This window comes from Callospermophilus lateralis, chromosome 8 (genome assembly GCF_048772815.1).
Source record: "Callospermophilus lateralis isolate mCalLat2 chromosome 8, mCalLat2.hap1, whole genome shotgun sequence".
NCBI lineage: Eukaryota > Metazoa > Chordata > Mammalia > Rodentia > Sciuridae > Callospermophilus > Callospermophilus lateralis.
The window spans coordinates 63,388,712-63,532,890 of NC_135312.1; the positions used below are offsets into that span (position 1 = coordinate 63,388,712).

The 144,179-nt window shown below is 39.5% G+C and overlaps 3 protein-coding genes and 1 non-coding gene across 9 annotated transcripts; 2 read left to right on the forward strand and 2 right to left on the reverse strand.

Annotated features, from left to right (window-relative positions):
* Window positions 1-8,200: 8,200 nt before the first annotated feature.
* Window positions 8,201-13,456, reverse strand: Hnrnpdl (heterogeneous nuclear ribonucleoprotein D like). Of its 5 annotated transcripts, none has more exons than XR_013092184.1 (8): window positions 12,684-13,446; window positions 11,779-11,947; window positions 11,518-11,679; window positions 10,984-11,115; window positions 10,730-10,844; window positions 10,035-10,205; window positions 9,143-9,707; window positions 8,201-8,463 (listed from the first exon to the last, which is right to left on the reverse strand). XR_013092184.1 is itself a non-coding variant. In XM_076864935.1 (8 exons), the coding sequence occupies exons 1-7, from the start codon at window positions 13,124-13,126 to the stop codon at window positions 9,637-9,639; spliced, it is 1,263 nt and encodes a 420-aa protein (XP_076721050.1). In that variant the 5' UTR covers window positions 13,127-13,446; the 3' UTR covers window positions 8,201-8,463; window positions 9,615-9,636. The 5 variants fall into 5 exon arrangements, 4 of the variants coding, with proteins under 4 accessions (XP_076721050.1, XP_076721049.1, XP_076721048.1 ...); XM_076864935.1 differs by having other exon boundaries at window positions 9,615-9,707; XM_076864934.1 differs by having other exon boundaries at window positions 8,201-9,247; window positions 9,615-9,707.
* A 554-nt stretch (window positions 13,457-14,010) lies between these two features.
* On the forward strand, window positions 14,011-42,501 carry Enoph1 (enolase-phosphatase 1). Of its 2 annotated transcripts, none has more exons than XM_076864937.1 (6): window positions 14,011-14,325; window positions 29,399-29,500; window positions 31,035-31,237; window positions 32,919-33,063; window positions 35,876-35,999; window positions 41,426-42,501. In XM_076864937.1, the coding sequence occupies exons 1-6, from the start codon at window positions 14,242-14,244 to the stop codon at window positions 41,563-41,565; spliced, it is 798 nt and encodes a 265-aa protein (XP_076721052.1). In that variant the 5' UTR covers window positions 14,011-14,241; the 3' UTR covers window positions 41,566-42,501. The 2 variants fall into 2 exon arrangements, with proteins under 2 accessions (XP_076721052.1, XP_076721053.1); XM_076864938.1 differs by having other exon boundaries at window positions 32,931-33,063.
* On the forward strand, window positions 38,677-38,807 carry LOC143406581 (small nucleolar RNA SNORA70). Its single transcript, XR_013092227.1, has one exon. It is a non-coding gene; the product is annotated as a small nucleolar RNA SNORA70 (small nucleolar RNA).
* Window positions 42,502-54,883: 12,382 nt separating the features above from the next.
* Tmem150c (transmembrane protein 150C) lies at window positions 54,884-117,763 on the reverse strand. Its single transcript, XM_076864939.1, has 8 exons — window positions 117,677-117,763; window positions 70,886-70,975; window positions 69,616-69,669; window positions 69,459-69,491; window positions 69,295-69,362; window positions 63,182-63,309; window positions 60,178-60,355; window positions 54,884-57,042 (listed from the first exon to the last, which is right to left on the reverse strand). The coding sequence occupies exons 2-8, from the start codon at window positions 70,963-70,965 to the stop codon at window positions 56,834-56,836; spliced, it is 750 nt and encodes a 249-aa protein (XP_076721054.1). The 5' UTR covers window positions 70,966-70,975; window positions 117,677-117,763; the 3' UTR covers window positions 54,884-56,833.
* Between the last annotated feature and the right edge of the window lie 26,416 nt (window positions 117,764-144,179).

The window sequence follows — 144,179 nt, forward strand, 5'->3', positions numbered from 1 at the left end:
CAGTGGTAAAGTGCCCCTGGGTTCAATTTTCAGCACGAACAAAAACAAATTGTACCACAAAACTGGGTCCATAAAGGCACCAGTTTCTGCTGCTGCTTCTCTTGTTACACCCACACGCAGCTGCTTTCAACATTGATAGCATCAGTGCTGTATACTGGGTGTAGCTGATAGAACCTCTGCTTCTGTACAAAGTGGTTGCCATCTTGCCTGCCACCTGTCACAGCATTTATTAATTTATTAATCCTTGCTTCTTTGCTTCACTAATTACTGGCTCAAAGTACAATGCAGAATTCTGATTTTAGTGCAGAGCTGATTTCACATATCTCTGCTCTATTGGAAGGGGTTTCCCAAACATGGGAGGTAATCCCCATTTTTCATGAAACTGTACAATGTTATAATAAAAGAAAAATGATTTTCACTTTAGATTCTTGATAGCCATGATAAATGTTCCTTACCATAGTAAGTCAAAGCCCCATACACTCTCCACGAATTTTCATGCTATTTGCTTGTAGAAGAAATGGGACATTTTTGCCATGCATTTTTCCATATTATAGATTTGGATGGTTGCACCCTTGTTTAACATGGGTCTCTCTTTCTTATATTTCCTCATTACTGGTAGATGGGTCTTAAGATTTTTGTTGTGAAATATTTTTATCACCATAAATGTGTCTTCAAGTAATTTCTCTTTATTTTTCCTGATTCATTTGTTGGATATATTGAGTCTATAGATTATCCTTTGTGTCACTTCTGCAAAAATTTTAGCCATTGTCTCTGAGTATGGTCTTTTATTCCTTTTCTTCTTCTAAAATTACAGTTTCACATTATACTTATTGTGTTAGAGTTCTCTAGAGGAACAGAACCAATAGAACATATATAATTTTAAAGGGGAATTTATTAGGTTAGCTTACATGATCAGAGGCTAGATAGTCCCACAATGGCTAGCTGCACTGTGGAGACCCAGAGAAAAGCAGTAGCTGTTCAGTCCAAGAAGCTGGAGCCTCAGAACAAGAGGAACAATCATGCAACTCCAGTCTAAGACTGAAGTCCTGGAAGCCCGAGAGTCATGGATATGAGTCCACATTGGAAGAATGAAAGAAGCTGGAATCTAATATCTTTGGGCAATGGTAGCAGTAATCGGGGCACCCACTCAAGAATAACAGAGGCTGCACATGCTGGCAGACCTCCTCCTCCCACTTTGGTTCCATCCAAGCCCCCAGCTTATTGGATGGTACAACCCACTTAAGTGGGCCTTGCCCTTCAATTTGCTATTCCACATGCCAATTGTCTCTGGCAACACCTCAGACAGACCCAGAAGTGTACTTTACTAATTTCCTAGGCATCTTTTAGTCCAATCAAGTTGACAGTCGAGGAACTTAGGAACTATAACTTTTCAAGTTTAGTTCTTCATGTTTTTGCTTTCTGTTATGTTTGGATGGTTTATTCTCATTTCTCTTTCACTTAAATAACTCAGTTGCCTCTAATCTATTGTTAAACCCATTGATGTTTTGCTTTTTTGTGTTTTGTTTTTGAGATAGAATCTCACTCTTTTGCTCACACTAGCCTTGACCTCATGTGCTGAAGTGATCCTCCTGCCTCAGTCTCAGCATGTAGCTGGGACTATAGGCATGTGCCACTGTGCCCATTTATCTTTTGTTGCAGTTTTATTTGTATAAGTTCTTTTTTATATTTTTCTCCCATCTACTGTGTTTCTTTTATATTTTGAAGATACTTTCAAACTTGTATTTTAATCTGAAAAGAGCTTCAAATCTATTTTATTTCAACACAAGTATGTGTGTCTGATACTTCCTAGATTTGTTTATTGTGCTGTTTTGTGGTGAGTTTTTAGATTAAATTTATTTCTTTTTGTGGTGTTGGGAATTGACCCCAACACATGCTAGGTAAGCACTCTACCACTCAGCTACACCTCCAGCCTATGATGGCTTTTTATTTATCATGTGTTGCCCATTCTATTAGAGAAATTATTTGTAGAAACAATCAGAAATCTAAGGATGTAAAAAGCAAGTGGATTGGTTCAGAGATAGAGTACATGCTCAGCATGCTCAAGGCTTTGAGTTCAATACCCAGCAAAGAGGACAGGGAAGGAAGGAAGGAAGGAAGTTTGTTACTGGTATTAGCCCATTTTCCATTGTTACAGCAAAATGCCTGAAGCTGGTTAATGTAAAGAAAAGAGGTTTATTTAGCTCTGTATGGAGATACAAGAGCTGGCTTCTGCTGAGCTCTGTGAAAGCCTCATGGTAGATAAAATGGCAGGAGTACATGTGGTCACATGGTACCAGAGATTAGGGAGGGGCCAGTCTTAATCTTTTATAACTCATCCTTGAGGGAATTAATTGGGGTCCCTTAAGAATTAACATTAATCCCTTGTGAGGACAGCATCTCCAAGGATCTACTTATCTTGCACTGAACACCACCTCTTAGTTTCTTCCACTTCCCAACATTGCCACACTGAGGACCAACTTCTTAACATACAAACTATTGGGGGACACACATAAAATCAAAATTATAGCAGTACTTGTTATGAACTGAATGTATCCACCCAAAATTGATATACTGAAATCCTAAACCCAATGTATTGAGTCCTTTGGTAGGTAGTTAGGTTTTGATGAGGTCATGAAGGTAGATTGCTCATGATGGGAATAGTTCCCTTATAAGAGACCAGAGGGTGCTTGATCTTATGTTTTCCCCTGCCTACCCCACTCCTCTGCCTTATATATACAGAAAAAGGCAGCTGTCTAAAAGCCAAGGCAGCCCTCACCTGATCATGCCAGTACCCTGATCTCATTCTATACCCCAGAATTGTAATAAACAAATTTATTTAACCTACATAGCTTATGGTATTTTATTATATCAGCCTCAGTTAAGATAGTACCTTCTTTAAGAAATGATTTTCATTTACTTCTGGCAGGCAACTAAGGCCTTGACTATTCTCACCTTAGTTCTGTGATTGAAATTCTCTCAATTATTTAGGTAAGGAAACTGGGTAATCCCTTTAGCATGTGGCTCTGTAGACCCCTTTAATGGGATAATAATGGCATCAGAGACCCCATCTGGAGTTGAATCTACATTTTTTTTACTTCTGTGTCATTTGTCCTTATAGGGTCATCAAAAGTTCTAGACTTATCTGGGTTTTGAGCTTCTAGGTTTTTGTCAGGCGAATTTCTCATCTTTTGAATTCTCTAGTGCTTTCCAGTTAAAAAAAAAAAAAAATACTTCGCCCTTCTTCTTAATTGTCTTCAGAAGTATTGTTTTGAATTACCTAGCCCACAGTTGTAAGCAAAAGCAAGAATGTACACAATAAAAGTAAGTGCCACCAGGCACATGCCTATAATCCTAGTGGCTCCAGCCTCAGCAAAGGCCAGAGGAGGTGATAAAGTAAATGCCTTTTGTTTTACATAGGTATTCATGTACACATGAGTATACACTCACTTACACTAATGGACTGTGATAATGCATATGAATATGTAATGATCAATACAAAAATATGGTAAAATTTTTTTCTTATTGAGAATTGAACCCAAAATAAAAGGTGAGACAGGATCTCACTAAGTTGCTGAAGCTGGCCTTGAATTTCAGCCTTAACCTCCTGAGTAGCTGGGATTAAAGGCATGCACCACTGTACCCTATTAATATAATCTTTGGAATGGTTTCTGTTTTCTAAAATAATTCTGAGAACTTTTGACATTTTCATATAATGCTTTTTTTTTTTCCTTTCTCCTGGCAACAAAAGAAGTTAATAATTAACCACAGTCTTTGTTTTTAAATTATATTAAAAGTTTGCATACTTTTCCAAAACTGTTAGTCAATAAAACGGTAATGTCTGTATTTTTCCTGTTTAAGAATCTCCACTTGTTTATTAAAAGAACAGGTAATTCCCCCAACCTCTCCCCACCCCCGGTTCTGGGGATTGAATGTTCACGTGCTTAACCACTGAGCCACAACTCCAGCCCATTTTCATATTTTATTTAGAGACAGGGTCTTGCTAAGTTGCTTAGGGCCTTGCTAAAATGCTGAAGCTGGCTTTTGAAATTGCAATCTTCCTGTTTTAGCCTCCTGAGCCACCAGGCTCATTTTTGTTTCTTTGAAATAGGGTCTGTGTTGCCCAGAACACAAGATCCTCCCACTGTTCCCCCATGAGTGGCTGGAATTATAGGTGCACACCACTGCCTCTGCCTCAGTCTTAATTTTGACAAACTCTAAGACCTATGTGTACATGCATTATAAGGAATAAGTATTGAAAAAATAGATGTACATTAAATGATAAAAGTTTTTGACTTGAGGTTTTAATATAAGTCATTGAAATATATGATTAAGAAATATTTATTCAAAAAATTCTTTTTCCATATTCCCAAAATTGTGGTAAGCATAGTTCTAAAAATTCTTAATAGTAATAAAATTTTTGGACTCATTTTCAGTATTTTAGAAGTGTGGTAGAAATCACATAAGAAAAATCTGCACAGGCTAACAAGTATTATTTATTTGATTTTGGCTAGTATGCTTCTGATTATCAAACTAAGTTCTGATTGAGAGGTATATACCTGATTAATGTCATCACATAGGCAAAGCAATATATACAACAAACCATTCAAAATATCATCTATAGGGAGAAAGTATTTAAACTACCACTTACCCACCCCCTTACTATTCACATTCTTGCCCTGAGTGTCTGAGGTTCAAGAGCAATCTAAATATTAATCAGTGAATCTCACAGGACTGATCTTTCATGAGAACAAGTAGTTGCTCCAATATTATCCAGGCTCATCTCAATAGAGGAATGGACCCATTGATATACAATGCTGTTTTCCTACAAAAGATCTCAGAAACCAAGCATATTAAACATTACTGACCAATTATAATGCTTAAAAAGGGCATTCCCAGAAGTGGTAAACTCTTCAGCTGAAAATCTTGGACTTAGATATACCTCATTGTTTAATAGGAGTTTAATAAATTCAAAAATATAATCTGAGTTGATGTTAGCTAACTCTCCCAACTTGAAAATCAGGGCTTCATGGTTTTGAGGATCTTCGGTGGTGGGGTTGACCATCCTATTGTCTACAGTCAATCATTCATGTGTGTTTATCAGCCAACTAAATAATCAAGTACAGAGCATCTACTTTGTGCAACCTCATCAAATTCAGTAAATTTTAGTTACCAACAATTCTATACCCTTTTTTAAAAAGGATATAAAAGCCAACAGTTCTATACCCTTTTAAACCAGCTGGCTTTTAGAGATGTCTACAGTTTCCCTGAAACTGAATTTAAAATATTTTTTTCATTTATACAATTTATTTTTGGTCAGATTCTCAAAAGTAGATTGACAAGAGAAAACTTGGTCTATAGTAATGTTTCTAACATTTTTAACTTGCTTTGCTCTTTGAGAAAAATCTTGGAATATTTCATTTGAAATTTCTAGGTTTGAACAAGAGACTATTGTATAAACTTTTTAAAAATACACCCTCAATCTCATCACCAAGATCAATATGCCATCCTCACAGATAGATACTGGTAGGCGGGTAAAACAAAATGAAATTGCCACTTAACAGCACAAAAGTCCTCACAGTGACTTTTACATTGTCCTGTAATGATCAGAACACTACTATATCCTTTTCTATGGTGTACATAAAGTAGCAGTTAAGAAGTCAGTATTTTTTGCTACTGAACCAAGTTTTTTAAAAATATTTTGAGTTATAGATGGACACAATGCCTTTATTATTTTTTTAATGTGGTGCTAATGTTTGAACCCAGTGCCCCACACATAGTAAGCAACTCCAACTCAAGCCCCCGAGCCAATTCTTGTGGAAATTCCACTCAAGCTGGCCATTTTAAAGCAAACAGCCCCGTGTTTTTATGGCAATACATATTCAAAGAATTGGGGGTCTTTTCCCAATAATTTTTTTTTAATATTTTTATTTATTTACTTTTATGTGGTGCTGAGGATCAAACTCATGGCCTTGCACATGCAAGGCAAGCACTCTACCGCTGAGCCATAACCCCAACCCCGTTTGTGTTTGTTTTGTTGCTTTTGCACAAAATGTTGAGGCCATAGTAGAATAGATGACAGGCCTATGAAGCTGAAGTTTGGGAGATTTTCAGAGAATTACATTTTTTTAATTTTGCTCAAGACTAAAATCAATTTGGATGGTGTATAATGCATTCACATAACTTTTAACTAAAAATTGCTTATATGTGTTACTTTACTTAGTAAAACGGCATCATTTGGCTAACAGCCAATTAAATCTTAATAAGTAGTTAATAACTAAAGAAATGCCCTTAAATTTTATGAAGATGAGAAAAAGACCTCTGACACTATCATGAAATGATGCACTGAATAGTGATGGGTGGGCAGAGGCTCTGCTTATCCACATTAGTATTCCCAAACTCTAATATCTTAAATTATTAAAATGGCTTTTAAGACAGGAATATTAAGTTGCTGACAAGATATTCTGCTTAACAACTAACACAGAACTTGGAACAATTCAGAAAGCTTATTTAACTGTGTGGGTTATCACAGGTTACTTCAATTTCATTTTTACCCCCACCCCCCTAAATATTCAAACTTGGTTTAGTTCAAAATAGATTTTTGTCATTTTGCACTACTGGAGATTTAATCCAGGGGTATTACCATAGAACTAAGTTCCAACCCCCTCTTAAGACCTAAAAATCAAATTGCTGAGGTTGGGTCTCAAAATCCTATGGTAGCCTCTCACACAGCTGGATAGCAGATATGCCCCATCATATCCAGCTAGAATAGAACTGTCTGGTGAACTAATAGACCTTAAGGACCGAATTAAAATCTCAACTCCAAAGCCCAAGTAAAAAAGTACATTCTCATTTCCCCTTCAGATTCTTGATAAACCACGTAAATTACTTAGTGTAGATTCTCAAAATCATACATATCAAGACTTAATTGAAGAGTTTGTGTTTTGTTTAAAAAGCTTTTATTCAGTTTGATCAGGGAATAGGACAATCTCAATGCCAACTTGTCACCTAATCATAAATCTGAATTTACAGGATCCACTACTCTATATTCTATACCTTACAACAAAACTTGAAATTTATCTCCCTTTCCTAAGATTGCATATTGAAAGAATAAATATTCCCTTTCAATAGCCAACCTTGATACTTGGCCATACCAAAACAAGGCCAAGACATCATGACTAGATAGCTCAGCAAGTACAAATATTGTTGGAACAAAATTGCACGCATCCAATGTTTAAAAAGGGGAGGGTATTGGCCTAAAAAACACTAGTTTAGTGTCAGACCAATTAATCTGCATGTGAACACATATGCCAACCCTAACATGGAAGGAACCACGGGAACCAAAAGGGTTCCCTAAGTCCAACTCTGTTGAATGTAAAATTCAAAGCTTGTTTGCCCAGGAATCTTTCAAAATCTAAGTATAAAAACTTCCAATGCACCAGGACTAATGACCATCACACTTAAGACCAACATTAACCTAAGCATTTCCAAATGCTTTAACTACTCTACTCATGCACTAATTGCCCTAAATGTGAGATTTACTAGCATTACTAACAAAGACCACATACCTAATATAGCTTCCTAAGATTGCCAACAAAAATACTTCAGTGTGGTGGGGGCTGTGACCTATCAGAACACAATTTTTTATTCTGCCATTACCTTCAATTGTAATCTTCTAGCCAAATTTCAACAGGTAACTTCACACCCATCTGGTAAAATCTTATACTTTTTAATGCTTAGATCCTACTAGTTTTGTTATTTCCTTGTAAGTGATTAATTTGAGAATTACAAATAGCTTGCCAGAGAACAAAGGAGCTGTTAAATTTTTTGTTTACAGTACTGGGTATAGATCCCAGAAAGCAAGCACTCTACACCACTTGAGTTAAATCCCAACCCAAAAGGGTGCTTTCTGTGAAATCTAGTGAAAACATGGGTCTACTAGGACTAGGTTTGAGACTGGAGATAGACCTAGCTATCCAGGGCAGAAAACACATTATGCAAAGAACATATGATGGAAACCTCAGTTGATGGGGAAATCAGTAATCCTCAGAATATATCTACAAAAATGGGTGACATTGTGGTTATTTATAAAGGACCATAGTTTCTCCCTGTGGACAGTATACCCTACAAAATAAATGGTGCCATAATTATTGCTTATTTAAAATTACACATTTACAGAGCTATGTAGTACCTGACGCAGAAAAACAATCACATAAGGAAGCATTTATTTGAGGTTTAACATGAAATCATACAAATAAAATTTGTATAAACACAAATCCACATTGAGTCATAACACAGATAGCAAAGGACAAAGTAAAAACAAAGAAAACTAATTGGCGGCTATATACAGTTGGACACAGTAGTTGTGTCTTGTACACTAGAAAGTCTTTTACAAAATAATCATCTTAGATCAACAGAAGATCAATCTTCAATGTCGTCCTGCAAGATGGGTTTCTTTAGCATCTCCTAAAAGCAAAAACAAAAGAGCAATTAGATTTGTGCCACTGTCACAAGCTTTCAAAGGTCCACTTTCATGAATTGTTTTAAGTCCTCACTTTATTCTTTTCTTCAAAATTATTAAAGATCACATGCATATTTATTGGCAAAATGCAGCTTGAGTAATTGATAAACTCACCCTGGAGTTCCCAAATGATATTAAATTCAAATCTGTTCAGAGAAGAATCTGGGAACACAATCTTCCCATATTCAAAGGTTGAACTTAAGGCCTACTAGAATCATCTCTAGTAAGCCAAATAAAATGCTCCCACAAATGTGAAATTTCCAATAGGCTCATTATATCACAAGAAAACAGATTGCTTTGTGCATATGATCTTTAACTTATATCCCAGATTTAAAAGTTGTTTTGGTTTGTAGATTTCACTATTAGCTATAAAAAGAAAAAGCAAGCATTAAATCTTAAAGAATGAACACTTAAAATGAGGCTCCACAATTGAAATACAACACTAAACAGAAGACCAAAATGATTAAGCTGTAAAAAGGCATTTATGTACTTTAACTCCTGTAAAAAACCATTTAAGTTAAGTTTAGACACTTAATCTCCAAAAAGATTAAAAAAAAGAAGCCAAAGTCTGAAGTTTTCCACTTTAATCTTTACGCTGGTACATGAAGTTGGAAGAGACCATACCACAGGACAGCGTTTTCTGGTGTATGCCTTGCGCTCTGCCCGCAACGTGCGACCCCCAGAGATAGACGTGGTCAGGGTGACACACGGCCTGCAATGAAGTTCCCGCTGGCGGGTACAAACAAGGTATAATGTCAGAGTTAGAAGATAACATTCTTGTTTTCCTTAAGTTGTACCCATTTCAGTACTTTACCTGTTAATAGTTCTAAAAAAGTTTAATTATTCCTCTAGACCTCCTGGTACACAAACAGAAAAACTCTTAAGTTTTTCTGTAATACTAAAAAAAGTGAGATAAGACTTTAAAGTTAAAGATCTATAGACACTTTAGGCAAAACAGGCTCATAAAGCAATTAAAAATTAACAATTTAGCAAAAACAGGCTACATAATATGTTGTTTTTACTTAGTTTTTATTTGTCTATTGATCTTTAAATTAAATTAGACATTTCCACTGGTTTCTTATACTCGTATACACACCTGTTTTCTCCAATGTCCTCCTCTAGTATGGCTGGTAATTATTTTGGTGATTGCCACCCCCTCGAGAAGCCTTGCCATAAGTGCTCTGTTGACCTATTTGGAAAAGATACAAATTTGGCTAAGTTTTTTATACAATGGTTTCTTCACAAACATTAAAAAGCTATCAAATGTGTAAAACTTTGCATGCTAAATATGAAAATATTCTTACTGGCCAGTAGTCATAAATCATATATCCTAGTACTTTTCCAATCACCATGATCTATTACTATAATCTCCTCATGATCATAATATACCTCAGAAACAACTCCAAATATAAAAAATAGATGGAAAACCCATACACAAACAATTTCAGAATGGGAATGTACTTCAATACTGAATTTCAATACCATTGGTTTATGAAATTAAGTTAAATATTCTTACCACTGTAGTCTGCATATCCCTGTCCATATCCATAGTTCCCATAGTTATACCCAGTATAATCATATCCGCCATAGCCACTATAGTTCTGATCACCACCATAGGCACTATTGTAATTTCCATATCCTTGATCATAATAGTTATTAAATCCTTGGTTCCAGTTTTGGCCCTGACCTGAAACAATGCACAATGATTGTTAGGAAACCACTTCTGACCCCCAATTCTAACACAAAATGATGCGTTCTTGTCCCCTGCTCTGCAAATTTTAGAAGGCAGAATGGACCAAATATTGTTATCTACTGGATAGAATATGTTTTTACTGTTATTAGGGGGCAGAAAGTCCAATTGTGCCAGTATCAAGTTTCTAAACATAATGAATAATCAGTTATCTTTTCCATTGAAGATTAAGATATTAGGTTGACCTTAAGAACTTCTGAGAAAACCTATTACACCATGTTTTGTCAAGTAATACTATTTCTCTACAAGTGATGACACTATTTGTCAAAAGTGGCCATTCTTAAAACAGGTGAAACCAGCTAAGCTCATTTAAATAAAAAAGCAACCCCCTTTCCCTCAATTTGTCATTTTTTTCTATGTTGGAATAGCTTTAAAATTAATTCAACTTTGCTCTTTCTGGGCTTAGTCTTACTTAGCAGCATATAACTTAAACCCTGGAATCATTACCCAAGAATTCTCACCTCGGCCACGACCCCTGGTACCACCTCGCCCACCAGCTGTAGCACCTCTTCCTCCTTTTTGTTGTTGCTGTTGCTGCCTATATACCTCTTTGGGCTGTGCAACTTTGATTTCACACTATAAACAAATTTCAAAAAAAAAAAACATACAGAATTTTACTGAAGTTTTAACATTAAAGCATTTTACTCTTCTCAAATTCGTTACTTTTTTTAAAAAAATCCTCAAATTTACATTCAATATATTTACATAACTTTACCTTCCCAGAACCAATTTGATGATATCTGCTTTCTAACAATTTCTTTACTGGCTCTTCATCTGTATATGTGATAAAACAAAATCCTCTTCTTTCGTTTGTTTTTGTATCCATGGGAAGTTCAATATTTTCAATCTGCAATGAAGATGCATGTTCAAGATCATCCAATAATAGTAAAAAGCTACCAAACAGTCTCAGAACACCAGGTAATTTCAAGTCATCATTATTTTATCATTATTAGCCTTTAAAAAGATTTGCTATATATGGAACATTAACAGTAAATTACCTTTTAACAGCCTTTTGTACCCAGTCCATACACTGATCACATCAAATATCTGGGTTTTGTGCAAAAGAAATTAGATATTGGTTTTTGTTACAGCACAGAAAGCAACAATTAATTTACAGTCACTGGAAGGCAGTTTAACAGTGACATAATTCTGTCTTCATGAAAAATATTAAGTGGTCCTACACAAACTTAACCAAGGATAAACATCTATGAACACACCCAATACAAGATACTTGTAAACATCAGCGCACCTCTCCAAAGGCTCCAAAATATTCTTTAATTTGTTCTTCAGAAGTATCTGGGCTCAATCCACCCACAAAAACCTTTTTAGGGGGTTCTTTCCCTTTCAAAGCTTTGGCCCTTTTGGGGTCTATCAATTTGCCATCCAGTTTGTGTTCTTTCAGTTCCAAAACCTAGAAGACAAATTTGTTGACAGCAATTAAACCCCATAAAAACTTGGGGGGGGGGGGGGAGAGACACCAAAAGAGGCACAATGCAAAACACATTCCTACCTTATCAACACTAGCAGCATCTTTAAAAAGCACAAATCCAAATCCTCTTGATCTTCCAGTGACTGGATCTGTTTTAATCGTACAGTCTACAACTTCCCCAAATCGAGACAAATATTCAGTCAGATCTTTCTTGCTCGTATCCCAGCTCAAGCCTCCAATAAACATTTTACTAGAAATAAAAGTTATTTTAAGTTTAGCAGTAACTTAAATGACTGCTTCACTCTGGAATTAATCAAACTGTGAAATAAGCATAAGAAAATTTACACTAACTTCAAGCAACTTATCTACTTTTACAGACACGAACAACTGACCACAAAAATCTCGAAATTGCATCTAGGGCACCCAAATAGATTGCTTTCCACATGGTGTAATGCAAAGTTTAAAATGTGGCCAAGGTTCTGCCAGATTTCTCAAGGTCCGAAAATCCAACTTCCTGAACAGATCACTCACAACTTTCATGAACTCTAGTTCTCAGCTGTCACGCAAACATCCTACCTAAGAACTCAAATGCCACTCATCTATTAGCGCCAAAATCAAGAGTTTCTAAACTCGCTCCGGAAAAGCTGCGCGGGGTAGTAAAAGACAATGAAGAGGCGGCGGCAGCTGCAGCATGTGGTGCATCTAGGCCGGCCCCTCCCCCCCCCCCCCGGCCCCACGCGGCGCCTGCGCACTCGAAACTCCGAAGCAGCCGCCCTCCTCCTCCAACCCCTCTGCCCTTCCCCCACCCTCCGTGGGCCTCTCGAGTCACCCCCGCCGTCTTACTTTCCTCTACCCTCCAAGCTACTGGGGCCCAGTGGGCACGCGGAGAATCGACTCGGGGCAAGAATGGGGGCAGCACGCGGCTCCCGAGGGACGAAGGGCGCGTGCGGCGCGCTGGGGGAGGGGAGGAGAGAAGCGTGCGGTACCCGTCATCCTGCTGATTCTTGCTCGCGTTGATCTTGGATCCCTCTGCGAATTCTTCTATGTTGCTGTACTCGTTCATGTCCTCCATAGTGGCGGAGCTGTCGGCAGTGGGGTGCTGGCGCGCAGTCCTGGTCGCGGCAGCAGCGGCGGCGGAGCGTTGTATGGAGCTGGATTTAAAATGGCGGCGGAAGAGATCCGGGCGCCGCCTGCGCCCTCCCTTTATAGCCGCCCCGCCCGCCAATCGGGAGGGCTGCTGGGCGGTGACGTGGCGCTGGGTCCGGCGCGCCCCCTGCCGGGCGGAGCCGGCAGCGAGTGAAGGGAGGAGCGGGGCGAGCTGCCGCGGCGCCCTCGGCCGCCAATGGGAAATGCTACGGGAGGCTAAAGTAGCGGGAGCGGAGGGGAACAATGGCGGCGGCACATGGGAAAGCCGGGGCGGGACCTCCATCGCGGCCCTCCCGGTGAGGAAAGAGGGAGGGGACGCGGGCTTGGGATAAGAGAAGAATCAGATGAGAAAAATAAAGGGGCGAAAAGTCCTGGGGTCAGAAATCCCGAGCAGCGCCGTCGCGGGGCCACAGTCCTTCTTGCCTTGAGAGCCTTTTGTCTCTGGCGTCTGGTCCGGCCCACTCCTACCAAAGAGCCATCAACCTGCCTTTTTGCGCCCTCGGTCCCCCTGTGCGGAGCTGCTGCGGCGGCTGCTCCTATCGACTAGCGCCGGGGCCTGACTGCTCCGGAAAAAGGCGGACTGCGCCCGGCGCTGGCGGCTGAGGCGGCGAGCGCGCTCGCCAGCCGCGCGCACGCGTGTTTCGTTCTCGCGCTGGCTGGAACAAGCCGAACAGGAAGGGCACGCGCGGCGGCCCCTCCGGGCGGCGGCGCAACACCAGCGCCTCTTCCGCTAGCACCTCAGGTGCCCAGGCCACGCGACGCGGCGGATCTCCCCAGCTGGTCGGCCGCAGCCGGGGTCCAGCACTGCCTCAGTGGCTAGCTGAGGAGCCGAGGAGGGGTGGGGTCTGGTCAAATCACTGTAGATATGCAAGAGCAGAGGCAGTGGGCGGGGTGGGGGCTGGGTGCAGTAGAGGGCAAGGGGCACTCACATCCCCGGCGCGCCACTCCTGGGGCTCCTGTCTGCACGTGCCCCGGGCCTCTCCCACTCGTTCAACCAGTCTGCGGAGGGCGCGCGCGCGGCTCCCGCGTTCGCTTCTTTGTTCCCGCCCACGCGAGGCCCATTTTGACGGATCCCGTTCGAGGCAGGCTGGTGGCCAATCGGAGCTGCCGCCATTTCCTCCCCGCCTCTAGGAACCCACGGGAACCGCCCCTTTTCCTGCCCACGTGGTCTGGGCCTGCTTCGCCGCCTCGTTTAGTTCTGACCCCTGGACGGCGGTCCTCTCCACTTGCTAGTCCGCGGAGGTATCCTGTCCTGCGCGCTTCAGGCCCCACGAGGTCGCCACCTCCGAGATTGCGGCGGGGCTCTCGGAAGCCCAAGACTGTCTTGAGGCGCAGCCGGCGCCGCCCTCCACCCTCCCTACCAGCATTCCGATTTCCGTGGTAACATCTGGGAGGGAAATGGTCGTGTTTTCAGTGCCCGCTGAAGTCACTGTGATCTTGTTAGATATCGAAGGTACCACAACCCCGATTGCTTTCGTGAAGGTGAGGGGCGGGGAAGTTATTTGTGCTAAAATACAATTGGAAATTTAAGTATTGCAGACTCTGCATTAAACCTGAAGCTTAGGAGAGGTGCAGCTTTACATCCTCTGGAATGGAGAAGAAGGAGGTTGCTTTGGATAACGGGCGTGCTTTCCTCATGGCACCATCTTCTCCGTCCTCGGTTCTTGCTCTTGGTTAGATGCAGCTGGCTGGGAAGAGATGGTGGTGGTTGCAAAAAAAAAAAAAAAAGCTCAGAGGGGCAAGTCCCGTTATGCGTGTGCTTCGTCACCCCGCAGGTGAGCATCCTGATAGTTCTCTGTGGGGCCTAGCGAGGCTGCAATCGTGATTTAGTGGTCCTTGAGGTCTGATTCCTCAAAACGGAAACACCTAAATGTCAAGAAGACATTCCAGGTAGCCTTGATATCTTGGGCGGTAATGGTCGTTCTTCGTTTCTTTCCTTGGCTGCTGTTAGTGACCCAACTGCTCACTGGTATTTTATTCAACTAGGTTTTGTGGTTAACAGCACTGATCTATTGAACTACAGGACGCTTCTAGGTTCCGTGCATTTTCCTCAGAAAAACATGGAAGCTTGAAGCTTTTAGTCAAAGCATTCTCCTGTTAATCAACATTATGCATGTAATTACAAGCTTACTCTTTTCATTATAGCAGGCTCCTTTCCTAAATGTATTCTAGTCGTCTGCCAGAATACATACCAAATGTTAGTATAATTTTTGAAAAAATGTCTCAGGCCTTGATTTCTCTTTAATAATTCATTTCAAATACAAGTATTAGAGATGCTTGGGAAAATGTAGGAAAAGCTTTTTGATTCGAGAAACAGCAACTTGTGTTTTAAATTCTATTACAGTTTATTTTTAAAAGAACCCGTGAAAAGTGATTTTCTAGATGTAGGTTATATAAAAAGTTTGGAAGAATTATAGTATTTTGACATCTTAAACAAAGATTCTGAAGAAATCTAGTTGGACATTTTTTCCAAGTATTTAATCACACCAGGGACGTCAGGATTGCCCAAATGCCAATAATTGTGTTGGCTTTCTTTTTTTCTTGTGACAGAATGCCTGCTTTCTTGGTTTTCAGAGAAAAAAAAAAAAAAAGATTCCTAATTTTTGTGCTTATAGTATATAGCTACTTTACTTAGCTCCATTGTGGCTCTCTTACTATCTGCTGTCATCAGGAGATCAGGGTAGTAACAGAGAATTTTTGCATTAAATATGTACCATTCTTGGAGTCTTTATTTGTGGAATAAAATGCCTCATACAATTCAGTTTTGTAACAAAGTTACAGATACCCCTTCCCTACCTTTTTTTCCCCACTGCATAACTTTATGATAGCCACTTCTTGAAAACCTTATGACAAACTTATTCTAAATCTGAGAATTAAAATACCCTAGCAACCTAAATAAGTTGATTTGAGTTTGACACTAGAACTCTGGTGGAGTTGCTCACGCCTGTAATCTCAGCAGCTCAGGAGGCTAAGGCAGGGGGATCCTGAGTTCAAAGCCAGCCTGAGCAGCTCAGCAAAGACCCTATACAACTTAGCAAGACTCTGTCTGTAAATAAAAAATAGAAAAAAAAGGACTGGTGATGTGGCACAGAGGTTAAGCACCCCTGGATTAAATCCCAGGAGACTATTTTGAAACTCAAGGCAGGCTACAAAAGAATGATACAGGAATGTTTAAAGGATAGATCATTAGTAGTATTGTTAATGTTTTTGTTACACATGATTTTATCAAAGCCACTATTTCCAAAAGTTTGTTCAGAAGAATGTTAGGTCCTTGGATGTTTATGGTAATTATGCAAATAAATCCATTTAATGTACTTTTGGGAATGCTAGTCTGAATGTGTTCAGCTAGATTTCTTAACTGCATGATTTGTCAGAGACTTTGCGTCGTAATACATACGTTTAGTGTGTCTTGAGGATAATGACTTTTTATAAATTTACTTGAAAAGAAACTTTAGCATAGTTTTTGCACACTTTTTTAAAGGACATGCTGAGTTGTATCCTTAAACTTGTAAGCATGGAACTGGGAGTTGAATGATATTTTATGTGTTGAGCATGTTATTAGTCAGACTAGGTATATGAACTTGCAGCCCTGCTTCTTGTGGAATGATGGAAGGAAACTGAGTACTGTACATATGTGGAATACATAATAACTCATTTTTAAAGATTATGATGAGTGTGTACTATTTACTAAGGCTTTAAAAAGTTGAACAGTTTGCCTGGGATTTGAACCAAAATTGTCTATTCGAGAACTCTTATTCTTTCCATTATTGAATGCAGTCTCTGTAATGAGACCACAGTGTTTGGTCTTTTTTGCTTGGCTGCTTTATATATTAAATAGCGTAGTTGATATGAGAACACTTCAGTCAATATGAAGTACCATAAAAGTATATAGCAACAAATTTCAACTTATGTCACCTCTTGGAAATAGGTTTAGTTACAGATCCTTGGACAAAATAAAGCCTTACCTTATTTGGGTGTTTGGTTCAACAGTGTTTACTGTAAAAATCAAGCATTGTCAGAAATTGCCTTTGAAGTACCCTTAGAAAGTGAATACTCTGGAGCTTGCCCATCTCTCTTTTTTCTTTTTTTAATTAGAGCTTAATGGTTTACATAGTTGTTGGGTTCATCCCAGCAAACTCAGACATACATGGAAATAGATTTCAGTTTCTCTACGTAAATCAAATGCAGCTCGTTTTTCCTTTATGGATGAAACATTCCTGATTCTTCCCTTGAGCATCAGATGAAGTTGTTATTTTGGGATTTTGTGGTGATAAATGAATAATATGTCATGTCAATTATTAGCCACACACTGAACCACTCAGACTGTAAAAGACACTAGTGAACTGAGACTGCCCCCTGGGAATTGACTTGGGTAGAATGGTAGACAGATTGCCAACACTGTTGTTATATTTTCCCTTTTTCTTTTTTTGCTGAGTACTTGAAAGTGTTTGTGTGTACACACACATACACAAATACAATGCCATGTAAGTACATAATGTGGTGCCAACAGTTCAGGATATCTTATGAGATGCCATAGAACCTTCCCGTTTGGAAAGTAATGTTCTCTGTTTAGTCTGTTGCTCTGTTAGGGCATGCCTTTAGCCCTAAGGTTCCAGGGAACATCAAACAGTGGTTGAACTTACCAGCTATTACATCTTTCTCCCTCACCTCTTTTTTTTCTTTTGCCATAGTGGTGATTGAACCCAAGGCCTCATTCATGCTATGCAAGCACTCTACTACTGAGCCACATTCCTAGCCTTTTTAAAATTTTATTTTCAGATAAAATCTCGGTGAGTTGCCCAGGTTAACTTCAAACTTGCAATCCTCCTGCCTTAGCCTCCCAAGTATATATTTTATTTTCTAAGTCATAAAATTTTCAGATTTCTCTCTACTAATGCTATAACTGGCTAATTTCTCATAGAAGTTGATGACTGCAGGTCCTTTGTGAGAATCATTACGATTGATTGAGAGCAGGTCCAAAGTAGAACCCAACTTTCTTTAGAGTTCCCACTGCATCTGCATCCTCAAAGTCACCAGCTCTGCACCTAATGGCAGGCTATGTGTCTCTAGAGTTGCTTTTTTTCTGCTACTGACTCTGATCTTTGTACAGTGTTGATTTCCCAACATTTTTTTGGTCATCAAATACAATTGCAGCAGGCACTGCCAATATAAATTTATGTATGTATATCACTGTACTATTACTAAGTTTTAAAATAAAATGAGATGACACTCTAGTCAGAATGGTAGCTATTAAGAATACAAACAATAAGAAGTCTTGGCCTGGATGTGAGGAAAAAGCCACACACTACGTTGCTGATGAGACTGCAAAGTGGTGCACCCAATATAGTGACCTTATAAAAGATGAGATTACGATAATAAAAATGACTGTTGTTATAGTCTCCTATCCATTGTATCATCTTGCATGCCCCTGTGTATACACATACTATGGTGCAACCACTTGATCTTTGTCACTGGTGATGTAATATGCATTTTCTTTGTGCATTGTGTTATTCTAATGTTTTTAGTCTATGAATGAACTCCATCAACAGTCCTTGCAGTTATCCCATTGAGAAACCTGGCACTATTTCTGAATTTGGGGAAAATGATCTCTCGTTCTCTATTTTTTTTTTTTTAATATTTTTTTAGTTGTAGATGGACACAAAATCTTTTTATTTTTTTTTAAAGTTGTAGTTGGACACAATGCCTTTATTTTATTTTTATGTGGTGCTGAGGATCAAACCCAGCAGCTCGCACATACTAGGAGAGCACTCTACCCCTGAGCCACAACCCCAGACCCTTTATTTATTTATTTTTATGTGGTGCTGAGGGTCAAACCCAGTGCCTCATACCTGTGAGGCAGGCGCTCTACCCCTGAGCTACAGCCCCAGCCCCAAAAATGCTCTATATTTAGAGTTAGTACATGTAACAATAGTTGTGATAGTCTATAAAGTTGCTATGAACACTGTTAATGAATACTGAATCTTTATTCCTAAGTTTCTGCAAGCCTCTGGTCATATTTTCAACTGATCAATGATAACCTTATTTTACGTGTGTTTCTGTTTGTCTTATTTAGTATGTATTATTGATTTGTTAACAGTGAGTTACAGCCAATAGCACTGTAACTAATGCTTAAGCACAAAGCTTATCTAACATGTACTTTTTCCACAAGGTACCTCATAGCCTTCTTGAGTTGAGGAACTCTAGATAGTACTTTAGCACTTTGCTTCAGGGTCATTTTTAACAGCAAAATCACCAAGGAAAAAGTGGGAAAACATGGCACAACAGACCTAGAAAGGACACTTGTTTACACCATGGGAGCTTAGGCATGGCTAGTTCAACCTTAGCTGGGAATGTAAGCATCTTTATATTAAAATTTTTCATCATAAGAATTTGTCCAAAAATAACTTTGAAAGTGCCATGAGTATTGATTTGGAAGTTGCCCATTTCAGGAAAAGATGTGCTAATATGGAATTCACAGATAAGGAGAATTGCCTCTATAGGATATTATTTCTAAGTACAGGCTTAGAAGTATGTTGATTCTTGGCTACATAGAAATTAGACTTTATGGTGACTCTACTTTTTTTTTTTTTTTTTTTTAATGGTACTGGGGATTAAACCCAGGGGTACTTTACACTGAACTAAGTTCTCAGCCCTTTTTATTTATTTTGAGACAGTGTCTCACTGAGTTCCTTAGGGCCTCATTAAGTTTCTGAGGCTGGTCTTGAAGTTGGCAATCCTTTTGCCTCAGCCTACAGAGTCACTGGGATTACAGGTGTACGCCACCATACCTGGCTATTTTTCTTTTCTAATGTATCATTTGTGATGTTGAAGATCAATTATAATTCTTTGAAGATTTGATAGGGTTGTTTTGGTTTTGGCTAACCTTATTAGCACCACAATCTTACATTTGTAAGACAGTGTTACATTTGTAAGACAGTGGTTAGGAGCTGGAGTTTTAGCTTAGAGAACAAGGTGTTTGGCAAAGTTTGAACAAGACTAAGGGGAAATACTGTTGCTATTATTACTATTGTTTTATTGGAAATGTAACAGAAATTCCTGACAAACCAAAAATCTCATTTTTTTAATTTTTTGAGATAGGTTCCACCTATGTTTCCCAGGCTGGCCTGGGCTCTAGTGATCCTTCTGCCTCAGCCTCCCAATTAGCTGTGACTACCACCCTGTGCCACCATGCAGAATCTCTTGGAGAGATCAAAGCTACATTAAAAAAGGAATGTGGTATCAAAATCAATGGAACTGGTTCTAGTAACTTCTTGAAGTCATCTGCCCACATATGTGAGTGGGTTTGCCTTGATATTGGCATTTGATAAACTTGGGTTTGAGTCGTGGATTTACATTTGTGCCAGCAGTGAAACTGCTTTGAATGTTTCATCTGTTATAAGACATCACCTTGCAGGGATGTTAGGTGAATTCAAGGAGACAATGTGAATTCCTTTTCTTTCCTTCCATTATTAGAGTCTAAGTCCCTGGGCCAGTCAGGTTCTCCCTCTGAAACTCACTGGAGACACTGACATTCTTTTTTGAGCTGCTTTTTAAAAACCTTATTCCAATTACTTGCCTCCTTGATAACCTTCCCCTTGTTCACTTGTGATTCATTACACTTAATTAGATGACAGTTATTTTTAATTACAATTTAATCTCCATAGTGGGATTTATAAGACACTTTTTTGGTCTTATCAACAACACATTTATTCATTTTGAATGTGGATGTTGAAATCAAATGTTTATTTCTAAAGACATCAGTTTTCAAAGGGACATACATTGTATGGGTCCTTCCCATTTACCTTAGGAAGATCGGATCAGTAAAGTTATGATTTCTGAGCACCTGTGATCTCAGGGAGCTGCCAGAACACTGAAACCTCTTAATAGTTTTGAATCTAGTCTTTGAAAGGATATTTAAGGAATAGTTCTAATACTGCAACTGCTAGAAATAGCTGGCAAATGGTATGGACCATTCCAATAAATAATAAATGCTGGTTGTTAAAAGGGTTCAAGCAAGTCTTGGGAAACCATTTTAAGAGAGTTTTAATAATGAAAACAATTTAAAAAGTCACAGTAAAACTAGTTAGCCTTTGTACCAGACTACATTAGTCCAAGTAAAGTAAAGCCATAATGAGATGACAGGTCTACTTCATTCTTCACTGATTAGACCACCTCTACCGGCTTTCTTTTTCCTTTCCCCTAACCCCCCTCCCCACCCCAGTACTTGGGAATTGAACCCCAGGGGTGTTTTACCACTAATACATCCCCAAACCTTTTTATTTTGAGACAGGATCTTGTTGAGCATCTGAGGCTGTCTCCGTTGATGAGGCTGGCCTTGAACTTTGATCCTCCTACCTCAGCCTCCCAATTCTTGGGATTACAGGTATACTGCACCACATTTCGCCAGGCTTTTGTTTTTCAGTGGCAAGTGACCATATTTTAGAGACAGTGGTCAAATGAGGGTAAATCTGATAGAAAGGAACTAAAGACATCTACAGAGCGTGTAAATTATCTAATCCTTATAATAATAATTTATGATAATGATTTATTAAAACATGATAATGTTTTGCCTATTAAACTTTTAAGAAAATAGAAAAAACTTAACTATTGTTTTAATAACTATTAATAAACTAATCGCTTTAAGAAAGTTATTAATAAACTGTTAAAACTTATTGAGAAAAATTAAGTATATTACTTTAACAAGATTATTTAAAATACTAGGTTTTATTACTAACAATCATCCCCTTTTCCTTTCTGTTGATAACAGACTGGAAATGAGACTGATAGGCTTTTCTACCCTTTTTTTTTTTTTTTTTTTAAGCTTCTCAGCTTCTTGATTTACAATGAACCCTACCCTAAGGAAGAAAGTACAGTGTTGTTTATTTATTCCTGACAAGGATACTTTTGTCCTGACTTAGGAGTAACAGCACAAAGAAGGGTCAAAGAGATCCAGATATTAGAATCATTTCCAAACACATAGTTTTTGCTATTTCTTAACTAGCAGGGTGACATTTATTTTTATGCCATTTAAGTGCATTTAGATTCTACCACACTCCTGACTTAACAGTAGCATATCCCTTGTGAATTTAATTATGTGAATCGTAGTCACAGATGTGGCTTAGTGCAGTCATAGCGTGATAGAGATGGAGGTTATATCACCCAGAAAGACTATTCAGCTGCCTAGCTCACCCTCCCACAGCCACGGTTTCAGGGAATAAAAAGTCTGGGAAATGTTTTTTAACTAGTTCATGAAAGATCAGTATAGGTAAATTTAAAACCTGATTTATTAAGTCTCCCTAGTATTATTGCTATAGGTATCTGACACTAAACTCCTATGTGAAAAATAGGATGTTTTCCTTAATCACAGAGAAAGATGTTAAATGGGAATCTCATCCAAGAAAGTGACTTAAAGTGACTTCAACCTAGTAGGGAAGCATGGCTTGACCCAAATATAATTTTTCTTCAGATTTATCATATCACAACTGATTCACTACCTGTGTTGATGGGACTCTTTTCTCTTGAGGGTACAGTCTAGCTATTCTGATTTGAAATTTGGGTTTTACTAAATTCTAATAGCCAGAGATAACTTGACTATAATCATCAATTGCATTCAAGTTTCCCCTCATTTTTTAAAATTTTTATTTATTTATCTTTTATTTGGGGCTACTAGGGATTGAGCCCAGAGGTGTTTTACCACTGAGGTAAATCCCTAACTCTTTTATTTATTTATTGTTTTAAATTTCAAGATGGGGTCTTGCTAAGTTGCTGAGGCTGGCCACTTCCAACTTGGAATGAATCCTACATTAGCCTCCTGAGCCACTTGGATTACAGGCATATGCCACCATCCCAGCCAAGAATGTGATTTTTCTTAATCTTTTCTTTAATTTTTATTGGTACATTATAATTATACATAATAGTAGGATTCATTGTGACATGTTTGTACATGCACATAATGTAATTTGATCAGTTTTATTCCCTAGTACCTCCCCCTTTCACTTCCTTCCTCCTGTCCTCTGTTTGATCTCCCTTCTAAATTTGTGAAATTCCCACCTCCCACCTTTTTTTTTTTTTCTTTCTTTCTAGTTTCTACATATGAGAGAAAACAGAATGGTTGACTTTCTGAATCTGGCATTATTTCACTTAACATAATGCTTTGTAGTTCCATTTTCCTGCAAATGACATAACTTTGTTCTTTATGGCAGAATAAAACTTCATTGTATAAATACATATCACATTTTTTATCCAGAGTATGCAATTTATTTTTAAGAACAAGCCAATTATTTTTCCTTTCCTTTTTTCCTCTGAGAATAATGAAATAATCTTCACTATTGCTTTTAAAATTTTAAGTTCTCAAAAACTAAAAACATTTGCACTGCATGTATCCCTTGGAATACTTTTTTAAGTAGTTTTATTTCATTTTATTTTTTAATTGCTTTTGTTTTTCTAAATACATGACAGCAGAATGCATCACAATTCTTATTACACATATAGAACACAATTTTTTCTTATCTGTGTATAAAGTATGTTCACACCATTCATGTCTTCATACGTGTACTTTGGATAATGATGTCCATCACATTCCTCCATCATTGTTAACCCCCTGCCCTCTCCCTCCCCCCCCACCCCTCTGCCCTCTCTAGAGTTCGTCAATTCTTCCCATGCTCTCTCTCCCTACCCAACTGTGAGTCAGTCACCATATATCAGAGAAAATATTCACCATTTGTGTTTTGGGGATTGGCTAACTTAGCATTATCTTCTCCATCTGCATCCATTTACCTGCAAATGCCATGATTTTATTCTCTTTTATTGCTGACTAATATTCCATTTGCATATGTGCCATATTTTTTTATCCATTCATCTACTGAAGGACATTTAGGTTAGTTCCACAGTTTAGCTACTATGAATTGTGCTGCTGTAAACATTGATGTGGCTGTGTCCCTGTAGTATACTGTTTTTAAATCCTTTGGGTATGGACTGAGGAGAGGGATAGCTGGGTCAAATGGTGGTTCCATTCCAAGTGAGGCCCGAACTTCCTTAATAAGACTCCTATAGCACAAGAATTAAAACCAAGAATCAATAAATGGAATGGACTCAAACTAAAAAGTTTCTTCTCAGCAAAAGAAACAATCTACGAGGTGAATAGAGAGCCTATATCTTCAGAGCAAATTTTACCCTTCACACATCAGATAGAACACTAATCTCTAGATATATAAAGAACTCAAAAAACTAAACACCAAAAAAAAAACAAATAACCCAATTAATAAATGGGCCAAGGACATAAACAGACACTTCTCAGACGAGGATATTCAGTCAATCAACAAATATATGAAAAAATGTTCATCATCTCTAGCAATTAGAGAAATGCAAATCAAAACTACTCTAAGATTCCATGTCACTCCAGTCAGAATGGCAGCCATTATGAAGACAAACAACAATAAGTGTTAGCGAGACTATGGGGAAAAAGGCACACTCATACAATGCTGGTGGGACTGCAGATTGGTGCATCCAATATGGAAAGCAGTATGGAGATTCCTTGGAAAACTTGGAATAGTTTTTTATTTTAAATAGCTATACTTTAAGTACTATTCCTTTTTTTTTTTTTTTTTTTTTTTTGGTACCAGGGATTAAACTCAGAGGCACTTGACCACTGAGCCACATTCCCAGCCCTCTTTTGTGTTTTATTTAGATACAGAGCTTCACTGAGTTGCTTAGTGCCTTGCTGTTGCTGAGGCTGGCTTTGAACTCACAATTTTGAACTCACAATTCTCCTGTCTCAGCCTCCCAAGCTGCTGGTATTACAGGCATGCACCACTACCCCTGGCTTTTAAGTACTATTCTTTGGAGGAAACTTTATTACCTATTTTTTTCCAAAGGAAATTTGAATAAATATTATCTCAACAATTTTATTTTTATTGATTCCATGACTTTCTCATTGAAACAACCACTTGACCACAAAGTTCATCTACATTTTGACTTTAAACTTTTATGAGGTAACTTCTTTAATTAGATTTTCAGAAAGTAATATATATTGCTGTTTAATCACAGATATTTCTGGAATTATTTTTGCAGTTAAGGGCTTCGCATATGTTGGGCAAGTACTCTGCCTCTGAATCTACATCTCCAGCCCTTTTTATTTGATTTTCAGACAGGGTCTTGCTAAGTTACCCAGGCTTGCCTGGATCTTACAATCCCTCCATCTCAGCCTCCCAACTAGCTAGGATTACAGGTGTGCTCGACCACACCCACTGTTTCTGGAATTATTATTTGGTGGGGGTGGTACTGGGGATTGAACTCAGGGTCACTTGACAACTGAGTCACATTCCCAGCCCTTTTTGGTATTTTATTTAGAGACGGGGTCTTACTGGGTTGCTTAGCACCTTGCTTTTGCTGAGGCTAAACTTGAACTTCCAATCCTCTTGCCTCTCGGCCTCCCAAACTGCTCAGATTACAGGGGTGTGCCACAACACCTGGCTTCTAGATTTTTTTGGGGGGGGGGCGGGTCTGGACGCAATATCTTTGGTTTATTTATTTTTATGTGGTGCTGAGAATGGAACCCAGTGCCTCACACATGCTAGGCAAATGCTCTACGGATGAGCCACAACCCCAGCACCCCCACCCCCGAATAATTTTTTAAGCCTAAAATTTTTTTATGTGGGTAAGGTTGGGGAGAAAGCAACAAATTTTTGTTTTGGGTTTTTTGTTTGTTTGTTCTTAATGACCAAACTTTCTTTACACAATTTTATTGCATATGGAATGGGCAATAATTATTATTATTTTGACATTATTTAGTCTTAAGCTTGCATCATCTTATCAGAGGTGAATCAGTAAGGTTTTAAATTTTCCTATTTCACATATTTTAGAACTAGAAGGTTTAAATGAATTTTGCAAAGTCCACAGATAAACAAAAATAAAACACTTTTAAATTGGTTTTCTTCTCATCTAGGGGCTTAAAGTGTCTGGGATTTAGGAAAATTATTATTATTATTATCCTTTTTTGACAGTGCAATTGCTTTCTTAAAAGATCCTTCAAACTACATGGGCAGAAAAACACACCAAGAATTATAAACCTTGGTGTGCTGAGTTTAAAAATGAAGAGTGAGACTTTTTTAAAATCCTGCTTAAAGCAATATTTTCTAATGTGATTACTTTTTCTTTTTTTTAGTTTTTAATTTTTGTTCTTATACATGACAGTAGAGGATGATTTGACTTATTTCTACAAATGTGGAGTACATCTTATTCAAATTAGGATCCCAGTCTTGTGGTTGTACATGATGTAGAGATTCGCTGTATTGGCATCAGATTCGCCATTTTAGGTCGGGAACCATTTTATCTAGAGGCTCCAAAGTTTTGATTCTGAGGCAGTGCTGCTTAAATTCTGGTAAAAAAGTACCTGCTAAAGGATCAACCCCACCCCAGCTATGACACAACTCCTAAGCAGCTTATGAAATTTCTCTTGTGGACTATAAAGCTGCTCTGTGAGTGCCAACTGACTGCTACTCTCCTCAGAGGGTCAGACTTGTTGGTTTGCCTGGGGCTACTGACAATAAATCTCTTTTGTGAGATTGCAATGTGTAGTGTGGTCTTTGGACTTTGTGTGAACTCTGCAAGTAACATTTCACACTGTAGTGTCTTCATATATATACATACAAAATTTATCTCAGATTCATTCCACTGTCTTTCCTATTCCTGTCCCGACTATCTTCCCTTCATTCCCCTCTAACCTACTGAACTTCTATTCTCCACCCCCATTGTGTGTTAGCATCCACATATCAAAACATTTGACTTTTGGTTTTGGGGGATTAGCTTATTTCATTTAGCATGATAGTTTCCATTTTATGGCATGTCGTAAAGGCACTCTTTTTTATGGCTGAGTAATATTCTATTGTGTATATATACTACATTTTCTTTATCCATTCATCTACTGTAGGTCACTTAGGTTGATTCCATAGCCTAGCTATTGTGGATTGAGCTGCTGTAAACATTGATGTGGGTATGTCACTGCAATATGCTAATTTTAAGTCCTTTCAGTATAAACAAGGAGTGGAATAGGTGGGTCAAATGATGGTTCCATTCCAAGTTTTCTGAGGAATCTCCATACTGCTTTCCAGAAAGGTTGCACCAATTTGCAATCCCACAGCAATGCATGAGTGTACCACCTCTTGCCCACATCTTCTCCAACATTTATTGTTACTGTTTTCTTGATTGTTCCCATTCTGACAGCTAGATGAAATCTCAGTGTAGTTTTAATTTGTATTTCTCTAATTGTTAGGAATGTTGAACATTATTTCATATATTTGTTGACTTATCGTATTTCTTCTTCTGTGAAGTGTCTGTTCAGTTCCTTTTGCCCATTTATTAATTGGGTTATTTGGGTTTTTTGTTGTTAAAACTTTTGTTTTCTTTATATATCCTGGAGATTAATGCTGTGTCTGAGGTGCAGGTGGCAAAGATTTTCTCCTATTCTGTAGGCTCTCTCTTCATGCTCTTGATTGTTTCCTTTGCTGTGAAGAAGCTTTTAAGTTTGATACCATCCCATTTGTTGATTCTTGATTTTACTTCTTATACTTTACGAGTCTGCTTAAGGAAGTCAGTTCGTAAGCCTACATGATAGAATGTTGGGCCTATATTTATGTGGATTTATCTCTGTGTCTTTTATTCTGTTCCATTGATCTTCATGTCTGTTTTGGTGCCAGTACCATGCTGTTTTTTATTATTATGGGTCTGTAGTATAATTTGAAGCAACATATTGTGATTTCCAACTTGCTCTTCTCCCTAGGATTTCTTTGGTTATTCTGGGTTTCTTATTTTTCCAAATGAATTTCATCACTGTTGTTTCTAGTTCTCTGAAGAATGTCATTGGTATTTTGATAGGGATTGCGTTGAATCTGTATAGTGCTTTAGGGCTTTTTTTTTTTTTTTTGGTTGTTGTTGTTTGGTTTGGGTTTTTTTTTTGGGGGGGGGGTGGCGGTGGAGGTACCAGGGATTGAACTCAACTACTGAGCTACATCCCCAGCCCTATTTTGTATTTTATTTAGAGACAAGGTCCCACTGAATTGATGAGGGCCTCGTGCTGCTGAAGCTGGCTCCGGAGCCACTGGGTTTACAGGCCTGCTCTACCATACCTGGCTCATGTGTGGTTTTTACTCATGATTATATTTCTGATTCTTACCACCTGGCCTGTTTATATGAGTCATTCAGCAAATATTTGAATAAATGAGTGAATGAATTTTAAAATAAGCAGGTTTCTTGAATTCAGTTATAGTTTCTCCTAAAGTGTAGGGTCTTCTCTGCAGTGTGTACTTGTGTTCTACACTCACAGCTTGTCTTTTTAGACAGGTTATTCCTAAAACTGTTTGAGCTATTATACCTTGATTTTATATAACATTCTGCTGTACCGTTTGCCTCACCCATTGTCCCACAGTGTGTTGCACTACCTGACTGGCTTCTTAACCTTACTGTCAGTGAGGAACTGTTTTCCTTATCATCTAAATCCACTTCTCCATGATCTGCTCAAGAATTAGCATATCTTGGCACAAAGTAGATACTGAAAAATATTGTCAAATGTGCCACAGTTTGATTTGAAAAGATATATATATACTACATTTGCAGTAATAAAAACATAAACATTTTGACTAGAGACAAGGGTGTAGCTCATTGGTTGAGTTGTGCTTGGCATGAATAGGGATCTGGGTACAATTAATCTGCAGTACCAGATAATAAAATTTTGACCAAAGAAAAGTCATTTGCAGGGCAGATGTTGCGGATAGATTGTTTATTAGTGAATTGTTTTGCATAATATTTCTTACACATTACTCTGTAAGTAGTCTGATTACCAAGAAAGAATTGTAGTGATCAGATTTTTTTTTTAAAGAGAGAGAGAGAGAATTTTTTAATATTTATTTTTTAGGCGGACACAACATCTTTATTTGTATGTGGTGCTGAGGATCGAACCCAGCGCTGCGCGCATGCCAGGCGAGCACACTACTGCTTGAGCCACATCCCCAGCCCGATCACATTTTTTTTAAAATGCTTGTTATAGGGCGTCATTTTTTTTCAGCAGCCATTTGCCATTTTTCAGCACTGTGCATTGGGGGTATTATTGGGAATAAGACACACTCAGTCCATGCTCTCAAAGATCTGTGCTCTAGGAACATAGTTCAGAAGTTGGTAGCCTTTTTTTTTTTTTTTTTTTTTTTTTTTTTTTTTTTTTGGTAATGGACCAGGTAGTAAATATTTTGGATTTTGCAGGCCATATTGTCTTGGTCCATATCCCCATTTCTGCCATTATGGCCTCCTAAATAGCCAGAAACACTGTGTAAATAAATGAATGTAGCAGTGGACCAAATTTGGCTCCAAAGTTGTAATTTACCAGCTCATGGTATAGTTCACATTTCTTGGTCTCTGTCCCTGACCCACTCATAACAGCAAATTTTTGCTAAGTTCCATTGATTTATCTGTTAAAATTAGCTAAGGTGAGATTATATAGAAGAACTGGATCTCATCACACAATTGGCAAAAGCTAACACTTTTTTCTTTGTTTTACTCATTTATCCAGGACATTTTATTTCCTTACATCAAAGAAAATGTTAAAGAGTATCTGCAGACACATTGGGAAGAAGAGGAGTGCCAGCAGGATGTCAATCTTTTGAGAAAACAGGTTGGAATATTTTCTCTCACACATTCTCCTGTGTCTTACAGTTGAGGATGCCTAGAGACTTAAAACGTTCTCTGAGCATACTGTAAAATCAGTGCCCTCAATTCACAAGGGAAGAAAGTTGTAGTGACTTGCCAATTTAGGAATTCACAGTACATAATTAAGCTGCCAGATCATGACAGATTGTTGTCTATAAAATTGTCTCTTTCAGAAACTGTTTAAATTACATGAACATATTATTTATTTATTAATAAAATGAAGCCCTTTCTGGGTAGAATGCAAAAGGTTTTATGCAATCTCATTGCATATTTCATTAATGTCTCCAAGTGACAGCATCTTGTCATTTTCCACTCTACTGCCTTAGGGCATGAGTCCTTACCACCCATTTTACAGTGCTCCTGCATCCTCACACCCTGACACATGCCACACTTCTTACCCATCTCACCCTAGGCCTGCCCTTCAGACTCACCTTGGTGGCATGTACTTCATCCTGCCTCTTCTCTCACTCAGTCCTCATTCTGTCTTCTTCTTTCACCATGTGTGCTATGCATCTTCTGTTCTCTTGATTTTCTTACCGGAATTGCTTAGTGGCAAAGATCAACCATGATGAGCAGCAGTAACTGGCAATTAGTTTTCCTACACTGGATATTACAGAATGCTCTCTATAATTCTGCTATTTAATATTACAGTTTAGGATTGGAACTATAGTCATGTTCTTTGAATCATGGGATATTTGGGTTTGTTGAATTTTCTGGATAACTCAGGGTTGATCTGAAGTATCCTCCCCCTCAGTGATTACCTTCTTTATTTTCTCAACCTTGTTCTTGAAAATCCCACCCCAGACTCATATACTCTCTTTGCTTTTTTTAAAAAAACAGTGCTGGGGATTGAACCCAGGAGCACCAGGAGCATTTTATCTCTGGGCTATATTATTTTGAGACAGGCTCTAACTAACTTGCCCAACCTGGTGTTGAACTTGTAATTATTCTGCTGGGATTACAAGTGTGCACCATCGTGCCTGGCTTCCCTTATTAGGATTGCATTGTCACAAGGTTATTCTAAGTAGCTTTAGGGTTTTTGCAAGGTGTGGGAGATTATAGTAGGCTGAATGTGAACCAATTGCATTACTTCACTAGTTTCTTTTCATTAAGTCTAGCCATAAACTAACTTATGAGATTTTCTGTTTCTACTTTAATTAGTTATAGTACAGAGAAAATGATCAGATGCAATTGAAAATCCTGGTTTGCTGATCCTAATGAGTGAACAAAAAAAGACAGTTGTTCTTTTAATTATGTGCTCATTCTCCTCACATATAGTGTGCCTTTTGATTTAAATTTCAGCTTTAGCAATCTAGGACAGGTAATATAAACTTATTAATTATAATCCCATTTCTTTTAGAGGTCATTCTCTTAGGAATGATTTGCTACGGCTTATAATGACTGGAGAAAATTTATCTGCCTGGTTTGGGGGGCTCATTTTTAATGACCTTTTTTAAAAAAATGCAAGAAACAAACTTCATGTTGTTTCCAATTTAAAGGCTGAAGAAGATGCCCACCTGGATGGGGCTATTCCAATCCCTGCAGCATCTGGAAATGGGGTAGATGAACTACAACAGATAATCCAGGCCGTTGTAGATAATGTGTGCTGGCAGATGTCTCTGGACCGAAAGACCACAGCACTCAAACAACTGCAGGGCCACATGTGGAGGGCAGCATTCACAGCTGGACACATGAAAGCAGAGTATGTGCTCAAGTGACTAAAATATTTCACTAAATATATTTCTCATCAGTCTTTTCTCTCCATTATAAGCCACATTATTAGTAAAATGGACACATTAGCATTGTTTTAATCTAACAAATGAGTTGTTTTGCTTTTTCAAAAAGGATTTTACTCAGCTGTATCCCAAGATGTTCATGTCTGGCTTTGTGGATGGTTGAAGTTAATTTTAGACCCAGTTTAAAACAACTTCCTAGAAAATGATGACTTCCTTGAACTAAGTCATTTTGGATTCTTAGCATATGAGTGATAGCACTGTTGGTCTATTTCCCAGAACCAACAGATCACCTGCATTTTTGCCTTGTTAGAAAAGGAGAATACTGTGAATTATGAACCCGTTATTTTGGGATTACACAAAATGTCAGCACTGCCACTTTTGCTATGCTCTTGTGAGTGTTTTCCACGGATCCTGTGAGTCTTGGTTAAGGGGTTCCTGATAGTTCTTTTGCCTAAGGAGGCTCTAGAGTATCATATTGCTGAGAAAGTCTTAATAAGAAAACCTTTGGATCCAAGACTTGTTTACAGCTACCTATATTTCTTTTGTATTTCTGTCAAATGAGATGTCATTCCTTTATATTATAAACATCATGTACCTTTTTAAAGGATATACTGGAATTTCAGGATATGCAAGTGATCTGGGAATATTCAGCTGGCTTAATCTATAAAACATTCAAAAGTGTGAAGCCAAGAGATTGTTCTCCCAGTAGTTGGCCTTTCTTTTGGTTCTTTAAAAAGAAGAATTGGTTCCACATCTCAGGTTCTTGTACTTTTCTTTTCACTTAGTTCCCAGGATATTATTTTGACCACTAAATATGGCAAATACTGTAGAATCAATAGGAGATTTGGAGTGTCAGGAATCAGAAAATCAAATACTGTCAAGTCTCTTAATTGATTTGTTCAGAATAAAGTTTTTTGTTTGTTTTTTCTGTGTAAAACTTTAGACTTTCTGAGTTCTTAAAAAAAAAATTAATTCCATTATCTAGCTTATAGATCTGTAGCATTGAGCCCCCAGACTTTTTTTTTTCCCCCTCATTGATTTGGATGTACATATTTCTAGTTCCATGTCTTCTTAAAGCACAGTGGACATAAATTAGCCTTTTCTTTTCATTAATTACATCAAAAATTATATTACAATGTAGTATTAATTACAATGTTTTGTTTTTAAGTTCTTTAACAACTTTTTTAAAAACAATTTATTTGTTCTTTTGAGATATACATGACAGTAGAATGTATTTTGGCATATTATACATACATGGAGTATAACTTATTCTAATTAGGATCCTATTCTTGTGGTTGTACATGATGTGGAGTAACCTGGTCATGTATTCAAATACAAGGCTAGGAAAGTTATGTCCAATTAATTCTATTATCCTTCCTATTCTCCTCCCCACTTCCTTAACAATTTAAAAACCCACTTTCTTATTTCCTTCTTTTACCTGTAATCCCTTTACATTGTCAAATTGTTCCATATAATCTGCTATGTGATCTTGGAACTCCAGTAACGTTTATTAGAACCACAGGAGTTCACACTCTGTAGAGTTGGTTCATAATGTTAACATTTGAGCACAAATAGAGAAGATTGTGTCATCTCTTTTCTGTGGTTTTCATCTGACTAATGATGTGTTCCTGCATTTTAACTTTGTAGTTTTCCCTCCAGGTTCTTTGAAGATGTAGTTCCAGCAGTCAGGAAGTGGAGAGAAGATGGAATGAAGGTGTATATCTATTCTTCTGGAAGTGTAGAGGCTCAGAAACTATTATTTGGGCATTCTACAGAGGGGAATATTCTTGAGGTAGGTTACTTAGTTTGCTTTGTTTTGACACTGTCAAAGCACAAAATGATAAAAGGAATGTACTACAATATAAACTAAATCATTCAGATAATTACCTTTGTACATGCTGACAGGTTGTAAAGAGAAGTAGAAAAACTTGAATACATTATAGTAAAGGGAGAAATTTTTTGTTTGGTGCTAGTTTTTTGATCAAAGTCTCAAACATTTTTGTGGGTTTACCTGCAGAGTTTATGTTAAAAAGGCATATCCCTGGTCCCTGCTTCCTAGCTTTTTTTTTGTAGTGGGGATTGAACCCAGGGACACTTAACCACTGAGCCACATCCCTTTTTATTTTTTATGTTGAGATAAGATCTCACTAAGTTGCTTAGGTCATCTCTAAGTTGCTGAGGCTAGCTTTGAATGTGTGGTCCTCTGCCTCAGCCTCCAAAGCTGCTGGGATTATAGGCATGTGCAACTGCTCCTGGCTCCTTCCTAGCAAATCTTAATTGGCAGGTCTGGAAGGAGGAACCTGGAATTTGCTTTTATAAACATCCACCCTAAGGATACTGATGAGGATAGTCCTAGAACCAGCTATTATATGTATGTAAAAATAGGTATACATGAGTTAGCATATACAGGAATACATCCTAACTCATGAGCTAACATGTAAATCAGCTATCCTGCCAGTATTAGGAAATCAACAACTCAAAAGTAACTAATGGAATGCTTCTTTTGATTGTTTTTAAAAAAGGTAAAAAGAAAACAGTCACTTTTGTTATTGAATATATAATTTCCTCTATATGAAGTAGTTAAGTAAAATTTACTGTCTTGAAGAAAAATAAAGATGCAAGCTGGCCGTGGTGGCCTGTAATCCTAGAGGTTCATGAGGCTGAGATAAGAGGATCACGAGTTCAAAGCCAGTCTCAGCAACAGCGAGGCGCTAAACAACTCAGTGAGACCCTGTCTCTAAATAAAATACAAAATAGGGCCGGGGATGTGTCTCAGTGGCCAAATGCCCCTGAGTTCAATACCTGGTACCTACCCACCCTCAAATAAATAAATAAATATGCAAAATAGGATCATGCACAATGCTAAGAAATACATAAAGACTTCATTTTTTGTTGTTGTTCTTTTTTTTTTCCCATTGTGCTGAAATTGAGCCAAGGACCTTGTGCACACTAGGCAAGCAAATGCTTTACCACTGAGCTGCATCCCCAGCCCTAAAGTAAATATTTATTGAACCCCTACTGTGTACAGAGAATACCTTGGCTTTGGAGGTTGTCATATTCTCACTTTAGTACTTCCCTACTTTTTTTTTTTTTATTAATTTCTTTATTTTAGTTAGATATATATATATATATATATGATAGCAGAATTCATTTTGTTGTATTGTACACAATTGCAGCACAACTTTTCATTTCTCTGATTGTACACAATATAGCGTCACAACTTATGTGCAGTCATACATGTACCTAGTATAATAGTGTCCATCACATTCCACCATCTTTCCTGCCCCCATGACTTCTTCCCTCCCCTTCTCTCCCTTCCTTTGCACCAGAAAACTTCTAGAATTAATAAATGAATTCAGTAAAGTATCAGGATATAAAATCAATACCCATAAATCAAATGCATTTCTATATATCAGTGATTAATCCTCTGAAAGATAAATTAGAAAACTACTCCATTCACAATAGCTTCAAAAAATAAAAAATAAATACTTGATAATCAACAAAAGAGATGAAAGACCTCTGCAATGAAAAGTATAGAACACTATCGGGGCTGGAGATATAGCTCAGTTAGTAGAGTGCTTGCCTTGCATGCATAAAGCCCTGGGTTCAATCCTGAGGACCGGGGAAAAAACAAAAAACTACAGAACACTAAAGAAAGAAATTGAACATCTTCTAACAAATAATGAAATCCTTTAATAATTTAAGACGTTTTTCTGAATATAGATATAAACTTTTCTGCTCTAACTAATGAAATAGGCAATAATAAGGTGAAAGTAGATAGGTCATCATAATTATCTACTGAGTTCAATAATAAAAAATCTTCTTTGGTTACTAAATAAATAGGAAGTATGCAAAAATCAATCTTGACATTTTTAAAAAGTTAAATCCTTAATATTGCCTTAATTTGGTTTTGTGTCCTCTTTAGACTTAGTTTGTGAAGAGTTTTGAAGACATTCAGAAGATCACATCATAATAGCTGATTATATATATGGACTTACTTTAACTACTGTTGATAAAATTAGCAAGTGATAATTAGAGAAATGTTTTCATTTTAGGATCAAAGGGTAATATTTAGAACCTTTCACCAGAGGAAAATCCAGCCCAATATAATATGTAGTTTACATATAGTGTTTTTAAAATAGACTGTAGGACATGTATATTTTAGATAAGTTTGGAAGTGCTAATGAAAATCAAGTGGATTCTTTATTTTGTTTTGTTTTAGTGCTGGGGATTGAACCCAGGGGCACTGAACTACTACATCCCCAGTTCTTTTTTTAAAATTTTATTTTTAGACAGGGTCTTGTTAAATTGCTGGGGCTGGCCTCAAATTTTTGAACATCCTACCTCAGCTTCTTCAATAGCTTGGATTACAGCTGTGTACCACCACATTCAGCTCATCCAAATATTTTTTACTGTAAAATCTTTATATTTACCTTTTGGAGCCTCTATAAAATCCTCTATTAAGTAGATATTCAGTAAATATTTACTGAATGAGTGAAGCCACTATGATTGTCATAGATTCAGGGGAAAAGGATACTAAATAAAAGGGATTTAGTATGTTGCAAGTGTACTTATAGAGTTAGTGTTTCTCTCTCTTTGTTCAGCTTTTTGATGGTCACTTTGATACCAAAATTGGACACAAAGTAGAGAGTGAGAGTTACAAAAAGATTGCAAACAGCATTGGATGCTCAACCAACAACATCTTGTTTCTAACAGATATTACTTTAGGTGAGTAATTGGGCTTTCTTCCTTCGTTCCCTTTTTTTTTTTTTTTTTTGAAGTTGAGTCTTACTATATTGCTCAGGCAGGCCTGGAGCTCCTTTGGCTCAAGTGATCCTCCAAGTAGCTGGAACTACAAGTACATCCCACTGTGCTCGGCTGAGACATATTACACTATATACTTCAGGAGAGGAGTTGGACCTGATAGTATCAACATATTTCTTTAAAATTTTAAGTGAGAATTCTTGAAATACAATAGTTTTATAAAAAGAAACAGCCACATGACCCACCTTCCTCTCCATTTACCAGTCCTTCAAGGTTGTGAATGGGGAATAACACTGAAAAAAAACTTTATTCTCTTCATTTTTCTCCATCATGGTACCCTATACATCACTCTGTATGTACACATATACACCAATGACGTGGGAGTATAGCAGAGGGAGACTTAATGTTATTGTGGGATGATCATGCAGGTCAGACCATAGGTGATGGTTAGTTAAGGACAATAGAGTCACAGTGAATCTGTACCAGATGCATTTAATAGCAATGAGATCACCTGTACACTTGTGGAAGGGGTATAAGAGAGAGGACTATAAATAGTTGAAGCAGTTTTATCTGTCATTTTGATCAGTGAGCTGTCCCATGATGAGTAGGAGCTTCATCTCTGTCTTCCTTCAATTGGTCTCTCTTCTCAAGATACCTATCGGGTAAATCTTGGGCTTCATTGTATTGATTTACCTTTTAAAGACTTTTTTTTTTTTTTAACTTAGCATTGCCCTTCGTATTATATACAGTACATTAGCATTATACATTATTACTTTAAGGGTTTAATGTGCAAAACAGCATGTACTGTCCTTTGTTGTTAGTATAAATTATTTTAATAATAGTTTGGATCAAATTGGAAACTCAGGTTTTAGCATCTGTGTAAGAATGTGATCTAGAGAATTATAACAAACATAAGTGAAGAGGTAGGTAAAGAGTGCTTGGAGAATGTAATTTCTGATTCTTTTCTGCAAGCCCCTTGCTAAGAAAGCATTCCCATGTGGCTACTTTTATTTATTTATTTTGGGGGGCTGGGGACAGGGTCTTGCTAAGTTTCTGAAGTTGGCTTGAACTTAGGATCTTCCTGCCTCGGCCTCCTGAGTAACTGGAATTTCAAGCCTGAGCCACCAGGCCTGGCTGACTCCAGCTTTTGATTTTGTGGTCATTCTTAGAGTTCATGCATCTCCTTGTGGGCTTACTTTTGCTATTTATAATTTACTTACATTTGTGGGCAGTCCTACATATTTGAGTTTTTCTATTCTACTTTGGATTATAAATATCTCTGGGACTGAGATCACACCCACAAAAGAGCACTTTATGCAGTTCTAACAAACTGGATCTGTGGCATTAGTCTAGAGAAGGATGTTAGGGAGAGGAGGAAGTTGTTCTCTTGTCTAGGTGTCTCTACATGACTCCTGGGCCCCTTGGAGTCAGATTCAGTGGCCTGTATATAAGATTACTCTCTCTAGACCTTCCTGTTTGTTGTCACACAACTAAGTTACTTCTACTGGTCTGGACTTTCATAGAAGGGGCCCAAAGGAACATCCAGGTTGCTAGCAAAGGTTCCTGCAGATAATGTATATGATCTATATTCTTTGTCTTCTGCTGACACTTAATCTTTTGGTCTGATGTAATAGGTGAGAGTTGTAAGTATATAAGCAGGTGCTAATTTGCTAAACTGATCCTTTTTTTTTTTTTTTAATCTTAACCAGCATAGATCATTTGATGTGTTCAGAAGTTACACTGCCTTTTTCCAAAGACAATAATTCTTAATATCTTTGTTCCTGCCTTGGAGTCCCAAATTGCTGGGATTACAGATGTGTGCCACTGTGCCCAGTGCTTTGTGGTACCATCTCTCTACCCAGTGAACCACTTGTTGATGAAATATATGATTCCACTTTTGATCCCCATGCCTTTTCTCTATCCAGTTTTTTGGTTATATTGATAATACTATAGTTTTTTTATATTCTTTTCCTTAACCACTTTTTTTTTTTTTTTGGTAATTGTACATCTATAATTTTAGGTCTTTTCTCTTTTCTCTTAAGCATTTCCTTTGGGTTGCAGTTCCATAAATTATCTTCACTTTAAAGATTAGAAGTAATCCCCAAATGGGCCTCAAAATGAAATAACTTTCTCTTAGTCCTTAAAAGAAGGTTTTATTTCTGTCCCTCATCTTCTGCCAGCCGCACACCTCATTAGGCAGGGTAAGAATTTGGATTTTCTGTAGCTGGGATGAGGCCAGGTAACTGGCCGCCTGCCTTTCTCTTTTCTGTCACTTCTGGTCCTGTGTTTTGGTACCACATGCTCAGGCTTCCACTGCCAAGGTAGAACAGAAAACCAAGTTGATATCCCAGATGGTACCGAAGTATGAAAAAAAAGAATTTAAAGACCTCTTCTCACTGGAGAAAAGAAAAGCGATCCAAGAGTTTTAAGTCAACAAGTATTACTTAAGTGTCTCAATATTATACCAATAGAGCCAATAGATGCTTAAGGACAAAACTTGCCCTCTGTGATCTAGTTTATGAAGCCTGAATATGAAACAGCCACTAGTTAGTGTCAATTCCCAGATGGACTATAATGTCCCAACTTAGTCAAGATCCTGGATGCCAGTCGAGATGAAAGCTTTGTTTAAGGAACTCATGCTCTGCAGCCAATTAAACTGTGTTCCTTTATTCATGGCAGCCCAGAGTGTGATGGCTACAAACAGCAACCTCCTCCGTAGTATATGCAGCCTGTTGCTTAAATGGGTTTCCCTAAGGGACCTTGGAAATGGTGCTTTTCAGTAGAAGTTCATATCTCCAATCTAGGCTCCAGAAAGGTCTGTGGGGTGTCTTTGGGAAACCTCAAGACACAGTGGCAAGTGTTCACATTGGCAAAGTCATCATGTCTATCCACACGAAGCCACAGAACAAGGAAAATGTTGTAATTGAGGCCCTCTGTAGGGCTAATTTCAATTTTAAGTTCCCTAGCCACCAGAGGATCTGCATCTCAAAGAAGTAGGGTTTTATCAAGCTTAACACTGATGAATTTGAAAACATGGTGACTGATAAGCAGTTGTTCTGATGACTGTAGGGTTATTTATATATATATATATATATATATATATACACACACACACACACACACACACACACACACACACACACACACATACATATATATATATCTCCAGTTATGGTCTGCTGGACGTGGTAAACCCTGCACTCATCAGTCTGGGAGGTAGGGGCAAGTATAAGGCAGCTGCTTTTTCTGCTGACAGGAGTGGCATCTGCGGTTTGCCTAATGATGGCATTCTTACATGAAGAAGAGAGTCTTTAGTAGTTGGTTTGCTCAGGGTCCCTAGGAAGGTGACAGGCCCTTTTATAACAAGAGCAGAAAGTAGACTTGTAGAAGTGGACAGGGTTAAGAAATGACTTTCCCCTTTGAGTCAGGAACAGCTTATCTCTCAACACTGCTGTCCTTTAATTAGTCCATTAACAAGCTGCTACTCTTTTCCAAAAGTTGCAAAACTGCCAAAGCTTCCTGTTGTGCCAAATTTAAATTACATAGACTTTTCCAGATTTTTTTTTTAACCTGTTAACTTGACTGACCTAAGAAGCCACATCTCTCTTACCACAGACCTTGTCCTATTTGCCACTCTGATTTGCTCCATTCTCCCAGATATATGTATGTGTTTTATTTTTGCCTAGAATTCCTCCTGTCTCTGCCAGTTTTCTTTCCCTAAAAAGTGCAGATAGTAAATACTTTAGGCTTTACAATCTGTCGCCCACGTAACATGTATTCAGTTTCCCCAAATCCAAGCTGATGAGGGGATTGGAAAAAAGATAAACAGACACAAATGTAGAGAAAGCAGTAATCCTGATGGGAGAAGACTGGCCAGGAGCAGGCTCCCCATGTTTATTATATAGGTTTAAACATCAAAAGGATTTACTATGAGAAAACTTTTTCAAGATAAACAAAACTAAGTTATGGGTAAAACAGCTCATTAAAAATGGTTGTCAGCTTACACTCACAATTCTCTACCTCCAGGCATTTAAACTCAAGGCCATAACCAATAAATTCTGTGAGCTGCACAGAATCTCTTTTGAAAAAAGGGCATTACCATCAGCTAAGCAATCTCGATCAGCACCTTTCCACCAAGAGTTCTCCAAAGGGCATCATCTCCTCTGCCTTTCAAAGAAGCCTATCATTCATTCGCCATTCCGACAACAATCCATATCACAGCTATTTTCAGCTCTCTCCTTATAATACAAAAGTAATCAGATGATACACAGATAAATGGGTGTGGCTATGTTCCAATACAATTTTATTTACAAAAAGCAGGTGGCAGCCTATCAATTGCCAGCAGTGGTTCTAGAGCACGGATTATGGAATCAGACTGACAATTTCAAATTTTAGCCCTATACCACCTGTTAACTCTCAGTTTCATGTCTTTAGGATGGAGGTAATGATACTATCTTGGGGTTGCTATGAAGATTTCGATGAGAAGGGGAGCTCCAAGAAAGTAGGAGCTTTATTTTATTCACATATTTCTGATCCTAAAAGAATAACTAGCACATAGTACATGATAAATTCATGGAAGGTATTAGTGGTTATTTTTCAAATAGAAGTAAAATAGAGAAAGTAATGTAACCCAGATGTTTTAGAGATATCTCCTACAATACCTAGTTCAATTTGACTAGTCCTATTTTTACTGTATCCCTCTGCTGCCACTGCCCCCCCAACCCACACACACACAAACTCTCTCTCTCTCTCTCACACACACACACACACCACGTATCTTAAGATGTTCATAGTCCAATGAAGAGCAGAATAGCAAGTAGTTATAAATTTATATTGTGATAGAGGTAAACACAGAGTGTTAAAGGAGTATATGGAATGTTCTGAAAGTCAGAATGTTTTGAGCTGCATTTTAATGAGCATAAATTTACTAGGCCAAAAATATAAGCAGTTTAATCAGGGAGCATGACATGTTGGGGCTTAGAGGTGAGGGCAGGCACTTCAACCTGATTAGATTATAGGATTCCTTTTGTACCGTATGTATTTAATTGATAGATACTGCCAATTATCTGCCCTTTGGGAAACAGGTCAGTTGCAGGAAGGAATGGAGGAAGGTTATGGCATGGAACATGGCTCTGACCTGCATTCATAAGTAGCAAACTTAATAAAGCTCAGAAATGTAGGATACACTACCATTCTATTCTGTCAAGTCCAGTTAGGTCCCCCTCTCCAATTAAAATACATAACATAGTCAGCCCCAGTGTGCCCATCTTCTAGCTTCAACAAAAATCAAGGCCAAATGTTCTTCTGTTCTTACATTCCCCCTGATGACTTTGATGCAAATTGTGGATGTTACAGTTTGATATTTCTGACACATACTTTGATTTTCACAGAGGCAAGTGCTGCTGAGGAAGCAGGTGTGCATGTAGCTGTGGTGGTGAGACCTGGCAATGCAGGATTGACAGATGATGAGAAAACTTCCTACAGCCTCATCACATCCTTCAGCGAACTATACCTGCCTTCCTCAGCATAGAGGAAGACTTCCATAGAAGACCAAACTGTTCCTCAGAGTTGTGCCCCTAGTGTCTAGTTTTATTCTAATGGCAAAGTAACGTATTTCTATACGTACATATGTATGCAAGTATATGTATGTGTATGCTCATTAATTTTCATGGGCACATAAGTGAGGGAAAAAAAGTCTTAAGTTCAGTGAAGAAACTTATTTAAAGATGCTCTATATGTAGAAATAGTTTGAGACCCTAACAGTAACCCACATTGAGGGCAAAGTGTAGTTGATAGAAGAATACAGATCAAATGTGTTATGATTATCAAATCCTATACCAAAATGAGAACTTAGTTTTGAAAATTATTCAGAGGCCTATTTTAAATACTGGAAATACTTCAGAGACATTCTTAACAATTCATTGCCCTTGTTTAATGGCGAGTTAGAAGAGTTACAATAGCTGTATTTCATATTTGCCTCCCTTGGTACAAAAGATAAAGATATTTGTTTCTGCTCCAAAGGAGCAAAATAAGGAAAGAAAATTTACCTGAGTCTTGATCAGTCAAGTATTTGTTACTGAAGAAGAAACTTACTAATCATGTGGCACCCATAGCCAGCACTCACCTTATCAATGAAAAACATGCAGATAATACAGCTAAAAAGGAAATGTGGTTCTTAATGTCCAACAAAATGATTCTAATTCTGCTGGTTTTACCAGTTGCCTTTCTAATTTTATCTTCACACAGTTTAAAAATATATATTAATTGCTACTTACTATTTTTTAAAATAAAGTTTTGCTGAAATTAGTTCATAACACCCAGAAGAGCCCTAATATGTAATAGTTTCCCCTTGAATGTGAGAAATGTAAATTTTATAACAGCATTATTTATCCTGGTTCAATTCTAGTAGGATTCCATGTTAGTTTTATGTTGTGATTAATAAAAACATTCTCTTCTTTCAGTTTTATAGAGGTCCCTGAACTATACCACATATTACCATAATCAAAACAAAACTCAGATTGAAGAAAATTTTTTTAAATAAGAATTTTATTTTAGTTTTGTCTTAATGTGTATGAAGTATGTTTTAATGAAATGCCAGTGGAAAAAAAAAACATTAGCCAGCATTTGAATTATGTATATATGAGAGGTTACTATTTCATCTGGGTTCTAAAAGCATTCAGTATATTAGTGGAGTTTCTTATATTTATGAGAGTCTTATGTTTGAAGTATATTAGATAATGCTTGTGGGAGACAATTATTTTTCCTAATGAATTCTGGAGAAATAATTTTAGGATGCTTCAAATAAAGAGAAGGAAGTACTCTTGCAAATATGAGAGGACAGGGGATACAAATGAATTTACGTTGATAATTTTGATCTTCTAGTAGCTAATTTAAAGAATCTGAAGACAAAATGTAGTAGAAAAATAGAAATATAAATAATTTTAAAATGGGAGTTGTCGCGTTCCTCGCAACTAAAACACTCAGGGTCATTCCAGGGGAACTGGGCTGCGCGAAATAACCACACAAGAGACAGAAATACCTTTTTCTTTGGGGTTCCTGTGTCATCCCTTCTGACCTTAAGAAAAAGAGCATGCGTGCATGCTGACCCTTTTTATTGAGGAGAAGCCATTCAAATGAGGCAAGGAGTCAGGTTTTCAAGGGGCTGAGTCTAGCTTCATGATGTCTGCTGGTTGACATCTAGGAAGGCCACATCCAAGGGCAGAGTAAGAGAAGGGGATACACAAAGTGTGTTTCCATGGAACATTCTATCCCAAACAGGGTAAAAGAGCAATATCTCAAAGGAACAGGTGAGCGAAGCTCAACCCATGGGGCTGCAGGAAGGCATGCCTATGCATGAAGACACATTTGGCTGCATTTTTACTACTCTCAGGATCCAGATCGGGGCTACCCCTTCAGCTGCTTAAAAGTTGCCAGATCACGGAATTGACAGTGCTTCAACCTATCAGGAGAAGAAAATGCTGGTCACATGAAGTAATGGCCTCCCACAGGGAGTAATTTGTAAATGATGGCTAAATCAAGAATGATAATAAAAGGATGAATTTTATATATTTTCAGGACAAGTTCATGGATAGATGTCAGAACAGGGTATCCCTTAGTAATCATAAAGAAGGCACAATGCAAACTTCCCTTTCAAAGTGTTAGAAGCCCATAGTGGTTCCAGAGTCCCAAAATGGCTCAAAGGAGCTCATGAACAACAAGAGAAACAAAGGGTGAGGCCTAGCGAGTTTAGGACCCATAGAATCCAAGAATTTATTTTATCTTTTTCACCCAGTGGTGGTAAAAAGCAGCCAGTGGGGGCCCAAAGTGGGAGGGGAATGGGTGCTGGGTAGGAAAAGGGGGATTAAAAAAAAAGAAATTCCTGCAACAAAGGTACTATTACAGGAACTGCCTGGGATTGTCCCTCCTTTCCCTTAGAAGGGTCAGCTAGCTGTGGTTGGCTGATGAGGTTTGCCTTTATCTTAGGCCAAAGATTTGTAAGTTCAAGGCAGGCCTTGGCAGTTTAGCAAGGCCTTAAGCAACTTAGAACCTATCTTGAATAAAAAGGGTTGGAGATGTAGCTCAGTGGTAAATGCCTCTGGATTAAATCCCTAGTACCCTCCCCCTCCCCCAAAAAAAGTAAGGAAGAAATGAGAAGATTATGCACCGAATCTAAATTAGGAATTTAAGGTGCTCAGTATCTAGCCAGCAAAGAATTGGGGTAGAGAGGCATTTACTGTCTGTGATAAAGAAACTTCCTGAAAAACTATAATTTACACTGAGTAGTAAGGACAGAAAATAAATAGATTCAGGAATTAGAAGAAAGATGGAATATCAGATTCAGTTTGTCAAAGTGGGATGTGAAAGGAGGGAGAATAAAGGTGAGTTGAATATTTCTTAGGTCCTAAGGAACCTTCGGGACAGTTAGGTATGTTGGAGATGAATGTTTGTAAGAACTTGAGGAATCAGTAAATTGGTTAAGAAGAATGAAAGATAACTACAAAAGTGGGTAATGAACTAGGAGGAAAATTCATATAAAATTACTTTCTTATGAAAGGAAGGAAAAAATTCTGGAGATTCAAAAAAATGAGAACAAAGGCATTTAATTTTCTCAGCATCTTCATTTGCAAAAAATATAGGAGATAAAGAATTTTGAAAGTCATGGCACTTTCTATTCCTGGGTCTTAATCCGAACCTTCTAGTAGATTTTGTCAGTTGGTATTTTAGGAAGAGAAACCTCAGACAAAGAGGATTCTCTAATCTTTTTTTTAATAATTATTAATGCATATTAATTATACAAATTGATGGGATTCACTGTGACATTGAGTATTCTCTAATTATATCAGCATTTCTTGTGTACAAAGTTTTCCTATTTGGCCTTCTGGAAGTCTTATCTTAGTTGCTGATTATAACCCAAGTCAAGTCCAGAACTGCATAAGCAGAGATTGATCTCTATTCCTGAGACAGATTCATGACAGACTTTTCTCAGCAGATGGTGCTGTTTCTCCAGAAAACTAGGCCAGCAGATGGAGCATTAGGAGGCGGGGAATGAGTATGGTTCATTTATTGATTGATTGATGATTGATGGACACAATAATTTTGTTTATTTTTTATGTGGTGCCTCACACATGCTCTACTACTGAGCCACAACCCCAGTCCTAAGTCATTTATTCTTAAAAGCCAACAGCATGATATTGCAAGACTCAGACTAGTTGTGGAAAAAAATGGCAATGTTCTCAAATGAAATCCACCCACTAATATTCTTCCTCTCCTTATCCCCTAAAATGCATTTTTAAAAACAGTGATTTGGGGTAAACAGTTTTTCCAGCAGTAGTGTTTTAAAAAAGGCTTGTTTTCAGAATTTTTTTCATTCCTATCAGAGTATAAAAGTTGAATATAGAAAGTGCCAAAACAATTTGCTATCCTACCACCCATGCCTTAATGGCAAAATGATATTATTCTCAACCTAATATTTGGGAATACTTTGCAGATTTTGCTAATATACTTGGAATATCTAATAGAAGTAAAATTCACTCTCCTTACAAATTAACCCCAAATCTACTGTGAAGGGTCATACTCCCCACTGCAGTAGTACATACATTCTTAGAGGAGAGGGACGGTAGTCAATAATGACAACAAAAAAACTAGATGCAAGCAAGTGCTAGACTTTTTACCAAGGAATGCTGAAACACACCACCTTTCATCTGAATGTGAAAGACTAGATATCAAAGAAGCTAGGAGAAATCATTTCATGCAGCTGGAACATAGTACAGCAAAGATCTAGGGCAAAACTTGGCCTATTCCAGGAATTGGGAAGCCAATACCTGGATGCTTTCTAAAAGTACACAAAAACCAGATGATTAGGGCTGATACCCCAATAAAGTGTTTGAATTGTGTTGTTGTTGTTATTTTTTTAATTTTACTTTGTTTTTATTTCAATGTAACATGCAGTTAAAAAGAAAAAATAATAACAGGATTTATTAGTATTTATAATGCTTTACAAAGAAAAAGAACTTTAAAAACAATCTAGTTCAGACTTAAGAAAAAGCTCTAAATACTTACAATAAATCTATTTCCAAATGTTCAGTTTGGACCAAAATTTAAGATAGCATTTGGTAGATATTTATGTCTGTTGTCTATTTATAGTATTATTTTATATAACCTCTGATTCTTGGGCTGTCCAGCCCCCATTTTCCTAATACAGCATTGTATTCTAAGTGTGGTGGGAAGTCACCACAGGATTTGAGCAGGGGATCATAGGATCGATTTACCTTTTTAAGTAATTCTTTATGAGGTGGAGAATGGATCACAGATAAGCAAGGTCATTTATTCTTAAAAGCCAACAGGAAGACCAGTTAAGTATGCCAGAGTTGAGTAAACAAGGGGTAAGATTTTTAGAAAATGGGAGGGGGAATAGTTAGGAGAAATACTGATGGACTGTGGAATCAAGGACATTGCCACTGCTGCTCACAGTCACAAAGGTGGCCACACATCGGAATGCTGGGCCTCGAAACTCACAACTCTGCAACCTTGCATGCCAGTTGCCGCTGTCTTGCTTCTCTTTATAATCTTTGTGCTTATGTTGCATTTCAGTGACAGTATCTAACTTCAGTCCAGGACTCAATGTGTAACAGTATCTGGGAAATGTTTTTAATTTTCCAACTCCTCCAATTAGCAGGTGCAATGACAATTGACAGAGCCAGTTGCTGGATCTAAGATAGGAAGCCTTTACAGCAGTAAAGATAAAGGAGGGTGGCAACTTGCCTTAGGGTGATAATGGTGAAAACAGAAGTGGGCACTTTCAGAATATGTTTCAGAAATATCAAGGACTGCAGTTCTTGATTAATTGAATTTGAAAAGATAGGTCCTAGGTTTTTAGCTTGGATAGATGTCGCCACTCAAAACCAGCAGTGTCACTGACACAATGTGAAAAGCCAATGCTGATATTGATTAAAAAAAAAAAAAAAAAAAAAAATTGGATGTAAGTCTAGAGTTCAGGGCCCTGGATTGGATGGAGATCTAATTCAAGAGTTTATTGGCAAAGAAATGCTATGAAAAGCCTTGGGATCCTAAACTGAGCTTTTAAGTTCCAACAAGGAACTTCCTGTGTTGTAAAATTGTGTGTGTGTGTGTGTGTGTGTGTGTGTGTGTTTGAGCAAGGAAGGAGGACAGCAAAGGAAAAGGATTGGTATGGAGGAATGAAAACCAGGAGAATGGCACAAGTCAAAACAGGAGGGAGAACTTGCATCAAGCACTGGTAAGAATTCAAGTACAGTTTCAGGAGAGTATTGGTAATGGCTGAAAGATTAGTTCAAGTTGAAGAGAGAATATGTCATCTACCTAAATATTTATCAATTTTGTTGGTCTTTTCAAAGAATCAACTGTGGTTTTGTGGTTCTCTGTTTTGTTTATATGTACTCTCCATTATTTTCTTCCTTCTGCTTGCTTTGAGTTTAGTTTGCTCATTTTTCTAGATCTTTAAGATGTTTAGGTAGTAGTTTTGCAATCTTTCTTCTCTCTCTTTCTTAGAGGGGGAAGGGTACTAGGGATTGTACTCAGGGGATGCTGAGGCTGGCTTTAAACTTTCAATCCTCTTGCCTCAGCCTCCTGAGTCACTGAGCAGGAATATATCACCACATCCCATCATTCTTTCTTCTTTTTTAACATAAGCATTTATAACTCTCAATTTTCCTCTAACCATTGATTTCACCAAATCCCATAGATTTTAGTATATTGTGTTTCTATATCTATATATTTGTGTCAAAGTATTTTCTGATTTCCTTTGTGACTTCTTGACATACTGACTATTCTAAGAGTACATTGTTTAATTGCTGCTATATATCTGAATTTTCTAAGGTTTTGTCTACTGTTGATTTCTAATTTCATTGTATCATACTTGAAGAACATCCTTTGTACAGTTTTCATTTTTTTAAATGTATGACCTAACCTAAGACCTATTCTGGAGATGTTTTTTATGCACTGGAGAATGTAATTTGCTGATGTTGGATGGAGTATTCTATACGTGTCTGTTAAGATCTAGTTGGTTGATAATGTTACTTGAATCTTCTGTTTCCTTGTTGATGTTCTTTCTGGTTACTGTTATTCAATGTGAGGTATTGAGTTCTCCATTTATTATTGTTAAAATATTTTTCCCTTCAATTCCAGTTTTCCTTCATGTAATTTGATGCTCTGTTGTAAAATGTGTGTGTATATATATGTATGTGTGTGTGTGTGTGTGTGTGTGTGTGTGTGTGTGTTTAAAATTCTTATGACTTCTTGATGGGTTGGCCCTTTGATATTATAGTGTCCATTGTCTCATATAATACTTTTTGTCTAAAAGTTTATTTTATCTAATATTAGTAGAGTGACTTCAGCTTTCTGTTTACATGGAATATCTTTTACCATCTTTTTACTTCCAACTTATTTATGTTTTTGAATCTAAAATGTGTTTCTTGAAGAGAGTGTATAATGGGTTATGTTTTAAAATTCATTTTGCCATTCTCTGTCTTTAAATTGTATTAGTTTCCTGGAGCTGCCAAGAACCACAAACTGCTTGCTTAAAGCAACAGAAACTTATCCTCTCACAGTTCTGGATGCTAGATATGTGAAATCAAGTTGTCAGGAGTTGGTTCCTTAGGAGGCACTGAGGGAGAAATCTGTTCCTTGGCTCCTAGCTTCTGGTGATAGTGAATAGTCCATGGTATTTCCTGATATAGTAATGCATTAATCCAATTTCTACTTTATTTCACGTGGCATTCTTCCTGCATCTGTATCTTATAACTGCTGTGCTGGATTAGGGTCCTATCCTAATCCCATGTAATATCATTTAAATTATATATACAATGATTTTCCAAATAAGATTGTATTCTGAGTTTCTGGGGATTAGGATTTCAACATATTTTGAATGGGTGGGGAAGAGGGACACCAAATTTAACCCATAACAGCAAGAATTTGTTAGGCTTTTCAGAGCCCTGATTCACCAAAACATCTCATTCTTCAGCCTTTCTTACCAAAGTTTTTGGTTCATTTATTGTTTGCCTCAGTGTTACTCATTATTCCAGGTAGCTGTAATTAATATATTTGGGAACTGGCAGAGTTCCAAGTTAGGTAAGTTAAAGAAACATCATTTGAGCAGGTCCTCCAAGGAGCTACAAGACAGGTTACTATGGACTGAATTGTCCCCCAAAGTCATATATTGAAGTCCTACCCACAAATGTGATTACATTTGGGGACAAGGAGTTAAGTATTAGTTAAGATGAAATGAAGTCATAGGAATGGGGCCCTAATCTCATAAGATTGGTAACCTTATTAGAAGAAGAAGAGACACCAGAGTTTATTCTCTCCCATGAAAACATAGAAGGTAGCACCTACAAGCCAGAGAGTTCTTGCTAGAAATGTAATCACTTTGACCTTGGTGGACTTACCAGACTCCAGAACTGAGAAATATCTACCCAATCTATATTATTTTGTTACAACAGCCCACACAACCACAATTCTTCACAAATAAGATGCATTACTTTGCTTGCTATGGCACTCAGCACCAGAAATAGGCTGTTATCTTCAAGGCCATCACAGAAGTGGTAACTAGATAAATTAAAACACCACAAAGCCCTGTTTTTTTACTGAGATTTTTTTTAAATAAGTGTTCCCTGCTTTGCTGCGTATTTTTGCTTAGTTTCCAGAATCCCATAAAAGTTGTTTCTGATTTTTTTGTTTTGTTTTGGTGCTGTTGTACTTCCATTTTAACCGATATCACCCCATGTTGCTGTTTTTGTTGTTGTTTTTGGTAGCGCTGGGACCCAAACCTAGGGCTTCGTGCTTTTGTTATACAAGCGCTCTACCACTAAGCTAAACCTGCAGTCTCCACATGCTACTTTTTACAATATGATATTGACCCTCCTCTTAAGTCTGGATGGAAATGTATGATGCTTTAACCAAAAGAAAACAACAAACATGATGCTTTGTGACTTCCCAGGCTTGGTTATGATGCAAGAACTCTTTTTTCAAGAGCTGGGGGTTGAACACCTACTCTGGGAGAGCCAGTTACCATGTTGTGAGAGAGCCCAGACTTGCCCGTGCAGAGGAGAACAAAGGCCCCCCTCCACAAGTTAACAGCCAGTTTCGATCTCCAGATATGAAAAAAAAAATAGCCTTCAGATGCTTCCAACCTCCACTCAGCATCTTCCAGCTGTGACCCCAGATGCCATGAAACAGACATGAGCTATCCAGGCATTGCCTGTAGTTCCTGACCCACAGAATGTATGACTATCATAAATGGTGATTTTATCTCTACATTTTGTGGCAATGTAGTCAGCAGCCACAGTAACTAAAATGGGACCTGGTAGTGGACAGGATTTTTATCCCTTTCAGCACAGAGAGGTTTTAAAGTCTTGTGCAAGAGTATGCAGTTAAGGGGCTGAGGATATTTCAAATCCTATCTAGAGCTTGGGCATTTGACATGTACTAGTTGCTGCAGACATCATAGGAAATAACCCTGTTTATAATGTGGACTTTCCTCCTCAAGACATAGAGAACTGTTTGCTAGAACAAGCAGAATAACTGTATTCTCTGAAATCTGACTTCATTAGCATTGTTTCCTAAATGCCAGAATGCGGGTGGGGAACAACTATCAGTCATCCATTTGTTTTAGTATCTGTTGAGCATTTAGCCATTTGCCATACACTGTTATAGGTGCCAGGTAAACATACACAAAAATCTTTACCTTCGTGGATCATGCATTTTAGGGGTGGAGAGAGTCTGATAACAACTTAAAATGTGTCAATGTCATTCCTATCACAGGACCATGTTTTAAAGATGTTTTAGAGCATAATAGAGCTGCAAAGAGGAATAAATAGTGCTGGGTGGTCTTGGAGAGGTTGCATTTGAAAGTTCAGGGGCTTCCGTAAGAATGTAGGCCCAGCAGTAAATGGATGGAGCTGGAGAATATCATGCTAAGTGAAATAAGCCAGTTCCAAAAAACCAAAGGCCAAATGTTTTCTCCGATGTGTGGGTGCTAATTCACAATAAGGCAGGGGGCAGGGGCTAGAGAAAAATAGTTACTTTGGATTAAGTAGAGGGGAGTGGAGGTAGGGGTAGGAATGATAGTAGAATGAATCGGACATTATTACCTAATGTACATATATGACTACATGACTGGTTTGATTCTATATTATGTGCAACCAGAAGAATGAGAAATTATACTCCATTTATGTATGATGTGTCAAAGTGCATTCTACTGTCATGAATAATTAATTAGAACAAATTTTAAAAAAGTAGAATGTAGGTCCCTGAGTATGAGAAGAAGGTGAGAGATTTAAGTATATGGAGGAAGATTGTCCAGAGCAGAGGCCACAGCAAATACAAAGGACCCAAGGCCAGAGCACACATGGCTGTTGAAGAAAAACAAAGAGGCAGGGGAACTGGAACAGAGGGAAAGGTGAAAAGCAGATCTTGCTGAATACTTCAGGGCATTTTAATGATTCATGTTTTTAGTGAGTATAAGAGAAGCCATTGAGAATTTTTAGCAGAGGAGTAATGAACTAATGAAACTGAAATTTGAGATGAAACTCAATTCACTATTTCTGCTGGCAGTGGGGTCTGCACAAGCTGTAGGCCTCTGCAGCCAAAAGTGTTACAGCTCTTAATGGTGGGCTATGCCCTCCAGTGTTGGAGCAGATTCCAGCAGCTCATTGTCAGTTTCTTCTGGGTTCTTGTCTCATGGATTCTAAGAATGAAATCCAGAAAACAGAAAGAGCGAGTGTAAGAGTAGGATTTCTTCAAGTGTGCACAGAAACAAAACTCAGGCAGAAGGAACGAGAGAACCTATCAGGGGTTGCCATCTGAGTGTTTAGGGGTTTATATAGCACTTGGGTCAATGCTATTGGTCCAAAATTATGCTGGATAGGGTTTGTAAAAGTACTAATGTTGTTGGTTAGCCCTGAATCCCATTCAGGTTTGCCTTCCATTTTCTCCTAGCTCCTCAGGAAGCCAGTGGTTAAAGGCAGTGGATCACACATGCTCCATGGGTGGAGGGAGGGGTCTGGAGACCAGCGCTGCGTGGAGCACACTTCTTCAGCTGGCATCCACGTTGTGTGCAGGCCAGACTGCTGTGAGGGGACAGGTTGGCTTGCCCCAGCCCACCTCGAGGTGCTCCTCAGGCCCTAGCTGGTTTGATGGGCTCTTTACAGCAGCCTGTGCTTCAGCCTGCCTGGGCCACCACTCTGTTGTTTCAGCACCTCTCCTGCTGCTTCTTAGCAGGGACCAGTGGGATGGCCAGGAATCTGTCACTAATTTAGCTTTCTTTTATTTATTTATTTTTTAATGTAAAAGAGATTGGAACCAGGGGCACTTAGGCACTGAGCCACATCCCTAGCCCTTTTTATTTTTTGAGGCAGGGTCTTGCTAAGTTGCTTAAGGCCTCACTAAATTGTTGAGGCTGCCCTCAAACTTGAGATACTTCTGTCTCGCTCGGCCTCCCAAGTCACTGGAATTATAGGCATGCACCACCTGGCTAATTTAGCTTTTAACAAGATCATTTTGACTTCTGTATTAAGGACGGTTGGGGGGAGCAAATGATGGAAGCAGAGAGACAGACTTTGGAGGTTATTCTAAAAATTCAGAATGGACAGCAGTGGCTTTGACCAGATGGTGGTAATAGACAACTATAGTCATGTACTTTAAACATAGAGCAGACCGGAGTTGCTGGCAGATGTGAAGTGTGAGAGAGAAGAGAGAAGGGAATGAGAGAAAGGAAAAGAGCAATCTGAGCAACTGAAACATGAGTGTGTTTAACGTAGATTACTGGGAAGTCTGCATTTAAAGGAATAAGGTTAGATATGCTAAACGTGAGATACCTTTTAAGTGGAGATTTCATAAAGGTGATAAAGATACAGATCTGGCATTTAGGATAGAGGCCTGGGCTGGAGAAGTTGAGAAAGGTCAGCACATGGATATATTAAAAATTAGAACACTGAATGGGGTGACCAGAGTGTGTGTGTAGACAGGAAGAGTTTCAAGGACTGAACTGTGGGTTACTCCATTATTAGGATGTCAGGGAGAAGATGACCCAGCAAAGGAAATTGAGGAATGGTAGTGAAACAAGGCACGATGTTCTGAAAGCCAAGTAGAGAAAATATTTCTGGCAGGGTGGTATGCAAAGGGATGATCAAACTGCGAAGTTTTGCTTATTTATCTAGACAAATATTGAGAATTAAATGATACCAACCCCACACATAACCCCTACCTCCATTTCTCTGTTACGATGGGTTCTGTAATGATTTTTTGGAGCTTCCACTTAAGAGGAACGATGATTAAAGAAGCTGTGAATACTGTGGTGATCACTAGGCTATTTACAGCTGTTCCTCCCATTCTAGGCTCATGGTAGCAGTGCCACTCTTAAATATGTCCACATGTCCTAACCAAGGAAATGTAAGCAAAGTAGAGTTTGTCACCTTCTACAGAAGCTTGAAGAGCCAGTGAACAGTCCCGCACATGTTCTAGGCTATGAGCAACTGTGGAAGCATGAGAGGAAGCCTGGTGGGCCAGAGACAGGCAGACTTCCTGGCTGACCCTGATAGACATCTAGTATGAGAAATAAACGTGAGTTTTGTTAAGATAGCAAAACTCAACCAATCCTGACACAAAGCCTGAAGACAAATAATAGTGTCCCAGGCTCCAATTATAACCAGCAGGATTACAAATTTAAGGATGTAAAAGTTTTCTTTATAAGGGATAAAGAAACCCTAGCAGCAAATAACACAGATAATAGTTTTCCTCTCTGTCAGTTCTCCATTAAATAACTATTAACTTTTCTTCTTCAGAAACTTCCAAAAATAGGGTTGTGGCTCAATGGTAGAGCACTTGCCTAGCATGTGTGAGGCACTGGGTTCAAGTCTCAGCATCATATATAAGTAAATAAAATAAAGTTCACTGAAAACTAAAAAAGATATTTTTTTTAAAAAAAGTGATTTTTAAAAAAGAAACTTCCAAAACATAGTTTAGTGTATTTCCAACTTTGTTCTCTGTGCCATGCAGGAATGCTCGTTTCAAATGCAGATTCCCTGGTCTGGGCCCCTTTGAATGCTGATGTTCTTACTCCAAGAAGGCTTCATAATCTTGTTCTTTATTTAAATAATGTATGGTTTGGTACAAAAATATTTGTGTCTTTGTCCCAAGTTCCTGGCACAGAACTCTTGGAACTCTTGGAATGTACTGAGTGATGGAAGAGGTGTCTTCTTTGGTCTTGAACCCTTTGGATCACAACAATTAATACTGATCAATTAATACTAATAAGGTGACTTAGGTGAGTGAACCTGGTTAGCCTCAGAATGTGGCTGGTCACCTGAAAAACTAGGTGCTTCAACCTCCAACCTACCAACTTCTAGAAAAGGGGTGGGGGCACTGGAGGTATAGATATAAAATAAACTCTGAATGAGCTCCAGAGAGTTCCTGGATTATAAACACCAAGGCACTAGGAGGATGGGATGCTCTAAGGACATAGAAGCCCCATGCACCTTCCCCTGCTCTGCCCTGTCCTGAATTGTAACATTTATAACAAGCCAGTGAAATGTAAAGCGTTTTCCTGAGTTCTGCAAGCCATTAATAGCAAATTCTTGTACTCAATCTGGACATAAGTGGGAACAGTCTTATGCAACTGAACCTTTACACCTGTGGAGTCTGACCCTAACTCTGGGTAGTTAGAGCTGTAGACACCCAGTTGGTGTCCAGAGTCAGAGAACTGGTTGTTGAAAACAACGTACCAATGTAACACTGAAGTTCAACATCATGTCTCACTGCTTACACATTTCAATATTAGAGAAGAAATGTTAGTGCAAGAGACAAGGAAATCACAATTCTGCATAAAAGAATTTTATTTAATGGCCAGATCCCAATGAATAATGTTAGCCATTGCTTGATTCTGCTCAAATGTGCTATTAGGTATACTCTTAAGAAAGTGTACAAGTGCATCACCAAATGCTGTCTAATTTGGATTGTGTAGAGTAAAATAAAAGTTCATAAATCTTTGTTCTTTGATAAAATTTTTAAAATATAAAAATGAAAAAAAACAGAAAAGCAGTATTCAAAACTAATAAACGTCACCTTGGACTATTTACAGTAAGATGCCTTTTTATAACAGAATACTCTGCTTCATTCTTTTCCTCACATTTTACTTAGAGGTATTCCCATGTCTTTATCTGACCCTTATTCATGATTTCTTCCTCTCGTGTCTCACTTGAAACAGCCATCTTCTCTTTTCACTCATCTTTGAGTCTCTAATACTTCTTTTTTCTCACTAATAAATGATTAACAGTTCTATTCAACAGACATTTATTTATTGAGCACCTAATATGTGCCAGGCACTGTGCTAGGAGGTGGGGATACAGATGAAAAGACACCAACCCCCTTCCTCAGGAAGCTCAAGAGTTTGGGTTGAATTTTTAAAATATCTTTCACATATTCCACAAAATCCTAGGCCCCTAGAAAGTACATTTGGAGATTTCTGGAAACAGTGCACTCATTGGGAATCTGTCCACTCAGCTTACTGCCTGCATGTGGAATTTGGAATTCTGCTCTTTGTGAAGCAGAGCCTAAAACACCCACCTATAGTTGGAGTTCCCAACTCTTATCAGCTGGAAACCACATGTCGGGCAGTAATATTTTACTTTGCTTCTACAAATTCCAGATTTGAAAAGCCCTTGATCCAAAAACCACCAGATTTGAGCAATAGCTACATATTAAGAAAGACCTCCCTGATTTGGACTAACCAGATGCTCTCAAACTCCTGTCTTTTCCTGAGTGTCCAGCAGGAGCTCTTGCAGTTACCTCCACAGGCTCAGACTTCTGTGCATTTCTGTATGAAATTTTCCTTTGTTTCAAACATAAATCTGTAGGTGACTTTTTTTTTTCCTTTTTTTCACATTTGAACCCAAAGCAAGCTCAGTTCTTGCCTTTGGTCTACATCTTCTTTGTCCATGAAGTGAGACCCATGAGAGTTACTTTAAAAACGTAAACATGAAAGAGAAAACAAAAACTGTACATGACATACCACGGAAGCAAAAACTAAACCACAGCCTCGCTGCCCTCATCCAGGGCCATGCCTGGCAGACCGTGTCCCTAGAAGTATTCACAAGTGGTGATCTTTCTCAGGCACAGTCAATCAAGTCCAGATCATCCAGGTGGGCTCCCCTCTTCCAGTCTAGCATGTTCCTTTCCTGAGACCCACACAGCCGACCAACGAACAATGATGGAGGGTGCATTGGTGGAAAGTGATAGCTGTGCCTTTTCCAGACCACACAGGGCCAGATCTCCCCACAGTGTCCATCCAATTTGGTGACGCTCATCCATTCAAGAACTAGAGCCAGATTCACAGCTTCCTCGTGAGCTAGTTCCAAGCCCTTTGGACCTGAAGGCAACTTAGGGAGTTGGCATTATTCTCTTGTTCCATTTGCCTCCCCCCCCACCCCCGCTGTGGTGGGGAGATGGTGTTGGAAAGAGGATAAGACGAGCAAGGCATACTGAGAGGAGAAGGGGACCAAGGAGTGATCATGCACAAGCTTCTGGCTCTGTCGTGCATATATTTTCAGTGTAACAGCGTGAATTTTGACACATAAGGTAGGGCTTGTGCTTTTTCATTAAAGAAATAACTCGCCCTGAAAAGCTCATTTGGCAAATGTGGCCACGAACGTGTGTATGTGTATGTGGGGGCAGTGTGTCAAGAGGTGATGCCTCACGTCCTGTGAGTGTGTCCTATGGGCCCTTCCCCATTGCCACACCCACCTCACCAGCACAGAGAACCTGATGGGTTACACCTGGTCTGTTTGATATTCAGACGCTTCTGACAGACTTTCTGAGAAGCTCAGGAAATTCTCCTGGTACTCAGAACACACAATCTCGTAGCGGTAGTGCCGGAACTCCACCGCAAAGGTGCCAAAGTAAGACAGGAAGCACATGACCAGGCCCCACTGGACCCTGGCTGCATACATGTGGATGTCTTGGGCCATGAGGATGAAGTCTGGGGAGAAGCAGTCAAGGAAGGCACCCTCATCAGCCACACTCGTCAGCAATCCCCTCACCAGCAGAACCGGGAGCTTGACAGAGCTGCTAAAGGCCAATATTTGCTTGAGTGATAACATAACTGTTGAACTCTTTGTGCCAGATGTGCTTCTAAAGGTGCTTTCATGAATAATCTCTCTCAATTCTCACAGCAACCCTCTTATCGTTTATAACAGTAAAGAAACTGAGACCATGTGAATAAGTAACTTGGCTCAAGTCACTCAGGCGGACAGCAGTTGGTAGGGCTGGATTCACACAAGCACTCTGACTCCCAGGCCAGGTGTTCAACAACTGCACTCTACACCTGCCTGATGGAGTGTGAGATTAACAAAAGAATTACAACTCCAAGGTTGATTTAGTGAATCAAAAACATAAAGCTATCTTTTTAAAAATCACTATGAACAACCAGAGGTTTATAGTTCTATCTACAGAAATAATTTTGAACATACCAGTTTGCTAACGACCTCCATGTAAGCTGTGTTGGGCTGTGCTATGCTCTAATACTGTTGAGTGACCCCCTTTGCTCTTCTAATTTTCACCATTCTCTTCTAGACAATACTGTATAATCCCTGACGTCATAATATCACATTAAAACTTATGCCCAGGTGAAAACATGCAATTTAAAAAACAAATAGATGAAAACCCTATTCCTGACTGTATCTGGTATGTGTATGTGTGTGAGTGTGTGTACATATAAACAACTGTATATACGGAGAATAGGACCTCCAAAAAGGGTGAAAAGTTCATAGCATGTTTTAATGAAGGGCCAAGAGGCTGAGGACTGACTACATTTATTTAGAAAAATCAGAGATGTCTCTTAGAATGAGTTTTCTCTTTAGAACTTAGGCCTAGAGTTTGGGGAGATTTTCAGAAAGTAAGAATATTGAAACTATTTCAGCTAAGCTTTGTTCTCTTGATGAGGTCTGGATCCCTTCACCCAAGAACCAAGAAGTAGTTCTAAGTGTTCCAAAATGACATGGATCAGAATCAACTATAAGCTCAAAACAGAATCATTTAGAGTCTGCATACTCATACTAAAGCAGTAGTAACTTTACTTAAGTTAATGGAGAATGATTAAATCAAACCTCAAGTGGCCAGTTTTGACTTTTTTGATTTTGTGTTTTTTATCAGGTTGCTGGCAAGCAGCAAGTTTTTTGGTTGGTTGGTTGGTTGGTTGTGTATGTACTGGGCATTGAACCCAGGGGCACTTTATCAGTGAGCTACATCCACAGTCTGTTTTATTTTATTAAGTTACTGAGGCTGGCCTTGAACTTGCGATCCTCCTTCTTCAGCCTCACAGAGTCACTGGGATTATAGGCCTATGCCACTGTGCCTGGCAAGAAGCGAGATTTCTGGCTTGGATTTTGAGTTCTTAAGTGTCCTCTGTCTAATTTGACTGTAGAGCTTCCGAAAAACAGTGAAATGATCAAATGGCCGTTAGTGAAGGAAAAGGAAATAAAAAGCTCTAAATGTTCCACTAATTAGAGAATGTCTTTGAAAGCTAAATGTTTTCATTCTCTAGGAGAAAAATGGTGCAGTAACTGAGGGCAAGAACTGAGCCCAAGTTTATATCTTTTTTGGAGGGGCAGGGGTGGAGGCATGTTCCTGGGGGTTGAATCCAGGGCACTTAACCACTGAGCCACATCCCCATCCCTTTTTGTATTTTATTTAGAGACAGAGTCTCACTGAGTTACTTAGGGCCTTGCTAAATTGCTGAGGCTGGTTGAACTCAATTCTGCCTCAGCCTCCTAAGCGGCTGGGATTACACAACCTCTCTGGTGCAAGTTTAAATCTTGATATACTATATACTATTTGTGGGATCTTGGGAAAATTAGTCTGTGATCCTATTATTACCTTTTAAATAAGGATTAACAGGTACCTTGATACATTAAAATTTCTGAGAATAATGCTGTGCACATGGTTAAGTGCCCAGTAAGCACTCGTGATTAAAGATGTATAATTGTGTGTAATTAACCATCTAGGAACTTTGACTCCCTTCTCTGGTTTCCTGAGGAGAAGGAGGAACTATTAAAAGGCACACTTGTGGATTTAGCTCCACCCAGTGATGACTGATCTGATTGGTGGGATTGGAACTGGTTGGCTTGTATTGGGCCAGTGCTCCATCCTAACTAGGCTATCTCTGGGATTTGTCTGGGGTTCAGTGGAGTGAGCCATTTTCTGCCTTTCCCTGGTTTCTATGCTTGTTACTGGATGGATAAGTTGAATTGCAGGGTGTAAGAGATGAGGCTTGAAGCATTCTTTCCAAACTTCCTAAAATAAGGCTCATTTCTTCTTCTCCATCTGTCTCCTTATGTCTGTTCTCAACTGGTTCAAACTCTGAGGGAAGGAAAGGAAATGAAGAGCATCCTAAATCCTCAAACATCTGTTTAGGAAAACTACACATGCAATGACAATCTAGTTCTTGAATTTGTTTCCCAGAAAGGCTTATTTTCCTGAAAGATATAAACATCCTAGTTCCTTGAAATTCATTTTAGAATTAATAAATTAGATAACAAGGCTTAATTAAATCATAATAAAATTTTTTAAGATGGAGAAAAATTACCGTTCTCTTTGGGTTATGTATTGTTTGTTTTTCACAAAAGGAAACTTCTGTCATTAGTGAGGGAAGAATGCATGACACCACTCCTACAAATTGAAACAATCTTGAGATGACAGAACTTGCTCTTAGTTCTCCATCTCTCTTGAGCATGAAAAACTAGCCTGAGAGTTTTGGTTTTCACACTTGTTTACTTTTCTGTTTTGTTTGAAGATTCTGAGATGGTACACATCTCTAATCAGAGCAGCTGGTGAGGCTAAGGCAGGCAGATGGCAAGTTCAAAGCCAGCCTCAGCAATTAAGTGAGGTCCAAAGCAATTTAGTGAGATCATCTCCAAATAAAATATAAAAAGGGTTGGGGAATGTGGCTTTGTGGTTAAGCACACCTGGGTTCCATCACTGGTACCAAAAAAAAAAAAAAAAGATTCTGAGATGATGTGAGAGTTATCCCAACACCCTGGGAATGGCAACTGTCTCACAAACAACTTACCTGTGTTTTAATCTCACTAATAAAGAACCTTTCACATTCAAAGGATACAAAGGACTACACAGAGAGTGATAGATGCTGACAGAATAACTCGTGGAATTCCAACTTTCCGTCCTTCATTCTTGATGTTGACTTTGAGTGTCAATGCAGCCTGGATCCAGCAGGTCAATGTGCCAAATCCAAAAGTCAAGGAGGTTCCCACATTATGGATTTCTTCATCATTTGTGAGCTAGGGATGAACAAAAAATGGCATGTGGGAGCCCATTTAGAAAAGAAGACATGCAAGCTGATGAAATATGTGAGGGGAGAAAGATATCTCAGTACTAGGATGAGAGATTTTAGGAAGATGAGAGTCCTCCATCTCCATTGGGTCTTTGTGACTAGTCTCAAATGGTTCAAACTCTGCAGAGAGGAAGGGAAATAAACAGTACCCAAAACCTTAAAAACATTTATTCAGGAAAACCACTTAGGAAGTGGTCATCTATTCTTTGAATTGATTTTTCAGAAAAGCCTTTTGGGAAAGGAAATGAAAAAAAACAGACAAGTTACACACAAAAAAGGAAATGTCAAAGTTCGTACAAGCATACATTCCCAAGTTTATTCTCCAGGCTAAGAAGATAAGACACAGGATCTGTTCTTTAAAGATAGGATAACCAATTCTGGTCAAGTCAAGATTGAATTGGCATAGACAACTAATCACTCTTGGGCTGTTCTTTACTTCTATAAAACTGACCTGTCTGTGTGATGTGTCCAACTCCATCTAGGAGAATTCTTTGAGTTTTATTTTACTATAGTAATAAGAAAAACCGCCATCTACCAGCTAGGTCATTATTTAGAGACTCATTAAAAGATAAAAGGATTGAAGATTGATAGGCAAGGCTTTTATAGAATCAGTAGGTTAAATGAAAGTCATCTGGGTTATTTCATTTGGGGGTTAGAGATAAAAAGTCTTCAAATCATCCCACTTATTTAAAAAATATGTATATAACACTTAAATCTCTCTCTTTGTAATTACATGCAATTTAGTCATACATATAGAAAAATAAAATTATTGTTGAAGGGATAGCTTTTAAACCATGCTGTAAAATATCATTTTGTTGTTTAGTATGGTTGTAAATAGCTTTTGCATCAAATGAATAATACTTCTCCTTTACATTTTTTTTCTATTGTTTTTAGCTATAGGGTTCATCCCCGATCCAGGTCCACCCCCTTGTTTGGAAGAAACCATTTTTTCCTCATAATTCAAAAACATATTTTTAAAATTTGTTTAAAAATAATGATTCCTCAAATTAAATTTCCCTAGGATGTTGGTTTTCTGTGCCATATGCAATCTATTTCATTTCCTTTTTTTGCCATTTTAAATGTAAATTTAAAAATATATAATAGTTATGTGGTTCAAACTTTTAAAATTTACAAAAAAATGGTATAGATTGAAAAGTCTCTTAGCCACTATACATCATCCACCTGGTTTCTCCACAGGGAACTACTTTGTTGTTTGTTCCTTGTTTATTTCCTATAGATATTCCCGCAAGTATTCTTTATATGTACTGTCATTTATTCATAGTGTTGATTATTTGTGGCTCATCAAGACAGTCCCATCTCTGTGCTTCTAGGACTTTACTATAGATCCAAATGGGCACTTAACTTTACTATAGATCCAAATGGTCAAGAGAACTGGTCATCACTGAGCATGTTACAACCTACCTGCACCTGCAGCACAGGCAGGCAAGTGAGGGAAAGGCCCCCACGAAGATTCTAGTAAAAATGCTCTGTGCCCTGACAATTTGGGTCTTTTTTTTAAAAAACATTTTTTAAATATTTATTTTGTTTTGGTTGTAGTTGGACACAACACCTTTTTATTTATTTATTTATTTTTATGTGGTGTTGAGGTCCGAACCCAGGGCTTCGCACGCGCTAGGCGAGCGCTCTACGGCTGAGCCACAACCTCAAGCCCACAATTTGGATCTTAACAGGATAAAATCTCAAATACTCTCTTGATAATTCATTAGCCTAACAAATATGTTCTAAAAATGCAGCTTTCTGGTTGTCTAACTTGATATGTGATGGGATTTAGAATAGTTTGAGGAATTTGTGGAATTGCCTGTCAAACAACTCATCAAGTGAAAAATACTTATTTAGTTGCTACTGTGTGCCAAGAGGAAGTCTTGGGGAACATGTGATCCTGGCTTAATGAATTAGCAGGAGTGAGAGTTAAGACAGGTCACACTCTTAGAAAATCCACTACCAAATTTTCAGTAAGAACATTTCCTGAATGCTCATTAGATTGCTGAGGGTCTTGAATGCCTACACCATTTGTATTTCAAATCTAAGAAACAGGAGGAGTGTCAGGATCAGTGTTTGCTCACAAGGAGAAAATCTGAAGCAATAGTATGTATGGCATAGGTTGGAGGATGGTATGGAGAGAATGGAGGCAGGAAGATCAGTCAACTACTGCAATAAATTAAGTCATTTAGGACAAGAAGTGGGTGATGGTATTGGCAAGGGAAATTATTCTTGCAGATTGTGATCTTAAGCTTCTAAATTTCTAGGAAGAAAGATTAGGATTAGTATATCTTTATACAAGTTATAGGTGTTCTAGAGAAAAATTCTGAGCTTTCAAACTGGATTCCATGGGGGCTTACTAACCTGAAATGTAAGCATTCATCAAATAGAATATTCAGTGTTTAATTATAAAAAGGCAATGATCCTAAGTTTTCTAGAAAGACACATTAGGATGCAATTTGCTATTTTTAATAAAAAGTGTGAACCACTTCCAAATTCTTAGTCTAAAACTATTAATAGCTACTTCTTACAATAGCCTTGCTATATTTCATATGCAGAATTTTCATATGTCTCACATGTATGACAAGAACTGGCTCAGAGAGCTGGCTGCTGGAGAACCTGTGACAGTGAGAACCACTGTTCCTAATTGTTTTTAAGGTTGATGAAGAATTAATATGGAACACATCGTGATTAGACTTCACTAGCTGCAATAATCATACAAGTGAAGGCCTTAATGATATGAGAGGGAGGTGAAAAAGGCCAAATGAAGTACCTGAAAATTACCAAGTAAGGTCATTCCAAAGGAAGCCAGACACAGCGCCACCAATCCACTAATATTCAGCCATGGGTTTAAAACCTTTGGTTTCAGTTGTATGAAGCGCAGAACAGCTACCACAAGGGCTAGGAATAAAGCAAAATCTTAAAATTAAAAAAAAAATGTAAATCATTCACCTACTATGAGGCAGAGTTCTCCACCCACAACGTGCACAACTCAACTTTGCATCATACTCCATCTTAAGTCTCTGCAGGTGATTTCACAAAGACACTTCCCATGCAGTGCTTATGATTGTTTAGACGTTTGGGGACACCACCTGGGGGAAGCCAAGAGGACTTGAAGCAGCAGTGCTGTCTATTATGGGGGTGATGCAAGGATGACAGGACTGTTAGTAGTGTTGTTCCAGAGTTTGCAAAAACAAGGTCAGCCAAAGGCAGACTGGCCTCAGAGAGCATTACAGAGGTGTGGCACAGAACAAATGAGATGGGGACAAAGATCAGGGCCTGGAATTCACTAATATCAGCCATCCTTTAGCTTACAACAGTGTGAGAAAACATGAGGCAGTTAAGATGGGGGGAGAGGTCAAGGTTACCACATCTGGGCAAACGTGTGTTCCGTGGGCCAGAAACCATCCCTGGGGAAAGGATGGAAAGTGTACAAATCCCTTCATTATTGGTTTTAGTTTCACATCCCTTTGATGCTCCCAGTAGGTGCTCATTGTCAAAGGACCAAGACAATTCAAATTAGAGCAGTTAAAGTGATCACGTTCATGAAATCCGCATCCTAACACTGAAGATGGTGGGGACAGAGGTTGGTGTGTACTCAAAACCAGACCTGGTACATCAAGAAGACTCAATTCTTTCAAGTGATATTAATCACCCCATCTCATTTGTTCCCTGCCACACCTCTGTAATGCTCTTTTAAAAGGTCACTCTATCTTTTGAAGTAACTTGGTATCTAAGAACTTGAAGAGCAAATGAGGGAAGTTACTTGTATTTCAAATCTGACTTCTAATAGTAACCTTGGGGACAGTTACCACTCAAGCCACTAATCTAAAAATCACCTTTTATTAGAGACTTAGTGCAGGGATATTTTCAAATATATACAAAAAGCTGGAAGAGAATGGTTTACAGATGATGAAATGAATATAAATTGTATCTTATAATTGTTAAATTTTATGTACATATAAGGAAATGCAGTTTCTATTGCTTAAGACAATTAATTTTGACATTAAGGTTCAGCAGGGAAGACAGAAATTCAAGAATTAGCCTATTTATATTAGCAATTATGTTGGTAATTATTCACTAAAGGTTTTGCCTTGATTACAGGCCCTTATCCATAATCATTAGTTTTAAAAAATCTTCCATACATTTGCATTTTCCAAGGATGCTAAATTTCATAGTGTCAGGCTATGAACTCAAAGAGTTGGCTTTTGGTTCCAAGTACCTCTGATCAGAGAGTGGAATAATACTTGGTCTTAATTGGATTTTGGAACCAAAACAGAGATAAACCATGATTTGTGAAATATCAACTTATCCAGCCTTGATATAATTTTAGTACATGTTTCATCTAATGCCCACTAGGGATCAGAAAATTAATCAATTCTATTTCAGTGGACAACAGTTGCTCAAACAATTGGTTTGAGATACCTAGTTAGGAGTTACTTCAGAAGTCTATTAATAATAACTATAGTTAGAAGGTGAAAGCTACTTCTATCCTAGAAGGTGAAAAGTAAACATTGTTATTAATTTTTAGGATGAGAATAGGAGAAGGAAGTGGGGACAGGAGTAATTCCACATACAGCATTCTGACATAACTTGGTCAGCTGATAAAGAAGTCATTAGATTAGGACTAGAGAGTTCAACGCAGGGCACCATGGGATTTACTTGCTAATTAATTCTGCGTGGCTGTAAGGGAATAATGACAAAATACCAAGGTGGCACATTTAATTTCTTTTAAAAATGATTAGTGAAACATATTACTTTGGGAACTCCCTGCTGGCCATTTAATTAATTGTAGAATAAGACCATGCTGGAACCTTAGCCTAGGTGAAACCCAATCCCTCATATAGCTCCTCACAATGACCCATGTAGTTTAGTCTCTATGCCCAGGGGAAGGGATTTGATGGTCAATCTCTGAGCTATCTATTTCTCGCCAGTAAACACGGGACTTGTATCATGTCTTGGTCCCAGTAATGCTAAGCTTCCTATTTGTAACATGGGTGATAAGACACTTTTTCATGAGCAAGCGATGAAATTACACAGGAACCAGAAAGCTATGTGGAGCCAATAATTCAACCCAGCACTCTTAACTTCCAGAATCATGTTCCAAACACCATACTTTGCCCTTTTCTCCTGTTAATTCCATTATTAATCAGCTCAGATGAGGCATAATTTCCTTTTAAAACAGATTCTACTTGAATTTTTAGAATGGCAAACTAAATGAAGAGACTGACCCTATAAACAGTCTTATTAACTCTTTGGTTTAAATGAAGTCAGATTCAAACTATGAAGTCCATTGTCAACAAAGTGGTAGTTTATTTACACCTTATTGAAAAAGACAGTTGGGGCAAGAGGACAATTTCAAAGGCATCATTATATATGCTGACCAACTTTCACCATGTTCACCTGATGAACATGACATGCTGTTTAGTTTCATTTAAAAAAAAATTTTTTTTTTTGAGGCAAGAGAACCACAAGTTGGAGCCTAGCCTGGGCAACTTAGCAACATCCTATCTCAAAATAAAAGCTTTTAAAAAGGGGCTAAGGATGTAGTTCCGTGGTAGAGTACTGGTCTAACATGTTCAAGCCCAAGTATCACAGTGGGAAGAAAATTAGGTTTTACTAGATGGTTTTTAAGAGATATTAAAAATCTACTCCTTTCCTGTTTTGAGTATGTAGAATCTTTGCTATACATGTGCCCCCTATTTAATTTTCCTGTCTATTTTAAGAGTACAAATAGAAAAATTGTATATTTAAATTTTTTTTTTTAATTTTGAGACTGACTAGGTTTTTAAAATTCAAAACTCTGAGTAACATCTCTTCATTACAGCTCTAAACTGGTGCCTGGCCAATTCTTTTTTGTTTTGTTTAGTTTTACTGTTTATATGCATCCATAATTCCTATTTATGACTGCGGTAGAACACGACAGTCAATATGTTTTGGCCGAAGGAGGGAGAGAGGCTGCTATTAGGTGACTGAAATCATTCAGCTATTAGCTTCATCCTCAGCAACCTCCCCGGGGGCAGGAAATAATATTCCTCTCAAGAAATTTGTCTTAGGTCTTTTTTCCCCCTAGTGGAAAGGAAAATGTGGATTCAGGACAAAGAGCATAACGAATTCTGTAAAGAAAATAATTGAGCATTCAATCTTTGATTAGCCTGTCAAAAAGATAAAAGATCTTTGCTAACTAATTTTAATAAATGCTACACTGACTCATTTTTAGATTATAAATTATAATCTACAAGGCTGCCGAAAAGCAGTCACTTATAGGCACCGCGGGCTATTTCTTAAAGGTAGTTATGCTATCTAAACTAATAGTCTGATGTCAAGCAGGGACAGACCTGGGGAGATGAAAGTATCTATAGTGGAACAAGAATCTTTACTAAATGGATTCTTTTTCACTTCCAGAGTTTATAAATAAATAATTGTTGGTTTGCTCCCACTGAACACTAATCTTAATCAGTTTTGTGTCTACCAGATGGTCCTTCAAATGCTGAAAGATAATAAAGACTAAACACTGGATGTTGCAATACCTCCAAGCAAGAGCTGGTAAAAGCTTAATTGCGTCTTGGTGGAGTAGAAAGAACTGAAGAATAAGATGATGACAAATGTCATCTGGAAGAGGGGAACTTGCTTGCATTGCTTTGTTTTTGGAAATGCTTTTATAATTAGTTAATCATATGTTTTATAACTGGAGAATCTCATGAGCTGTGCAAACTGGTTTATACAACAAAGACTACTGGGAAATATCAATTTGTTTTAAAAAAAAAGAAAATAATATGTAGCCTCCCACATGTTTGTTGGTTTCTTTAAACCACAAAGGAGGACAGCTTGTGACAGCTTTTGTATAAAAGCAGGTTTCTACATTTCATGGTTAAATGAGGTAATGTTTATAAAGCACTTAGCTTTGAGCTTGGAATAAAAATGATGGCAATTAATTATTGTTATTGTGCCCTGTGGGGTGATCAGATGAGTCGGTGCCAACCTGCAGGCCTACATACTGTGATGGCAAAGAGTGTGTGAAAGGCCCCGACTCTGCGATTCACAGTTTACTCCTAGGGCTTTGTGCTCCATTAAATGCAAACATTCCTTAGCGGGCACTGGGCACAGAGGTACACACCTGTAATCCCAGCAGTTTGGGAGTCTGAGGCAGAAGGATTGTGAGTTCAAAGCCAGCCTCAGTAACTTAGTAAGGCCTTGAGAAACTTAGTGAAACCCTGTCTCAAAATAAAGTGTGAAAAAGGGGATGGGGATGTGGCTCAGTGGTTAAGCACCCCTGGGTTCAATCCCTGATACAAAAAAAAAAAAAAGTGTATTCCTTAGCAGGCATTTGTGCCCCAGTATGAATAAGTTCACTGGATCTTTTTAGAAGAAAGTGTCAAGAGTAGAATAAAAAGGAGTGAGTATAGGGTTCCTGACAGTTCTGAGGCTGAAGGCCGTATCCAACCAAATCAATTGTGACCAGCCCTAGTCCCACATGTGCATCAGCTGCTGTGAGTGTCAGCCTTCTCAATACTTGTGAGAATCTGGGCCACAAAAACCCTGACTGGCATGGGCAGGAAGACAAGAGCTGCTTCTCAGCATCAGGATAGTTAACCTTCTCTTCGTGGTCATGTAGTAGCCCATGCCTTCCAGACATTTCCTGCTTAGGTGAATGGGACATACTTTGGGGAAGCTTGGGTAGGGAAAGGTTCTGACAAAATTATACTTAGCTCCAGGGAGAAATCTTGCTAACTTCAAAGAAGTCCCCCAGTATGCTTTTCTAGGGATGTTCTCCAAGTTTCTTACGTTTTGAGCTGTCTGAACAAACGGATTCTGCTTGTGTTGCATGTTGAACTAAGAAGGTCCCATGATTTCCTAAGTTCTAGAGATATAACCTTTCCTACAGCAAACATTAAAAAAGAAAACATTAAGATTGAGTAGATTTTTTTTTTTTCTGGTGAGGAGGAGAGGATTTACACAGAGATGAAGTAACTGGTCATGTCGTTCAGAGACAGGTACCACAAAGGCTGAAAACTCCCTTGGTAATGGTATTTTTATCTCTTATTGGGAGTGAAAGCCTCTCCATCTAAAAGAACCTTTTCTAGAAAAACACTGTGGAAAGATTGAGCTGACATTGGTCCTCTCCCACCAATGGGACAACAGTGACAGATAGCTGACCCTTTGAAGGATATGTGGAAAGCCTGGCCTTGAGGAGATGGTGTACAAGTTGGACTTGAGCAAGGAGAGTACACGCAGAGTTACCACTATCTCTGGAAAACTAACAGGGTCATGCAACACTTGCGCAACTAGGGGACGGGATATTAAGGGAAGGTCTTGGACCCTGCAGAAAGTGGAAGAAATCAGGGTCAGGCATGAGCACTAAAGGTTGCTTTTTGTCTTAAGCCTCTTTCCTCATTTGTCAGCTTAAAATGTATGTGGGCACAGAGGAAGGCAAGAACCTAATGTCAGTGCTGCTCTTTAGGCTTAAGACAGGGTCTATAAACAATATTTATCACAGAGCCCAAGCATCTTTTTATCTTTGCCAGTGAAGGAATGAATAAGTCATTCTTTTTAAAGCAAATGTATTGCACCACATCACATTCCGAGGCAGGATTTCATGGCACATGAAAGATATTATTTCATGCAGCAAAAGAAATAAAGTTCAGAGTATGCTGAAATGATAAAGACAATCAAAAGGAGAGAAATATAAGGCAAGCAGGAGGAAGTAAAAGGATTTATGAGGGGAAAAAAAGGCTCCTAAAACAAATAGCTGGCTTTGGCATATTGACATGATATAATACTAAATTATCAGCGAGGCCCCATTGTTTTGGTATAGTTTGGAGCAATGTTAAAAAAAATAATGGACTGAAGTGCATGTGTATCACTCATTCTTCATGCTTCTCTTACCTAGGAAGGCTGCCATGTTCATCACTTGACTGAACACACAGCTCGCAGGAGGATCATCCCCTGCAATACTTGAAAAAGATGAAATGTTTTATAATTACTCAAAATCTATAATCCTCCCAACTTTTCCTAACATCCAACAGATCAGGTGAGAATTATGGAGTTACCTTATATATGGTGCATGCTTCACGCCAGATTTCCTGGGTAACAAACAACAGAGAGAGGCTTAGGTTAAAGCGTGGTCACTGCTGCAGTTCAGCTCTGCCACTGGCAAAGGCTTCGCTAAAAGGCTGAACAACAAACTCCCCCAGAGATAAGCTTTACCTTTCAGCTGAATTTAATGGTAATATTTTTTCATCTTCCACAGCTATAAAGTACCTATCAGGAAAGAAAGATAAGTTGATAAAACAAAGCAATTTTTTAAAAAATAAACAAAAAATTCCAAGAATCATTTGTTTCCCAGTTAAATAGACTAAATTATTTTAAATCATACTCATTCTTTTCTGAGAAAATCCTTTTTAATAACATCTAATTCTTTGAAGTTCCAATGCTTTTTTTAATATTTTCTTAATTTTCAAAACACCCCCAAGGGCTGGGCTTGTAGATTGGTGGTGAAGCGCTTGCCTTGTACGTGTGAGGGCACTGAGTTTGATTTTCAGCACCACATAAAAATAAAATAAAGGTATTGTGTCCATCTACAACTAAAAATAACATAAACTAAAAAAATTTTTAAAACACCCTCAAAATTTATGGCAATGATTTTAATCTGCAGATTTTTTTTTTTTTTTTTTTTTTTAGGACTAGCGATAGAATCCAGGGCCTTCCATAGAATAGGCACCTGCTGTACCACTGAGCTACATCCCCAGCTCCCAAGGATTATAGTTTAGAAACTAGAAACCTTCCAACTTTGAGTAAACTAAAATTACAATTCAGTTTCTAGTTTCTTAGGAATAAATATCCACCACTCTTTTTTTTAATGTTTATTTTTTAGTTGTAGGTGGACATAATATCTTTATTTCATTTTTTTGTGGTGCTGAGGATTGAACCCAGAGCCTCACCTCACGTGTGCTAGGCAAGCACTCTACCACTGAGCTACAACCCCAGCCCTATCCACCACTCTTAATGAACTTAAACTAAAATAATTTTTTAAAGTGATTTATTACTTGAAATAAGCAATTTTTGTGGTAAGCCAGGACTTCCAATGTATTGATATTCATCTTATAAACATATCAGACCTTGTCACAAATACTTGAACTATGAACAAGACTGTGAATGGAATCCAGATCATGTTAGTATCAAATTAGAAAATCTTGCAAATAATGAATTTACATGACCACTTTATAAAATGTTCATTATAAGAACAGATGAACACAAAATCAGCATTCTTTATTACCTGCTTTGCATATTTATTACTTAATCTTATTTTAAGTAATAAAAGATAATAAAATAAATGGGGACCTTAGTAAAATTAAATTACTAAGCATATTATCTTAACAGATTTATAAATACATCCATATAGATATGTCATATATTCTCAAAACTTTGTTTTTAGCTCACTGCATCTGAATCTTTAAGTCATTAAGAGTATACTCACACTATCCACAATCCAGCTGAAGTAAACAAAGTAAATACAAGAGGTAGAAACATCCATACACTGCATTTCTTCCCATCCATGCCTGTACCACTGAAATAAAATGAACAGGTGTTAATAATTAAGGCAAAAATTTACCTAACTCTTTCAAGATGGAAAGGAATTCCAGTGGGGGGAATCTTGTGAGCAGTTAACATAGACACAGAGTCTTAGCTGTGATCTGATGCCAAATTTCTGATGAAAACTTTTGAGTACATTTAAGAATGGACAAAGGGGTTAGGACTTTTAGAAGAGCTAAGTACCAAAGGCAAATTCCAACCTACCTTTAGTGCTATTAACATTTACAGGTTTATGGACCTAAGTGCATAAGTATACTCCCAGGCAGACAGGTGTTATAAACAAATAGTTACTAAATAAATCAGCATCACAGGGGAAAAGAGCAAAAGCTTTGCAAATCTGAACTTTTCTTGTGACTTTACTGAGCAGCTATCACAGTAGACACAAAGATAAATGCTCTAGAAAATAATGCATTAGATTAGCTCCAATGAAAAAACTGGGGAATAATACAGATGCTGGGCATTTGGGGATATAACATTTTCACAGCAAAAATACATAAATTAAAAACTCCCCTAGTCAGGCTCAATGGTGCACACCTGCAGTTCCAGCTACTCAGGAGGCAGAGGCAGGCAGATTTCTTGAGCCAAGAAGTTTGAGATCAGCTTTGGCAACACAGTGAGATCCCCATCTCAAACTAATAATTTTAAAATTCCCAGATAAAAGTAAAAACTAGAGGCTTTAGAAGTATCTAGGAAAGGCTGCTCTTCTGCCGGGGATGTGGGAATGGGCTGATCATGGGCGGGCCAGTGCTGATCCTGCTTTGCTGGCAACACTTGCACAACAACATCACCTGCAAGGTAACAGAACTGGGAGTATCCAAAGCTGAAAGAAGTGGATGGTGTGCTTGGCTGAGCAGCAGCCTGGGAGAATGCAGACTCTACAGTAGAGCCATGTCCCAAAGCGAACATCCTCGAGCGAGCTTACTGCATGCAGCTCCAGACCCACTCTGTAGACGATCCCATGACCACCTTCTACAGGCGCTGCAGAGCTCCGTGCGGACACCACTGGAGGGAATAGGGTTGGCCCAGCTGCGCAGTGACACCTAGCAGGATATGAATTGTGTGTACTGAGGCTCTTTGCTGGTGAAATGGGAGGTCCACCCCTTGGGATGGGAGACCAGGGTGTCAGGAAACGGTACCTGTCTGCCAGTCTGGAAGTTGCTGTGTGGTGGTGGGGAGACCCACAGGGAAGTGTACTTGGTTCAAAGTCCTGCACCTTCTCCTTTTACCTTCACTAGGCAGATGACATTTCCTCATACCAATGAACAGTCTACTGTTTGCAGAACTTAGTACATTAAATATCCCTAAATACTTAACTGTTAATTATAAACCTGTAACCAAAACTTGTTCTGGATGTCGCATAAAAATGAAGTCTAATAAAAAAAGGGGTCTAGGAAAAATTATTGGTATCAAACAGAAGTAGCTAATTATCACTTTGTGATATATTTTTGCCTGAAACCATCAGACAAAATCTATTTGACATATTGGATTCCAGCATAATCCTTAAGGAAAAAAAACAACACTTCTAAGAAAATAATGTACCCTAGTGACCTCCACTGGTGACCTGACAAACATAATGATAATGGTGATTAAATGACATTTCCAGTATTAGATTCCCCTCAGTATTCATTATTTTGAATTTTACCACAAGTTTAAACCTGCACTGCCAAATTTCTGAGTACCTTCATGACATCTGCTTTCATGTGCTGAGACTATGGACCTTCCAAATGTAGACATCAGATAGAGAACATCATGCGCCATTGAGGCTGGGAAGCCAATCCCTCTGCAAAGAAGTCTGAGTTCCTAGTGCAGTCCTACCACATAAGGTAGATCTTTCTGACTAGGAGACAGACACCTGAATCTAATAACATGCCTTTAACATTTGTGCCTTAGTCTCAAACATATATCTGGGCAAAAATGTTAAACAAATGGTAGAGTCTAGGAGATGGAAGGCATTTGAGGCACTTTCACATCAATCCAATTCATCCAATTCACAATAATTGATACCCTACTTGTACCAGGCACTATGCCAGACTGTGGAAATACTGAGTTGAGGTCTAATGAATACGATGAGTTATTTATTTATTTATTACCAGTCTATGTGACATATATAGTAGTCTCTCCTTATGTGAGGGGATACATTTCAAGACCCCCAGTGGATGCCTGAAACCATGAATAGCACTCAACCCTATCTATATATTTTTCTAATACATATATTTTTCACTTTAAGAAAGCACTTTATGGCTTTTATCTTGTACATCTGTGTTTAGTTTTTCATCACTGTGACCAAAATACCCAAAAGAACAACTTGTAGGAGAAAAGGCTTATTTTGGTTCCTAGTTTCAGAGGTTCAGTCCATGGTGAGCCAACTCCACTGCTCTGAGCCCAAGGTGAGGCAAGTTGAGGGGGTGGAGGAGGAGTACCCCTTATTTCTTGGTGGCCCAGAGACAGAACAAGAGGAAGGCATCAGAGGTCACAGGGAAGATGAACCCTTCCAGAGCAAGCCCCCAGTGACACCTCCTCCAGTCATGCCCCCAGTTACCATTACCTGCCTACATTATCACCCATTCAAACTAGGATGAACTGATTAGGTTACAGCTCTCAATCCAGTCATTTCACTTCCAAAAATTCCTGCATGAACGCAGGAGATTTTGGGAGACACTCCTATCCAAGCCATAACAGGATCTAAATTGCCAGCATCACTATCCTTGAACTTTGGGCTATTAGTAAGTAAAATAAGCATTACTTGAACACAAGCACTGAGATGCCATGATAGTCAATCTGATAACTGAGGTAGCGACTTTGTGACTAAGGAGCAGAGAGCCCATACAGAGTGGATACACTAGACAAGGGATGATTCAGGTCCTGGGTAGGATGGAGTAGGACAGCATAAGATTTCATCACATTAGTCAGAATGGCACACAATTAAAAATGTATGAAATGAAAAAAAAATGTATGAAATGTTCATTTCTGGATTTTCTATTTAATATCTTCAGACCATGGTTCATATGGATAACTGAAACCAGAAAAAGTAAAATTGCAATAAGGGAAGACTACTATAAATGCTGGTCCATGACTTTCCAATCTATGGAAGAACAGTGGCCATTTTAAGCATAAACCATATGGCCAGGCAGGATCTATTCATATTTATGTCCAAAAAGTTATAGATTAATAACAAAGCTATCAATTATGCTAACAAAAATAATTCCATCCAAAGGAGTACATAAAATGGCAATGGTAATTGAGTAGGTAAAACAATTATTCTAGATTTGCCACTGAGACAGGGTGTTCTGGCAAGCTGTGATAGTTACACTACAAGACTTAGAAGCTCCTAGTTTCCAACCCCAGCTTTGCCAAAAACTGACCCCTTAGGGCCTAGATTAGTTACATCATTTTCCTATCTCACTACACCAAGATTAATGAATTTGAAAAAAGGGAGAGAGAAATCAAAGACTCGAGTTCTTCCAGGGTGGTAGTACCTTGGAGGTTAACCCAAGTCCAGTATTGTATATCTTTGCAGTAAGAGAATGCCCTAATATACTCAGAATTATCAGCCACAGAGAAAAATGGTAAACATTTTTACATTAGATTGGTGACAAAATCAGAATGCCAATATATGAAGGTAGAATGAATGAGAAACATAAGTGTCAAATACTCAGATTGGCTTCCCTTTTAGGAAGATTATGTGGGAAATTAAAATTTGAAAGCAGGGAGGCTAGATGAAGAGAGTTAATCAGACAACTCTTAAGACCACGCCAGCGAGCTACAATAGTTCTCTGCACTGATTTCCTTCAAAGAGCAGCAGTCTGGTGGGACAGAAATGGTATGGCAAGGCAAAGGACCTAACCCAATTCTGCCACTCACTAGCAATGTCACTCCATCTCTTAAGCCTTAGTCTAACTGTGGAGATAACTCTGTTTTGTGGAATTGTGCTGAGGATTAATGATGCTGAGATTAAACACCTCCCACATAATCCGAGTTCAGTAAGTGCGTAATTCTAACTGCACAGCAAATCCACACTTGCCTTAGGACAAAGTTCCCACTCTACAGGGCGGGGCTCAGGACAACTTAACACTTTCTTATTCTCTGGGATCCCACTTTCCTAGCTTCTCTAAAGAGGTGCAGACACCCTTCCTAATGGTAATAATCCTTTTCCCCCTCAAATGACTTCCCCTCAAATTAAAATCTTGAGGTCTTAATAGCGAAGGTCTACCTTCCTGAGACTCTACTGCTTTGTTGTTTTTCAGTACGCATGTTTTTCAGTGCTCATTTGTTTTGTTTGGCAATTACCTAAAATGGTCCATGGCTAAAAGTACACTGTTTTTCTTTTATCAGTTTAACTCTCAAAGGGTAACCTATGTCCAAATTCCAGGAAACTCATAGTTTCCCTAGCTTAATAATTTGAAATATGCCTTTTCTTAACTTTGCGAGATGCCTTGGGAGGTGAAAAGGGTAAGCCTATGAATGGCTGTGTTATCAGTTTGCAATGGAACTACTTTGGTTTTCTTTAGGATTTTTTAAATGCTGGCTATGCTTTTTTTGTTTAAATAATTGCAAATTCACATGCAGTTATAAGAAATAATATAGACAGATCGTGTATATCCTTCATTCTGTCTCCCTAGGGTAACATCCTGCAAAAACACAGTATTATATCATCAACTAAGAAACTGGCTTGATACAACTCTTTAACTTAAATCAGATTTCACCAATTTTATGCACACTCTTTACACGTGTGTGTGTGTATATATATATATATATATGTGTGTGTGTGTGTGTGTGTGTGTGTGTGTGTGTGCGCGCGCATGCGCAAAGCCCCCTTCTTACCTTCTCTATCTTCCTAACTACTTTGTTTTACAAAAGACCCTATGAAGTGCGAAGACCTCCAGAGACCAGGAGACCCCAGTGAAAAGTTCTTATAGAAACAGTTTCTGGTTCTGTCAACCTATCAATGCCCCATATGACAGATCTTGATGTTTCCATTTCTTTTTCCCTCTCAGGTAGGGCTGTGTTGATCAAAGGTGAAGACTCTGTCATATCTACTTCTCTTTCCTAGTCCCAAAGAATCTATTTGTTCTGCTTTAGTCTATATTCAGCTTTTAATGTGATCGAAGAACTCAGAGTAGATATACAACACTCATGAGCTCTCTGTTCTTAGTGCTGGAGGTTTGTGGAGGTGCCAGGAGTTAAACCCCACTGACTCTGAGCCACTCTGGCTTGGCAAGTTCAGAGAATGCGCTTGACGGGAAGTACCTCTGAAAAGAATAAATGAATTGATCTGTGAACAGTGAGACTCTGCCTCACTGTTGTCTTGAGAATTAAAGTTGTAACTGAGAGATGGTTCTCTTCCTTCCATGCTTCCAGACACCATTAAAATAAACTGCCCCATTGCTTCCAGTCACACTGAGAGTGGTACCCAAACTTTGATTACATTTCCCAGCAAGGATAAATTCCACTCTTCCAGAGCTAAATAACCAAGGAAGTTACCAGCTAGAAGAGAACACTTTTCCTTGCCTCTTTCAGGAAAGACAGGGAAAAAGAAGGAATATTCCATACTCCTAAGAATTTTACCTTTGCATCCTGAATTGTACTTCTTTTTTTATTCTGTGTAATATTTACTCTTGATATTAATCTTCTAATAATTTTTCATAGTTAAAAAAAACAAGGATAAGTGTTCCTATGTCCTATATGGCCAATTATATCTGGAACAATGTTACCTAATGAGTTTCCGACAAAAACAGGAGAAGAGCCCAAATTGCATAAACTTTCTTGAAAGTTCTGGCACTAAGATTTGGGTTTGGCAGAATCTCTTCCAAATAGTATCATTTCTCCAAATGACTCGCAAAGCTGTTATCCAGATGGTCGGATCTTCTTAGAGAGCCAATGCTGCCAACTCTGTACATTCTACCATGTGTTCGTTTCTTCCAATAAATGTCATTCTCTAAGTTTGAGTGATCTTCACTCTCTTTTACCCAATCTGTGGTCTGAGTGGGGATGCTCGGCGGGGACTCCTCCACACTCTGAGATGGTGAAAACCTCCATCCTCTATCTGTTCTAATTTCTATCTGTTTGTGACCTAGCATCCTTGAAGTTCTCATTTTTCCCACAGAGAAAAAAAAATGAACCATGGCAAAAGATTGTGGTGACTCCCACCATCGACATTTTTATTACTCTGCAAGTCTTCTATCTGCCAACAGCCAGGAGAATATTTACAGTCTCCTGGAAGCAAAAAAGAGGTTTTCTATGTTCACATGATCTTATTACCTAGGACCCCAAATACTTTCTGAAAAAGGGTCTTTATAAAATGAAAGAAATATGATTATTAATGCTTTTATCATCAAATTCCAAACATAGTTCTTACAATATAAACTAGGAAGCTCCAAAGCCAAAACTACAGCATGCTGTTACCAATGCTGATCCTCCAAGACGAATTTTCTAATTTCTCAAGTGTTGATAAAATATCTCCAATCTACAAATAGAAAAGTAAAGCACACTGGATCATCTTTGTACCTTTTTTAACTTTTGTCAATGAGGAAAAGTTTCTAATAATAATTGTGATGTGTCACAAAGTGACTGGAAAGAATCCACTCTTTCCAGGGGCTGGAAAGAATCCACTTGTTATAAATGAAGATTTGTACTACCTGGGACAGTAGAGAGAGGAGAGGCAGTTTTAGTTGACAGACCCTGGAGCCAGATGACCAGGGCTTAGAATCCCAGCCCTGTCACTTACTAAGGCAGTTGTATGACCTAGGTTAAGTCCACTCTGTGTCTCATTTCTTTCTTTCTTTTTTTTTCTTTTGGCAGAGGTGGTGGTACCAGGGATTGAATCCAGGGGCACTCAACTACTGAGCCACATCCGTAGCCCTTTTTATATTTTATTTAGAGACAGGATCTTGTTGAGTTTCTTAGTTGCTAAGTTGCTGAGGCTGGCTTTGAACTCTCAATCCTCCTGCCTCAGCCTCCCAAGCCACTGGGATTATGGGAGTGTGCCATGGTGCCCAACTGTGTCTCAATTTCTTGATCAGTAAAGAGTGAATAGTAATGGTATCTACCTCGCGGGGTTTTTATGAAAATTGAAAATATAATGAAAACACTCAGAATAGTGCCTAGCCTACAGATGGCCTTTCAATAAATGTTAACTATACTCACACACCATATAATGACATTTTTGTCAATGACAAAACTCATATGATTGTGGTCCCCTAAGGTTACATTGCCTAGTGACACTGTAGCCATCTTAGTTTGTATAAGTACACCCCACCCCGTGTCCCATAGGAGGAAATCACCTAATGACAGTCTTCTCAGAAGTATCCCCATTACATGGCACATGACTGTATTCTCCACTGAAAATGCTATTTGGTGTCGTCAGTGGTCTTTTTTGTTTTGTTTTGTTTTGTAATTTATCAAGAAATAAGCTCCCTGGCACAGTGATTTTTCATTCTGTTCTCAGGGCCAGCTGGAATGGAGTAGAGCAGATTAACCAGCCACCCACTAATGACCAGGACTGTCACAGTATCTATGAACCAAGAGCCTTCTGGGAATCTTCGCCATGTGTGTCACGGGAAAATGTGAAGGCCTTATATTATGTTGTAATTCACTTGCAATTATAAGTGCTAATGACAAGGACTATTTGTTTTGTTTTTTTTTTTTTTTCCCTAAAATGTTTACAGACTCTTGGATAGAAATAACACGTGGAAATATGCACTACAACCAACAAATAAGTCATACTCCTTCTGTAAACAGTTATAATTTTGTTTTCACTATATCCTAAGTTTTGGAAGGCCCAATAATCAGGTGCCCTTATATATCAGCAGATATAAAACTATTCAATACATAAGGTCCATCAATGCTCTATCCACACCCCAGCAACATTTCTCATGAGCCCTGGCAAAAATAAAAAATAATATATTAGTAAAGGATTTCTGTAAAATGTTACCACTCCCAAAGAATACAATTTCTAATTAGAACCAATGGTGATTGTTTGTTTTTTTTTGCCAATATCTTTTGATTTCTAAATGCAATTACCTTCAGTTAATTGACAGATGACTACAGGGATCCTCTGATACTAGTGGCCCAACAGATTCTTTTTCTCAGAATAAATGGAACAGAATGTCCCAACATCATTCACAGAATAATTCCAGAAGGAACTCCCTTCTAGTACTCAATTTAATATGATATTAAAATTTCTATGCCAAGATAAAAATACTGCTCATATATGATACATAAAATTGCCAACCAAACAGTCATTTGTCTTTCTCCTAGCTAACAGAAATCTAATTTTCTTGAGGTCATCAATGTGCTCAGCCCAAGGATGCAGGTCATGATTGGTTAAGGCAGGCATGGTTGTCTCATTTTTCTTTGACAGGTACCATTCCAGATGACCTTGCAACTGGCCAATGAGATGTGAAAGAAAGTCCACTGACTTGAGCAAAACTTTGAAGGGTTTGGATCCCTGATAATGGGAAGCCTCTCCCACCTACCATCCTCCTTTCCTACTTGGGTTGATGTAGTAGAAACAAGTACTTAGTGCTATGGTAGCCATGATATATCCATGAGACAATAAGCATGAAGACCCAAAGCCAACATACAGAGGATGGCAGAACAGACAGTGGAAAGAATGAGTCCCTTGTAACATGATTAAAGACACTTCACCAATTCCCAGTGCTGCCATCCTCCAAACTTCTTATAATGTAAATCAATTAAAAGTCTTTATTGCTTTATTACTATAAGCTAGTATAGCAATAAAATCCACTCTTCCTTCTTCCATTATACATTGCCAAATGGCCACTCAACTATATTAGCAGCCTCCCTTGAAAATGTGTCCCTGTGAGTAATTCTCTGCAAGGATTATGAGTAGAGATGCATGTGATATTAGTGTTATGTTATATAGGAAAATGTCCCTATTTTCTAGAGATACATACCAAAGTATTTAGAGATCAACTGCCATGATATGAAACTTAATAATTTTTTATCAAAAGGGTGATTTAGAAATAAAGTGGGGATGGCTATATAACATTGTGAGTACAATTAATTTATACATTTAAAATGGTTAAAATGGAAAAATTTTAAAGTATATTTCACCACAATAAAAAAGTTTTTAAAAAACCTATTCATCAAAAGTAAGATGTTTGTGAATGCTATCATAAAAAATAACAAATGTTGGCAAGGATGTGGAGAAATTAGAACTGTTATTCAGTATTGCTAGGAATGTAACATGGTGTAGCTATTGTAGAAAATGGACAGGAAGTTCCTCAAAAATTTAGAAACAGAATTATTATATGATGCAGAAATTCCACTCTGGGGTGTACAACCATAAGAATAGAAAGTGAGAACTTGAACAGATCCATGTTTATAGCAACATTATTCACAATAGCCAAAAGGTAGAAATAACCCAAGTGTCATCAATGGATGAATGGGTGAACAAAATATGGCACACACATATTATGGAATATCATTCAGCCTTAAAAAGGAAGGAAATTCTGACATGTGCTACAACATGGATGAACCTTAACGACAGTATAAGGTTCTATATGTCCTTCTATAGAAGGATATATGCTATATGAAATTGGCCATTCACAAAAAGATAAATATTGTATGATGCTGCTTATATAAGGTATCGAAAGTAGTCAAAATCAATAAAGACAGAAAGTAGAATGGAGGTTGCCAGGTGTTAGCTATGGGGTGGGCAACGAGGAGTTACTATTTAATGAGTACAGAGTTTTATTTTTTGCCATTGAAGCGCACAATTGAAATGGTAAAGATGCTAAATTTTATGTTAGGATATTTGGCCACCACCAAAAAAAAAAAACACTAAAAAAGAATACACATATAGAAAATGAATTATAAAAAATTAGTCTGTACCAACAAAGTCTCTTCATCCTTAAAAAAAAAAAAAAAAAACAACTACCACCTCACCTAATTTGGAAAGCAGATCACATTCCTATTAAGTCCTACAACTAGACTTATTTGCAAAGAGAGATACAAAAGAATTTAGAAATGTGGGGCCTTGAAGGGTTGGAAAAAGCCAATGACTTCTATACCTCAAACAGTACGAGATTAGAGATGAGAATGTGGTGTGGCTCTACTAGAGCTTGGATCTGGAATGCCCCACAAAGCTCATGTGTTGAAGCTTGGTCCCTACTGCAGCAATGTCCAGAGGTGGGGCTTTCGGAAAATGACTGGATCATAAGAGCTCTGACCTCACCAGTGAGTTGACCCACTGATAGTTAAATGGACGACTGGGAGGTAGTGGAAACTATAGGCAGGTGGGGTATAGTTGGAGAAAGTAGGCAGGTCATTGGGGGCATATTCTCGGGGACTCTATCTTGTCCTTGGTCCTTTCCTCACTCTCTGCTTCCCATCTGCTATGTTCTGGAAAGCTTTGCACTGCCATGCCCTTCTGCCAACACATTCTGCTTAATTTCCAGCCCAAGGCCATGGAGCCAACTGACCATGAACCGAAAGCTCTGAAACATGAGCCAAAATAAGCTTTTCCTCCTTTAAGTTGTTGGTGTCAGGTATTTTGGTCACAATGATGAAAAGCTAACACACTATCCCTCCCAAGCATGCTATTTCATAGCCTTCAATACAGCTGTCCTGCAATTGAGAGAGGGAATACGGAGGGCAAGTATGCACAGGAGTAAAGCAGGCAGAAGATCTTGAAAAGAACACTGGGGAGGGCTGGGGTTGTGGCTCAGTGGTAGCGTGCTTGCCTGGCATGCGTGCAGCCTGGGTTCGATCCTCAGCACCACATACAAAGATGTTATGTCCGCCAAAAACTAAAAAAAATAAAATTCATTCTCTCTCGCTCTCTCTCTCTTAAAAAAAAAAAAAAGAAAAGAACACTGGGGAGATCACTGGCATGTGTACCGGCTGGAAGTGAGTAGAAGCCAGGTGAGCTCCCGAGACAGCTGTGTTAGCAAAGGGACCACAGCCAAGCCAATAATACCTATGGCTGCCTACTCTCTATACTCTCCGAGTCCCACATTGGTACCAGCAGTCAGTGGGCTGCAAAGTGGGGTGTGAGTAGAAGGGGAGATAACTTGCCTTTCAGTTCCAGGTGGGGAGGCCGTTAGGAACCACGTCTGACCCTCATGGCAAAGAGGGTGTGTATAACCCAGAGACCATGGGCTTTTCGGGTGGGTCATTTACCGGATAGGGCTTTGTTTGTGTCCTGAAATAAAGCCAGTTTGTTCTACGGGTAGGAAATAGGGCATTCACTGATAGTTGGTGGCTAGAGAGGCTAACTATGACAAAGACTGCTATCTATGAAAAACCCATTCTCCCCTTCTTCTATTGTGATAGAAGAACAGCTAGATATATGGCTGCCTAGCTAGGACACTCCCTGGCTCCTCTACGCTGGGACTTAGCCACATGATTCAGTTCTTGCCTGTGACTAAATTCTTTTTTTTTTTTTTTTTTAGAGAGAGAGAGAGAGAGAGAGAGAATTTTAATATTTATTTTTTAGTTTTCGGCAGACACAACATCCTTGTTTGCATGTGGTGCTGAGGATCGAACCCGGGCCGCACGCATGCCAGGCGAGTGCACTACCGCTTGAGCCACATCCCCAGCCCAATGACTAAATTCTTGCCAATGGAATGTGAGCAAGAGGGATGTGTTCCACTTACTAGCTTGGGACCCATGTCTCTCAAACATTTATTCCCTATGGACTGAAACAGCAATGACCAAAAGACAGAACCTATGTTGTAGATGCTAGAAAAGTAACATGGTGTAGCCATTGTGGAAAACAGTCAGGAAGTTCCTCAAAAATTTAGAATTATTATATGATGCAGAAATTCCACTATGGGGTAAACAATCCCAGCTGCCATGAGCTTCTTCTCCCATACCTACATGGAAAATATCCACCCTAAACTAGTACATGACCTAAATAAATAAATAAACAGACTTCAGTTTTAAACCACATTATTGTTGGATTTCTTGTTACAGGAGCTGAACCTTTTACTCAGGCTAATACATTCATATATTCTACTCTACGAACTGAAGTCCAAAATATCTCATCTGATAACTCACCCTATTTCCTATCAAAATAACAAAGTCTCTCTGACCATAAGCTACTTGAGAGATACCTTGATTCTTTTTGTCTCTCTCTTTAATGATTATTTTGAGACATGGTTTCACTAAGCTGCCCAGGCTGGCCTTAAACTTGCAATCCTCCTGCCTCAGTCTCCAGGGTAGCTGAGATTACAGGTATGCCACTGCACCCAGCTGAGACATACCTTGATTCTTTTTTTTTTTTTTTAGAGAGAGAGAGAGAGAGAGAGAGAGAGAGAGAGAATTTTTTTATTTATTTTTTAGTTATCGGCAATCACAACATCTTTGTTTGTATGTGGTGCTGAGGATCGAACCCGAGCCGCTCACATGCCAGGCGAGCGAGCTACCGCTTGAGCCACATCCCCAGCCCCCACCTTGATTCTTAGATGACACTCATTTAATAGAACTCTGCCCTGGAAATCAGGTAATACTCAAGAGCCACGGGTAACAAAGTAACTTCCCTCAGTCTGTGGAAGAATTAAGGCCAGGGAATGGCTTCCTTACTTAGCAGGGGCCAATCTTTGATACACAGAATTGTTAACAAAGATTTTATAAATAAACACATATATCTTACCTCTAAAGATTTAGTTGTATTTTATAGCTCCTGAGTAAAATGAGTATTCACAGTATCCTTGGAGGTATAAAAAACGTGGGGTACCATTACTGGTTTTGTTTTACAGATGACAATGAGGTGGTTGGTGTTGACATGCCTGAATCAGCAGTTCTAAAGAATCTTTTCTAGCCCTTTAGCAATATGCAATTATTTCCATGTTCCTTCCTATTCCAAAGGCAAGAAACAAAACAAAAACCTATAAAGCAATCTGACCACAAGCTCACTGAAAATAAGATCCCTGAGCCTGGATGCCCTGGTCCACAGCTTTGAAACAACATCACGGCATCTGGCCCTCTGTGCCAGATCCTAGTGCCAGACCCAGCGGCCAGCCCTCAAGACGCTGGCTCTGTCCGGCTAGCTTTGACATCAACACCTCAGGCCTAGTTCAGTGTTGAGAAACAACAAACAGGAAACAAACCAGAGAGAAACAAGAAAGGCCCCACCCAAACCCCCAGAGGACAGATAGGCCAAGTAAGTCCAAGAGATCTGAGAAGCAAATTTATATGGAATCTTATGTGGGCTGATGGTTGAAGGCCAAGATCAAGAAATGCCAGGCTAATGCATGTGACTATCAAGCCCCAAACACTGAACCTGTATCTCCCCATCAAACAAGCTAGGAGTGTTATACCAAAGGCCATGATCAAAACGGTCATTCTTCTACACCCCACTATAATGGGGACTCAGAATGCAGCAGGACCCATGTGCACGTGTCCTTAATCCAGAGTCTCTGGCTTCATATGTAGGCACTGCTATGTGGTAGCTCTGAGATGCTGTGCAAATCACTTAACCTCACTAAGCCTCAATTTTCTCATCTGCAGAAGGGTTCATAAGAATACCTACTCTTTTAGGCTGCAATGAAGACAAGAATTAACACACATAAGACTTTTTGATGAGCACATGACAAGCACACGTAATTGGAAGCTACTACTATAAATGCATGCCCACTGCTGCCCACTCCATTTGCGGTTCAGGGAAAAAAGGTAGAAATGCAGATTTATTCCAATTTAACGATGACTAGTTAAGAATTCAATGAGGAATCTGAAAGAGAAAGTAAGACAGGCTTTCAGGGTTCTCTTGCAGAAGCAGAGTCTGATGACCTTGTTTTTTTAAAAAAAAAAAAAATCCTTCCAATAGTTTCTAAGAAATTACTTTATGCTGATGACTTCTCCGAAAGGACAAAAAAACACATGAAATATAGTAGACCCGAGGTTGCTTGCTGGAGTTCAGACAGATGCTGAAGAAGGCTGTACATCATCCTGCATCCTTCCCCCAGCTAGAAGAACTAATCAACAACTCAGAACCCAAACTCCCCTGAACACACAGGGCCACTACATCACCAGAATGACAAACAGCCAAACAAGAGACTGGTAAAATGCAGTTAACTGCCTGCTGATGCCTGTTCTTCCAAAGCCAATGAGCATTCCACACACCTGGTGAAAGGTGATCTGATGCAGTTTCTCCCTTCATACAGTACCCTGTACCAAAAACAGCTCAGAATAGACCTCGTCAATGGTCGACCCTCCCTCCCTATCATCCCCAAATCCTCCCCCATTCATCACAGATGATGTGATTTTATGCTAATTTTAAGCACTCAGAAGGCCTCAGGTTATGAATAAGAGTGTGTCCGCAGAATTAGGGCCTTTCTCATGCTAGGCCATTGCTACCACTGGGCTACATCCCTAGCCCCAATATGGTTAATTTTAGATGTCAACGTAATGGGGCCAAAGCATACTCAGATAACAGACAAATTTTTATTTTTGGATGTGTCTGTGAGGGTGATTCTGGCAAGATTAGCATTAGAATGAGTATACTAAGTAAAGTCACCCAACCTCACTAAAATCTGTTCTCACCAAAGCGCTGTGGCATTGTCCAATCTGCTAAGGGTCCAAATAGAACAAAAACAGGTCGGGGAGGGGCGAACTCTCTCCTTGAGCTGGGACATTCATCTCCTGCCCTTGGAGATCCATGTTCTTATTCCAGCATTAACACCAGTGGCCTTCCCAGGTTCTCAGGCCTTCAGACTCAGACTGAGTATCACCACTGGCTCTCCAGGGTCTCCAGTGGCACTTCTAACCTCCAAAACTGCCTGAGCCAATAACAAAACTCCTGTTGGTTCTGTTTCTCTGGAAAATTCTGACTCATACAATCATCACTGAGATGTCTTCTCAGTTAGTTAATGAAGTCAAGTATATAGCTCTATGACACATCCTCACAGGGACTTCCAGGTGTGCAGCTAAGAGGACTGGCAATTTTCCACGCTCCTTCAAAGAGTAGGAAACATCCAGCTCCGAAGGCTGAGGCAGGAGGATTGAGAATTCAAAGCCAGCCTCAGCAACTTATGGAGGCCCTAAGCAACTCAGTGAGACCTTGACTCTAAATAAAATAGAAAAAAGGACAGGGATGTGGCTCAGTGGTAAAGCACCCCTGGGTTTAATCCCTGGTACCAAAAAAAAAAAAAAAAAAAAAAAAAAAGTAGGAAACATGATCAGTACACAGCATACACAGCAGCTAGCAGGAAAATCGAACAGCTAACAGGGTAGCATTGGGCCCTGGCTGCCATGCCCCTCAGTGGCTCTCTAAAGGCTCCACTTGGTCTGGAGCGACCTCCACTGGGCATGCTCTCCAAACCATCCCTTTTCATTACCTCCTACGCCAGCTTGCCTCGTTGGCCCGTTTCTATTTCCCTCTGAAGGTAATTATACATTGATACCTCTCTCTTTTAGGTAGAAGGGAAGGGCAGGGTGTGAGTGAGGGAATCATCTCCTGTGACACCTATAAAGCCACACTGAGTTCCTCCCCTTCACTCCTTATACTGAACCTAGACCAACAGTCTCTTCTGCACTGTGGTTGGCTGCATGGTTTCTACACTGTGGGCACTGTTGTAGCCCACTGCCACCTGCCGGTGCTTCTTCCTTTCCAGCTACAGAACCTGCCCCGAATCTGTAACCTTAAAGCAGCATTACAGAACTTTGTAGGGTACCAAGAATGCTACTGGTAGCATATGATCTGTATCCTCAAATTAGTTAAACTCTATAATTGGCCTGTGCCTGCGGTGAATTACAGACAGATTGGTTGACAGGGGAAGCTGAACCATGAGAACCCTCCAGAGTGTCTGAGCAGTGCTCTTCAGGGGGAAAGTTGCTTTGGTTCTCAGTATGAGTGCTAGTTTTCTGGAAAGAAACAATAGTAATAGCAATTGTTATAGTTTGCAATGGGATGTCCTCCAAAAGCTCCTGTGTTAATGCAGACATATTCAGAAGTGAAATGATTGGGAAGGCTATGACTTAATCAGTCCCTCCCATATTGAATGGACCGACTAGGTGGTAACTGTAGGCCGGTGGGGAGTGGCTGGAGGAGGTGGGTCACTGGGTGCATTCCCTGGAAGGGGGCCTTGTCCCTGTGCCCTGCCTCCATTCTCTCTCTTTTTTGCTTCCTGGCTGCTATGAGCTGAGCAGTTTTCCTCTGCCACTGTCCTTGTGCCATGATGTTCTACCTCACCTTGGGCCCAGAGCAAAGGAGTAAGTCAACCAGGGACTAAACTTCTGAAACTGTGAGTCAAAGTAAACTTTTCTTCCTCTAAATTGTACTTGTCAGGTATTCTGGTCACAGCAACGAGAAGCTGACTAACAGCAATTCAAAAAACAGACAGATGGGATTATATCAAGCCAAAAAGCTCCTGCACAGCAATCAATTGACAGAGTACACAGACAGAAGAGGGAAAACAATATGTGCAAACCATACATCTGTCAAGGGGTTAATATGCAGAATATAGGAGGGACTCAAAATAAAAATTTTTTTAAAAAGAGGTCAATTTAAAAAATGGACAATAGAGCTGAGATATAGTTCAGTGGTAGACTGTTTGCCTACCATGTACTCTGGGTTCAATCACCAGCTCAGCAAAAAAAAATACAATAAAAAGCAATATACTTAAATACACCTATCTCAAAAGAAGACATACAAAATGGCCAACAGAAATATGAAAAAAAATTCTTAACACTGAAGATGGGAAAAAGCTGATCAATAGATAGTGATAGGATAGATCAGTTCTGGTCACTCAATAGGGTGAGGATGGTGATGGGGTGATAATGATTATACTGTACACTTCAAAAACCTGGAGAAAAAATTCTGCATTTCATCATAAAGAAATGACAAATGTTTGAGGTGATAGATGATAATTTTAAGTTGATGTATAAAACATAAAAATTGTTAAACATACCTATCAGTTTTTAAAAAAAAATTTAAAGAACAGCAATTTGCCAAACTAATCTTGCTTAAAAAAAAATCCTCCTTCTGTATATTGCTCTAAATCTGTTTACCATCTCACCTTTTGGCCTATAATACAGTTTTCTATGTGGAATTACTCACAAGAAAAGATTTTCCTAAGCAAACAATTAATATTACTTTATCCCCATTGTGAATACCTTTCTATTCCAGATTTTAGAAGTCAGTCTTATGACTTTATTATTGTGCATGAAGAAAGCTGCCTATCTGAGGGCTTAGACCTTAACTTGGGAAGACTGATGGGTGACATCACCCTGTGTAAGTCAGCTCTGCTCTTTGACTTCATACACACATTGAGGGCAGGGGCCAGGTCTTAGACATTTTTATTCCCTTCACATACCATGTGGATTGTATATACACATGGGATTAAAAATTGGGAAGTAAAATTCCTAGCAATGCCACACCCTAAACAGTTACTTTTAATAGTTCAACATGTATTGTCCCAGGCTTTTTTCCTCAAGTATATAAAATTTCCCAAATGTGATTTTTTTGTTTTGGTTTGTTTTGTATCAGGGATTGAACCCAGAGCGACTTAACCACTGAGACACATCACCAGCTCCTTTATTCTATTTTTTATTTTGAGAGGGTCTCACTAAGTTACTTAGGGCCATGTTTAATGACCTTAACGTTTATATGTCAGGACCCATAATGTCCTCTTGATCTTGCTCCCCATCCTGCTCTGCCCACAGCCTCCCTTTCTCCATTAATGGTGGTTCTCATGTTAAAAGCAACAGGATCATTTTAGACCCCTCAGTTTTTGCACACCTTACAGTCAATGGACCAGGAAATCTTGAACCAAACTTGATCCCAAACCTAATCACTTCTCACCACAGCAGCCAGAGAGGAGATGCTTTTAAAAAACAAATCAGATTATGCTTTTTTTCCCCCCTTGCAGTTCTGGGCTTTGAAGACCCAGGGTCCTATATGTGCCAGCCAAGCACTGAGCTAAATTCCCATTCATTCATTCATTTAGAAATAGGGTCTTGCTAAGTTGCCCAGGCTGGTGTCAGATTTGCAATTCTCCTGCCTCAGCCCACAGAGTAGCTGGCTTCACAGGTGCGTTGCCACCACACCTGGTGATCGTGTCATTCTTTAACACAATACCCTGCCAAGCCTCTACCTCAAAAGCACACACCCGTTCCCCTCCAACTCTGCCCACTGCAGTCCTCTGGCCCTGGCCACTCCAGCCTCTTTGCAGTCCTTAACTCTAACATTTCTTGAGCTGCACGTGTGTTGTATTGCCCTTTTACAGAACTGTAGCCTCTTAGAAATGCACAAGGCTCTGTTTTGGTGAGCTTTTTTGCTGCTGTGACCAAAAGATACGACAGGAACTTTTAGAGGGGGGAAAATTTATTTGGTGGCTCGTGGTTTCAGAGGTCTTAGTCCATAGATGGCTGACTCCATTCTTTAGGGCCCTGAGGTGAGGCAAAACATCATGGCAGAGAGTGTGGTGCAGGAAAGCTGCTCAGGACATTGCACCAGAAAAAAGAGAGAGACTCCCCTCATCAGGTACAAAATAGGTAACCCCAGGCACGCCCCCAGGGACCCACCTCCTCCAGCCACACCCTACCTGCCTACAGCTACCACTCAGTTCATCCCTACCAGGGAATCACTGGATTCATTAGGTTAGGACTCTCACAACCCAATCATTTCACCTCTAAACTTCCTTGCATTATCTCACACATGAGCTTTGGGGAACACCTCATACCTAAACCATAACAGCTGTTTCCTCACCCCTGTGAGTCTTTGCCAAAATGGTCCCTCCCTGGCAGGGAGCCCTCCTGAACACACCACTTAAAATTACCCTCATCCCTTACCCCAAGAATTCCCTTGGTGAATTTCTCCCTGACCATCTTACATGTCTCCTCTTCTTCTTCATCTCTGCCCGGCTTCCTCAGGTGGGATCACACAGGGCTTGCTTTGGGCTTTGTAGAGCTTATTTATTTTAGGACAGTTTCTGCCTTTACTTTGGTGATTTTGTAACTGTGTCTGTATTCTCCTGTAGATATTTGGAGGACAGAGTTCTTACCTTCTTCATATTGTACCTTCCCCATTGTCCAGGGTAGGCCTGTGTTAACTCTTGTTAAATATTTATTTGTCCCATGAATGAAAATGTAATCCCTTTTTGGAGGTTACTGTATATAAAGTAAGAAGGAAAGAATAAACCAAGCATGGTGCACATGCCTATAAACCCAGTAATGTGGGAGGCTGAGGCAGGAGGATCGCAAGTTTGAGGCCCACCTCAGCAACTCACACCAGGAAGCTAAGGAGAAAGGGTGTTCTGGCTAGAGGCCAGCTTGAACAAAAGGACAGGAACATGATTTGATCAGGAACAAAATGAGGGGCATGTTCCCAGTGAGGATTACAGGATTGCAGAGCCATGGACTGTTGTGGAGGTGGAAGCCATTGCAGAGTTCCTGGAGAGAGACATGGCTATTCTAAACCAGAGCAACAGAGGCTGAGACATCAGAAGATGAATTCAAGGAATGTTTTGGAGGCAGGAGGGGTGAGTAGAAAGAATGCTTGTGGCATCTCACTCTTGGAGACAGGGCCTGCAGTGCACACCTTTCAGTAACTAGAACCCCTCTCACCAAAGGAAGCATAAAAATAAGGAGAACACATTTCTTGGGTCAAATCATGCTTGATCCCATCTGCTATGTTGGGAATGTATGTTGGGAATACATGTTTGGAGTGAAGTCAGTTTGGGCTTGGTAAAGGAGAATGAAGTTAAAACACGGCTCGGATCTGCAGATTTTGTTCTAAAAAGAGGGGTATGTAAATGAAAGTACATTCTGGGATCCAATCAATACTAAATAAAACCAAAAGGGTTTCCAAAATCTAGTTCAGTGATTTTTGCCAGTTCAAGTGGCTACAACCATAAAAATCTAATTAAAGATGGAAGGAGAGGAATGAGACCAAAGATTTATAGAAGATTTATGAAAGCTCAGTGGTGATGAGGATCGACAGAGTGGTTAGAATAGCTTTTAAAATACAGAATAGCATTCCATCCTTTGTTTTTTTATTGTTTACCAAAGACAAAGTGATATCCAGTCGCTTCTCTAGGGCAGAAAAAAGCTGAGCAGCTTTTGATTATGGTTGTAAAGGGACAACCACAGCTACAACCAGCCTGTTTTGCCATGAGCTACAAAACCAGTCCTGAACCTGTGCTACAGGGGACCAGGTGGTCACTCCTTCCTACATGGGTGGCATATGCAGTCGCTCACTTTGTGAGCAGACAGAGTGGTGGAGGCTCTGCAGGCTCTAAACCTGTCCTTGTTCAAGGCTTGGAAGAGCAGGGACAGGGAGAGCCTACAAAGCATATTTCTTAGGCAAGAGAGTAACTTTCACAGGAAAATGCAGGGACCACTTTTGGGGTTGGGGCTGACGAGACGAGGCAACTATATTTGAATCCAAAGGAAGCATAAAAATAAGGAGAATGCATTTCTTGGGTCAACCCATGCTTGATCCCATCTGCTAAATTGGCCTGCGGCTTAGGTAGTCCAAAGTAGTACTTAGCCTTTCAAATCCACCTGCCTGGGAAGTATTTCCTAGGGAAATAATAACACTAAAAATAATCAGAGCAACAACAATGACGATGACATGTTGTTGGCAGTTGTGCCAAGAACTTTCCATGCACCACCCCCTTATTAATTCCTCACATGAACTCCATGGGGCAGTGATGTCCTCACTGCCAATTTACAATGAGAATACAAAGGCCTCCAGAGCTTTAATGTTGTGCTCAGGGCCACACAGTGCGTAAGTGGCTGAGTCCAGCCTCTTGGATGATCCTCACTACATTCTACTAAACTTCATTATCCTTTATTACACTTACCACTTGCCAGAACCTCTCAATTAGCCATAATGCTTAGATGTTCTAATTAATTAATTTACAAAGCTTTGTTTTCAACCCTTACCGATAATCTTTCTAAAACCCTGGCTCAAGACAACATACTAAGCACAATTATACCTTTCAGTGGTGACCGAGGATCTTTTGTTGAGACTAATGATTTTGTCTCCCTAAAAGGTCTTCCCTGTGTAATTTTTACCCATCTTTCTAGAACCAATGCCATGAGCAGCTCATCTAGGAAGGGTTTCTTCCCTCACTACCCAGCCTATACTTGTTTTTTTTTTTTTTTTATTGTTTGGTTGGTTGGTTGGTTTTTGTCTTTGCAAAAATTGACCATATCTCAATTTTTTTAAAATGGATGTTGTGGTGATTTTGTGTCAACTTGGCTTATTTGAACTACATTATCTAGAACTCCATTTCCTTTCTGGTGTGTTTCTGATGGGGCTGAGCCACAGGAGACATCTTCACATGAGATTTGGAGGCAAAAGTGAAGCAACAGCCTTTGGAAAAAAAATGCTTTGGAGGGCTGGGGATATGGCTCAAGTGGTAGCGCGCTTGCCTGGCATGCGTGTGGCCCGGGTTCGATCCTCAGCACCACATACAAACAAAGATGTTGTGTCCACCAAAAACTAAAAATAAATAAATAAAGATTTAAAAAAAAATGCTTTGGAGTAAAAAATGCTTTGGAGGCACAGGGCCATTTTATTTTTACACTTAGAAGGCTGGACATGTGTTTTGTAGCTCAGACACATCATTGTCTATCTGCAGCTTGACTGGGGACAGCTGTGGAGCCGGCAACTGCTCTTTCTTCCCCTGGACCCTCTGGCTTCTCTGATTGGGTCAGGAGTGTACTTAGCTCCATGATGAATGGTACCCTCTTCTCTTGCAGGACTCCCATTGTCAAGGTTGGAGGCAGTGGGGACCAACCCAGCTCTAGCATCCTCACGGGTCCCATTCATGTCATGAGCTCTGGTGACTGCTTATGGAATCGGTTTTCCTTCCCTCTCCTCACATGCTTCCTTGACATCCATCTTTCCCTTCCCAACTGTCTACCAGAAATGCATGTCAAGCCTCAACCTCAGAAATGAAGACAAGACTTTCTACAGACAGTTTAACCGGCTCTATAACTGCACACATTCCAAGCCCTGTAACCCATCACATACATGTGCAGCGAAATCTCCATTGTGATCTCCCTCTCTTTGAACCTGACACAGATAGGAAGTAGTTGAAAGGCTGAATCTAATGAAAATATTACCTTTGGATGTCAATGTCTCATTCTGATTATTCATTCATGCCTGTAAGGCAAGTTCAAGGAAAGAGGGAAGGAAAAGAAAGGGTAAGGAGGAAGTGAAAATAGGTCACGGGGCCAGAAAAAAAATAGAAGTAATTTATGGTAATGTAATATACGTCTATTTTGTGCCAGGCACCAAGCCTGGTGCTAGAAATACAAAGATGAATAATAACCTGAGATCTCATAATCCATGGGGGAGGAGAACTCTTACAGAGCTAACTATAATGGAATAAGTGCTACATAATTGGCATGAATAAAACACTATGGAAACATGGAAGAGGAAGTCATTAATTTTGTCTGAGAGGATCAAGGAGGGCTCTGCAGATGAGGCAGCATTGACCCTGGGCCTGAAGAATGTGTGGGTGATTCCCTGAGTGCTGGGGTTCTCAAACCTCAGCAGGCAGCAGAGTCACCTGCAGGGCTGCTGGCCCTACCCCTGGGTTCCAATTCAGTAGGTCTGGGGAAGGGCCTGAGCGTTTGTATTTTAACAAGTTCTTGGGTGATACTACCCTACTGGTCTGGGACCCACATCTGGAGAGTCACAGCTGTAGCGAAGAAAGGTGGGGATGAGGGTGGCAAGCATTCTACATGGCAGGGGCAAATGGAGAGAGGCATAAAAATTCATTTATCGTGTTCCCTGCTCTCCCCAGCCCTCTTTCTTGTTCTCCCCTCTCTCTTGCTAGTTCTACTTATTTTCCTCTGCCCTCTTGACCCACAATCCTGGGTGGGTCAAGTCTTACAGTGCCCCCAAGGCACGACAGTGGAGATGTCCAGAAAGCTAGGAGACTTCTGGGTCTGGAGTTCAGGCAAGTGCTCAGACTGGACCTGTTGACTTGGGCATCTAAAGAGTGGCAACAGCACAGGACAGAGGGGGCAGCACCTCCAGAGAATGCGCAAAGGGAGGGGATGTGTCAGAGGAGAGCAGACAAGAGCTGAGCAGAGCCACAGATGGGAATGAGAAACATCAAGGGGGAGGGGGGGGGACATTGAGAATGCCGCCAAAGGAAGTGAGCCGGAATAATCAGATAGGAGAAGAGACAGAAAGAGTTCTGTTATGGAAGCCAGAAAGGATTGGCTACCTCTCTCCAAGGCTGCAGTGAGGTCAAGGTGAGGCCAAGGGATTCACCAAGGCATACACCAGTGATGGCCTGTATCAGTTTCAGTGGGGTTGTGGAGACCTAAGTCCCACTGCATAGATTCACAGTAGTCGAAGTGAGGAAGACGGAGTGAATGCGCTCTACTTTCAAGAGAAGCCTGTCTGTGAAAGGCAAGAGATGCATTCAGAAGTAAAGGGAGTCAAAATGGCCAAGAAAGAGGTTTGTTTTCCAAAAGTCAGAGATTTGAGCATATTTTATGGTCACTGGGAAATCAGTACACAAGGGCTCCAGATTCTGTAGAAGAAGCACCCAATGGACAGACCGATCATTAACCACAGCAGGGAGGAGGCAGAAGTCCGAAGAGTTTCATGCCTGATAATCTCCATTTCCTCCTTGAAAGTGAAGAACAAAGATAATCGCTTCCAAGAGAGGGGAGGTAAGGATAAGAGAGAGGAGAGAGAGAGAAAAAGAGAGAAAAAACAATGAGGATATAGGAGCCCCAAGAGTTGGACGTACTCACTTTGAAGTTTGGAGGGGGTGAGCAGACATACAAAAACCATCCATTTCATGTTGAGGGCCTAAATTCAGCAGAAGATCCTGATTTTTTTTTATCTCCAAGAGCTCAGGTTTTAAAACCATAGAATGGTGGCCACAGATATTTTCATTATAATAAAGAAAGAAAGAAAAAAAAAGAGGTGACAATGATAAAGTTAAGGCAACATTCAAGGAATTTTTTTTTAAAAAAAGAGTGAGAGAGGGAGAGAGAGAGAGAATTTTAATATTTATTTTTTAGTTATCGGCGGACACAACATCTTTGTTTGTACGTGGTGCTGAGGATCGAACCCAGGCCGTACGCATGCCAGGCGAGCGCGCTACCGCTTGAGCCACATCCCCAGCCCCTCAATGAATATTTTAAAAAAGAAAAAAAAAAGTTGGTTTGTTTTTTTTTTTTTTTTTGAGATGGGGTCTTGCTGTGTTGCCCAAGCTGGTCTTGAACTCCTGGGCTCAAGTGATCCTTCCACTTCAGCCTCCCACTTTTGGAACTACAGGTGTGCACCAACAAACCCAGCTTAGAGAGAAATAAACATAAAAAATACTCCAAGAGCTCAAATTTTAAAACCACTACCCCCACCACAGAAAATTGACACATCAAATGTCTTCAAATAATAACAATAAGCAAAATAGTGATAAAAAGTATCCATAATATATATATATATATATATATATATATATAAATAGATAGATTAGAGTGTTTGTGTATACTTATTTATATATAATGTAACTGAGAGCAATACAAAATAATTCCTGCCTATAGACATGCAAATTCTTTTGTCAAGTAGAAAATCAACTGATTGCCAGTCTCACTCTCCCAAGAAATAACAACTTTTGCTTCCATTTGCACATTCAGTATTGTTTATCTCTAATTCAATACTGTTGATCTATAAACTCGTTCTTTTTCAAACACTGTTTTAAACTGTTTATAAAACCTACCAGGTTCCTGTAGTGATTAATGAGTACAATAAAATCTTTAACATGTGTTCATTTTTATATCTGTATAAGTGTAATGAATTTCTCTTTTTCCAAAAACTGCCCTTTAACAATTGTAAAACTATTATGGAAAAACTAATTTTAATGTTAAAATAAATTGGAAAATATGGTAAGGTACCCAAACTTTTTTTTGAAGATTGACTGTTTCTGATGCTGAAAACTGACAAGCATATCTCCCCAAAATGAAAACTATAGAATAATTTTATTTCTGAATATAAATAAAAGATAATAACTCTTTTATACTGATACAGTTTTACAATTATTCACAATTTTTAACATGTCTTCAGTTTATGCTTAAACAAACTAACAAAAAAAAGACATCAATGATTATGGTTCCTAGATTTTTGTGGGTAAATTTATCTATTTGTGTTTCTCTTGACTCCGTCTTCTTGAAATATATTGATTGTTACGCAGCTGCCCCCCAAAATGGCCATAAGTATTTTGATAATTTTTGAACATGACCATAGTATAAGGATCATTTAGCCAAAATTGTAAAACAAAAAAAGAAAGAAAGACTATCAAGAGTCACAAGGCCACAGAAATGTTATCTCATCAATTAAAGAAGAGAAATCAAGATAACCTACCATCTCAGGTTTTTAATACTAACAGATTTAGACTGTTTTAGGAGAGGTTACCACCTACAACTTTCACCTTACTGAATTTAGGTGACAATTTCTCTTTCAAAACCTTGGCTAAAACAACTCTATAGTTTTGCTAGGCCAGATACATTTTTAGAACTAAAACTCTGGTGGTTGTTGAGAGATTGCTATTCTAGGGCAATAAAATTCAAAATATCTGGAAAGAATAAGCCACCACAACTAAGTATAAGTTATTTCAGCAGTGTGAGGATGGTTTAGAACTTTTATTAACACATGCATTTTCAAAAAGGAAAATATCATTTATATATTAAAAAGGCATTGAGTAAAATTCTACACACATTCCATATTTTTCTAAAGCAGCCTTTAAAAAATGGGAATAGTGTACATTTATAATCCCACTGATTTGGAAGACTGAGGCAGGAGCATTGCAAGTTTAAGGTCAACCTGGGAAATTTAGACCCTGTCTCAAAATTTAAAAAATAATAAAAAGGGCTGGGGATATAGCTCAGTAGGGAAGTATTCACCTAGTATATGCAAGGCCCAGTACCAAAACAATAAAAAATAAAATAAAAACAACTGGGAATAACAGGCTATTTTGTGGATGTAATTTTTATAAAAATTCTATGTAAAAATCAATAGCCAGCACCCTTCTTAACCATGAAAACATAATAGAGGCATTCCTTTTAAAATCCTGAACAAATTAAAGGTGGACATATCTATTAGTATTTATTTAGCAATGTTCTGGAAACTTTGGACAATGTGGTGACTCATGAACTGGAAATAATAGGTGTGATGTTGTAAAGAAGGAGGCAAAAATCATTTGATCCCAGGTGATGCACTTGTACCAACCACACCCTCATCTCACACCTGCAAAAGGCTTAACTGAAAAGCTATTCAGTTTGACAGGAGAGCTGGGCAAAGTGGCTGGATACAAAACAAACATCTAAAAATCGATAGCATTCCTGTGTAGTAGCCATAACAATTACAAGATGTAATAGAAAAGAGAACCTATTCAACATGCGCAAGATGTAACATGTGGAGGGGAAACATTGCTAAAAGCTAAAAAGATGTCCCAAATAAACGGAGAGGCAGTAAAATGTTGTCACTTCTGTGCAAAATACTTCAAAGCAGTGTATTTCTAAATGGGGTCCAGGGATTACTGCCTCAAAATAATCTCAGATTCTTATTAGCAGACAGACTCCAGGGCTTTAGCCCTGCTTACAGAATCAGAAGGGAGGGAGAGAAAGTTTGCGAGAAACTTCTTTATAACACACTCCCTATTGTGATATGAATACACATTAAAGTTCAACACCCACAGCTTTAGGTAGGTTTCATCAAAGTCCATGAAGGGGGTTGCCCTCACCCATGTTAAGGTATTTCATTCACTTAAACATCAAGTACATACATAAAACATCATAAACTTCAGCAATAAAAATAATGTGATCTTGTTCAAAAACCAACAAACAAAGCAGAACAGAATACATAGCCTCAAAACAAACTCTGTACACAAAGTTACAGAAGTAAAATTTGTTTCTGTGTCCATTAGAGCATCACCAGAAAACTGCTGCATTTTTTTCCAGCCAATTTGGAGGGCTTGTTTGGAATGGTGTGATGCAACTCAGGTAGGGAGGTCACCGGTACACCTGAGGGGTACAGTGAAAACCAGAACAAGGTGAGATCATGGAATTCCAAGTCAGGAGATGTGGCCCATATATAGAAAGATATAACAATTATTAACATCCAAAAGGGCTTCAAGTTGAACCCAAGGTCATGCAGGCACTGACCAAATGGGCAATACTTTGCAGCAGTTGCTAGAATGAGGAGTAGCCTCAGTTTATGTATTTAAGAATATCTAAAAGGGGAAGGGCCACAAGTCTGAGATAAACTTTAAAATAGGGTTTCACAGGCCAGTGTGTAGCTCAGTGGTAGAATGCTTGCCTTGCCCTGGGTTCAATCCCCAGTACCACAAAATAATAGAGTTTCTTGGCAGAAACACCATTGACATTTTGCAGTGGCTAACTCCTCGTGGGGGGCCGACCTGTGCACATATCCTGGCTTCCACATGTTAGATGCTCATAACACCCCACATCCCTGATGTGACAACCAAATATATCTCCTGACATTGTCAAATGTCTCATCACAACTGCTTTAAAGGAATCAATAAGGAACTATTTAATGAATATGTTGGGAAAATCAATTTCAAAATGAGGGGAAACCCGCCTATGTAGATCCTCATGCACATAAATAAGGTCTGGGTGAAATAAAGAGTAAAATCTTAAGCTCAAAACTGTAACATGGTTAGGAAACTTAGGTAAATATTTAACTAACATCTGGAAAAGCATTTTCTCAGGTTTTAAAAGCAAGAAGAAATCACAAAGGAAAAACAGGTAGTTTTGATCACAGGAAGCTAAACTTCTGTAAAATGAACAAACTGAGAAAATATTTATAAGCAATATGAACAAGAGCAACATTCTCCACATATAACGACAGCATAATAAAAAAAACTAATAATGTATCAAAAGGAAATGGACAATACATAAAATGACTTACTGTAGAAGAAATCCAAATGTCCACATTGGTATACACAAATCTTGTTCAACCTCACTAACAATTAAAGAAATTTTTAACTAATGAATTTCCATAGTTTCCATTTTCTCTCTATCCAAGAAACAAAGATCGTTTTTTTTAATGGTACTACTAAATGCAGGTAAGTAGGAAGATAAAGGGGTATTCTCTTATCCATTGATGAAAAATGAGTCAAGTTCTTATACATACTTTGGAAACAATTAGCTTAATAACTCTCAGAAAACTTAGGAAATCTCCTATCCATTGACTTTTTACTCCCATTCACACAAATTTATAGTAGGGGTAATATGTTGAATTGTGTCCCCTCCAAAATGATACATTTCCTGTGAGTATGACCTTATCTGGGAATAGGAACTCTACAGATGCAATTAGTTAAGGCTCTAAGTCATCATGGATTTAGGTGGGCAACTGGTGTCACACAGCAAAGGCACATGGACAAGAAGGTAGGGACTGGAGTAGGAGAGGCCAGGAGCTGTCAGGAGCTGGAAGAGGCGGGGATAGATTCTCCCCCAGAGCATTCAAAGGGATCATGGCCCTGGTTGTAGGTTTCTGGCCTCTGGAACTGTGAGCAAGTTTCTCCTACTTTATGGCAAGTTTGTGGTAATGTATTGTAGCAGCAGAAACTAAAACATGAAGAAAACAATCAGAGGCACCAACAAAGGTTTACATATAAAGATGTTCATATCTGCATTATTTATAACACAAAAATTAGGAGAAACTTGAAGCAATGAAAAACAGAGGGTTAAGTAAAAATATACCCATAATGTAAGATGCAATCATTAAAATGTTTTGAAGAATTTCTAATGCTTTAGGGAAAATGCTTAGAGTGTGTATACAGAAAATTCAGGACACAACAGTATGTTCAATGTGATTGCCAAATGGAAATGTATATAAAACACATACTTATTTACCCTGATAACATGGGTTAAAAAAGAATTCCAAAGAGAAGACAGCACATATAGTCAATAGTACACTAAAAGATGCACATCTGTAGTTCCAGCTACTTGAGAGGTTGAGCCCAGGAGATTGAGACCAGCCTGGGCAACACAGCGAGACCCTTGCTCAAAAACAGAACAAAAGTTTTTTTTTTTTTTTTTGTTTTCTTTTTAAACATTACTTGAAGGAGTTTATCCAAAGAAATGTAGGGCTGTTGTTATTATCCACATTATTCATTAAGGATCAACTCAAAGGATGCTGAAAAGACACTTGATAAAATCCAGTGCTCAACTCTTACCAAGTATCTAGGAAAACTCGGAACAGAAGGATTTCATAATGAGCCTCTCATAAACTATCAGCACTATCATTCTTTGATGTGAAAAAGAGAGCTTTCCTCTTAAAATAGGAATGAATTAATACTACATCATGATTACTAACACTGGTCTGGCTATTTTTACCCATTCAGTAAGACAAAAGACAGAAATAAGGGTCTAGTTATTAAAAACTATAGCAATAGAACTGTTATCTGCAACAATAAAATCAAAGAACTGATTACACTGTTATTGGAATTAATGAGTGTTCATATAAAGGGGTGGATAAAACAGGCTTCAATCATACAGGAAAAATGGAAATGTAATAGATTTATAATAGCAACAAAACCCATAAAATGCCTAGGACTACCTGTAATAAGAAATGGAAGGGAGCTGGGCTCAGTGGCACATGCCCATAATCCCAGCAACTCAGGAGGCTGAGACAGGAAGATGACAGGTTCAAGGACAAGCCTCAGCAACTTAGTGAGACCCTGTCTCAAAATAAAAATATAAAATAAAAAAGGCCTGGGGATGTGGCTCAGTAGAAAAGCGCCTCTGGGTTCATCCTTGGTACAGGAAAAAAAAAAAAAAGTAGAAATGGACATGAAAAAGTCCCTCAAAAGTCTGCTAAGAGACAAAAACTTGAACAAATGTTCCCAGAGGGTAAATTAGAGTGCTTTAAAGAAAGCCACTGTTGGCAAACTAATCAGAGATGTCAATAAAGAAATTGAGAGGATTCATGTGGAATTTGACAGTATTTCTACTGCTAAACTGGAATAACTGTCCTAATAGAGGCTTCCCCCGACCCCCTCCCCTGTTCTGGGAATTGAATCCAGGGGTGCTGTACCACTGAGCTACAACTGCATCCCTTTTTTATTTTGGGGAGATAGTGTCTTGCTATGATGATTCTCCCACCTCAGCCTCCCAAGTCCCATGGATCATAGGCAAGTGCCACAGCACCCGGTCTGAAATGACTGTTTTAAGGCACACCTAACATTGGTATCTAAGTGTCTTTCTAAAATCTATTTACTGATGAAGAAAGTTTGCTTGGGAGTTTCACAAAATAAGCCATTCAATATCTCCTCTTGCTTTTTTAATTAATATTTCATTACCTAGGAGGCTTCACAACTTATGGGGTATTTTCTTAAAAAGGTGTCCCTCCCCCACCATGATTATTACTGCTTTTGCTCTTTATTTTCCTTTTTATCCTGGCTGATTTCCTCTAAGGAAATGCAAACCTCTGTAAAGCTTTGTGGTTATTTAAAAGAAGTACCCACTGAAACCTTTTTATTTGCATATCAAACTATATTTTTATATTACATAAAACAGGCTGATTTTTTTGTTGTGTGCTGTTTCTCATTGACAAAAAATTGTATATATTTATGATATGTTTTGATGTTTTGATATATGTGTACACTAGAATGGATAAATCAAGCTAATTAACATATGCCTGAGAACACTTAAAATTCACTCCCTTGGCGATTTTCAAGTATTGGATATGCCCTCATTAACTCTAGTCACCATGATGTACAATAAGTCTCTTGAACTTATTCTTCTAAGACAGGTTGATTTGGATTACAGCTGTCTGACTTTAGACAATTTATATAATCACAGTGCATTCCAATTTATTTATTTTTGAAAAGTAGATTAATGTACCTACCTCAAATATTTGTAATGAGGATGCAGTCACCTAATTATTACCAAGCAGAGTGTTTGGCACATACTAGAAGTTTCATAAGTATGATTGATTAATACATTATATACTTTCTGAGTTTCTATTTCATTCTTTGAATTTCCCAAGAGAGTCTGCTTATGTAACTACTTAATCCTTTTCTGTTTTGTTTTGTCTGGTACTAAGGATTGAACCCAGGGGCACTCTGCCACTGAACTACAGAGTCGCTGGGATTACAGGCATGCCCCACTGCACCCGCTTTTATCCCTCACTTGATTCAGTCTCATGTTACGGCTGAATCACAGTTGTTCACCTGTCTGCTACGGGAGGCTGTGTGTCTTAGAGGAGGAAACGCTTCATTCACTCACCCCACACACCTCCTCACCCAGTCCACTCTCTCAAGCCAGATGCCCATCATGAAAGAAAAGAAGAAAGGGGAGAAAGGAAAGGGGGTTGATGCTGATTATAGTGACGCATGTACTATGCACTCCAGCAACAAAATTTTATTTGATTATGTCCTAAATTTAATAAAATCTTAGTATTTCAGAAGATGTGCTAAGTTAGTATAGAGAGGTGAATTGATATACACAAATCAGACTAAATTAGTAAGGGGTCAAAAATAAACCACAAATCAATCTGCCCACATTTACAGAATTCCCACTAGGTACTTAAAATGATTGTGGGGGTTCTGGCTCCTAATTTTATAGTCTGCTCATGGTTTCGTAGTGCCATAATGTAGATCTACTAAAGAAATGTGGATCTACTAAAATAGGCAGTCTCATGTATCTTACAAGCCAAACCATACAGACTTATGGATCCCATAACAATAATAGTGGTCCTGTCTTGCTATACAACATTATTTTGTTTTACCATATAGAGTCCAGAATCCAGGACTTTATTTATGTGCAAGTGGGATGGAATTACAGCTGCTAAGAGAAAAACAATATTTATTTATCTATTATACGTACAAAACTGGCACAATTTTCCTGAATGCCAAACTGTAAAGCCTATAATAATTTTAACATTATCAAGTTAACCATCTGAATCTTTAAATCAGAAGATATTACTAAAAATGGCATCTGATAAGGCTCTCATTTATATATAACCAAATGTGAAAATGCAGAAAGAAGCCAATGTTCAGGAAGGGGTAGTGTTTGTGAAAAAGTGGGCCTTAAAACTGTGGGCAAATGGGAAGAAGTTCCTTGACTTTCAAGGTATCACGTTTGTTCTGATAGACCCATTGTAAACTGAAAATATGGCAAGTCAAATATGCATTGAGCCAAGTGTGGCAGCACATGCCTGTAATACAAGCAATTTGGGAGTCTGAAGCAAGAGAACTGCAAGTTCAAGCCCAGCCTGGACAATTTAGAAAGACCCTGTCTCAAAATAAAAATATAAAAATGACTCAGAATGTAGTTCATTTGATAGAGCCCCCTTCCCTAGATTCAATCACCAGTACCGCAAAACAGAAAAAAAAAATGTATTGAATCCATCTAACCTTTTGAACATCAAGTCCACTGTATAGTTGGTTCACTCTCATAATCACATGTTGGCTGGCTGGAAGCTTCTCAAGAAGGTATCCTACAATATGCGCTAACTCAAAGAAAAGAGCAAAACTGACAATTCAAAGGACCGTTTCCACTGAACACATTCACTTCCTCTCCGTTATAAAGTTGAAAACTCCTAGATGGAATTTTCCGAAGTAGGAAACGATCTATAAATAGATCAGGCCGGGGAGGACATTTCACTGTGGGAACCATGAATACCAGTCACAGGACAGGACTGGATCCAGGTGAGGGTCAGCCCAAGCCTACATTAGAGAGGAACTAGAAGAAAAGCATGGATGGATAAAATGGGCTCAGAGGAGATGTGGCCTCAAATACCAAAACCAGTGGGTTGGATGAGGCTGTGAATGAGAAGATGCTCGGGGGTCTCTGTGTGGGGCAGACACAGGACAGCGGATGAAAGGTGAGGCAGGCAGCAGGATGCACCAGAGCAAGAGGTAGAGAAGCCAGTGCGGAAAATACCGCAGCTTTCCTTGAAGTCATGATTAACATAATCTTAAACATCTATAATGCATGGGAATTACCAAAGTTATTTTTAATTAGCAAATGGTGGAAAAGAGAATAGGTAGCAGTCTCAGGCTGGGGCACTTTGACAGGCCTTCTTGGAACCCTGTGCTTTGCGTCAAGGTAACCAACTCTGTCATGAAATGGATCCAAGTGAAAGACACACTAGCTGGGCTGCAGAAAATGTGAAACAGAAAGGACTAATAGTAATCCTTCCTAATCCACAGTTTCACTTTCTGCAGTTTCAGTTACCCATAGTCAATTGTGGTTAGGAAATATTAAATGGAAAATTCCAGAAATGAACAGAGTTCATAAATTTTAAATAACTTTTATTATGGTCAATTGTTATAACTATTCTTTTGTATTATTAGCTAGTATTTTTAGTCTCTTAACTATGCCTAATTTGTAAATTAAACAGTCACAGATTGTTTATATATATAGGGGGGAAAAAACCTAGTGTGTGTGTGTGTGTGTGTGTGTGTGTGTATGTATGTATATGTATATGGCTCAGTACTATCTTGGAACATATCCCCTGCAGATAGGGGGTGGGGGACACTAAACCACTAGTCAAGAGGGAAAGACACAGTACTGTAAGTACTTCATATGCATCCAATAGTTATCAGAACCTCGTGGAATAAATATTAGCTATGTATGAAGTGCCCAGTGCGACCCTCTCATGTGCTATGTCAATGACTGTATGTATATGGCACTTACTCTGTGCTAGGCACAACCACCCAGGGAGAAGGTAACTGTCACCCACTCTTACAGATGCACACAAGAAATAACCTGCTCTCCATCATGTTGCTGGGAAAGTTGGAGCCAGGATAGGACCTAAGAGGTCCAACTCCAGAATCATTAAAAATATAGCTTCTCAGTCATTTTGATATCTAATTTATTTTCAATAACATCTCTTTGTAAAATATTTATAAATCTTCACATTGCTCAGGCACGGGGGAGCAGGGTGCAGTGGAATGAAGGGCCCCAGGGCAAGCCTTCCGGAGCATCCTGCTATTCAGCCCCTCTGAACCACCGGTGGCTTCCAAACTGCAGCTCTGTGCCAGGTGACACGAATATAAAGATGAACACACAGTCCCACCCAGGAAGCTCACACATGATTAGGAAATGAGCAGCGGTCAGAGATTGGTCCAGGAACTAGGGAGCTCCAGAGAAGACACTAATGCAGCACTGAGGGCAGGAGGGGCAAGGAGGAAGGACCCTGCGCTGTCTCCAGGGATACAGAGGCAAGCAGAAGCGAGAGCATGGGTGGGACTCTAAGGCATCCACCCACTGTGCAGGAGCCCGAGTTCCATGCTCAGAGCCTGATGAGTCAGGCAGGGAGTGGTGAAAGACGAGCTAGGGAGGTGGGCAGCTGCCCGGCAACGGGGGCCACTATGCTATCGCTGACAAGAGCAACGGAGGTGTTGTCTCCTGGGGCTTTTACTACAGGGAAATATGTTCATTGTAAATACCTCAGAAAGCAGAGATCATGAAAAAAAAGAAAATGAAAATGTTTTAAAAATTGAGACTTTAGATAACCACCATGACATTTTCATATGTAACCTTCTGTCTGTATCTATGTATAATATATCTATCTGTATATATACTTACACAACATAAGTATATATACATTTTTCTTCAAAAATTAAATGTAAAAAGTGGTAGGTATATAAGATGGAATATTATTCAGCTTTGAAAAAGGAAGGGATTTCCAACACCTGCTACCATGTGGCTAAACCTTGAGGGAATTATGCTAACTGAAATACCTCATCACAAAAGAACAAATACCATATGATTTTACTCACTTGAGGTTCTTAAAGTAGTTAAATTATCAGAGAGAAAAGCAGAATGATGGTTGCCAGGGGTTGGGAGAAAAGGGATGAGGAGTTGTTTAGTGAGTATGGAGTTTCGGTTTTACAGGGTGCAGAGCTATGGAGCTTGGATGCATTACAATGCAAATATGCTCAACATTGCTGGTCTACACATTGTACAGTAGTGAACTTGACATTATATGTATTTTACCACAATTTAAATACAATTAAATAATTTTAAAGTAACTCATGTGACAAAGCTCTTTTAATAGCCTTTCCATTTATTTTTTATTTTAAAATTTCTTTTTGGTAACAGGGATTGAACCCGGGGGCACTTAACCACTGTGCCACATCCCCAGCCCTTTTATATATTTTATTTAGAGACAGGGTCTCTCTGAGTTGCTTAGGGTCTCACTAAGTTGCTGAGGCTGGCTTTGAACTTGTGATCCTCCTGCCTTAGCCTCCCGAGTTGTTGGGAATACAAGTGTGAGCCACCACACCGGACCTATTTTTATTTTTTTCTTTCCATGTAAGATGCATACACCTCTATCATGATTTATCTACCTTAATTTATTTAACATAGGAAAATCATTATTATTATTTAGAATGAAGAAACTTACAAATGCAAGTTGATGGGAAGGGTCCAGTAAAGAGTGGAGAGAGGTACAAGACCAGAGAGAGACAGGACTATTAGTAGAGCAGAGGTCTCAGGTCTGGAGGAAGCAGAAAGAGATGGCATTAGGGGCCCAGGTGATATGCTGAAACTGGTCTGAAACAGAGGGAAATACATACCACATCTTCTGAGTTCAGAAAATAAAGAGGGATATGTATATATTTGCATTTGTAAGGAAGTTTGGGCAACTGAGGGAAGTAAGGAGACTAGTCATCTCAATTAAGTTAGAGGAAGGGAGGCAGGGTATGGAAGAGGAAGAAGGACACACAACTTTGTCCAGAGGACAGGATCCTGAGGTGAAGATGTCGGAGGGAATGTGAGTGGGAGGTTGGGAGCAAGTAGCTATGGTTCAGTGGTGGTGAGCTCACTGAGGAGATCCAATGGATTCTGAGGGCAGATTCATCAATGGACGCTGAGGAGGATGCTGTCCCCATGGACCAAGACAAGTTGGTGAGGATGGGAGATGTTCTTTAAGAGGTGAACGGAGTGACTGGAAGCTGGTTGAGGAGCAGCAATAAGAAGAGAAGAAATGTGGCTAGCCACCCTCAGTCTCATTGAGCATAAGACTTCTAGATTCGTTGCCATCTTTCTCCACAGCACCCAGACCATACACGATGCTATTTTTATCTATTTCTGGTCTGTCCTCCCAGACAGACTGTAAAGCTCCCTAAGGGCAGAAGCATTGTCTATTTTGCTCACCACTCTGTTGCCAGCCCTAGATAAAGGCCAGTTAGAACATTCCTGGAAGTTTGCTAAAATAGCAGGAGGGTCTTCTATAGGAGGAAGCTATTTTATTGTGTTCAGCCTTTGAGGGAGAGAAAATGTCAGCCAGGGTTTCACCCGAGGCTGTGTGACCTTCACGTGTCCACTCTCCTGACCATCTGCCCGTATGCATACCTATGGTGCTATGATGGGAATGTCTGCATACCTATGGTGCTATGATGGGAATGTCGGCACATCTGGGTTGCCTGGCTTACCTGTGATGCTGCTCAGCCAGTGGAACATGATGGAACCACCTGGGAAGTTTAAATTAGGGAAAAAAAAAAGTCTGGCGTCTGGGTCTTGCCCCTGGAATTCTGATTTAGTTGGTCTAGGGTGCAGCTTGATTTTTACTGCTCTTCAGATGACTTCACTGTGCAGCCTGCCCCCCTGGCTTTCTTGCCACTCCTCCTGGCTTCTGGTGCTGTCCAAGGTAGCATCTCACAGAGAACTTTGTCACTCCAGTGTCTGCCCAAGCCTGCCATGCACAAGGGTCAGTGGTCTGTTAGGACAGCCCAGTGGAAGGACGCTGCACCTCAGGACAGCATGAGAAGCCAGATCACACAGCTCACTGAACTGAAGAAAACCACACCATCGTGTCCACTATAAAACTGTGCTGTCCAATTGCCACACAAGGCTACTCAAATTTGAATCAATCAAAATTACTGTGATCCAGTTACTCAACTCTTAGGTGGTCGTGCAGGAAGCAGTCACCAGTAATTTGTAAACAGAGGGTGTGGCTATGTCTGGTAAAACTTTATTTCAAATGCTTTGGGATCCCTGCCCTAAAATAAACACATGCCCTAAGATTTTTTAAAATTGCATAATATGACCTTTAAACAAAGATTCAATTGGAAAGAGAAGGCAAACGTGGCAAGCAAGCAAACCAGGAGCCAGATCAAACTGAAGTGAGACTTAGGGTACCACGTCAGATTCATATTAAGTCTGCCCAGAAAGACAGCATGTCGAGAACTAATGTAAAATATTCATGGACTCCAAGTAGAGTGGAGTCTCATCCTTCTGTGACGGCTACAGTCATGCCAAGACCCTGGGAAATAAATTGCGCGACTTCCAAAAACTTTTTCCAGCTCTTAGACTCTTGGTAGGGAGCAGTTACCATCCACAACGATCCTCTTTAATTTTCCATGTGAAAAAAAAAGTGAGTTAAAACCTTTGTTACAGGGCTGCAGTTGTAGCTCAGTGGTACAGCATTTGCCTAGTATATGTGAGGCACTTGGTCCAATCCTCGGCACCACATAAAAATAAATAAACAAAATGAAGGCATTATGTCCATCTACAACTAAAAAAAAAAAAATTTAAAAAAAAAACCTTTGTTATACGTGAGAAGGAAGTTACAGTAAGAAAAAAGCTATCCTGAGCCAAGGACCATGCTAAGGACAAATGCTGCCCATTAGCTAATCAAGAGCAGCATTTCTTTTTAAAATTTTTTTTTAATTTGTTCTTTTTATATATACATGACAGTAGAATGCATTTTGACATACATACATGGAGTATAACTTCCCATTTCTGTGGCTGAACAGGATGTGAAGTTACCTGGTTGTGTATTCATATATGAATATAGGAAAGTTATGTCTGATTCATTCTACTGTCTTTCCCATTCCCATCTCCTCTCCGGTCCTCCCACATTGCCACTGTCCAATCCAGTGAACCTCCACTCCCCCCACCCACCTGCCTATTGTGAGTCAGAGATGCTGATCCACATATCAAAGAGAAGGTTATTAGTTCAGCCTTTGTTTGGGGGAATTGGCTTATTTCACTCAGCATGATAGTCTCCAGTTCCATCCACACCAGCAAATGTCATAATCTCATTATTCTTTATGGCTAAGCAATATCCTATTGTATATATATACACACACACCCCATTTTCTTGATGCATTCATCTATTGAAGGGCATCTAGGTTGGTTCCATAGCTTAACTATTGTGAACTGAGCTCAAGAGCAGCATTTCTCAACTGCTACGTTCATGGCTCTGTTAGTAGACACTGACTTTGCTCAGTAGCTTTATCTTAAAAGATCATGATGCACCCCTTTTTGATCATAACTGTTATCCTTTCTGCAAATTAGTTATTGGAAATTTTTTGACTTTTACTTTCTCAGAAACATGTACAATCCAAACATTGGTATGAAACGGCACCTAGTGTCTTTTCATTTAAATCAATGTTTATGCCACAAGAAGAAATTAAAATGGAGGTATCATAGGAAAGATAATCAGCTTTCTCAAGAATGACTGTATTAGCTGCTCGCACTCCTAAAGCTTGGGAAATAATGCCAAGAATTAATAAATTGGATGGCATCAAACCAAAATACTTCTGCACAGCAAAGAAAACAATTAGGAATGTGAAGAGAGAACAGAATGGGAGAAATCTTGTTAGCTACTCTTTTGACAGAAGATTAATATCTAGAATATATAAAGAACACAAAAAACTTTACACCAAAAAAATAAAATAACCCAATTAATAAATGGGCAAATGAATTAAACAGACACTTCTCTAAAGAAGAAATACAAATGGCCAACAATTATATAATGTTCAATATCATTAGCAATTAGGGAATGCAAATCAATACTACACTGAGATTTCATCTCACTCCAGTCAGAATGGTAGTCATCAAGATTACAAATAATAAAAATTACTACAGAGGATATGGAAGAAAGGAATACTTTCACATAGTTGGTGGGATTATAAATTAGTGCAATCATTAAAGAAAACAGGATGGAGCTTCCTTCAAAAGACTGGGCATGGAAACTCCATATGACCCAGCTGCACCACCCCTCAGTATTTATCCTAAAGAATTAAATTCAAGGTCTGGGGTTATAGCTCAGTGGTAGAGTGCTGGCCTAGCACATGTGGGGCACTGGACTTGATCCTCAGCAACACAAAAATAAAAAATAAAAGTTAAAAAAAGGGAATTAAAGTCAAAGGGAATGAGATGAACATCATTATCCTAAGTACATGTATGAAGACACGAATGTGACTCTACTTTGTGTACAATCAGAGACATGAAAAAATGTGCTCTATATGTGTACTATGAATTAAAAGGCATTCTGCTGTCATATATAATGAATTAGAATTTTTTTAAAAAATAATTAAAGTCAATATATTATAGCAATATGTGCATACCCATGTTTATAGCAGCACAATTCACAAAAGTCAAACTATGGAACCAGCCTAGGTGTCCATCAACAGAAGAATACAAAAAGAAAATGTGGTATAAATACACAACTAAGTTTTATTCAGCCATAAACAAAAATGAAATTATGTCATTCACAGGAAAACTGATGGAACTAGAGACCATTATGTTAAGTGAAATAAACCAAACTAAAAGGTCAAGGGTTGTATGTTTTCTCTCATGTACAGAAGGTAAAGAGGAAAAAGGAAAAGAAAGAGGGGGTGGTTCTCCTGAAAATCAAAGGGAGAGTAGTAGAGGAAAGGGACCAGGGGGTAAGAAGAGGGTAGGGAAGGGGAAATACTGGGGGATGATAATGGCCAAATTATATTATATTGTGTGGATGTAAGAATATGTAGCAACATATTACGTATCATTACGTACAACTATAATGCACTAATAAAAATGTGGAAAGTAGAAAAAAAGAACAATCATATTAGCTGTTAATATAAAAAGGAGAGTAAAATGGTTCTTGTGAACTTTGTACTGTCATTGACAAGACTGGAAATTTTTCAAAATGCCATACTTTTGAAGTAGAAGGCATGTAGGGGCATACCACCATAAAGGTAGAGAAATGCCTCCCTTAGCTTGATAGCTGCATGAAGGTATGTTTTATTTGTTAGTATTTCCATATAAATACACTTTAAGTTGCAGTGAAACTAGAATTTAGAAATTACAATACATATATATCCATTAGAAATTCCAGGACAGTTACACTATAGATTTCTTAAATTTTTAATTTACAAACCCTCCTAGTTCAGTAAAAAGTAATATTTATTTTTGAATTATTTTACAATAATATCAACATTTCTTAACTAACATCTACTCACCCTTGAATCAATAGAATGAAAATAATCTGAAAGGATATTTTATTAACTAACACATTTTTTTAAATATGACACCCATTTTGGCTACGTAGTCAGTTTTAATTCATTTTTTAAGAATTCCAATTAATGCCATTTAAAATATCCCTTTGACAGCTAAGTCATCAGAAGTGTTAAAAAAACAGGAAGAAATCTACCTCGTTAAAAATGAAATATTTGATGAACAGTAAGGCTGTGCTATTTTGGGAGACATTTATGTTTATATTCAGTTGATTACCATTATAATTCATTATAATTGCTGCAGAGTTAAATAACACCATTTAAATTACAGACTAATTTCCTCTACTGCCATAGTTAAGCACAATTACTTCTTCAGCTTTGTCTACACTTGTCTAAAAGTATTATGTGACTTTCAATGTTTTTTCAAAGACAGTTCATCTGGCCCCTTCGTATTCCACAGATTGAGTCTACATCACTGTCCACAGAGATGGGATTTTCTGTAGCTTTGAACAATATCTGAATATCTTAAGGATGTTTATATGTTAGGTAAAGCCTCTGGAGTTTCTAAGGAGGAAAGTGAGCATAATGGCAAGCTGTGGACTCATATTCTACCTGATGTAGGTGTTGGATAAAGGATCACTTATATTTAGTTTGATCTGTAAGAAAAACTGAAATCTACTTCGCAAAATGAAATGAGCTTTACTTTCTAGATTGCATTAAGAAAAAAATTTCCGGCATCAATTTTAAGACATCTCATTTTATTTGGAATTCTAAAACAATATTATTTATATATATATTTATTTTAATTTTTTTTTAAAGAGAGAGTGAGAGAGAGAGAATTTTTTTTTAATATTTATTTTTTAGTTTTCGGCGGACACAACATCTTTGTTTGTATGTGGTGCTGAGGATCGACCCCGGGCCACACGCATGCCAGGCGAGGGCGCTACCGCTTGAGCCACATCCCCAGCCCCTTTATTTATATTTTTTACTTCTTTGATGTGGGGCTGGGAATCGAACCCAGGACCTGGCAAATGAGAGGCAAGTGCCCTACTGCTGAGTTATACCCCAAGCTGTTTTCCATTTACTTTATTAAAAATACATCATGAGGGCTAAGATGGGGGGATCGCAAGTTCAAAGCCAGCTTCAGCAACGGTGAGGCATTTAGTAACTTAGTAAGACCCTGTCTCTAAATAAAATATGAAATAGGGTTGGGGATGTGGCTCAATGGTTGAGTGCCCCTGAGTTCAACCCCCGTACCAAATAAATAAATAAATATGGAAATTAAAAAAAAATCATGAGGCACTTAACAGGCAGGTAGTGGTTTTGAAAAGCAAATAACTTAGTGTACAATAAAAAAGTGAGGGATTTATGAGATGGACATACTATTTAAAAGTATTTGTCACTATTTACTACAAACTAGTATGCAAAAGTTAGTAAGTGGTTAGAAGAAAAGGAAAACACCTCTGAAGACATAATTTGCAGTTAATGTCGGGAACACTGACATTTCTTTGGGCACCATGATGTGTTTCCAAGGGCATTAACCTTCAGAGACCACAGGCTGGCAGCAGTGAGGTCTTTCCAGTCTATTCCAGATCAAAAACTCCCCTCTTACCCATCAGGCTTCATATTACACAGAAAATAGCTACTGTCAGCTCCCTCCTGCACATGTGCAATGCGGCACAATGTTTTGAGTGTCACAAGTCTGCAGACGTCCATCTATGTGACGCTATCACATTGTAACTTAGGATGGTTGAACATGTGATCAGCCATCAGACTGCCCCGGTTTAGATTCTAACTCCATCACTGACTGGGATGTAGGTACTGAGGGGTAGCAGCAGTGACTACATCAAAGGACTGTTGTGGGAAACGGGCTAATATGTGCAAAGCACTCAGCCTGGTGCACTTGGTAAACACTCATTATTGTTAGTTACTACATATGTCTTAGATCCATGTTTCCTGAAGTGGGTCCCAAGCCTAGTTTCATAGGCAATATTTGGCATCATGATTCAGTATGCACATATACACTTATATAATAACAACGCAAATGATGAACATCCATATACATAGTGCTTACTGAATATGGACCAAGTTGTGCTCAGTCATAATTTAAACCCAGAGGTCCAATTTCTCTAGGGCTCGTAGCCAATATTCTCCACTGCCTTGTGGCCTTGTAGGTGATATACCTGGAAGAAACAAAAGTTTTATCTAACACTGGAAACCCTCACTAACAAGAATGCACAGAGATGATTTCATTCTATCATATATTCTGTTTCAAAAGAAAAATGCTGATCCTAACTTGTTAAATTGATTTCAAGACCTAAGACATGAAGTTTGAAAAATACTATGGTGTTGTATGAAATGTTTTGTTTTGTTTTTTAAGAAAATATCAACATAGATTTTTTAAAAAGTTAAATATGCATTTCATTTCAGAAGTTCTACATTGTTATTGGATTTGTGGAGAGCATTTCCTAAAGTTATTCCTAAAGTTATTCAAGCATCCCCATTACCTTGTGGGATGGACACTAATTTGGAAAACTTCACTGTAGGGGGTTAATATCCTCAGGACTAAGACAAGGTTAGGTTTATCTTCACCTACAATTTAATTAGTATATCCAAACACAAATGTCTAAATAAGTAACAGGGAGAGTTCCTCCCAAAGAAGGGGAACCCCCAGGGCCTTGAGGTCTGGCCTGGAGAGAGGTATATAGGTCCCTAGACTAGGAAAGGAAGGATCACTCACCCCAGAGTCATGCAGGGAACTGTCTTATAAAACACTAAATATGTGTTTCTTGCCCCAGCCAAAATAAGAGTTTAAATCAAAGCAAATTAGTTTAAAATTGAAACAACATAGTAGATGTTAAATCAAATCCACTTAATAGTTCTACTAAAGATAAGGGTAGGTTGTATTTTAAGTGGATTTATTAACCCCCCAGGCTGGGCTGAGCAAGGGGATTTGGGTTTGAAGCCCTAGGGAAAGAAACTAAGCAAGGGCCCAACAAAGAGAGGCCTTGTGGGATGGATCCTAATTTGGGAAACTTCACTGTAGGGGGTTAATATCCTCAGGACAGAGACAATGTTAGGTTTATCTTCACCTACTATTTAATCAGTATATATTTAATTAGTCATGATTGAAATCCAGAGGTCCAATTTCTCTAGGGCTCGTAGCCTTCAGCTGCTCCTTGAGCCAGAGGTACCCCGTCAGACTTTTCACAGAGCTTCTGTTACTGCGTGTGTATGGCAGAGGGAAACAGTTCTGCATAACTTCCTACTTCCTACCTTTCTCCAAATCCCCACTCTCCACCTTGAAAAAAATGAAAAGTACAGAAATCATCTCTAAGAATACATGATCTATACTGTGCAGGAGAGCATACAATGCTGAAGTTCATGAACATACACATGGGGTCAAGCATCCAAACAGTTCTGGGTGATGCTTATTTTGTGGAAATTAAAAAGGCAAAGCTGTTTTTAGAATAGAATTGAACTTCAACATAAAGCACCTTCTTCAGAGTAAATGCAAGTGCTTCCTCATAAAACAGAATAACAGTCAAATCTTAATTCCCAGCATTATCAATGCCAATTTCTACTACCTTGTAATTAATGGATAATTGCCATCAAGTGCTATCTCTATAGGAAATGGGTAGAAGGATTTAGAGCTGTACTGTCCAGTATGATAGCCTCTAATCCTATGAATCTACTTAAATTAATTAAAGCTAAATAAAATTCAAAGTGCAGTTTCTCAATTGCACTAGCCACATTTCAAGTGTTCAGCAGCGGTTCATGGCTATCATATCTGACACACTATAGAACATTTCCATCACTGCCGAAAGTTCTGTTGAACAGCACAGATCTAGAGAAGGCTATTTATAGATGTTAAGAAGGAAATTTCTCAGTTGATAAAAGAATTGCAAGTCCAACCTACCAGAGCTGGCTTGACTCAGAACAGTGTGGGGTTGAACTGAAGGTGACTGCCAAAGATTCCATTATTATCTCAAAATATCATCCCAACTATTCTTTCCAAAATCTTTTTGCATTAAGACTTTTCATTGCCACAAGTCATTTTTCAACATTCAAACAACATAGCAGAAAATATTTGGCAATAATGACACTTAAAAGTTCCAATAATTTCATAAGCTAGATTGAAAGTGACTAAATCAAATAGTTATATATATACCAGCTTTGGAAATAAAAGTCTATAATTAAAGTAAGTAGGGACATACTTCTGTTTATGATAAGAAAAATGCAAATTGCATACCTGGGTCTAGTCCCTTTTGTTGATCTTTCATGAACTTAGAGCCAGCTTCCATAATACTTGAACTTTGTAGCATGTTTGGGTCACTTTAGCACAAATCTCATTTGGGCTTCATAAGAACCTAATCATCACTATACTACTGACTCAGAATGCTATAGATTTCCTTAGGAAGGAGAAGACTAACATGTTAAGTTATCTTGTCAGTATCTATTTTGCTAAACTGATTACTAAACTGATCCCAAATGGCTAAGATTGCAGGGGCCAACTAGCTATACTTCCTCCTGACTCCAGGCTGCCTTGCTAATCTGGCCACTGTACTTCAGAGATGTGAGCCACAGGGGAAACCAAGAGTGCAAAGTGCTCTTTCCTCTTGACAATCACAAAGCAGGTAAAGTAAGCCCCCCCAAACCCTTGCAAGGTTGTTATAAACATGGTTATGGTAGTTCTTTAGCAAAGGCTAAACACAAAGTATTATTTTGTTCATAAAAAAAATTACTCCATAAGGAAAACTATCTCTATCCCACAGCAACTTGTAAAAGGCATTTAATGAGAAATATATGAATTAAGCAACTGCTATCAAGATAATGCAATGCTGATTTAAATAATCCAAACAGACTGCATTCAGTTAATGGCAGATTATAATAAACATGCATTTTTCAAATACTTTAATATGTTTGCTCAAAGTCATAACATCTGTCAACTTAGTCATTATTGTTAGCAAAACTTCTTTACCCTTTTATTTACCATATTCAGTTTGTGAACTTCCAACTTGGGGCACTTGCAAAATATTTATTATAAGCATGTAATAAATATAAATACAGAGCACACAATTAAAATTCCTATGCTTATGCCTTGAAGATTAAACTCACATTTCTAGTTCATTAAGAGATGACAACTATAGTTAATCTTAAAAACATGGTGTCTCTAGGTCACATACAAGCATGAGAACCAAGACTGTAGAATTCTTTGATCTGCAAACTTCACAAATACAAACCTAATAATTTTTTTTCTTGAAACAGAAAACTTTAAGTAGGTCAGCTTATTAACTGCTACGATGGACTTTATACATTCATATTTGCTTAGCCTTTTGATGAACTGCAGCCCAGAATGGAGTCACAGCCCTGCATTACTAAAAATCTATCTTCAATTCAAGCAGAGAACTGAAGAAGCAGAAACTAATATTGCCCTTCAGGCTTTGTTATTGTAATAGAGCCAAGAACAGTTTTGTTCCGTTCTTTAACATGTCATTAGTATGCCTGCTTCCCTAACAGGAGCACGCATGTTAAGAAGCCAGAATGGGATCACTCAGGGAGAAGTGCAGCTTTCGTTCCACCTGGGCTACGTTATCACATTCTAAGTCACAATCCTGGCTCAGTCGTGAAATGATCTGGCCGGAATAAACCTGACCAAAAATATCAGTGAAGTGTTTGGGATATAATAAAGTGCTGAAGAGGTAGGAGTGGGAGGAGAGGAATAAATAGGGAGAAAAGGAATGTGAATTTAAAATGGAAAAACCTTCATCCTCCCTTTGATTCATTTAAAGACGGGAAACCACTAAACAAGGGCTCTAACGAAACATCCATCACTTTATTATTGCATTGGATAACCAAGGAGCCTCGGTAACCCACCCACCGCGGCCACCTGGAGAAACCGAAAATCCCATTTCTTCCCAAATGTGTGCGCCTAGGAAAGAGGAAAGAAAGCAAGACGGTGCTTTTCGAGTGAAGGGCGGTGCACAGGGCAAAGCAAGTTAGTGCCTCCTTCCCGATGCCCTGCTTCCCTTCCCGAGCCCGCCTGACTTGGCTAGCGGCGAAGTGAACGCAGAATGGCAGAGGGACCGGGAGGTCAAACTTAGGGTCGTTTTTCTCCAGGGGAATCCACCCCACAACCGAAGGATGGGGCGCGGGGTGGAAACACCTGTCAAAGGGCCGGGCCGGGGCCGCGGCCGGCGGGCGGCGCAGGGGCTCGGCGGACGGCACTGCGGTGCCGGGGACGCGGTGCGCCGGCTCCGGCGCTCAGGGCAAGCGGCGAAGAGCCAGCAGCGACACCGTCACTCGCTCTGGAGCCTGCGCCCGCGGAAACCAAGGGACAGCCCGCGCCCGCGGCGCTCTGGGGAGGGGTCCGGAGCCGAGAGGGGTCCCGCAGCCCGGCGGACCCGCCGCCCCCGTCCCGCTGCAGCGCCCGCCGCCCCCGGTCTCCGCCTCCGTGCTGGGCGCGGAGCCGGGCCGGACGCCCCCTGGCTGCCAACCGGCCCGGACGGAGGAGGGGGCGCCGCGCCTACCTGCTCCGGTGCGGCGGGGCCGCGGTCGCCTAGCGGGGCCGTGACCTGCGGCGACGGCGACGGCGGCGGCGGCGGCGGCAGGCGCGGTGGGGAGGGCGCTTCCTTCAGGAAGGGGTGGGATCTGCCCGCCCGCGCGCTGTTCCCCTCCCGCCGCACCGCGGCCCGCCCCCGACTTATTCTGGGGTCCCCGCTGCTAGGCCTCCCCGGAGAACAGAGCCCGCCGGGTCTCAGGCTTAGCCCCCCCCCCCGGGCCCCTCATAGTCACCCGGGGCTGGAGCCGGGTGTGGACGGTCGAACCTCTTCCTTCCAAAGCCTTTGTGGACGCGTTTGCCTGGCGCTCCTCACCCAACAAAAGGAAGGACAGAATCAGGGATCCTCCGCCTGGTGGTTATTTATTCCTGACCTGTTGTAACCTTCTGGCTGGTTCCCTTCTGTCCCCACACCTAGGGTTTTTGCATATAGCAACTAACATTCATTTTCATGCTCACTGGCTGAATGTGGTTCTCCGACACTCAGGGCTCTCCCGCGGTTTTCTTTCATCCTATGGAACAAACAGGGCCAACTTCTGACCCTGTCGATGAACTGCGGCGACCTCAGGGCCACCCTCCCAGCGCCCGCTTGCTTTTTTCCTCGCGTGTTTCGTCCGAGTCCGTCATAAAACTGTATTCATGAGCATTTTAATAGCTTCCCCCACCCCAGACCCCAGCCTCCCAGTGGCACCATTCTAGCAGCAGCGTGGGTCAATGCCATTTTTATTACACGCCCTTGGTTAACTTAGGATCCAAACGCAGCCTTAGTGTCCTGCTTATCCAAACCTCCCCAGTCAGTCTGACCGCCTTGCTTTGGGGAGCTTTCAGACCATACGGATCTTTTAAACTGTTGCCTCTCAAAGCCTGTCTCCCTCCCCGATTCAACCTACTCAGATTCTCCAATTCGACATTCTTTTCCAGAACTCTCCTGTTCCCCAACGAGATTTGAGATTATTGTCTACGTGAATGCACATTGATTTCTTGTAACTCTTCTGTCCTAGCTGCTGGACGGTTGCTTTCTGGAGATCAATCGGCCTTCTCCTGTTTTTTTCCTTACCTTAATGAATGTGACTATAACTTATCCAATTCAAACAGCAAAAACAAAAACTTAATCCTAGTCTAGTATCCGCTGAAAGTATAAGCTAAATTTTGTGGGGGTTAACCTATGAGTATTTTCCTGAGGAGAGTGACTTTCATCAGATTCTCAAAGTGGTCTCTGAAATCTCCCAAAGTTTAGAATTGTTTGAGGCCCATCCCTGAATCCTGTCTCTAATGATACTCCTACTCACTGTCTTCCTGTGCCCCTCATTTCTTTCTGAGTTGGCTGAAAGAGCTTTTCAGCTAGACCTCCTTCCAATTCATTGTTTTAAAATCTCTAGATCCATCCAAAAAATTGGTAGCTCCTCTCAACTGTGTCTGAATGTCAGAATCACCAGTGGGGGCTTTAAAAAATATATATATAAATGCCTAGGTCCACCTCAAATGAACTGAATCAGAGCTTGGTTGGGGACCAGATGGAGCCAGGACATAGGTATTTTGATGATGAAGCATACTCCATGTTTTAATGCTTATAACAGTCTTGTTGTCCTATTCTTGGAATAGGATCCCTAGTTTGTAAAAATTACTTTTTACTTTTCCTCTTCTCTGTGGAAGGATTGAGAATCCCTGCACCATGTTTAATTCACTTGAAATTTTTCATTTTAATTTTCACTTAGAGCCAAATTTTTGTTGTTGCTGTTTGTTTTGTTTGAGCCACCTTTGTTAAGAAACTAACTTGAGTGTGTTTATGGACAGCAGACTCAGTGCCATTTATCAGCAGTACTAAATCACTGCCACCTTCATCTCCAAAATGTCCATCCAAATCAACCCTAAGAGTGAAATGAATTACATTCCTGACAGTGATATTGACTGCTTCAAACAGTATGCTAAAATGCTGGCCATAGAAAGTGTGGATTGTTGTAAGCAGATTCTGTTAATATCATGAGAGTTCTGCTGAATTATCTAGAGCTGGAAAGAACTGAAGATAAAATATAAGTTTAACTGTAATTTTACTTTTCTTTTATTGTTTTTGGTATCCCACTCATTAAAATCAGTTGTCCACCATGTATTCATTGTGACCTTAGATATTTTAAAATTGTGTATAAGTAAGATCAAAATACCATTTCAGAATTGGTTGTCTTAAAAAAAAAAGTGCATAAGGATTCACCCCATACCTTTAAATGACCTATTAAGAGTGTTCCAAAATGCTTTAGGCTGTGAGGAAAGGGCACAGAGTTAAAGAATGAGCAAGAAAGAAACAAGACTTAAGACCTAGAGATGATGCCAGTCACAAATTTTGTTGAGTGGATGGAAATTAGTATTCAGGGACATGGTTATTCTACAGGACCACAAGGAGCCATTGTGATTTCTATACCACACTACTCTATAAGTTGGCACACCCCTTCTCTGGTAACCAACACAAGGTTGCATCCATCTGAATATGGTGTCTGTTTTTCTTATGTAAGTGAAGTTGTTATGTAACTGAAATGACAAAAGAACATTTATGAGTATAAAGAAATTCTATATTCCTGTTCATTTTCTTTTTCTTGGGCAGTCAATTTGCTGTTATTTAGGATTCAAATCACTTCCCTTATTCATTTGAACAAACAGACTTGAGAAGCACTGCTTAAAGAGATTCTGGAAATCCCTGTTGCTGGTCAATTGCAAGGAACTCTGTTATAATAAAAGTCTCTGTATAACAAAGTTATTGCCAACCCTTATCCAATAACCAGTAATTTCAGTTATCTCTGATAAAAAACTAACCATACAAATCTTATTGAAATGGCATTATCTTTACCAAAATCTACCTATTAAAAAAAAAATCTTGCAAGAGGCAATTGGACAGAAAATAAAAATACATTTGGTAACAGGATGCTCAATGGGAGCTACTATTTTCTCCCATTTTGACAGAGCCCCCAGGTAATAGTTACCAACCATTCCCACATCCCAAACAAGGTGCTGAATCACCATGTGTGTTCCCTTAAACTCTCACCTACCTCAAGGAATAAAGAGGTGGAAATTGATGCTGACCAGGTTCCTGTGGCTTAGGGAAGGTGTCAGCAAAATCATCAAAGTCGTCAGTGTTCTAAGAGCCCCCCCTCAGCACCAAGGGGGCTTTTCTCTCATCTGGTAAGAGAGACTTCAGGCAGAATCTCAGAGAGCAGGGTATGTGTCCGCTGCAATTTGGAGAACACCGTGGACTGGTGTCTGGCTCACGCCTGAGAAAGCAGAGTTGGCGAAAGTGACCTGAACACCAAGTAGGGACTGTGTGGAGGAAGTAATTTACTCCCCCAGGAGACAAATCTAAGTGTGACACAGTGTGGGGCTGACTTTGATCCTGCTCAAGATGACCACTTGGAAAGGCAGAGAGATCTCGAAGAAAGAGGTCAGAGTTTGCCGCCAGATCCCCAGAGTAGGGATAAGAATCTGAAGCCACCAGTCAGAGGCAATAAGAACTTGCCTGTGCAAGGGAATGAATGAGATGTACCCCAGCAGGAGCGGGGGTAGTGAATGGGGCTCCAACAAACCCAGAGAGGCACCCACAAGAAGAGGTGGAAGCATTTGCCATGAGCTAGGGAAGCCATGTCACCTAGAGCTATCCCAACCTTTCTACTTCCTTAGCTCTCTCTTCCCCCACTTGCATCCTACAAAAGTGAGGGTAATGGAGGGGAGAAGAGCCAGACTGGAAGAAATACAGTGCCTCCCATCAACCCCTTTTCCCACTGAAATTTGGAGGACTTTTTGATTCTGTGTGTTATTACACTATACCAAAAATATTAATGACTGAAATAAGATTGTATGTTTGGCTGATAGTAACCTGAGGCCTTTTTATTACTTGAAAGTTACTTGTAGAGCCTATGCGTTCATTCATCCAAGTAGCAGGAAAACAACCAGCCCCACAGAGCAGGTTGGAACAGGGCTGGTGGGAGAGAGCTAAAGCTGTGTCATGTCTATACCATGGGTCCTACTTGGTCAGTGTATCTGCTCTATAGCAATCCATATCAAACCTCTGAGGATGTCTCCTCTGGCATTTTACCTGAATTAAGTGAAATGTGCCAAGAAATCCCTTTTGTGCGTGTATATAAATTATGATTCAAGCTTTCCCATAAGAAAGTTAGCATTAAGGATACAGGATTAAAGAGCTGGGATACTCAATGTTGGTTTAACCTTCTATCATAGCTGTCTGCTGAGGTTTTCTCATCTTTAAAGGGCTCAGATTATATGATTGTCAAGGTCTCCTTCGGTCAGAAAATTCTATTTTCAAAAGGCTACAGCATGCCACAGATCAAGGGCCAATTTTCCAGGCGGTGCTCCACAGGGCAAGCAGCCCTCACATCAGCATATCAGGCGTGGGAGCAGAGCAATGGTTTGGAGTGATAAGGAAGAAGCATTTTCAAAAACGAGGTACTGACAAGTACCAAGGTGCCTTCCTTTGGAGGCGACTTGTGGCTAAGGGTGATGTGATTGCCTTGGCGACAGTTTCCACATTAGGTACTTGGCAACTGTAAACTGGGAATCCCCAAGCACTTTTCCTGTACTCTCTTGTGTGTTAGGTATTATCACTTTCGCTCTCCTCCTCCCCCGGAAATCAAAATTACAAAGCAGTCTGAGACTGGTGTTCCAGGGGGGAAAAACCTCAAATAAAGACCAGATTCCATGTTCTGAAACCCACTATAGCTCCTTTTGTTCCCATGTTAACTAAGCGACTGTTGTTGGCTACAACTAATCCAAAAGAGTATGAACAGTTTTGATTTCAATCAATCCCTTCTTTGGACCTTTTTGCCAAAGATGCATTAAGTTTATGGAAGATATCCCTTATTTATTTGATTTAAAAACACCTTCTAAATGGGAGAGCTCAAGATTGATCATTTTTAGGGTATAGTATTCTTTTCATCAGAAATGGCTGATTTTGAGGAACTTAGGTGGTTCTTATTCAGTCTGGAAGTTCTAACCAAGCTTCAGCCCTATAGTTTTATTGCTGCACTCTGTTGTCTGGCACGCAGTCTCTATCTACCCTTTGAACTCAAGAGTTAACACCAGACAGAGTATTGAGCCTTCTTGGATCCTGCTATGTAGAACAGCTAGTGTTGGATAGGTTGGTGCCCTTTCTTCACTAGTTGCTAAATGTCACCCCTGGTTGGAGGCTGTTTGAAAACACACCCACTGTACTAGGGATTGAACCCAGGTCCTCAATGTGCTAGGCAAGCCCTCAATCACTGAGCTATACCCGCCAGCCCACTGATATATCTTTTTATCCTCCATAATCCTCTATCTTTGCCCCTCCCTCTCTCCTCCCACCTTTATTTCCAAGCCTAAATCTACCAGTTCTTATTCTTTATCCTGTCCTCTCTCAGGCGGGCATCTAATCCCTCCCTCTCAGTATTTCCTTCTTAGCCTACAGATGTATGACATTTCTTCCTCCCTAAAGTCACCTTCCTTAGATCGTGCTTTCTCAGGCAAGCTCCAGTGTCATCACTTCTCTTCAAGGAGGAAATTCTCAAGTGTAGGTTTTACTGGCTACCTCCCCTTTACCTCCAGTCTTTGCATTACTTTCAGCTCCCAGCAGTCTGGGTTCTGCACCTACTGCGCAGGCCTGTGATCCCTGCGGCTCAGGAGGCTGAGGCAGGAGGATCAGGAGTTCAAAGTCAGCCTCAGCAACTTAGCAAGGCCCTAAGCAACATAATGAGACCCCATCTCTACACAAAATACAGAAAAAGGGCTGGGTTGTGCTCAGTGGCCTTGCACACCTGGGTTCAATCCCTGGAAACAAACAAAGAAAAGTGACCCTTGCAGATTCACAGTGAACGACTTCCAAGGCACTGGGTTGCCCTTCCTGCAGGGACTCCCACTCTATTTTGCTATCCTCAAAACTCACATGTGCTTTTGTTCCTGAGTATCCTTGAATCTCCTGGATTTCCTTCCGGCTCTTGAACTGCTTCCTGCATACTTCTTCACGGGAAGCTGCTCCTTTAGTGACATGGTCCTCCATAGCTGGTACCCTGTGCCCTCCTCTAGCACTGTGGTCTCTCCCTCTGTGCAAAGTTATTTTTTTTCCTGATGACCCCCCAAATGCTCATACATTCTGGGTCTTTCACGAGCCAGGCAGTGCCTTTTTCTCTTCCAGTGATCTCATATTCACTCAGTAATTAGGTCCTACATCTTAATCCTGCTTTGACAGAGTCTTGGGAATCTTTCTCCTTTTCACCTCTTCATCTTAGTGGGCCTGCTTGCTTTGCTTTCTTTTCCCTTTCTTATGGTCCCCCATTTTCTCTTTTATACTTTATTTCACTTTCTTTTTGAATACATAGTTCTACATGCTGAATTAAAAGGTGAAAAAATCCAAATATATAGAATGCATAAGTTAATACCCTCTCATTGCCTCCAACCCCTTCCTTCTGACCCCAGTGTTAGCCTGGTATGTATCCTTTGGAAATCTTTTCATGCTTGTACAAACTTATGTTCCCATTTTTAACATAAAGTGGGGTGATAGCATATATGTTTGTGTGTTTGTTTCTGTCTTTTCTGACTTAAAAGTATATCATAGATATCCAGTGGAGTCAATAGAGAGCTAACTCATTTTTTTGAAATCACAGTTTTATTGAGATATGATTCACATACCATGCAATAAAGGTACAATTCAATAATTTTTAGTGTATTCTCCATAATCAATTTTAGTACATTTTCATCACCTCAAATAAGTCCCATACCATTCTCCAATCCTCCCTGCCCCCATCTGTCCCATAGATTTTCCTATTTTGGATATTTCATATAATTGGAGTCCCATAAATGTTTTTTTTTTGGGGGGGGCGGTTTGGAGGGGTTACTGGGGAATGAGCTCAGGGTTACTCAACCACTGAGCCACATCCCCAGCCCTATTTTGTATTTTATTTAGAGACAGGGGTCCCACTGAGTTGCTTAGTGCCTCACCATTGCTGAGGTTGGCCTTGAACTCATCACGATTCTCCTGTCTCAGTCTCCCTAGCCACTGGGATATAGGCATGCACCACCATTCCCAGCTACATATATGGTGTTTTGTGTCTGGATGTTTTAACTTGTTCATCCATGTTTTAGCATGCTTCAGTACTTAATTTCTTTTTTCTTTTGCCAAATAATAGTCCATTGGATGGACATACCACATTTTATTTATCCATTCATCTGTTGATAGACATCTGGATTTTTTCCACCTTTTTGGCTACATGAACAATGCCACTGTGAACACTGAAAACTTGTGCTTATGTTTTCGTTTTCATTTCTTTGGTATATATACATAGTAGAGGAGTGGTTGGGTCATATAGCAACTCTCTATAGAATCTTTTGGAGAATTGGCGAACTCTTTTCCAAAGTGGCTATTCCATCTTTCTCCATTCTTACCATCTGTTATTACCTATTTTAAAAACTTTTTGTTTTTAAATTATAGCTCTCCTAATGAGCAAAGTGGAGTCTTGTTGTGGCATTTCCCTGGGCGCCGTCTTTGAAGCCCTTTTCATGAGCTTGTTGGCCATTTGTAAATCTTTTTTGAATAAATGTCTATTAGGATCCTTTGCCCATTTTTAAATTGGGGTTATTTGACTTTTAACTATTGAGTCATCCGATTTTTTATATTTAAATGCTTAGCATAAATATTTTCTCCCATTCTGTTGGTTTTCTTTTTATCGTAGTATCCTAACAAGCATAAGAATTTTTAATATTGATGAACTCCAAATTACCTACCATTTGTTGTTCACCAAATTGACTCCTGTATTTTCTTCTAGGGGTTTTATATCCAAGTCTGATTCATTGGAGTTTCTTTTATGTATGATGGGAGGGTGGGATCCAACTTCATTATTTTGCATGTGGCTATCCAGTTGGCTATGCACCATTTCTTGAATATTTTTCCCCTTGAACTATCTTGGCACCCTAGTTGAAATCAATTGACTGCAAATGTGAGAGTTTATTTCTAGACTCTTGATTCTGTTCCATTGATCTGTATTCTAATCTATTGAACTTATGCCAGTATCATACTGTCTTCATTACTTCAGTAGGTTTTGAAATCAGGATATTAGCTGTGGGTTTTTTGTAGTTGGCCTTCATGAGGTTGAAGGAATTTCCTTCTATTCTAGTTAAATGCTTTTGTCAAGAACTAATGATGGATTTTTTCAAATCTATCTTGCGTGTCTATTGAGATGATCATATTTTTTGTCCTTTATTCTATTAATATGATATATTACACTAATTTATTTTCAGATGTTAAATCAAACTTGCATTCCTGGAATAAATCCCTGTTGGTCATGGTGTATAATCTTGTTAATATGTTGCTAGATTTGATTTGTTAGTATGTTGTTGAAGGTTTTTGTATTTATATTCACAAGATATATTGGTTTGCAATTTTCTTTTCATATCTTCATCTGATTTTGATATCAGGGGTAATCCTAGCCTCCAAGAAAACTGAGCTAAGTCTGGGCATGGTGACACATGCCTGTAATCTCAGCGGCTCAGGAGGCTGAGGCAGGAGGATCGGAGTTCAAAGTCAGCCTCAGCAACTTAGCAAGGCCCTAAGCACCTTAGCTTAGCTTAGAACCCTGTCTCTAAAAAAGGGCTGGGGATGTTGTTCAGTGGTTAAATGCCCTTGGGTTTAATCCCCAGTACAAACAAACAAACAAACAAACAAAAACTGGGCTAAGATATTTTAGCACCTTAGTAATATGTCATAATTTTGATGTATCCCATTTATTTAACCATAGGCCTTTTGATAAACATTTATGTTTTTTCAATTTTTTTGCCACTATTAACAATGTACAGGATACATATACTTATGTACTTGTGTTTTACTTCTGAAAGAAATTATTAAACATGAGTTTTCTTATTCAAAAAGTATATATTTTTAGTATTTGTAGATGTTTCCAAATATATTTTCAAGAACGTTTTAACAATTTACACCACTGCCAATAATGTATGAAAATATTAATTTCTTTACACCTCTCCAAGACTACTATCATTATTTTTAAAAAAAATTAATTGTCAATTTGATTCTTTCTATCTCTCTGACTACTATTTTTCTATGGGCTAATTATGAGGAAATTTTTATGTATTAAGGATAATACTCCCTTCTCTATTATACAGCTAATACTTTTTTGTGGAATATTAGAGATTGAAATCAGGGTCACTCTACCACTGAACTACATCCCCACAGGGACTCACTAAGTTGCTGAGGCTGGCCTTGAATTCTGAATCTCCTGCCTCAGTCTCCAAAATACCTGAGATTACAGGTGTGTAAATTATTTTAAGTTTGTAACTTTTCCTTTGACTTTGGTTTTGATATTTTTGACTAAAATATTTTAATTTAAGCTCAAAGCCAGCTTCACCTTTCTTTTTCTCTCTCTTCTCAAAGTGACTTCTGGGTTTCCAGGCTTACTTGAAAAGGTCTCTTTCAACTCTAAAGTTATTCAGATATTCTTCCAGTTTTCTTCTAATGTTTTAATTGTATGCGTGTGTATTTTAGATTTGATTTTTCACTTTTAATTATCTGGTCTATTTTGACATTTTTATTTATGTTACAAGATAGGGATCTAACTTGCTTTCCTTCCAGTTTGACAGATAATTTTACCAGCACTTTTAATGAAATAAACTACTTACTTACCATCAAATTGTCACCTTTGTCATGAATTAATTTTAATAACAATTTAGATTCATAGAATTTCTGGGCCACTCTACTTTGATAATTTTAATAGGGGAAATTTTCCCTTGCTTTTCTATTTCCCATCTTTCTTCTGTGTCCTTAGACACATCTTCTGCCATATTGTAGTAAACATTTGCCTCCTCAGCCCTCTCCTAGTATGTGGTAACCATGCAGCCTGGGTGTATTGGTATTGGCTATGGGGATAGCCTCTCTAGCTACATTACTTTGTTTATGGAGCAATGAGACCTAAATTGGTCCAATAAGAGTGAAACTTGGGACTTTTCATAAGTAGATGAAGAAAGAATCAAAAATCCCTGGTTTTTGTTGATAGCAATCTTGCAACCACAAGAGAAACCAGTCTAGAGATGATGCCTTTACATGGAAAAGGAAAAAGCCAAGATAATCACAGAGAAGTGAAAGTGAGATCTTGATCAAATTGTACCTGAAGTCCATCCTACTTTTGGACTTTTCAGTTTTACAAACCACTAATTCCCTTCTGTGTTTAAACTTAAAGTCAGGTTATGGCAGGGGGATATAACTCAGTGGTAGAGCCCTAGCCTATCATGCAAAAGTCCCTTGGTTCAATCCCCAGCACTACCAAAAGGAAAAAAAAAAAAGTTATTTTTCACAATAGAAAGCAATTTTAACTGATGCACATTTGGAGTTTGAAAGAATTTTTTTTTTAAATTTAAGTTTTTAAAAAATTTGTTCTTTATAGTTGTAGATGAACAGCATGCCTTTTGGGGGGGGGAGGGGAGTACTGGGGATTAAACTCAGGGGCACTCAACCACTGAACCACATCCCAGCCCTTTTTTGTATTTTGTTTAGAGATAGGGCTCACTGAGTTGCTTAGTGCCTCACTGTTGCTGAGGCTGGCTTTGAATTTGCAATCCTCCTGCCTCAGCCTCCAGACTCGCTGGGATCACAGGAGTGTGCCACCTCACCCAGCGGCATGCCTTTATTGTATTTGTTTATTTATTTATTTTTTATGTGTTGCTAAGGATCAAACCCAGTGCCCCATATGGGCCAGGCTAGCGCTCTGCCACTGGGTTATGGCTCCAGCCCCCTTCAAAGAATTTTATTTCTTTAAAAATAGGATAATACTCTCTCATTGTTCCCAAATACTTCAATATGGCTAGTTGGCCACCATGCTATTCCAGCTGTTTGGCAGGGCCTGACCCCCTCCCACTTCCTGGCCTTACTGCTAATTACTGTGGTCCCTTCTGTGCGCACACATTCCTGAAGCCATCTCAAGTTCATCCTCTTAGTTCCACTCCTCTACCTTCACTCCTCAAAGTGCAGCCTTCTATTAACGTCATCATACTCACACCTTAACACAATTCCTCCAGCGTGTTAGACGCCTCCTGTGATGAACACAGCCTGCGCAAGGCGACGGGGACACCGACATGAGTGAGAGATGCACGCTGCCTCGGGGAGCATCCTTCGACTGGGAGAGCAGACTCACAGCCATCTCCGTGCCGGCTGAGGCAGGCTCGCTGCCTTCCCTCTAGCAGGTGACGAATAAGCATTTGTTGGAATGGGACTGAAGCCTGTGGTAACACAAACATCGATGCTAGACCTTAGAGATTTATTTATGCAACAATAAACAACTGAGAGGAGAAATTAGGGAAGCATGCGAAATGAGTAAGACCCTTTACAACTATAATTTGTGGGCACTTTCTTTTGCTACCTTTAGTTTCATTGTCATGGGTAATACTGGCCTCAAAAAAGAAGTTGGGGGCGGGGCAGGGTTGTGGTGTGAGGCACTGGGGTTCGATCCCCGGCACCACATAAAAATAAAAACAAATAAAATAAAGGTATTGTGTCCATCTACAATTTAAATAAATAAATAGAAGAATTTGAGCTAGTCACTTTTAACATCTTAATAATATTCCATAATTTGACAGCACCCCTCCCCCACCACCCCTGTGATCTGTCAGGACTGTGGTGGGTGGGCAGGTTGGAGGCTGCTGATTGAGGCGGGATGCACAGAAACACTGTCACTAAGAAAACTGTGGGGGCCTCAGACCCGCACAATCAGAGATAGAGTGCAGCAGGCTGTGAAGAGGGGTCTCTGTTTTGTTCACTTCAATACTCCATTATCCTAGCCCAGGTCTCCACACAGAAGACCAGCACTCAATTGCTGCTTCCTGGGCTTCAAAACACCCCCATCTTCTCTCACAAAGCCTCTCTCTTTTCTCCCCACCACTACCCCAGGCTATTTGCTTCTTTCTTGCCCTTTTCTCCTTAATCCACTCTGTCCCATCATCCCAGATGTGGAACACCCACGAAAACTTAAATATAACATAATTATACAATAATAAAACATAACAATAATAGAATGATATTAAAATAATAATAATATATCTAAGGTATCAATTATGGTCTCCAATCTATTTTAATTGCACCAGCATTGATTTCCTTGAAAGTCATAGAACTTGGGGTTTCATGGGTGCCGCAGTCTGGCTGGGCACAAATCACAAGCCACTCAAGCAGGAACAAACTTTATTTCTGAACTCCACCAGCACACTCCACACACGCTCCCCGGGAACTCTCCCAAACGCCAAGCGGCTCCTCCAGGAACCACCAACCGGAAATCCCTCCTCCGGCACTTCCCCAACCAATGCAAACTCTTCAGGAATCCCCGGGAGAGCTCAACCGGAACTCAACGGGAACTCCGCGAGAACTCAAAAGTCATCATCTTAATGGCTCGCTGGCGTCACCTCTCAACCACTACTTCCGGCAAAAATGCCATGCGTCATCCCGACTCGGCTGTGGCCCTCAACACATGGGTTAAAGGCTGCCCACCTTTGTTGGAACCAAGGTGACCTGTGGAAGAAGGGGCACTGATGGATTCCAAACTCACCTGGGGCATTGCCTAGGACACAGTCATAATAAATCTCAGGCTGTGCATTTCAGGACAGGTTCCTGAGAACCAGCCCTGCAATCTCAGACCATGGCAGCCACTGTGTTAACCTACCAGACTTTTTATTTTTATTTTTATTTTGGTACTGGCAATTGAACCCAGGGATGCTTAACCATTAAGCCACATCCCCAGCGCCTTTAATTTTTTTTTTTTTTTTAATTTTCAGACAAGGTCTCTCTATATTACTTATGACCTCCCTAAATTGCAGAGGCTGGCTTTGTACTTGCAATCTCCTGTCTCAGCCTTCTGAGCTGAGACACCACCAGGCCCAGCCCTGTTAGCTTTTTACATGCAGCTCAGCACTGTGTATATACCTTAATTCCTTCCCTCACCTTTGGCGCCTTCGAATGCACCAGTTGAAAGGTAGGCCTCCAGCGTTACAATCTGCATGCTCAGCCCTGGCCTTCAGACATCCCATCTCCACTCTCCCCTCAGAGGGCCCCTGCAGCCCACAGCGCCCTGAGACTTGGAAAGGCAGGCTGACTCCATCCTTTCTCTGAGAGGTGCTGGCTGAACCTCTCCTTGGCTGTCCTTTGTTAGCAGTTTTTGTCGCTATAGATACAGTGTTTGAGAGTAACAGAAGTGCCCTTGTTTTAGTTTTCTATGATGCTTTCCACCGTTCGGCATGCACGCCCACTAATCAAGACTTAGTGAGACTGACTTTTACCTCCACAGCACCACTTTGAGCATTGCCAGTAGGCAACACAACAGGCTCAAGAGTACTGGGTGGGAAGGAGAGCCCTGTGGAAGTCAATCAGGCCGATTAAATCACACTCCACCTAACAACCTCCCGTCTGGAAACTGACAAGAGAGTTCTTGCGCCACTAGCTGACTATGTCACCTTGGGCCAGCCAAATTCTCTGGGTCTCAGCCGTAAAATTAAAGTCGCAGATCTGAAACAATCTTGTAGCTAGCACAGACTCTGACTTTAGATCCGGGGTCACCCATTCATTCACTATCTGGCTGAGAATATTACTCTGGTGTCCTCTGTCCTTTCCCATTTATAGATTTACACAAATGAAACCTGATGAGAAATAACACCAAGAGCTGCCTGGGTTGATAAATTAAAGCTTCTGACATGAGATGGGGCATGATCATCAAGGATGCCAGGCAGCCAGCCTCTGTCCTTGCTGGCAGAGGGGCAGGGCTGGCTCAAGTCTTTTTAAGCTGTAATTGGTGGGGCTACTTGTGACTTTCTTCTGACCACTGCCCTTGAATGGAGCTCTAACCAAATCATGCTTGCGGGCATGGAGGGACACCCCTGCTCCCTCTGCATCCCTGGAGTTAGGCTAGAACCACGGGAACAGTGGCTTGTCTAGAACAGCTCTGCCCGTATCCCAGTTGCACATACATGTATAGGTTTGGCTAATATTTGAAAATATCAACACAACTCCCTCCACCACGTGGAAACCTTCCCCTAGACAGAGCAATGAGATGCACCCACTTCAGAAAAAGAAAACCAAATCATAAATACAGATGCTCCTTGGCTTACATAGGATGGGTTACATACTGAGCACATGGCTGTCATTAAACACACACACACACACACACACACACACACACACACACACACCACAAATTGAAAATATTGTAAGTTGAAAATGCACTTTATCCACCTAACTTAAGACAGATTCAGGTGAATACTTGTAAAACAAGTTTCCCTTCAGTACTGTGGGATCAGAAAAAAAGGAGACCAGGGACCAGGACAATGAAGAAAGATTTGAAGTCAGGCATTGTCCAGAGAAAGCCTCATTTATCAGCAGTGCCAATCGGCCTCTGAGTGCCCAGTTGTCTTCATGACCAGTGACAGTGATTGGCACATGCCCGTCTTGCCTTCAGGGATGCTTGCTACTCCTCTGACCTCCTCACATGGATGCCTGAACCTTGCTGACCACGCAGAAGCACAACCTGGAGGTAAAAGTGGGCATATGGATATCTATGAGTGGTGGTGAAGGGAAGGGGCAGCCCAGGCCCAAGATGAGAAGACCTGGAAGATCGTGAAGTCGTCCACTGAGCCAGCATAGTGAGCACATGGCTGTCATTAAACACACACACACACACACACACACACACACACACCACAATTGATCCAGTGGACCCCTCTTTATTTTCTTTGCCATCACTCTACTTCAACCTGTTCATAGTGGGTCTCAGCATCTACTCTCTTTTTGGGGGGATTGAACTCAGGGGCACTCCACCACTGAGCCACACCCCCAGCCCTATTTTGTATTTTATTTAGAGACAGGGTCTCACTGAGTTGCTTAGGGCCTCGCTTTTGCCCAGGCTGGCTTTGAACTTGCAATCCTCCTGCCTCAGCCTCCTGAGCTGCTGGGGTTACAGGTGTGTGCCGCTGTGCCCGGCTTCTGCACCTACTCTTGTCTGCTCTCAATCCATTCTCCACACAGTAGCCTTGGTGATTAAAAAACACATTACAGAAACCATGCCTCTCGTTAATGGTTTTCCTTTGCACTAGGAATAAAACCCAAATGCCTTCCCTTGCCAACAAAGTGTGCTGTGGCCTGGGGCCTGGATACCACTTCAGCCTCATCCAGGACCCAGTCCTTCACTCCAGCTTCTGGACCAGTCTAGATCAAGCCAAACTCTTTCCTTCCCCAGGGCCTTTGCACCATCTGTTCTCAATGCCTAGAAATGTCTTCTCTTGGCTACTTATGTGGCTGACTATCTTACCAGCCAGATCTCATTTAGTTATTCCCTGCCTGCCCAATTTAATAGAAGTTCTTCCTTCTATCTCATCACTATAGATATTTCCTTCATGACATTTATCACAACCTGTAATTATCTTATTTATATATTTGTCAACTTATTTATTGTTGATTTCTCCTGTCAGAATACAAGCTCAGCAAAGTCAGAAGGCAGTCTACCTTGTTCATTGTTTTATTCAAGTGCCTAGCTCACTGTTCGGCACATATTAAACATTCAATGAATATTTGTTGACCAAAAGAATGACAGTAGGTCAGACATGCCCAGATCATGTATTTCCATATAATCACACATACACATGATGCTCTCACTCCTAGTAATGCTGACTATGTGGCAGGCACTGTTCAAAGTTCTTTATATGGGTTAACTCCGTTCTCACATCACTCTGTGAAGCAGGTGTCATTGTTATCCCCAGGTTATAGTGGAAGAAACAGAGTCACAGAGGGTTTAGAGTGAACTAAACAATGAACTCACCTAAGCTCACAGTGAATCGGATGGAGGGGCGTGTTAGTTTGCTAGGGCTTCTGTAATGAGATGCCAGAGCCTGGATGGCTTCAACAGAAACTTGTTTTCTCAGAGTTCTGGAGGCTGGAAGCCAAGTTCAAGGTGCGGACAGGACTCCTTTACTCTGAGGCCTCTCCCCTTGGTTTACAGATGGCTGCCCTCTTTCTGCCTAGTCACACGTCGACCATGTGTGGCCCTGGTGTTTTGTCTTTTTATAGAACCCCAGTCAGATCCCATTAGGGTTCACCCTAATGGCCTCCTTTCAAGATAATCCCGTCTTTATAGGTCCTATTTCCAAAAGAGTCACATTCTGAGATTTGGGGCTAGGGCTTCCTTATATGGATTTGGGTGGGGGACACAATTCAAGTCATAGCAGTGGGGTTGGCCTTGAACCTCAGAAGTCTCTCAGGCATTTGTGCTTATATTCTTCATGCTATAAAAACTCTGAGCAAATCATAACATATTAGCATATTTTGAGCTTGTTGGTGTGGCAGACACTCTTACTTGCCCACTCAACCCATCCCTCCATGCCCACCCCCTACCCAGCATCCTGAAGCATTTCTCTTGCCAACAACTTGTCTTTGGATTTGGGAGTCAACATGGCCAGTCCAGCACTACGACAATCACGATAACTTCACCCTCCTTTGCTATCTAGTGGCTTTCTCAGCCTTTCTTGCATATGGGGGAGGAGACATGTGACCTGATTCTTCCCAATGAGAGGCCAGAAGAGGTCGGGCTGGGAAATTCCACAAATACAGGAGATGGGAGGGCATGAAGAACTCACTGATGCCACCCTTTCTCTTGCTGGGTCTTTGGACCCGTTTTGGAACTACAACAACCATGTTGGTACCATGAGAAGAGGAGCAAGAAAAGAAAAAGCCCAAGTGCTCAGAATGATAGACTAGAGATAGGGGGAACTGGATGGAGTCTGAGCACATCAGGGAGTTGCTGAACTGAACCACCATTGCTACGTTCCGCTCTCTTGTTAAAAGAGACCATTAAATCTCTCTACACAGTTTTTTTTTTTTTTTAAGAACAGCTTTATTGAAGTATAATTACCTTATCACAGGTACCACAACTTCACCTGTGATAAGCTTGCAATTTTAGCAAATTTACAAAATTGGGCGAATACCATGTCAATCCAGTTTTAGAACATTAATATCACCCCCAAAACATTCCTCAGGCCAGTTTGCAGTGAATCCTTGTTCTTACAGCCCTGGTCATCCATTAATCTGCTTTCTGCCTGTACACATCAGCCTTTTCTGAACATTTCAGAAAGTACTTCGTGTGTGTGTGTGTGTGTGTGTGTGTGTGTGTGTGTGGTGTTTGCACGCATGGCTTTTAGTATTCTTAAGTGCTACTCATAGCACATGGACACATAAATAGTAAGGGAACCCACAATCAGGTGACAGCAGGGTAGAAGGAGAAATCCTGCTCAACCACATGGTATAATGGAAAGAGCCCCCAAGTCTAGTTACAACTCTTATCTTAACCAGCCTCGTGCCTTTTACAAATTTCAAAACTTCTCTAAGCTGATTTTTCTTATCCATGAAGTGAGGGCATCTTAGCAAAATGTTTTTTAAGTTCCCTTCCAACTCTAAGATTCTAAACCACTTACTTAAGAAATAAAAGCAGTTTTTGAGATATTTTTGATAAAATTTGGTGTCATTCAGTGAAAACCTAAGACCACTCTACCTTCTATCACTCTGAACAATTATGTTGAGCTGGCTAATTCTACTAAATAGGAGAAGCAAAGGTGTTACAAAATATCTATCACCTGGGAGTGGAGGCATAGACCTGTAATTCCAGCTACTCAGGAGGCCAAGGCAGGAGGATTGCAAATTTGAGGTCAGTCTCAGCAATTTAGTTGTGACCCTGTCTCAAAACAAAACCAAACAAAAGGCTGGGGATGTAGCTCAGTTGTTAAGTGCCACTGGGTCCAATCTCAGTACCAGGGAGAAAAAAAAAAGAAAGAAAGAAAGAAAACAGGGGCAGGGGGTGGGGGATGCCTATCAAAGAAAGAGATCTGAATTAAGCAGAAGATTATATGCAGAAGAAAATGAATTAATTGTTGTCAAATTTGGAACTCTTGTCAAAAACAAGGGTGAGAAGTACTTGAACATGTTCTACTTATGGCATGTTTGAATGTCAAGACATGAATGTTGTTGCCTTTGCAAAAGGAACACTATAATTTGGAGTGCGTTGGGAGACCACCCATGATTGTAGAGAAGTAGGATCATGTTTTTCGTTAAAAGTATTTGTTAGAGCACACTTCTGTGCCAGGCTGCCTAGTGGAGGCTTCCCAGAAGAATGGTGTGGCTTGGTGGTGGGGTTTAGTCATCTCTGGGCAGAGCTGGGCACCTGAGCTTCCTCTTTTGGAGCCGAGAAGCTTAAGACAGCTAGTGCAAGGAACAAGGGTGAAAGCCAAAGCCAGGAACCAGAGAGATCGCTTCCTCCCTTAGGTCCCGTGGCAGTCGATCCTAAAGGTTGTGTCACCGTAGCCATCTATGCCAAACCTGGCTCCAAACAAAAAGCTGTAACAGATGTGACAATGGAAGCCTTAAATGTAGCTATGGTAGCACCTCCGTCAGAGGGAGAGGCTGAGCTCTGTCGGTACCTTTCCCAGGTTTTAGAACTCGGGAGGAGTGATGTGATTTTGAATAAGGGTGGTAAATCTCATGAAAAGGTGGTGAAGCTTTTGGCCTGTACAACTGCAGAAGAGATCTCAGAGAAATTTAAAAAGGAATCTGAAAAAATAAAATAAAAGCACAAAATGAAAAGTACATCCTTGAGAAGCTTTTTAATTTCTATCAATGAACAGGTTGCTAAATAGAAAAATAATATACTTAAATTCACAAAATATATTTTATATTTATATGTTATATTTATACATATTATATATTATATATATATATTAAAATATATATACATATATAAATTCACACCAAAAAAATGGGGGTGAGGATGTGGGGAACTAGGTACACTCATACATTGGTGGGACTACAAATTGGTACAAGCACTTTGGAAAACAGAATGGAGATTCCTCAGAAAACTTGGAATGGAACTACCATTTGACCCAGCTATCCCACTCCTTGGTTTATACCAAAAGGACTTAAAATCAGCATACTGCAGTGACGCAGCCACATCAATGTTCATAAGAGTTCAACTCACAATAGTTAAACTATGGAACCAACCTAGATGCCCTTCAACAGATGAATGGATAAAGAAAATGTGATGTATATAAACATTGGAATATTACTCAGTCTTAAAGAAGAATGAGATTATGGCATTTGTCAGTAAATAGATGGAACTGGAGAATATCATGCTAAGATATAAGTAAGCCAGTCCCCCAAAACCAAAGGCCAACTGTTTTCTCTGATATGCAGAAGCTAATTCACAACAAAGGGAAGGCCCTAGAGAAGAATACAGGTACTTTGGATTAGGCAGGGGGAGTGTGTGAGGGGAAGGGGTATAAGGTTAGGATGGATAGTAGAATGAAACATACATTAATACCCTATGTAAATATATGACTTCATGACCAGTGTGATCCTACATCAGGCACAACCAGAAGAACAAAAAGTTCTACTGCATTTATGTGTGATGTGTCAAAATGCATTCTACTGTCATGTATAACCAATTAGAACAAATTTTAAAAATGGGAGGAGTATATTTGTTGCTGAATGTTGTGGTCCACACCTATAATCCCAGGACTAAAGAGGCTGAGGCAAGAGGATAGCAAGTTTGAGGTCACCCTCAGCAACTTAGTGAGATTGTCTCAAAAATAAGTACTGGGTATGAACTGACATTAATATCAGGACTATACCCTTGCCATCATCAGCTGCAGCCATAGATTAGCTGTGAATGGAAGATCTTAATAAAAATCAACAGAGCATTCTGGGGGATTCAGTTTGCTGGATACAATTCAGAGGAAAGAATATTGCATATTTTATTATTAATTTTAAATTGTGTTAAGCTTCTTTTATATCAGTAAAATTGTACAATAAATGTAAAAAAAAAAGTACTGGGAATAGCTCAGTGGTAAAGGGCCCCTGATTTCAATTCCCAGTATTAAAAAAAAAAAAAAACCAAGTCTATGTGTTACTGTCAATTTTAAAGGTGTGATGATGATGGTGTTATAGCTATGGATTTAAAAAAAAAAAAGATTTCTTTGGGGTGATGGGACTGCTCTGTATCCTGGTTTCAACAATGGCAACCCAAATCTGTACATGTGAAAATTCATGGAACTACACACACTGTCAAAAGCAGTTTTAGGGTATGCTAATTTAACAATTAAAATAAAAGAGTCCTTATCCTTCCGGGATACATATAGAGATATTTGTGGATGAAGTGATAGAATTTTCTGGTATTTGCTTCCAAATAATATAGAAAGGAGGGACGTGTTGAACTGATGATTTTGTTGGAACTGGCTGTCTCATACTCTTCAGGGGCTCATTATGCTCTCTTCTCACTTTTTATAATCTGTTCAAAGATTTTCATTATAAAAGAGTTAAAAATAAAAAGCACTGGTGAGCAAAAACCGAGTTTCCTCCTGCTTGGGTGGAAAGTAGGCAGAAGTGAGAGATGGGCTATTCAGAAAATAAGCTTATTACTGATCTCCAGACTGACGGTCTCTCTGAGGTAATAGGAGGAAGGCATCTTCTCTCTATATAACTTACCATGGCATGGTATGAGAAAGGAACTTTTCTGTGTATGATCCAGCTGAGCTCACAGTATTTTTAAAATTACCTTTGTATCGTGTCAGAACTAATAGCTACCATTTACTAAGCACCTGCTTGGGATCATCAGCAAAAACAATCCTTTGAATAACAGATCTGAAATCATTCCACTTTCCCTAGAAGACACTGTTCTCATTTTACAAAGGAGAAGAACAAGTGTTCAAGGGGGCAGGTTATATAGGTAGTGAAGTTGGAATGCAAATCCCATCTCACCCAGGCAGTGTGCTCCTGACTGCTGGGCACTGGGTATCAGAGTGGAGGCCATTCAGAGCAGGATGCCCTTGACCTGCTCTGTGTGCCCATCTCCCTCTCCTGCCCATTTTCCTTCTAGCAGCTTGCACCTGTCATCTTCTTCAGAGGATTTCCCAAGAGCTGCTGAATTTGTTCTGTCCAAGTCCAGAAAGTTGAACATGAACAGAGTTATATCCCCAAAGCCTGCAACTGCCTGATACAGGAGTGCCAAAATTCAACCCCCTCGCCTTGCCTGAGCTGACACAGAGGTGTGACTAATATTCTGGAGCTCCCCTGGGGTCAGGCTGGTATTCACACCTTTGCTGGTGTGAATTCCCACTTTCCTGGCCCACTTCTCTGCTCAGTTATGGTTTATCCTGGGAGCATTTCCTTAATAAATCCCTTGCTCATGAACCCCAGTCTCAGGGACTGTTTCTTGGGAACCTAGCCAAAGACAACTTCTTTCTGTTCACATGCAAGTTCATTGCTAGTGATTCCTTAAACCCAGGAAATATTTGTGAGCGCTTACATGTTTGTATCCATGTGAGTTCATATGTGCTTATGTATTTTTGTATGTAATATTACATGTGGTCATGACTGGAAATAGTCACGTCAAAGGAGGGACAAATATTACCTTCCAGGAAGATCACACTTTGGCACAAAGGAGTGTAAGAATGTGCTCTTCCTTGTGTACTCTCGAGTACTTGGGCAGCACCACTGAATCAGAAGGGGTTTTAGAGTATCATCCAAATACTAACTGCTAAATGAACACTGCTTTTTGTCTGGTTTCTCTCTTTCTCTCCCCTAGGGATTGAATCCAGGGGTGCTCCACCACTCAGCTATACCCCAAAGCCCTTTTTATGTTTTAATTTCAAATTTTCAAAACAGGGTTTGACTAAGTTGCTGAGACTGGCCCAAACTTGAGATCCTCCTGCCTCAGCCTCCCAACTAGCTAGGATCACAGGTGTGCACCACCATACCCACTGCTTTAACTCATAACAATGGGGGAAAGCGATAGGAAAACAACCTGATAGTTGAAGATAAAGGAGAGAATACATTTGAATAGACTTGAAACTGGGCCCTCCAGTCTTAATAAAGCTTTATATTTGCAGAGAATAGAACCCAACTGTGCCCCATATCCCCTTGAGAGGGTCTTTCAGTTTGTAAAGGATTCTCCTCATGGTGCTCCATTAGCTCCAAGAGATAGAGATCGCCGAGCTGAACTGGGTGAACTTGTAGCCCACCTCTGTGACTTTTAGCTATGTGACTCTGACAAATCATTTCCCATCTCTGAGCCTCCATTTCCTATTCTGTAAAATGGGGCAAAAATAATCCATCTCACATCATTATTAAGAGGATTAATTAACATTGTAAGAATTCAATAAATGATCATTATTACTGTTAGTGGAGCTTCAAATTTCCTCCGTTGAATGTTTTTAGTACTTGCACTGAGGTTGGAGAGATTGCATGGAGGCTGGCATCACCACACATGGCTGTGGGCAGGGAACATAGGCACCCTTCACTAAGAAATACAGCAGAGGGGGGTGGGGGGTGGCTCAGCGGTAGAGCACTCGCCTAGCAAGTGGGAGGCACTGGCTTCGACCCTCAGCACCACATAAAAATAAATAAATAAAACAGAGGTATTGTGCCCATCTACAGCTAAACAAAAATTTTTTTAAAAAAAAGAAATACAGCGGATGGAGCACTCTCTTGCTAGATGGACTTGCTCTTCCCTATATTACACCTCTTTGCTAGGGTATATGCTAATTTATCTGTTAAGGTGTCTCTCTCCATCACTAAGGAGAGAATTCTTTGTGCTCCACAATCTTATCTCCATCAATGTGTGTCTGCATTTAGCAGCTGAAACAGCAGGTTCTCAGCAAATGCTGGTCGTTGAATAAAAGCAAAACTGTGTAAGTAACGGGGATGTGGGCAGACGTATTCTAAAAGAATCAAGCTAAAGGGAAAGAGGAATTTACACAGAGATGTCCAAGGAAACCACATTCATAATAGAAGGAAGGAAGGGGAAAAAAAAAAAACAGTGTGAATGTCCACACTAGAAGAATTTAAGTAACTTAAGATATATCTAATCAATTCAGGTATTATGGAATGGTACAACTCATTAAGTCCTGTGTCAACATGGAAAAATAATGATTGGTTGTTAAATGAAAAAGAAACATTTTTATCTAATGATGATTATAATCCTGTAAATGTCATATAAATGTATATAAACAAGGACTGGCAAGAAATACGGACATATGAAAACAGGTTGCTTGATTGCAGTCATGATGTTGGGGATGATTTTTTACTTTAGAAATACTACAATTTTTGTGCATGTGAAACTAGACAATATTTTAAAATAAAAACAAGGAGGCAGTCTTCCACAATGAAGCAATAATCAAGCTTTTAGAGATCAGTGGACCCTCAAGGTCCCTTCCAGCCCAGGGGTCTGGCATCTGACAGCTAGTATAGTACTCTGAGACGACCCGATCAGCTCAGAAGCAATTGCTTGTGCCTAACATCTGTGTTGTCAAAATATGACAGAAAAGGGCTGGGCTGTAGCTCAGTGGGAAAGTGCTTGCCTAGCACGTGGGAGGCACTGGGTTTTATCCTCAGCAGCATATAACAAATAAGTAAATAAACAAAATAAAGATATCGTGCCCATCTACAACTAAAAAAAAAAAAAAAAAATCAGTAGAAAAATAGAATCAATGCAAGTTGTGAGAAGGTTGACCCCCTAACTCTAAAAGAACTTTCTAAACTTTCAATGAATATTTTCTTACATGCCAGTCACTCTTCTAAGTGCCAGAGATCTAAAAATAGAACAGGACAAAGCTCTCCCCTTCATGGAAGTTAGTTTCAAAACCCAATAAGGAAGGAGACAGCAAATAAACAACAGCAGTGTACTATGATAAAGGAACAGAGAGGGCGTGGAATAGATACTGGGGGGTGTCAATGAAGTCAGGTTTGGTGCAAAGAATAGCACTTACTTCAAACTGCCTGAAATCAAGGAGGGATTATCAGTAGGGAAATGTCTTGGAACCCAGACAGGAAGCGCATCCAGGAACTGTGGTGAGGAACATTAAGAAATCAGAGAGCTAGATCTCTCTCCACCCCCACCCCCACCATCTCTCATTCCTTCTGGGATAATGGGGTCTTTCATCTCCACTTACCTTGACACATCACTTCCTTTCTCTTTCTCCAGACTAATTTCACTTCTGTTTTCCTGTGGTTCAATTTGGCTTCCTGCAAGTGGCCTCAAGCTATCTTCAGATCCAACACAGCTAATTAGAATCACTGGCTCCTACGTCCAAATTCTTGAGAAATAGAATCTGCTCCTTTTTTTTTTTTTTTTTTTCTTTTGGTGGTACTGGGGATTGAACCCACAGCCTTGTGTATGTGAGGCAAGCACTCAACCAACTGAGCTATATCCCCAGTCTGAGAAAGAGAATCTGATAGGTCAGGCTGGGGTCAGGTCCAGACATGGTTGGGGACAGGAGTCATATGCCTGCTGTTTCTTCAGCAAAGAACGTGGGGACAGACTCTCTGAGACGGGGCATCTCCAAAGCAGGCAATTGACCAACATACATGTATAGGAAAAAAGGGAACTAACCAGGACAAGGCATGCTATGGTCAAAAAGATGTTTAAAGCTGGGCATGGTGGCACACACTTATGATCCTAGCTGCTCCGGGGGCTGAGGTAGGAGGATTGAGAATTTAAAGCCATCCCCAGCAACTTAGAGAGGCACTAAGCAACTCAGTGAGACCCTAAGCAGCTCAGTGAGACACTGTCTCTAAAATAAAATGCAACATAGGGCTGGGGATGTGTCTCAGTGGTTGAGTGCCCGGAGTTCAATCCCTGGTACCAAAAAAAAAAAAAAAAGATGTTTGAGTTGATTTGGGGTGCCAGTGAGGGGTGAGGCTGGAGTGCAGACTTCAAATACAATTAGAAGGTAGAATCAATAGAATTGACTGGATGATGAAAGAGGGCTGCAAACCCGATCAGTCTAACACATAATTGCTCCTGTTCATTCTGTTTGTTAAGAAGACTCTAAAATGTCACTGTCCTTGGAACTGCCAGGGTTTTTTCCATAGACAAACCCAGTGAATTCCCATGTATCAGCAACAGTCCCTGGCTTTCATCACTTAGTCCAACTACAAGGAAAGCAGAGTAACAGGAGACAGACTGATTCCTTGGAGGAATTTGAGAAATTCATCTATAGTTTAAGCTTCTTGCTGCATAGTCCATTCCAAGATCATGTGCATGTATGTGCACGCGTGCGCGCACACACACACACACACCCAAATGCTTTCTTGGTATGAGGCAGCATTTTTTCCCCTGGCTCTATTTATTCTACTTGTTTTGCATAGTGTATGGAACAAAATTCCCAATGCTATTAGTTGAAGAGAGTTACCATCAGCATATGTGATGTATTACAGTATGTGTGCATGTAAATACAGCCTATTTACAAACACAGTGATTGTGTGCAGATGCATGTTTAAAATCAAGTTTTATGGGTTTTTATTTTTAACAGAGAAGTTGCCTGTTTACAAATCCTTGTTTGTGTTTTGCTCAATTATCTCTTTCTATTCCTGCTGCCATCAGCTTAACTCCAGGTGTCTCAACTCATGCTACATTATTACAGCAGTCTCCTAACTGACTGTTTTATCCATGGCCACCAGATTTAACATCTTATAGCATCACTTTCCAGTGACACTCCTTACACACTGCCTTCTGCATTTCCCTACTGCTTACCAAATAAAGTCTAAATTTCATGTCTTATGCTATGGTTTGGACTTCATGTGTTGGAAACTTAATCCCCAAATTCACCTATTAGTTATATTTGGAGGTGGGGCCTTTGGAAGGTAATCAGATGAGTTTGTGAGAGTAGGGTTCTGGTAATGGCATTAAAGCGTTCAAAAGAAGAGAAAGAGAGCTCTGAGCCAGCATGCTTGCTGTGTCTCATCATGTGAAGCTCTCTGCCATATTGTGGAGTCCCTCACCAGATGCCAGCACTACACTCTTGGGCTTCCCAGCCTCCAGAACTATGGGCCAAATAAACTTCTATTCTTCATAAATTACATAGTCTCAGGTATTTTATTATAGTAACAGAAAATGGACTAAGACACATAGTCTTCAACATTTTAGTATTTAGGCCCATCAACCTTCCAAGCACCTTTACTAGTCCTCCATGCTTTAGCAAAATTGAATGACTGTCTACCACATTCCTAAATACATACAGACCTTTCAGTTAGAATATGCTTCTCCTTCTGTCTGGAATAAATATCCTTTTATTTCCTTTTCTTCAACTGGCAAGCTAATCCAAGTTTTTCTGCTGCATCTTCACTAATACACTCTGCAGGAAGTGATTGTATCTTCTTCTGCACACCCACGTGCTTAGCATGTACTTCTTTGTTTTAACCTTTATTTTTTATTAATTTGTTTTTTATATAGTGCCAAGTATCAAACTCAAAGCCTCACCAGTGCTAGGCAAGCACTCTACTACTGAGCTACAGCCCCAGCCCAGCATATACTTTAAAAATTATATATATATACATATATGTGTGTATATATATGTATATATATAAATAAAAGCATCTCATCTCTCCTTACAGATGCTACTTTGTGTACTTTCATGCTGTCCTATCTTATGTGTGCTAT

What these genes read in the sequence shown, in the direction of transcription:
- Hnrnpdl (XM_076864935.1), bottom strand. Translation starts at nt 13,126, where the DNA reads ATGGAGGTCCCGCCCCGGCTTTCCCATGTGCCGCCGCCATTGTTCCCC. An exon ending in ATTTTGGAGCCTTTGGAGAG is followed by an intron (nt 11,116 to 11,517) that starts GTGCGCTGATGT and finishes TCTTCATTGCAG; the next exon opens with ATTGAAAATATTGAACTTCC. An exon ending in GGGATATGCAGACTACAGTG is followed by an intron (nt 9,708 to 10,034) that starts GTAAGAATATTT and finishes TTTTCCAAATAG; the next exon opens with GTCAACAGAGCACTTATGGC.
- Enoph1 (XM_076864937.1), top strand. Translation starts at nt 14,242, where the DNA reads ATGGTCGTGTTTTCAGTGCCCGCTGAAGTCACTGTGATCTTGTTAGAT. An exon ending in CCCCGATTGCTTTCGTGAAG is followed by an intron (nt 14,326 to 29,398) that starts GTGAGGGGCGGG and finishes TCATTTATCCAG; the next exon opens with GACATTTTATTTCCTTACAT. An exon ending in TCTAACAGATATTACTTTAG is followed by an intron (nt 36,000 to 41,425) that starts GTGAGTAATTGG and finishes TGATTTTCACAG; the next exon opens with AGGCAAGTGCTGCTGAGGAA.
- Tmem150c (XM_076864939.1), bottom strand. Translation starts at nt 70,965, where the DNA reads ATGGATGGGAAGAAATGCAGTGTATGGATGTTTCTACCTCTTGTATTT. An exon ending in TCAGCTGGATTGTGGATAGT is followed by an intron (nt 69,670 to 70,885) that starts GTGAGTATACTC and finishes CTTTCCTGATAG; the next exon opens with GTACTTTATAGCTGTGGAAG. An exon ending in CACTCTCTGTGTAGTCCTTT is followed by an intron (nt 57,043 to 60,177) that starts GTATCCTTTGAA and finishes GCTTCTCCCCAG; the next exon opens with ACTTCATCCTCATGGCCCAA.